This window comes from Chiloscyllium plagiosum, unplaced genomic scaffold (assembly GCF_037043375.1).
Source record: "Chiloscyllium plagiosum isolate Xiang-an unplaced genomic scaffold, Cpla_swu_hap1 HiC_scaffold_8, whole genome shotgun sequence".
In the NCBI taxonomy this organism is placed as follows: domain Eukaryota; kingdom Metazoa; phylum Chordata; class Chondrichthyes; order Orectolobiformes; family Hemiscylliidae; genus Chiloscyllium; species Chiloscyllium plagiosum.
In genome coordinates, this window is record NW_028270146.1 from 99,284,138 (window position 1) to 99,406,033 (window position 121,896).

General features: G+C 44.3%; 4 protein-coding genes and 1 long non-coding RNA gene across 5 annotated transcripts in view; 1 reads left to right on the forward strand and 4 right to left on the reverse strand.

The window, feature by feature from the left end:
• eif2ak4 (eukaryotic translation initiation factor 2 alpha kinase 4) overlaps positions 1-23,315 on the reverse strand; it is a 128,399-nt gene extending 105,084 nt beyond the window's left edge. Inside the window, exons 1-5 of the mRNA XM_043698267.2 lie at positions 23,108-23,315; positions 22,583-22,698; positions 10,161-10,263; positions 6,691-6,864; positions 806-886 (exon numbers count right to left, since the gene is read on the reverse strand). Coding sequence (XP_043554202.1) covers positions 806-886; positions 6,691-6,864; positions 10,161-10,263; positions 22,583-22,698; positions 23,108-23,221 — 588 coding nt within the window. The 5' untranslated portion in view covers positions 23,222-23,315. The remainder of the gene's footprint in view (positions 1-805; positions 887-6,690; positions 6,865-10,160; positions 10,264-22,582; positions 22,699-23,107) is intronic.
• A 5,328-nt stretch (positions 23,316-28,643) lies between these two features.
• On the forward strand, positions 28,644-42,914 carry LOC122553998 (EEF1A lysine methyltransferase 3-like). Its single transcript, XM_043698484.2, has 4 exons — positions 28,644-28,782; positions 34,155-34,454; positions 36,126-36,237; positions 41,682-42,914. Exons 2-4 carry the CDS (start codon positions 34,299-34,301, stop codon positions 42,092-42,094), a joined length of 681 nt encoding a protein of 226 aa, XP_043554419.2. The 5' UTR covers positions 28,644-28,782; positions 34,155-34,298; the 3' UTR covers positions 42,095-42,914.
• Positions 42,915-51,236: 8,322 nt separating this feature from the next.
• rpusd2 (RNA pseudouridine synthase domain containing 2) lies at positions 51,237-71,305 on the reverse strand. The gene is made up of 4 exons (XM_043698302.2): positions 69,909-71,305; positions 68,425-68,639; positions 62,932-63,228; positions 51,237-53,375 (listed from the first exon to the last, which is right to left on the reverse strand). The coding sequence occupies exons 1-4, from the start codon at positions 70,165-70,167 to the stop codon at positions 52,647-52,649; spliced, it is 1,500 nt and encodes a 499-aa protein (XP_043554237.1). The 5' UTR covers positions 70,168-71,305; the 3' UTR covers positions 51,237-52,646.
• A 2,702-nt stretch (positions 71,306-74,007) lies between these two features.
• Positions 74,008-84,490, reverse strand: LOC122553860 (uncharacterized). The gene is made up of 2 exons (XR_006312861.2): positions 84,291-84,490; positions 74,008-78,957 (listed from the first exon to the last, which is right to left on the reverse strand). It is a non-coding gene; the product is annotated as an uncharacterized LOC122553860 (long non-coding RNA).
• Positions 84,491-102,890: 18,400 nt separating this feature from the next.
• chp1 (calcineurin-like EF-hand protein 1) lies at positions 102,891-121,008 on the reverse strand. Its single transcript, XM_043698304.2, has 7 exons — positions 120,859-121,008; positions 119,119-119,191; positions 109,173-109,253; positions 107,698-107,825; positions 106,685-106,746; positions 105,431-105,553; positions 102,891-105,061 (listed from the first exon to the last, which is right to left on the reverse strand). The coding sequence occupies exons 1-7, from the start codon at positions 120,923-120,925 to the stop codon at positions 105,008-105,010; spliced, it is 588 nt and encodes a 195-aa protein (XP_043554239.1). The 5' UTR covers positions 120,926-121,008; the 3' UTR covers positions 102,891-105,007.
• Positions 121,009-121,896: the final 888 nt, after the last annotated feature.

The following is a 121,896-nucleotide window of genomic DNA, read 5'->3' on the forward strand; positions in this document are numbered from 1 at the left end:
AGAGCTCACTTACACATAGGTTAAAAATAAGTTAAAAATTGCAGATACACAGGTGTTGATTTTTGTTATTACTTACTTTTTGGGGCAGATAGGTGAATTCCATGCAGGATTTATTTTACAGAGGAGTTATTGGTTTCAAAGGACACATAAAGACAATGTCACTTAACTCCCCACTTTATCTGTGACTGGTTCTGTGCAACATCCAGTGACCAAATGGTCACGTGAGTTGCCATAACAAGTTCAAATAACCTCCCTTCCCAGCCACTCCCCCTCTCTTCCACTCCTCCCAGCCACCTACCAGATTCATTCCTCCCACTGACCAACCAGGTCGTACCCTCTACCTGTCTTCACCTATCCTCACTTCACCCCCCCCCCTCCCCCCCCCCCCCAGCTACCCTTTTTATCTGCAGCTCCCCCTACACCCACCCTCAGTCCTGAAGGAGGGTTACATACAAAACATCGACTTTTCCACCTCCTGATGCTGCCTGGCTTGCTGCGTACCGGTCTACTTTGGATTCCAGCATCTGCAGTTTTTTTTGTCTCATAACAAGTTATCCACAGGTTATCCACAAAGGTGATGAGAGCACACAGGACTTGATGGTAATGCTGAATCCATGTGTTTGTTTGACATTGCTAGCCTACCTACTAAAGTAATATCTAAAGAAGCCGTATTTATCTGGATTTCAGCATTATACCATTGCAATCTAGATCATCTACCATTGTCTGAATCTGTATTCGTTGAATTAGGAATTTAGCAACCATCCCTCAGAAGCCAGAATCTTGAAAATAATGTATCCCCACATACCTGTTTGGCCAACTGAGTTAGTTTCTTTGCATCTCTCTTTTCCTCTTCTAATCTCTGAATTTCTTCAAGGATTTCACGTTGCTAAAAAAATAAGTTGAACAACATTATTACTTTTGTCTTAATTTTTTTTTTAAAAATCACACGAGTGAACTGGATGGTTAAAAATATGAACACAACATCCAGGTCAGGCAGTATCTGTGAAAATGGAAGCAGAGTTAACATTTCAAGTGACCTTTTAACAAAACTGAAAAATATTGTTTTAAAGCTGTTACATCTCTAGATAAAGCTTGGAATACAAAAGGAAGTTGCAGTGAATCTTCATAAATTGGTGATTACTACTTAGCTAAGTACTTTGGTCAATCTGTGGTGCCACACTTTTCAAACTATATCAAGATGGTGTGCAGAATGATTTACGAGAATGCAGGATGTAAAGTCTGTTATCTGCCAGACTGGAGAAGCTGGGATTGTCTTACTACAATAGCAAAGCTTAGGAGGAGAATCAATATAGGTGTTCAAAAATCAAGAAGTATTTTTATGGAGCTAACACAGGTAGTTCTCCTATAATGCGATGTTTGCATTCTTGAGCAACCCTGCATTTTAGAAAAATCATGCTTTAGAAACAGCGCTTAAAGTATTGGCAATGTAATCGCATTACAGTCAACACACTTTTTAAAAGTTCGCGCTTTAGAGACAATGTCCCCAATTTGTCAAACACGTTTCAGTGAATTCCTGTTAACAAAACGTGCATTACAGCAGAACAACCTGTAAATATAAAGAATTTCTACTTACGAATTCAAAACCAGGAAACAGAAGTTTATAATGTTTGCCAAAAAAAGCCACAGGGAAGGCATGAGAGTTATGAGAAGATCCCTTCCCTTAGTTAGGAAGGTATGATAAATTTAAAAGTTGGTGAAAGCAGGTTCAGCAGTAACTTTCAAAAGGAAATTGCATTTCTGCTTAAAAAGGAAATCACTTCAGAATAAATATCTAGGAAGTGGCACAAATCAATAGCTCTTTCAGAAAGCCGGCACAGAAATGACAGATTAAATAGCATTTCTGTATGCTATACAATTTCGTAGTTCCACTATACAAGACTAGCTGTCACAGATAATTCCCAGCGAATGAGTGTGGCCCTGAGGTCAAGGATTGGGAAGCTCATCAACGTTGTAACGGACTAAACTTTAGCAATACCACCCAAAACATCTGGGAACTTAAGTTTTCCAGACTTAAGGCGAATCTTTACAGGAGGAGATTATCAACTCATTAGACAAGCAAATGGAAGTATGGCATAGATTTTCAAAATTCATTTTAAGAACCATAGTTTCAGATATTCACTGATGAAAACAATAAAGGCGAGCCTAAATGTTTAAAACTGAAATCAGAAATTATATTGCGCAGATTTCTTTTTCAATTAGTGACTAAAACATTGGAAGAAATTATAGATCACAAATAACTTACTCCAGCCCATCAATCTCTATACACAACACATTGCAATCACTTGAAAATGTACTGTGGTACTCACACTGACATTTCTTCTTATCAGTCGCCATTTTAAGGCTTGAATTTTAAAATAGTTTACAGGGGCTTAAATCAAAGCGAGTACTTTGTCATGACAACAAACTACACTCAGTTTGAGGCAACATTTTTGAACATTTTTTGGTGAGACAGACAGTATTCGACACATTCATTAAAAATGTCATTACCGCATAGATTCAAGACTTTAACGTTACTATAAGAGTCATAGAGTTGTACAGCATGAAAACAGACCCTTTGGTCCAGCTCATCCATGCTGACCAGGTATCTTAAATTAATCTAGTCCCATTTGCCAGCATACAGCCCATATCCCTCTCAACCTTTTCTATTCATGTACCCATCCAGATGCCTTTTAAACGCTGGAATTGTACCTGCCTTCATCACTTCCTGTGACAGCTCATTCAATATGTGCATCACCTTCTGCATGAAAAAGTTTGCACTTTAGGTCCTATTTATATGTTTCCCCTCTCACATTACACCTATGCTCTCTAGTTTTGGACTCCCCAACCCTACCCTACCCTTGGAAAAATACCTTGGCTATTCACCCTATCCATGCCCCTCATGATTTTATAAATGTAAGGTCACCCCTCAGCATTCTATTCTGAGATATTTTTACTAGCTAGTAAAACTGATAATGTTCCCTTAATGTTCTGAAATTTTTCTCATCAAATACAAAGGATTCAATGACAAATGGGTTAATGGCATAAGGTAAAGGAGAGCCACCATAGAACAGTAAAATGATCAAAAGATAGATCTGCAAGAGCTGAAATTAACAAAACCAGAATCATTACTAGCAACTAACGTCCATAAACAACAAAAAGGGAGCAGTTACAATCTGAAATTACTCTGTTGAGTCTAGAAGACTGTAAAGTACCATAATCAAAAGATGTGAGCGCTGATCTTCAAACTTCTGCAGATTTTCATTCGGAAGCCAAGGACAAAGATCAGACTAGGAATGGAGCAAAGAATGGAAATGACAAGCAGACAAAAGCTCGTGTCATGCTTGTGAACTAAATGGAGCTGTTCCAAAGTGATCATCCAATCTGCATTTGGTGTATCCAGTACAGACAGGCGCACGTTGTGAGCAACAAATAAGGTATAATACGATGAAGGAAGACAGTGGCATGGTAGCAATGTCACTGAATTAGTAATCGAGAGGCCCAGGCTAAACCTCTGAGGACATAGGTTCAAATATCATGACTGCAGCCAAAGGAATTTAAATTTAATCAATAAATCTGTTAGAAAAGATAGTTTCAATCATGGTAGCTTTGAAACTACCATTTATAGTAAAAAGCCATCTGGTTCATTAACCTCTTCCAAGATACAATTCCAGATGCACAGTATTGTGGTTGACTCTGGACTGCCCTTGGTCCAGTAAACCAGTCTGTTCAAGGACAGTTAAGGATGGGCAAAAAGCACTGGCTTTGCCAAGGGCACTCACATCTCATCAAAGAATCATTTTAAAACAAGCATCAATAATTCATTGCTTCACCTGGCAATAACATCAGGGGCTCTGGAGAGTGGGAAATAAGGCAATAAAAGGGACAGGTGTTAGACGTCCTATGCATGCACAGAAAGTGCTGTGGGAGGGAAGGGGTTGTGGCAAAATGGTTCGGGTTGTGATAGAGGAAACAGTGTCTGGGTAATGCTGAAAAAAGTGGCTTCATTCAACATGCCGCTCAAGCAAAGGTTTAAATACTTGGATCACACCTTTTTTGGTCTGTTTCCCTGTCCAACAGCTATGTAGCTATTTGGACATAAATTAAGGCTTTAAAATGTAGACCTGTTACCTGTAACAATAAGATCCTGTTGTTTCTCAACAGTAGGAGATGCAATTGAAAGTACAGTACAAATGGTGTGAGTCAAGTGGAATGTCGACAGGCTATTATTCATCACTTGTTATTCAGCCTGTCGACACTCCACTCACACCACTTGTATGATCCTTTGATCTCTCCGCCTATAAATTCTGTGCCTATGTGCTTACCTCCACTTCACCTGACGAAGGAGCAGCGTTCCAAAAGCTTGTGATTTCAAATAAGTCTGTTGGATATAATCTGGTGTTGTGCGACTTCTGACCTTGTCCACACTAGTCCAACACCTCCACATCAATGCTGTTCCAGCCAGTGTACCACTTCCACCTTCAATAACCACAAGATCTACAGAACGTCTGCCATTTGTATTTTTTTTCCCATTTGTTCACAAGATGTGGGCATCACTGGAAGCATCAGCATTTATTGCCCATCCTTAATTACCTTCAAGAAAGCAGTGAATCACTGTACAGGCTGTTTATAAAACCACACTGTTAGAAATTTTGGTCTAGTGACAGTGAAGGAACAGAGATATATTTCCAAGTCAGAATGGTATGTGGCTTGGAGGTAAACAGGCAGGTGGTGGTTCTCCCAGGCACCTGCTGCCCTTGTCCTCCAGGATAGTAAGGTTTGCAGGCTTGAAAGAGCCTCAGTGAATTACTGCAATGCATCTTATGGATTGTGCAAACATTATGTCCCAGTGGTGAAAGGAGTGTATATTTATGGTGTGGAAGGGTTGCCACAAAGTCAGGGCTCTATCCTGAATGGTCAGGTGGATTAGAAACACAAAAGTATTAAATGTAAATCAACCCGGAGAAGTGTGAGGTGATGTATTTGGGGAGGGAAAACAAGGCCAAGGTGTACACAATAAATGGGATAATTAAAGGTGCAAAGGAAGTGAGAGACTTCGAAGAGCAATATTCAGGTGGGAGGACAGGTCAAGAAGGTGGCGAAGTGGAGACATGGAATACTTTGCTTTATTAGTCAAGACACAAAATAGAAGTAGTGGGTCTCTTGTGGTGCAGTGATGGTGTCCCTACCTTTGACCCAGAAGACCCATGTTCAAGACCTGGGTTCCAGAGGTGTGTCATAATATCTCTGAACAGATTGATGGCAAGAAAATGCATCTATAACTGCAGTAGAGCGGAGGAAAGAGGAGTTTTACAGGAATGTTTTTAGGACCAGAACATTGGAGTATGAGGAAAGAGTGGATGGCTGAGGTTATTCTCTGGAACAGTAGGCTGAGGGGAGATTTGACTGAAGCATAGAAGGTGGTAAGTGGCACGAACAGACTGGATGGAAAGAATCAATTTTCCTTAGCACAGAGGTCAGTTACTAGGGGACATAGAACTAAAGTGATTCTGGATTCAAGGCAAAAAAAAGGAAAAAAAGGTCACCCAAATGGGGGTAAAGTCAAGAACTCAAAGTGTCTGAATCTGAACCTCAAATTTCACAAAGTGCTGGAAAATGGGATGGGATGGGTGACTCATTTCTTGGCCTCAGACTTCTGTGCTGTAAGTTTATTTACATTTTCTAAACTTTCTAAATTCTGAAAAGGAGGAATGGGGAGGGATATCAGGAAGCAGCAAGGGAAGGCGGTACAATGGGCTGAGGACTGGCCGTTGGAGTTTAATTTGGATAAATGCGTGGTATTGCATTTTGGTAAACAAACAAGAGCAGGACTTATATAATTAATGGTATGGCCCTGGGTAGTGTTGACACACAGAGAGACCTAGGAAGTTAAGGTACATAATTCTTTGAAATTTGCAACACAAGTAGACAGGGTGGTTAAGAAGGCGCTTAGCTCACTTGCCTTTACTGCTCGAACCTTTGAGTATAGGCGTTGAGATGTCATGTTGAGGTTGTACAAGTTGCTGATGAGGCCTCTTCTAGAGTACTATGTGCAGTTCTGGTCACCCTACTATAGGAAGGATATTATTAGATTGGAGAAGGTTCAGAGAAGATTTACCAGGTTGTTGCAGAAATGGAGGGTTTGAGTTATAAAAATAACCTGCATAGGCTAGGACTTGTTTCACTGGAGTGTAGGAGGTTAAGGGGTGATATTATAGAAGTTTATAAAGTCATGAGCGGCATAAATAAAGTGAATAGCAAAGGTCTTTTCCCTAAGGTGGGAGAGTTCAAAACTTGGGTGTTTATTAACGAGGTGAGAGGAGAAAGTTTTAAAAAAGACATGAGGGGCAATCTTTTTTTTACTCAGAGAATGGTTCATATGAACTGCCACAGGAAGTGGTGGATATAGGTACAGTTACAATATTGAAAAGACATTTGGACAAGTACATGAAGAGGAAAGGTTTAGAGGGATATGGGTCAAACACAGGCAGGTGGGACTAGTTGAGTTTGGAAACGTGGTCGGCACGGACTAGTTAGACCAAAGAGTCTGTTTCCATGCTGTATGACTCTATGGTATCTCGGAACAGGTTGATTAAAAAAAGTACCTACAATAGAAGTAACGTATAATGATTACAGTAATGGAAAATTACTACAAGCAGGAAAAGAAAACGCAAAGGATCATGCAACACATACCATTTTTTCATCTTGCTTCTTCTTCTGTTCTATCCTGCGCTGTTCCTCCTGTGCAAGTCGCTGCTGTTGCTCCTGTTGGTTCTTCAGCATTTCCTCATAGAAGGATTTGGAGGGAGGAATGTTGTTTTCACTGAGAAACGCCTGCACATGATCAGCCAAGACGAATATCATCACCTACCAAGTGAAACACCATTACACAGGGTTACAACTAACATTTCATCCCTCAGGAAGAGCAACTGTGAGACACGTCTATACAGTCATTAAGAAGAGTTATGTCCTACAGAGGCCAAATGTCTTCGAAACAGGAACAGGAGTAGGGCATTCAGACCAGAGGCTGTTCTGCCATTCAATAAGATTGTAACTGATCAGTGGCCGAACTCCATTTATAACAGCCTTTCATTCATATACTTTAATATCTTTGTTAAACAAAAATATATCTATCTTAGATTTAAAATTAACAACTGATCTAGCATCAACTGCTATTTGTGGAAGAGAGTTCCAAACCTCTACTGCGCTCTGTGAATATAAGTGTTTCCTAACATCTCTTCTGAATGCTCTGGCCCTAATTTTCAGACTATGCTCCCCAGTTTGAAAACCCCCAACCACTGGAAAATGTTTATCTTTATCTACTCAGTCTGCCCCTGGTGGTATCGGGACAACTTTGATCAATAGCCCCTTAACTTTCTGAATTATAGAGAAAACATGCCTAATTTGTGTAATTTCTCTGCATGCCACAACCTCAAAGCTCAGGTATCATTCCAGTTAACCTACGCTGTACTCCCTCCAAGACCAATATATCCTTCCTCAGCTGTGGTGCCCAAATCTGCTCACAGCAGAATATAACCAGGGTTATGTATAACTGTAGTACAACTTCTGCATCCTTATACTCCAGTCCACTAGATATCAAAAAAATAGCATTCATTCACCATCTTGATTACTTTCTGCACTTGTCCATGGCATTTTAAAGATCTATGCACCTGAAACCCCAACTCTCTTTGGGCATCCACTATAGTGAACTTCATATCACTTAGAAAACACTCTGATCTATCTATTTTTTGGTCCAAAATGGAAAATATTACACTGGCTTACACTGAATTCCATCGAGCACAGTTTTACCCATTCAACTAGACTATCAATATCCCTTTGTAACTTTACCCTATCATCTACACCGTCTACAATGCCACCTAAGTTTGTGCCATTAGCAAATTTGGTCATATGACTTTCAATTTCATTATCTAAGTTATTAATAACGAATGTGAATAACTTAGGCCCTAACACCAGTCCACCTATGCTTTGCTCAATCTCTGGATTGAGTTGAGGTAACCAATCTTGGGCAGGATTACAACTGAAGCTTTTGTCTTAACTCCACAAATTAAAGGAAGGAAACTGGTCGAGTTACTGGACTGCTTGCCTGTGACACCTGGCAGAAAAGCAAAAACGCACATTTTTTGGACAGAAAGGCACTCAGCTATGAGGTTATGTCCAATTAAATGGTCCACAGGGCATATAGTGAGCTTCTGCATAAAACAAATTTCCATTTGAAAGCAACAGGTTCTTCAGTCCTTCCTGCTTTCAAACTTGTACCTCAGCACCAGTCAACACTTTGCAAGGAGTTAAGTGATGAAAGAAAAAATTATTCCAACTTCCCTCTGTTTAACGTTGCCTGTGATTATTATTTTACCTGAAGACATAAAGCACTTAGTTACACATTAGGAATTACAAGATTGGGAAGAAGAACAAGTTTGAATTTATCAGATACAACCTAGGGGCTGACTATTTGCCACGATTGTAGGAATTAAATAAGTTTTTATAGAAAAAGGATTACTACGTCCTACTATCTAGTTATCTGGATGGCTGATTTGATGTGAACAGCACAAGTTTCATTCTTGCACTGTCTGAGGTTACCATGAAGGTCCTGTCATCTGAACCTCACCTGAGGTTAAATTCACTACCTGTTGTCTCTCCATTTCTCTATTGACTATGACAACTACACCTTTTTTTCACTAGCTGCAGGTATGAACCTCAACCATCCTAAGGATCCACATTAGCAGAAATGACAGTGAGACACTAAGGGATTAATTTGGTCTGCTGACCTTCAAGAAATTTAAAGTCCCAGGGATAGGGTGGTACGTTTTTCTGTCTTGCAGGTTGAATGTAAAAAAAATTTACATTGCCATCGCCTACTATTCAAAATCAATTTACATTGTCATCACCTGCTATTCAGAGTAAATTTACACTGCCATCTCCTGCTTTTCAGAATCAATAAGAGTATTGCAGTTAAAATTCTGACCACACCCTGCAGTTAAAAGAACGATTTACACCAGATCTCCTCATTAAGTTCTGATCTATATCATATGGTTTCTGGAAATAATCAAATCACATCATGGTGTCTTGAGTGGCATGTGACTATGGGGGAGCGGCTGGGGGTTGTCTTGTGGGCATTACTGGCTCGGATGTAAAATTCTGTATTAAAGGGAGGACTGATCCCATTGTTCAGAGATCTCTTGACACACTTCACAAGCACTGCAGAGAGTGTTAAGGGTTCCTCCAAAAGCTTGGACTTGCTTAATATATTTTGGCTGTTCACAGAAGTTGCCATGTTGCAGTTGCATCAAGTGTGTAAGAATCTCAAGAAAGAGAACCTAACAACTGGACAGGAGCTCTGTACAGCCTAAGGCCTGTATCAGAATTTGGAATAGACTAGATCCAAACTCTTATCGATAGGATAAGAGAAAGACCTAGGATGGAAGATTTCTGTTTATTGCACAAGAATGAAATGTAAGCATACATAATCACAGGGGTATAAATATCGAAGGTTTTCTGTATGTATCAGACAGAGTTCTGCTTAGACAGCCTAAGTCTGAAATTGTTTGAATAAGTTAACCCTACATACCTATTGCCTCCTGTGGTTGGTGTAGGGAGATTAACCACATGCCATCTTCACCTTCCAATGTCAAAAGGGAAAGGAGTCACTATACCTGGGAGTTCCACAAAATAAGCAAAGCACGATCCAATAATTGTAAAGTATTTTAAATTTCCCTTGATTAACTGAGTTAACCATGTAAAACAAACCTCCACACAAATATTGAGTACTTTTTCCAAGGAAAGCATGGAAAGTCAAAATGCCCTAAGATCTGCCACATACTGCAGTACTGGGAAACATTTACAATCATCATCACCAATTATGTTAGCCCTCTTGAAAAATGGATCTATGCATGTTGGGCTAGTACAAAAGAAGATTTAGCTATGTAATGCAACTGTAGATTATAGATTAACAGGACATTACCTTTCTTTATTTACTGAAGCAAAGCCTTTAAGCACTTATATAGGACAAATATGATACAACACTTGTGATTCTTAAGACAGTAGGGCACCAAGTGCATAATATAAAAAGCAAACATTACGCTGTGATATTGGGCTCAGATTACATTAAACTCTTGACTCTTACACACAGACTCTCATTTCCATACCTCTCCACAATGATCTTTAGCGAGCTTCACCAGCTCTGCATGCAACCGGTTGCGCTTCTCATTAGACAGGCCTTTTGTTCTCTTTAGCTCAATTTCTGGAGGTCTGTGGGAACGACAGTGAAGTAGCATAAATACAAGATCAGTCAGGATATTGTGCATAAAGCTTCAGCCAACAATGATGCATTTCATCAACCCAGTGCAAAGCACACGTCAAAATCTCACTATCACTGAGCTTGCGAATTAAGAGTACTTTTCTTACCAGTTTTATCTCTTCCCCTTGACTGAAGACTTTATTGATTACTGGAGTTTATCCAATGAGGAAGTACTCAACACTTGCTGTTACAGTGCTGAGGCAGTTAAATTTTATACTTAAGCCATCAGATGCTGAGAGCAGACCACTCAGTCGTGAGCACTGCATTTGATCCAAACCATTCACGCTTAGACGTGCGAACACACTAAACCTCAGGATGAGAGCCCAATAAAATTTTGCTTTCAACTCCAGCTTTACATCAGCCTGAGAACAGAACTTGAGGCTGAAGGAGTTGTAAGTTGAGGGTTAAGAGTTTATAATAACCACATCATCTTAGTTTTCTGTACTTTTGACTGCGCACTGAAATGAGAAAGGAACTATTTTAAAAACCAAGGATTGTTGAAGGATTCCTGCGCCAATTAAAAGGAAGCAACCTGAAATTTATTATAAGTATTGTTTACACAGTTGCTTGTTCAACCAGTAGTAGAAGCCTAGTTTCAGATGGGCTGGAGCCAAGAGGTGTATTTCAATGGAGCTTTGGCTGGCAACAAGTTCCTGATTTATCTATGAACTCGAAACCAATTATCGATGACAAAAGCTTTCTGCCTGCCAACAGTTATGTAATTGGCTCCCAGGTAGTAAAGCAACTTGGGGGAGTGAACCAAAAACAGAAATTGCTGGCAAAACTCAGCAGATCTGGCAGCATCGGTGGGGAGATACTTTCTGCTTGGGGAGGCTATGGCCTAGTGCTATTAGCACTGGACCGTCAATCCAGAGATCCAGGTAACATTCTGGGGACCCAGGTTCGAATCCTGCCACAGCAGATTGTGGGCATTTGTATTCAATAAGAATCTGGAATTAAGAGTCTCATGATTACCATGAAACCATTGTCGACTGTAGGAAAAATCTATCTGGTTTATTAATGTCCTTTAGGGCATGAAACGGCCATCATCACCTAATCTGGATTACGTTTGGACTCCAGAACCACAGCAATTGGTTAACTGCCCTTTGGGATGGGCAATAAATGCTGGCCCAACCAGCGACACCTTCATCCTATGAATGAATAAGAAAAAATGCTTCCAGACCTGCTGAGTTGTACCAGCAATTCCTGTTTTCATTTCAGATCGCCACCATCTGCAGTTCTTTGTGTAACTTTGGGGGAGTGAATGTTTGAAAGAAGCAATATGATCTGAAAAGATATGTTATAAAGCGGAGGTTGGCCCCCGTCTGAGAACTAAAGACCCAAAGGGGAGCATTTTGCCCAATATTCTGTAAAAAGTGTGCGAGAAAGGTGTAACCAGTCTTTCAGCAATGTCTAATGGTTAAATAAAGTAAATCCCTGACACTCACTTTAAAATTAACAAGTGACAATTTATTTAACTCCAGCAGTGAAAAAATTAACTAAACTATTAACGAACCGAATAAATCCCTTCTAACTACTAACTATTCCCGAATAAAACAGGATTCTAATGGTGTGCTGTTCCAATAAACACAAGTCCCACTCATATAACAAAAAAAAACAGAATTCAGTCTCTCGAAATTACACAAGTTACGTGTCTTCCAGAATGTTCTGTGCGTCTTCCAATGGAGGAATGCGTTTTCCGCTGATTCTTCTATCAGAAATGCCTTCTTCATCATTCTTCTGTCAGAAATTTAAATGGTGTTTTTTCTATAACATAGATGACTGTGAGAACCAATTTCTCTCAAGAGAGAGAGCTAAGGGCACTTAGCTCTGACAGATGGCAGTTAGCTCTCGGATCTTTGTCCAACTGCCTCCTTCTTTTGTACCCTTGATGATATATCAATATTTCTTACAATAGGATTGGTCCTATGTTGTTGAAACTATCAGATTTTAATCTAGTAAGTTTCTGGTATCTAAGGGCCTGATTCAAATTGATTGTCTTCATAAAAACTGCTGCTTGACCTGCTAACTGTACGGCCTTTCTAAAGAAGATAGCTTTTAAAGTGGCATTCTGGTCAGTATGAGAATCAAGTCAGCAAACCCTGTGGATAATGATCGTTGGACTGCCTTCCCAGTATTTCACTCTACTCATGACATCCATGTGTATTCCCCCCCCCACCACCTCTGTGTCTATGTTTGTAGGACAGGTTGAAGTTTTAATGAGGCGCGTTAGACGTCAACAGTTTGTAATTGTTTAACTGCAATTAGAATTTATTGATTTGTAATAAATAATGATTGTTCTTACATACAGAAACCTAGTCTGTGCTTTCTGTCAAACTGGGTCTTAAAAACAGGTAAATGGGGGAATTCTGCTTTCTAACAATCTTTAACTTCTGTGACAACTCCAGGAATAGTGAGGCTCGATTCCTGGTGCACTACTCCAGTGAGGCATGACAAGTTGGAGTCAATCAATTTTGCATGTTTATGGTTCAGCCTCTCACTAAATAGACTTGCTGACCCAACATGAGCTGGACTCATAGACAACACCACCAAAAAATGCAACACAAAACCGCATCAGTATGTGAATACACAAATTATATGCAGAGGTCACAAGAAAGAAAAGTAAACATGAATAAAGGATTAAAGTGCCAGCAGCAACCCTGGCAGTCATTAAGAGTCAAAAATATATACATGTTACTTTATCTGGGTGTACAACATTCCAGTGGGATTTGACACATGAAGGCAGTAGCCATTCTGAACTTTGTTGAAGTGACACAAGTGTGACTTGAGCCTAACTTGCAAATACAATTAAGGCGTTGTGCTGTTCCAATAGGTTGAGTTCAGATGTGGACTGGTGTAAAAGGTATAGCGCGAGAGTGGGAATATGGACAAAGCAGATTGCGTGTGTGTGTATGTGTGTGTGTAGGTTACAATCAATAGGAACAGAAATAGATTACTCGGCACCTCAAGCACACTTAAAATACAATTAAATCATGGCTAATGTGTTCCTTAACGCCATTTATCACCCTTGATCCATATCCCTCTATGTTCCTACCCAAGAACATTTCTCTCTTCCTGCCTGGAAAATTCTAACTGACCATCCAATCTTTTGCAGTGAGTTTCACATTTTCATCATTTTGTAGAAAATGCTTTGTATTAAATACCTTACCTCTAAATGCAAAATTATGCCTTGCTGTTCTAGTCATCCAGCTAAGGAAATACTATAAATTCATTTCTAATTTTAAACACTTCATTTAGATTACCCATCATCTTCTAATCAGTAGAGAATAAAAGTTAGAAACCAGCACTCATAATTCAACACAAAGTCTGGATTAATTCTGGTGAATCTATGCTGTACCCACTCCAAGGTGATTTCATTCTTCCTGAAACACAACGGACAAATCAAAGGACATCACTCCAGAATGCCCAGCGTAGAGAGAATTTACAAAGTAGTCTGACAGTTAGGATGGTTATTTGAAGTGTTAGTATATGTGACTTAATAGGCAGCTATATTTCTGAATCAACATGGGCTGTATGGGCAGAAATTGGGGGAAGGGCATTGCAATCTCAAGCTTACCAAGTGTACAGACCATTAGCATCATTGTTCACTTGTTTATTATGCTGTATATAAATAAGATATTTTGTGGGAGGAGTGCAGCTCTTTAGTTCTAGCATAAGAGCATAGAACATAGAACAGTACAGCACAGAACAGGCCCTTCAGCCCACAATGTTGTGCCGACCACTGATCCTCATGTATGCACCCTCACAATTCTGTGACCATATGCATGTCCAGTAGTCTCTTAAATGTCCCCAATGTCCTTGCCTCCACAACTGCTGCTGGCAACGCATTCCATGCCCTCACAACTCTCTGTGTAAAGAACCCGCCTCTGACATCCCCTCTATACTTTCCTCCAACCAGCTTAAAACTATGACCCCTCGTGTTAGCCATTTCTGCCCTGGGAAATAGTCTCTGGCTATCGACTCTATCTATGCCTCTCATTATCTGTATACCTCAATTAGGTCCCCTCTCCTCCTCCTTTTCTCCAATGAAAAAAGTCCGAGCTCAGTCAACCTCTCTTTATGAGATAAGCCCTCCAGTCCAGGCAGCATCCTGGTAAACCTCCGCTGAACCCTCTCCAAAGCATCCACATCTTTCCTATTTTCGGACGACCAGAACTGGATACAGTATTCCAAGTGCGGTCTAACCAAAGTTTTATAGAGCTGCAACAAAATCTCACGACTCTTAAACTCAATCGCCCTGTTAATGAAAGCCAAAACATCATTTGCTTTCTTAACAACTCTGTCCACTTGGGTGGCCATTTTAAGGGATCTATGTACCTGCACACAAAGATCCCTCTGTTCCTCCACACTGCCAAGAATCCTATCCTTAATCCTGTACTCGGCTTTCAAATTCGACCTTCCAAAATGCATCACCTCGCATTTATCCAGGTTGAACTCCATCTGCCACCTCTCAGCCCATCTCTGCATCATGTCAATGTCCCGCTGCAGCCTCCAACAGCCCTCTATACTGTCAACGATACCTCCAACCTTTGTGTCGACTGCAAACTTGCTGACCCATCCTTCAATCCCCTCATCCAAGTCATTAATAAAAATTACAAACAGTAGAGGCCCAAGGACAGAGCCCTGTGGAACATCACTCACCACTGACTTCCAAGCAGAATATTTTCCTTCTACTACGACTCGTTGTCTTCTGTTGGCCAGCCAATTCTGTATCCAGACAGCTAAGTTGCTCTGTATCCCATTCCTCCTGACCTTCTGAATGAGCCTACCATGGGCTACCTTATCAAATTCCTTGCTGAAGTCCATATACACCACATCCACAGCTCGACCCTCATCAACGTTTTAGTCACATCCTCAAAGAACTCGATAAGGTTTGTGAGGCATGACCTGCCCCTCACAAAGCCGTGTTGACTGCATTTAATCAAGCCATGCTCTTCCAGATGGTCATAAATCCTATCTAACACCTTGCAGACGACAGACGTGAGACTCACTGGTCTGTAATTGCCAGGGATTTCCCTATTTCCTTTCTTGAAGAGAAGAATTACATTTGCCTCTCTCCAGTCCTCAGGTGCGACTCCAGTGGAGAGCGAGCATGCAAAGATCTTCGCAAGTGGCGAAGCAATTGCATTTCTCGTTTCCCAAAGCAGCCGAGGACAAATCTGGTCTGGGCCTGGCGACTTGTCAATCTTAGTATTTGACAAAATTTTCAGCACATCAACTTCCTCTATCTCTATCCATTCCAGCATGCACACCTGTTCTTCAAAGGTTTCATTCACTACAAAGTTTGTTTCTTTCGTAAAGATAGAAACAAAAAACTCATTTAGGGCTTCCCCTACCTCCTCAGACTCCACACACAAGTTCCCTATGCTATCCCTGATCGGCCCTACTCTTTCTTTGACCATTCTCTTATTCCTCACGTAAGTGTAAAGTGCCTTTGTGTTCTCCCTAATCCGTTCTGCCAAGCCTTTCTTGTGCCCTCTCCTGGCTCTCCTCAGACCATTTTTGAGCTCCTTTCTCGTCTGCCTGTAATCTTCTAGAGCTGAGCTTGACCCTAGCTTCCTCCACCTTATGTAAGCTACATTCTTCCTTTTGACGAGAAGCTCCACCGCTCTCATCATCCAAGGTTCCTTTATCTTACCCCTTCTTGCCTGTCTCAGAGGGACATATTTATTCATCACACGCAACAACTGTTCCTTAAACAGTCTCCACATGTCTATAGTGCCTTTACCATGGAACAATTGCTCCCAGTCCATGCTTCCTAACTCATGTCTAATCGCATCATAGTTTCCTCTTCCCCAATTCAATATCCTCCCATTTTGCCTAATCCTCTCCTTCTCCATAGCTATGTAGAATGTGAGGCAGTTGTGGTCACTATCACCAAAATGCTCTCCCACACAAGATCTGCCCCGGCTCGTTTCCGAGCACCAAGTCTAGAATGGTCTCTCCCCTCATCGGCCTGTCAACGTACTGAGTTAGGAAACCCTCCTGAACACACCTTACAAAAACAGCTCCATTCAAATCTTCTGCTCGAAGGAGGTTCCAATCAATATTGGGAAAGTTAAAGTCACCCATTACAACAAACCTACTACGTCCAACACTTTTCCAAAATCTGACGACCTATGCTTTCTTCAATCGCCCTGCTGCTATTGGGAGGCCTGTAGTAAAGGGAAAAACATTTCACAGAGGAAGTGGAACACGTGTCATCTGTCAACAGCATCTTCTGCTTAAGGTCTACTAAGGGAAGTACACAAATCTAGTTGGAAAAGCTATTTGTCAAACATGGCCAAGAAGCAGTTTTCCTGTAATGACTCTATTTACTAAATTTCGAACACTGTTTTGTCATAGTGTTTTTCGATATCTACATCACAAACTTCTTTGCTTGTATACATTTATTTGGCAGATGGTATTCTCTGCCTGCTGGCAAAATAGAAGAACTTGATAGGTATTTACTGGAGATTATGGAACTGTGGTTATATCAACCCCTTCACAGCAGAGGAAATTCAGATTTGGATAAGTTCAAAGAGACAACATTGTATAGCTGTGGATGGAAGTATGCTGGACATATCTACAAGCGAAGGACTGCTATGGTTTAAGAAGGCACCCCAGCACCACCTTATCAAAGGTAATGCTGACAACACCACCTTTATTGGCCACTATCAAACAATAAGGCAGAAAATAGGAAGGAGATAGAGTGTTTGGTGTCATGGTGCAATGATAAAAATCTCTCTCTCAATATTGCAAAACAAAAAAAACTGACCATTGCATTTAGGAAGAAATGCGTCCGTAGTTTGATCAATGGAGCTGAGGTGGAGAGGGTTGAGAAAGTCAAGTACCTAGGAGTGACGATAACCAACAATCTGTTGGACTACCAGTCAAAAAGGCACAACTTGCTTGGTATGGCAACTGCTCTGCCAAGTACAGTAAAAAACTACAGAAAGTTGTGTGCACAGCCCAAACCATCACAGAAGCCAACCTTTCATTTACAGTCCTTGTTGCCATGGGAAAAAAAAACCCTCCCACCCACCACTCTCTTCCAACTTCTTTCATCAGACAGAAAATACAGAAGCCTGAACACATGGTCCAACAGGTTCAAGAAAAACTTCTGTTGTTAACAGACTGATGAATGGACCTTTCTAATCTCAAATCTAATGCTGATCTTACTTTTGTGCACCTCCTGTGCAGTCGTAACCTTGTATGCTTTGTTCTATCTAAGCACCCTATGATCTGTATGTTTCTATTTATTACAATCTGCTTGTATTGCATGCAAAACAAAACTTTTCACTGTACTTAAATACATGTGACAACAATAAATCAAATCAAATTAGGCATGGACAACGAGTACTGGCCTACCAGTGACAGCCACATTTGTGATCAAATATTTTTAAAAATTAACACAGAAGTTACTTTTGGACAAGGAAATTAAATGTCAAATTGTAACAGGTCTCTCTGAACTGGCATCAGGTTCCAATTTTCTTCGGACAATAAAACAACTTTAAACTAGACACAGCACTGCAAACCTTTAAATTTCCTCCACACAAAAAAAACACAAAAAGATCTGGATTTGCAAATTAAAAGGTTGCCTTTTACCACAAAGAGGCTTTTGCACCTTTTGACAGAACAACAGGTTTGTGAACCAGTTTCACTTTCCAATAGCCATAATAGTCAGCACAGTTTCATGAAAGGGAAATCATGTCTGAATCATTTATTTGCGTTTCTTGAGGAGGCCTCCCCACTATCCCCTCTGGTTGAACCAGTTGATGGTTGTAAGTGGACTTCCAGAAGGTGTTCAACAAAATACCTCACAAAAGGTCAAATCATAAGATAACAGCTTATGGCATTGGAGGTAGTACATTGGAGTGAATAGAAAATTGATTAATGGGCAGGAAGCAGTGGGTGGAGATAAGGGGTTCTTTTACAGGTTGATAACCGGTTACCAGTGGGTTTTACACAAGGATCACTACTGTGACCACAATGTTTACAATATATATTAATGGCTTGGAGGAAGGAAGCAAATGTACTGCAGATTTGCAATGACACAAAAATATGTGGAAAGCCAAGTTATGAGAGGGCTACAAACAGTTAGGGAGAACTGTTCTTTAGTTTTCCCTAAAAAAACCCCAACAACTTCACAATTTCCCACATTATTCTCCATTTGCCAATGTTTTGCTGATTATTTAATCTATTAGTATCTCCCCAGTTAATTTTGTTGAGGAGAACAAAACAACATATTACTTAATGGAGAAAAACTGCAGAAAGCTGCAACATAAAGGAACTTGGGTTACTTGTGCACAAAATCATAGAATATCTACAGTGTGGAAGTAGGCCATTCGGCCCACCAATTCCACTCCAACCCTCCGGACAGCATCCCACCCAGACCCACCACCTTTCCTATCCCTGTAACCCTGCATTTCCCATGGCTAATCCACCTAGCCTGCATATCTTTGGACTGTTGGGAGAGAATGTGCAAACTCCACACAGTCAGTCACCTGAGGAAGAAGCAGCAAATAATCAGGAAGGCTTATTGAATTAAATTTATTTCAAGTGTATTGGAGTATATAAGGGTAGGGAAGTCTTACTGCAACTGTACAAAAGCGCAGGTGAGACCATCTCTGGAGTATTGTGAGCAGTTTTGGTCCCCTTATTTAAGAAAAGTTACCATTTCATTGGAGGCAGTTCACAGAAGGTTCACTAGGATGATACCTGGTGTTGAGGGATTGTCTAAATGAGCAAAATCTATACAGATTGGGGCTCTACTCATTGGAATTTAGAAGAATGAGAGGTGATCTCATTGAAACATAGAGGTTTCTTAAAGGGTTTGACAGGGTAAATGCTGAGAGGATGTTTCACCTGATGGGAGAGTCTAAAGCCAGACAGCATACTCTCAGAATCAATGGGCAGCCATTTAAGACCAGGTTGAAGAGGACTTTCTTTTCTCAGAGGGTTGAGTGTCTTTGGAACTCACCACAGTCAGCTGTGATTCCTTGTATGTATTTAAGGCTGAGATAGATGGACAGATTCTTCACCGTTAGGAGAATCAAAGGTTATGGAGAAAGGGCAGGAAAGTGGAAATAAGGAGTGTCGAATTAGCCATGATCCTATTGAACGGCAGAGCAGCCTCAAGGAGCTGAACAACCTACGCTTGTTCCTATTTCTTATGGCCAAATGGCATAAATGACAACACTGTGTTGTCTACCTTTGTCTATGCTATACCTCTGTTTCCAAAAACTTTAACTTAAGCGCTTTCCATATTGTCCATTGTGTATATCACATACATTGATTACAGTACTCATTAAATCAGACTAATTTTAGCACAATAATTTTGACAACTACCATTTAAATAGAACTGCTTTCATAAATGACAAACACTATGTTTTACAGCTATCCATACAAATGACAAATTTGAATTTCAGCAACGTGAAGTTAAGTGGTGAGCAATTTAAGACACAATCACTTACTTACTTTCTAAGTGATGCAAAGTCACTGTGGTGACAGTCTTAAATTGGATATTGCAAAAAAATGCACAATAGTACATTTTCTCTCTTGATATCTTATTTGAGGCAGGTTGAGACCAGCTGTAAAAGCCCGAACAGCTATGATTCTGGATATCACACAGTACACATACAAACTTGGATCACACGCAGTTGCATGTGGGAGATGGAAATGACAAATTGATACAGATGGTAACTTCAGACACGGATTAAAATTAAGAGACAATTTCTTGGAATGTAATATGAATTTCCACCATTCTGGGCAATACCTCTCCTCTTTTGAAAACTCTTAACACAGATCACTGATGTCAATCAAAGCTTTTGCAACTCCAACAAAACTTGATGGGGCACTTGGACAAAGTCTTAAACACAAATCCATCACCTTGAAATTTAGCTATTTTGTTCAGGCTTTTATAACTTCTCCTAACGTTCTCATGTCATGTTAAAGCCTCAACTCTGCAGTGGAGCTTTCAATATCCCTGGTATTTGTGATCCGTTGCAAGATATTTCTCTCCTTGCTCATTCTTATACAAACAGAGTCATAAACCAAATTTCCATTAAATTTTGTGATCACTTCCACTCTTTTTAAGTAGGATATTATTTTCCTAATCAATTTCTGACATGTTAAAATCATCAGCAAGTACCGTTAATTCCTTACCAACCACCTTCCTTATCCCTTCCCAAATTTCTGGATCAGCACTTTTACCCAGCCTGTAATGGTCCAAGTCATATCACAAGGAATAGCTCACCTTTGCTAACATCTATGAACACTTGCCTTTCGGTTGTATTTTCCCAACCCCATGAAAGGTGGGATTGGAAACAAGAAAATTGGGCAAAGCCATGTCAGTCAACTCCCTGACACATTCCTACCTCTGACATGCTTTTCCAACATTGGTCTGGGACCAGGTTCAGCAATTCTCGACTTACAGATAATTTTGCCCCCACCAAACTTCCCTTTCTCTCTACCTTCACACCCTGAACCCCCTCCACCATAGCCCGCAGTGTGGAGGCCGCCGGCTGACTGAAATCGCAGGCCAGAATACGATCAAAGCTGGAGACTCCATACCCTAATGGCCTCTTAAAGATTAAAGGCAGCAACCACATCCATCACAATTCCTATGGAAGGCATGCTCCTGCACTGCAACAGCCTTGCTGTTTTCAGGTCTCTTCAGCTGACAACTGCTGTGCAGGCAAGTGTGGGCACCTCCATGCTGAGGGACCCTCACACTCACCTGACTGGGCAATGCCCTTCCCTCCTTACTGGACTATATCTTATAAGTTGCCTACAAAACATTGCTTGGTGCCCTCATATCTTATTTGTCAGCTATTGTTCATTAATGCAAGCACTTTGATTCTCTGGTTTCACATTTACACGCTTACCACATACTAGCAATATCAGCATTTTCCCACCCTCCCAACAATAAAGTTAACTTATCAAAGTTTTTTCAACCTATGCAGCTGGTTTTTAAACAGTATCTTCTGGTCACCAGTCCTCAACAGTTTCAGAGGTATAAATTTGCTCTGCATTGAATTGGAAATAGAGTCATAGAGATGTACAGCATGGAAACAGACCCTTCGGTCCAACCCGTCCATGCCAACCAGATATCCCAACACAATTTAGCCCCACCTGCCAGCACCCGACCCATATCCCTCCATATCCCTTCCTATTCATATACCCATCCAAATGCCTCTTAAATGTTACAATTGCACCAGCCTCCACCACATCCTCTGGCAGCTCATTCCATACATGTACCACCCTCTGCGTGAAAAAGTTGCCCATCAGGTCTCTTTTATATCTTTCCCCCCTCACCCTAAACCTACGCCCTCTAGTTCTGGACTTCCCGACCCCAGGGAAAAGACTTTGCCTATTTATCCTATCCATGCCCCTCATGATTTTGTAAACCGCTGTAAGGTCACCCCTCAGCCTCCGACGCCCCAGCCTGTTCGGCCTCTCCCTATAGCTTAAATCCTCCAACCCTTGCAATACCCTTGTAAATCTTTTCTGAACCCTTTTAAGTTTCACAACATCTTTCCGGCAGGAAGGAGACCAGAATTGCAATATTCCAACAGTGGCCTAACCAATGTAATGTACAGCCGCAACATGACACCCCCCCCCCAACTCCTGTACTCAATACTCTGACCAATAAAAGAAACCATACCAAACACCTTCTTCATGATCTTATCGACCTGCGACTCCACTTTCAAGGAGTTATGAACTTGCACTCCAAGGTCTCTTTGTTCAGCAACACTCCCTTGGACCTTACCATTAAGTATCCAAGGAGCAGGAGAATCGATGTTTCGGGCATGAGCCCTTCTTCCGAAACGTCGATTCTCCTGCTCCTTGGATGCTGCTGCGCTTTTCCAGCAACACATTTTCAGCTCTGATCTCCAGCATCTGCAGTCCTCACTTTCTCCTTGCCATTAAGTGTATAAGTCCTGCTGAGATTTGCTTTCCCAAAATGCAGCACCTCGCATTTATCTGAATTAAACTCCATCTGCCACTTCTCAGCCCACTGGCCCATCTGGTCAAGATCCTGTTGTAATCTGAGGTAACCTTCTTCGATGTCCAATACACCTCCAATTTTGGTGTCATGTGCAAACTTACTAACTGTACCTCTAATGCTCACATCCAAATAATTTATGTAACTGACAAAAAGTAGTGGACCCAGCAACGATGTGTGCAGTTATGCCCGGCCTAACAACTGTATGCACAATCCCACCAAATTCCAAAGTTCTGGCAGAGAGAGGACCAGGTACTCACACATCTGGGTACTTGACTGGGCAATTGACATGTAAATCCACAGCAACGTGACTGTCTGCAACATTGATCAATCCCCGAGGGTGCAGCGCAATGCAGATTTCTGGGGGACGTTTCACCTGGAACAGAGACCTTAATTCAGAAACACAAGCAACTCCGACGCTCTCTGTCTAATTCCCTCACCCGCACAATCCCTGATCCCCACCACCCCATTTCCCACATCCCTCACATTCGCTGGTCACCCCTTCCTGCTGACTCCTCTGCTCATCCCACAGCCTTTCGTGCAAGATATCCCCAGATCCACATTCTCCCATCCTCCTGCCATCCTTCCCCTTTTTCAAGTCCCACTCAATGCCCACATCCCCTGCCCCAGTCCTTCCCTGCACTCCCACCCCAAACAATTTCCTCTCCCCACTTACCACTCTCATCTCAGCCTCCTTTAATTATACTACCCTCACCTTCCCTTTAATATCACACAATTGCTCCATCCTCCTCCCTGGCTATTACCACCTTCCCCGTCCCCCTCACCTTCCATGGGTCTTGCTCCCGGAGGTCACTGAAATCCTGGCCATAGATGGAGTTCAGGGCCTGTACCTCGGCCTCCTGTTGCTCCGAGTGAGATTCCTGCTGGGGGCCGCTCATGGTGGGACCTAATGCTGCTGCTGCTGCTGCTACCGCCGCCGACGCGGGGCTCGCGAGATGCGGCCGGGCCGCGAGGACACACCGCCGCTCCGCATCTCTCCGACCGCACTCTCACCCCGGAACCGCAACCGGGCCACAGGGCATCAACCTCCGGGTCACGTTACCCGGGGCAACCAGTCCTCTCTTCCCTACCCGCATTCTCGTTATCCACTTCCTTGCCCTATTTCCCCCTCCTCCCATCCCCATCCTTCCCGTTTTCCATCTCATTCCCGTTTAAACCATCATTCCTATTTCCCCATTCGCTCCTGACCCTCTTCCCCCCCCATTTCCATCTCTACCTCAATTCCAATCTCCCCCTTCCTCCATTTCCCCCACCTCCCCATTTTCCCCCACCTCCCCATTTTCCCCCCTCACCCCTGTTTCATCTCTCCCCCATTACCATCTGTTCCCCCAGTCCATTTCTTTCCCCCATTCCCCCTCTCCCTGTTCCCTCCTTCTCCCCATTCCCCTCTCTCTCCCCCCAATTCCCATCTCTCCCCCCACCATTTCCGTCTCTCCTCAATTCCCATCTCCCCATTCCCCCCTTCCCCACTCCCCTAACCTCCACTTTTCCCCATGTTTCCCCCTCACCCCTGTTCCGTCTCCCCCCCATCCCGTCTCCCCCCCCCATCCCGTCTGCCCCCCCCCATCCCGTCTGCCCCCCCATCCCGTCTGCCCCCCCCTCCCGTCTGCCCCCCCCTCCCGTCTGCCCCCCCTCCCGTCTGCCCCCCCTCCCGTCTGCCCCCCCCTCCCGTCTGCCCCCCCCTCCCGTCTGCCCCCCCATCCCGTCTGCCCCCCCCATCCCGTCTGCCCCCCCCATCCCGTCTGCCCCCCCATCCCGTCTGCCCCCTCCATCCCGTCTGCCCCCCCCATCCCGTCTGCCCCCCCCATCCCGTCTGCCCCCACCCCCATCCCGTCTGCCCCCCCCCATCCCGTCTGCCCCCCCCATCCCGTCTGCCCCCACCCCCATCCCGTCTGCCCCCCCCCATCCCGTCTGCCCCCCCCATCCCGTCTGCCCCCCCATCCCGTCTGCCCCCCCCATCCCGTCTGCCCCCCCATCCCGTCTGCCCCCCCATCCCGTCTGCCCCCCCCATCCCGTCTGCCCCCACCCCCATCCCGTCTGCCCCCCCCATCCCGTCTGCCCCCCCCATCCCGTCTGCCCCCCCATCCCGTCTGCCCCCCCCATCCCGTCTGCCCCCCCATCCCGTCTGCCCCCCCATCCCGTCTGCCCCCCCATCCCGTCTGCCCCCCCATCCCGTCTGCCCCCCCATCCCATCTGTTGCCCCCTTCCAGTCTCTCCCCATTACCGTTTCTTCCCCCATTCCTGTCTCTACCCCCCCAATTTCTGTCTCTCCCCAATTCCCCTCTACCTCAATTCCCACTTCCCCATCCCCCCACTTCCCCATCCCCCCACTTACCCATCTCCACTCCCCCCACCCTCCATTTTTCCCCCTCATCCCTGTTTGATCTTCCCCCATTCTCATGTCCCCCCCATTCCCCATTCCCCTTTCCCCCATTCCCCTTTCTCCCATTCCAATCTCTTGCCCCATTCCAGTTTCTCCCCATTACCATTTCTTCCCCCATTCCCGTTTCTCTCCCTCCATTCCCGTCCCTCCCTCCATTCCCGTCTCTCCCTCCATTCACGTCTCTCCCTCCATTCCCGTCTCTCTCCTTCCATTCCTGTCTCTCCCCCTCTCCCCCTCATTCCCCTCTCTCTCCCCCTCATTCCCCTCTCTCTCCCCCATTTCCCCCCTCTTTCCCTCATTTCCCCCCTCTTTCCCTCATTTCCCCCCTCTCTCCCATTCCCACCTCTCCCCATTCCCACCTCTCCCCATTCCCACCTCTCCCCCTCATTCCCCTCTCTCTCCCCCATTTCCTCCCTCTCTCTCCGTCCCTCTTTCTCCCCCGTTCCCCCTCTCTCCCCCGTTCCCCCTCTCTCCCCCGTTCCCCCTCTCTCCCCCGTTCCCCCTCTCTCCCCCGTTCCCCCTCTCTCCCCCGTTCCCCCTCTCTCCCCCGTTCCCCCTCTCTCCCCGTTCCCCCTCTCTCCCCCGTTCCCCCTCTCTCCCCATTCCCCCTCTCTCCCCATTCCCCTCTCTTCCCCCATTCCCCTCTCTTCCCCCATTCCCCTCTCTTCCCCCATTCCCCTCTCTTCCCCCATTCCCCTCTCATCCCCCATTCCCCTCTCTTCCCCGTTCCCGTCTCACTCCTCCCAATTCCCCTCTCTCTCCCCGCTTTCCCTCTCTCTCCCCGCTTTCCCTCTCTCTTCCCCATTCCCTCTCCCTGTTCCCGTTCCCTCCCTGTCCCCGTTCCCTCTCTCTCCCCATTCCCATCTCACTCCTCCCCATTCCCCTCTCTCTCCCCGCTTTCCCTCTCTCCCCATTCCTGTCTCACTCCACCCCATTCCCCTGTCTCTCCCCCCCTTCCCCTCTCTCCCCCCTTCCCCTCTCTCCCCCCTTCCCCTCTCTCCCCCCTTCCCCATCTCCCCCTTCCCCTCTCTCCCCCTTCCCCTCTCTCCCCCCTCTTCCCCTTCCCCTCTCTCCCCCCTCTTCCCCATTCCCCTCTCTTCCCCCATTCCCCTCTCTTCCCCCATTCCCCTCTCTTCCCCCATTCCCCTCTCTTCCCCCATTCCCCTCTCTTCCCCCATTCCCCTCTCTTCCCCCATTCCCCTCTCTTCCCCCATTCCCCTCTCTTCCCCCATTCCCCTCTCTTCTACCATTCCCCTCTCTTCTCCCATTCCCCTCTCTTCTCCCATTCCCCTCTCTTCCACCCCATTCCCCTCTCTTCCACCCCATTCCCCTCTCTTCCACCCCATTCCCCTCTCTTCCCATCTCTCCGCCCCCCCATTTCCATTTCTCCCCAAATCCTCTCTACCTCAATTCCCATCTCTCCATTCCCCCCATCTCCACTCCCCCACCCTCCATTTTCCCCCTCACCCCTGCTCCGTCTCTCCCCCCCATTCCTATCTCTCCCCCATTCCTATCTCTCTCCCCATTCCTATCTCTCCCCCATTCCTATCTCTCCCCCCATTCCTATCTCTCCCCCCATTCCTATCTCTCCCCCCATTCCTATCTCTTCCCATTACTGTCTCTTCCCCCCATTGTGTTTCTTCCCCCATTCCCATCTCTCTCCCCCATTCCCATTTCTCTCCCCCATTCCCATCTCTCTCCCCCCATTCCCGTCTCTCTCCCCCCATTCCCGTCTCTCTCCCCCCATTCCCGTCTCTCTCTCCCCATTCCCATCTCTCTTCCCCCATTCCCGTCTCTCCCCCTCATTCCCGTCTCTCTCACCCATTCCTCTCTCTCCCCCCAATTCCCCTTTCTCTCTTCCCCCCTCCTTCCCCTCTCTCTCCCCCCTTTCCTCCTCTGTCTCCCTCCCATTCCTCCCTTCTCCTTCCATTCCCATCTCCCCATTCCATTCTTCCTGTCCATTCCCCCTCCCCTTTCTTCTCCCCCATTCTCCCCCTCCCCTATTCTCCCCCTCCCCTATTTCACCCTCCATTCCCCCATTCTTCCCCCTTTCTCCCCCTCTCTCCCCCTCTCCAGTTGTCTCCCCCATTCTCCCTTTCCCCTGTTCTCCCTCCCCTATTCTCACCCCCATTTCCCACTGCCCTATTCTCCTCCTTTCCCCGCTGCCCTATTCTTCCCCATTCCCTGCTCTCCTGTTTTCCACCAATTCCGCTCACCCCTATTTTCCTCCATTTTCCCTCCCCTATTCCTCCTCCCCTATTCTCCTTCCATGTCCCCCTTCTCTGTTCCCTCTTCTACTCTCTTTTATCCCGTTTCCTCCGGGCAACACAGTCATTTTTTAGAATTCTTCTTGTCCTCCCTATGAATCGGGGAGTCTATTTCCTTGCCCAAGACAGCATCAGATGACCTTGGTGAATTTGCAGCACATGCACCATGAAAACCATTTCTGTGTTTCCTTCCTTCTCTCATCAGAATCCATCTTTAACAGAAGTCAAGTGCAAGTTATACCCTATATACATGACAAAACAGTATTGATAAGCTTGCAGTCGCTTCTCAAAGAGGTGCTGTTATTCACTGCCTGCCCCTTTGGGAAGGATCTAACTGAGGGTCATGAATTGATTAAAAAGTTGATTCAATGCATACAGGCTATTTCTTCCGGTCAGGATGTCCAGATCGATCGGGCACAGTCTAAAACTTAAAGATAGGTAGTTTAGAAGGGAAATTTGGACTCCCTTTGGCACATATAGGTATCATGAATCTGGAATAGTCTTCTGCAAACTTCTGAAACTGCTGAGATAGTTAACATTTTAAAGATTGAGGTCAACAAAGTACATTAGGCAAGAGAATTTGGAGAAAATGCAGGCAGATTAGGTTAAGGTATAATCTAATTATATGGCAAAATAAGTTTGAGGGGCTGAACTTGTTTCTGACCCTCCTGTTAAGGAGCCCCCTCTTGTGTCAGTTAAACATAATTCCTTTATGTCTTTGTCAATATACAGTAGATGGGATTATGAAATCAAGTTTCTGTTGCTCGGTAGCTGATGCACCCACAGGACTCTCATTGTGGACTGAGATAATGATAGACCATGGATAATGGTGAGAGAGTGGTGCTGGAAAAGCACAGCAGGTCGGTCAGCATCCAAGGAGCAGGAGAATCGGAGTTTTGGGCAAAAGCCCTGAAGAAGGGCTTTTGCCCGAAACATCGATTCTCCTGTTCCTCCTGACCTGCTGTGCTTTTTCAGCACTACACTCTCCACTCTATAATCTCCAGCATCTGCAGTCCTCACTTTCACCACGGATAATGTTACTCAAATATAAACTGTAACTCAAGGGCATACATAGAAATACGTCATTGTAATCTGAGATAAGCCTTTGTGAATGATACACTAGGAACATTCTGGCCTTTATAATCTCCAGTGATACAATGAATAGAGTTGAGAAGTCCAAGTATGATTCCAGGGTTGGAGCTGTCAGTTATAATGAATAAGAACTACAAGAACTGAATTAATTTTCATTGAAAACTTGAAACTTTTTAGAACTAAGTTGTACGCAAATTACCTGAGTGACAACTTTCAAGCTGTCCAATAAATGTGAACAATGAGTGACATACTCATTGATATTCCTGGGCTACCAAGGGGTCACAAAGCTTAACCAATGGAATGACCAGGACTAATCAGCTTGGGTGTTTCTTTTTGTAAATAGCAGAAATTGGAACTGATAAGGGCTTCCTCAAAATAGGCAGAGAGACACAGGAAGAGACTCACAATTGAATGGGATCCTCCCAGTGATTTGTCTCAGCCCAGTACTGGATGTTCCTGCACAACAACAGGACACCAAGTGAGGGGAGATTATCAGCATAAGAAAACCTCCTATTCTGATGCTTCACATCACAAATGCACAAGAGTTAGGACAAAATGTGAGGTTGTAGCAATCTGAAGAGATTATGCCCTATTAAAACTGCCTTGCAGTGGGAGCTCTCAATGAGAACCTAGCAGTTTCAGGTCAACTGTACTGAAGAAAGTTTAACGTCAGTGAGGACTGCAGGAAAATTGCAAAGTAAGTTTTCTAATTTAAATTTGTTGGTAACCATAGTCCAAATCTCTCAGTGCATTGATTTATCCTCAGAGCTCCTGATTTATAATTATTATTTCAATTCATGCTGGTGATGAGCTCTGGGCAGTTCTGGTCAATTTGAAACTCCAACGACTGTTTGTCCCTCCACAGTTGCTATCTCACCAGATGAATTTTCTTTTAATTTTTTTTTTAATTCACAACATCTGCAGTATTTTGCATTTGATCCCATCATTTGCTGTAAAAGTTCTTCTATTTCAGTCGAACTCTGACAACCTTTATTTCAGTCTCAATTCCAGCCCAAATAGCTATCTCATGAGACAGATCACTGCCCAATTTTGAGTGGTAAAAATTGTGATAACAAACTTAAGATGGGTATCGCAAATGTTGTTCAACTTAACTGAAATTATTTGAGGTGCAGTGAAACTGTGCTTGGTCTGAGACCAATCTGTCTTGGATGTACATTAGTCACAAAGCCTGGAGTGGTCAGTCTTGGAGTCTACACTCATTATACGGAAGCAGTATTAACAGCCAGGATTCCCCAATTGCTAACAATTCCAAATGCCGTTTTTGTAGCATGGGAAATGGTTATAATATACAAAGCATTTTGATAAATAGGACACTGGCGCTGATGGCTTTTAACATCCAAGCTATACTCCCTAACTAACACAAATACATTAAGGACAAAAGGGTAACTCGGGAGAGAATAGGGCCCCTCAAACATCAGCAAGGCGGCCTTTGTGTGGAGCCGCAGAAAATGGGGGAGATACTAAATGAATATTTTGCATCAGTATTTACTGTGGAAAAGGATATGGAAGATATAGACTGTAGGGAACTAGATGGTGATATCTTGCAAAATGTCTAGATTACAGAGGAGGAAGTGCTGGATGTCTTGAAATGGGTAAAGGTGGATAAATTCCCAGGACCTGATCAGGTGTACCTGAGAATTCTGTGGGAAGCTAGAGAAGTGATTGCTCGGCCTTTTGCTGAGATATTTGTATCATCGATAGTCACAGGCGAGGTGCCAGAAGACTGGAGGTTGGCAAATGTGGTGCCACTGTTTAAGAAGGGTGGTAAGGGCAAGCCAGGGAACTATAGACCAGTGAGCCTGACCTCGGTGGTGGGCAAGTTGTTGGAGGGAATCCTGAGGGACAGGATGTACATGTATTTGGAAAGGCAAGGACTGATTAGGGATAGTCAACATGGCTTTGTGCATGGGAAATCAAGTCTCACAAACTTGATTAAGCTTTTTGAAGAAGTAACAAAGAGGATTGATGAGGGCAGAGCGGTAGATGTGATCTATATGGACTCCAGTGAGGTGTTCGACAAGGTTCCCCATGGGAGACTGATTAGCAAGGTTAGATCTCATGGAATACAGGGAGAACTAGCCATTTGGATACAGAACTGGCTCAAAGGTAGAAGACAGCGGGTGGTGGGAGAGGGTTCTTTTTCAGACTGTAGGCCTGTGACCAGTGGAGTGCCACAAGGATCGGTGCTGGGTCCTCTACTTTTTGTCATTTACATAAATGATTTGGATGAGAGCATGAGATACAGTTAGTAAGTTTGCAGGTGACACCAAAATTGGAGGTGTAGTGGACAGTGAAGAAAGTTACCTCAGATAACAACAGGATCTTGACCAGATGGGCCAATAAATGCGAGGTGCTGCATTTTGGGAAAGGAAATCTTAGCAGGACTTATACACTTAATGGTAAGGTCCGAGGGAATGTTGCTGAACAAAGAGACCTTGGAGTGCAGGTTCATAGTTCCTTGAAAGTAGAGCCACAGGTAGATAGGATAGTGAAGAAGGTGTTTGATATGCTTTTTTTTATTGGTCAGAGTATTGAGTACAGGAGTTGGGAGGTCATGTTGCGGCTGTATAGGACATTGGTTAGGCCACTGTTCGAATATTGCGTACAATTCTGGTCTCCTTCCTATCAGAAAGATGTTGTGAAACTTGAAAGGGTTCAGAAAAGATTTACAAGGATATTGCCAGGGTTGGAGGATTTGAGCTATAGGGAGAGGTTGAATAGGCTGGGGCTGTTTTCCCTGGAGCATCGGAGGCTGAGGGGTGACCTTATAGAGGTTTACAAAATTATGAGGGGCATGGATAGGATAAATAGACAAAATGTTTTCCCTGGGGTCAGGGAGTCCAGAACTAAAGGGCATAGGTTTAGGGTGAGAGGGGATAGATATAAAAGAGACCTAAGGGGCAACTTTTTCACACAAAGGGTGGTACGTGTATGGAATGAGCTGCCAGAGGAAGTGGTGGAGGCTGGTACAATTGCAACATTTAAGAGGCATTTGGATGGGTATATGAATAGGAAGGGTTTGGAGGGATATGGGCCGGGTGCTGGCAGGTGGGACTAGATTGGGTTGGGATATCTGGTCGGCATGGTCGGGTTGGACCGAAGGGTCTGTTTCCATGCTGTACATCTCCATTACTCTATGACTCTATTTAGTTAATGGTAGAAAAAAAACTATTTACAAAACAAAGACAAATAATTAAACTCAGAAAACTCAATTTTAATTTCTGAGAGAGTGTGAGGAAAATAAAATTTGCATACCCTTGCATAATATGAGTGGTAATCCAGGAAGCAGCCTGCAGCAAGCTCTCACTGTGATATTCATCCTTTCATAGATATCGTTAAAGTGGAGTGTAAAAGATTAAATTCAGCTTTCATGATCTAAGTACCATTTGACTCCCTAATATTATATGAGGCTTTGATGCAACTGAAGCATCAGAAGCATTTGATGAGTTGTATACAATAATTAAAGCATGGATGGATGTAATTTATCCTCTTCCCTGCTTCCACATCTTGTTTGTATCTCAATGGCTTTGATCTCAGTGAGGCAAACCCACTTTCTCCATTTCACACCTAGCATGTACACCTAATTTACATCCCTAACTCTCGTTTATCACCAACAGCAGTCCTTTCTCTTTTGCTCTGGGCACCCTCACTATAGGTTCCACTCGCTCCTCTTCCTCCTCCTTTTTCCTCCCTCCAATTCTGTCAACAGCATAACACCAATTGGCCTCTAGCTTCTTTCAGTTCTAAAGAAGAGTTATATCAGACTTATACTGCTAACTCCGACTCTATCTCTCTACAGATGCTGAGTGTCTCCAGCATTATCTATTTTTATTTCAAATTCCCAGCATCCGCAATTTTTTTGCTTTTAATTATGTCTTTTTTGTACCTCCTCTTTATTAATTTTTAGCCTATACAATGTCTCATGTACCTTCTCTTTAGCTACAACTTTGGTAGCATCTTCTTCCATTATTAAAGACAAATGAAAAATATTAATTTAGTACCTCAGCTATGCCCTCTGCCTGCATGTGTATCTTCCCTTTTAGATTCCTAATCAGCCCCTCGCCTCCTTTTACCACCCTTTCACTTTTAGTATGTTTACAGAAGGCTTTCAGATTCCTCTCCTCTTATCCTACTTTTCTCCAAAGAAAACAGTTCCAACTTCTACTGTCGATCTCTAAACCTGAGGTTTGTCATCCCTGGAGCCATTCTGCACTCTCTCCAATGTGATCACACCCCTCCTGAAACTATACACAGTATTCCAGCCAAAGTCAAACTGTTTTTCTCTTTCCACAGCTGTGCCTGAAATGCTTAGTATTTTCTATTTCCATCTCTTAAGACAGGGGAGAGTTTGTCATGTAGGGATCTATGAAATGAGCCAGTGCCACTTAAAACTACTTGCACAATCTAATGTCAACTGTTCTTGTGTAGGACTGCGAAAAGGTACGTCTGCAAAAGTAATGCAAATATTGGTGAGCAAATGATGAGCAACATAAAACATGAAGTGAATAAGGATTGAAGTATTTTAGGAGTCCTGAAATACCAATGTTATTTCAGTATGATCTCCATGAACAATTCATAGTGAGAACAATTAATTGGAGGAGGTTCAGTTTCACAGAAAAGATGCGACCCCAGCTCTGTCCTCCAGGAATACATCCACCAAATTGGCAACTCTATTAAGCAGCGGATCAGGGTACTGGGGAGGGAACAGTCCTTTCAGAATATTGATAGGAAAGGGGGGCTGGATTCATTTACTGGTGGTGTCACACTGGGGATGTCAGAAATGGCAGAGGATGACCTGTTAAAATTCAGGTTTTAGTGGAATAAAAGGAAGAATTCTAACATGGTTCTAAAATAGAGTACAAGGGGTAAGAGGAAAACTGCAGGAATTGGGGTGGACAGGGTGGAGGAGTCTGACAGTCATGTTGGTGGTCATGGTGGGGTGGCTAATTTTTCAGTCAAAGAAAAATGAAGACATACAAGAAGTATCAGTATGGAAGGTTGCACTTTTGGAGCAGATGCAATGAATACAGAGGAACAGGGAGAGTGGAATGTCATTACAGGATGTGGAGTGAAAGGAAGTGTGGTTTCGTTGTTGGCAAATTCAGAGGGAGACAGGTTAGTGTGAGTGAGGGGAAGCACAGAAATTGTGATGGCTGCTGACAATCCTCAGTTAAAAGATCTTGAGGGTAAGAGGTCAGTGGGAAATGTGCAGGTGAATCACAAATACAGGAAATAGACAAGAAGGCAGAAAACTCTTGGAAGCGACATCCAAAATCCCATGAATGAATAACAAAGATTAATGCCTTGGAGCAAGGCTTCCCAAAGTGGGGTTCAGGATCCCTGAGCTGACATTTTGGTATTATAAGGTTTGGGACAGCAATAGCTGCAATGGAGCTGTGACCAAGCAATAACAGCTGCACTCCCTTCTAATAGGGGTCCAATCTCACTGCACACATTACCACCTCTCCATGCTCACAGTAAGCCACTCCCATTCTCTCAGAGGGGTCACAACAACTTTCAAGCCTCGAAATGGGTTCACAGTGGAAAAAATGTTTGGGAAGCATCGCCTTGATGATTCAGCAATTGCGAGTGTATCCAAAATATGGAGAGTGGAATTTCAATTGGAACTTGCATGAAATTAGCTGAAAATAGTTGCAGAGGAAGGAGATAGGGTTGTGAAAGTAGGTTTTGATGGATATCTGATCAAATGCAAAGCTGGAAATTAAAAAGCAATGAAGTTGAACCAAGTCAAAGCAACAAGCAGAAATCCTGTCAGAGCAGTGCTTCTTCAAGGTGGGCATGCCTGAAGAAGAGGTAGCAGTTAAAGAGACGCTAATACATAAAGAAGAAGCTGGGTGTGCTCATTAATTGAAAAACAGAGTTAACATTTTAGGCCTATGACTTTTCATCAAATCTCTAAGATTAGAAAAGTAATAGGCTTCATCCTGTCTTAAAAATATCTGGTCTTAAAATATAGGCTGCAATTCAACCCCTTTAATTTACTCACTTCAGATTAAGTTAACAAAGTTTATGTTGTTTCCATCTCAGAGTTTCAATTGCTTCACCTACTGTACATCAAATAGACAGCACACACTGAGACAGAGTCATACCAGGCCACTGGAAGAAAGTTGCTTGTCAATTTGAGAAGGTCAGTCAGGATCACCAGGGTGTTGAGTGACTTCAGACAGAAGAATGCAATCACAACAGGAAGAGAAGAACTGCAACAGCTCTGAATTCAAGGAGGGAATCAACAAACTAGAAAGTCGCTATCAATTTTGCGGGCACCATTTGAGAATCACTCGGGACTTCACCAGTAATCTTGGGATATCCGCAATAATCTGGGAAGCTGTAAGTCCAACATTTAGTGTGAATGTATTGAGCTGATAGATGTAAAACTAACCTGTTGCCTGTGTTTCGTGCTATCCAACCTGCTCCCTGTCAACTCTGATGTTGTAGTTGCTCAATTGATACAGTGAGTTTCTGAGTTACTATACATAGGAAGATAGGAACCAGCAGATGATGAAAGATAATCTAGTTTGCTTTCTACCATTCTGGTAGTTGTATGGTACAATGATACTAATAATAAAAATGTTGTTGCCTAATTACTATGATCAATTTCTACTAATAGGATTATAACAGATCCAAGAAACCCTGTGATGAAGATGGGAGACAAAATCACTCATTCCCAGCCAATGCTACTTGCACCACACTTTATGTTTCAAATTATTCAGATACCTGATCCTAGGCTAGAATGAAATATTATGGGGAATTCCTTACCAATCCCAAAAGGGAGACACAAACAAGTTCCAGGAGATAATCACAAAATATGTCACCAAATATCCTACACATCATTTGTGAAGAGTGACATCATAGAACATAGAACATTACAGCGCAGTACAGGCCCTTCAGCCCTCGATGTTGCGCCGCCCTGTCATACTAATCTGAAGCCCATCCCTCCTACACAATTCCATGTACGTCCATATGCCTGTCCAATGATGACTTAAATGCACTTAAACTTGGCGAATCTACTATTGTTGCAGGCAAAGCATTCCATACCCTTACTACTCTCTGAGTAAAGTCTCCTCTAGAAACCCATTTAGTTAATTTTAAACATTTGTACCACATATGCACTGAATCTATTTGATGCTGAGGACACCACTCCTTTATCAACATCCCTGCAAGTGCTTGAGCCAGTCTCAGATCTTCCTGGCTAGGATACACACAGTTCCTATCTTCCTGGGCAGAGGACCTTTTAGGCACCATATGCAAGGTTAATATCCTCCTGGGCACAACAGACAATGTCAATACGTTCCTGGAACCATGTACCCTCACACTCACCATGTTTGGATTTCAAATCATCCTGGGATACAAGTATTAAGTTTGAAGCTGCCTCGACACTGTCTATTAAGTGTGTATGCTCCTGGTCAGAGTTAACATCTTCACTAGCATCATGTATCGTTTTTCCATCTGCAATGGCTTACATCCTCTTTGGATTAATCTGTTATTGTTATGTTATCCTTGACACCATAATAATAAAACACTAATAAAGATTTATCGTCTGGGCAGAGGTACTGTGTTTATATCATTTTGGGACCCAAAGGTTTGCTGTCTCCCTGCCATATATTCAAATCTTACTCTCCTTGGCACTACTAGAAAATTTGAAATAAATCTTTTGTTGTGAAGAATTTTGGGAAATCCTGAATTTGTGAGCAATGCTGTATAAATGCAAGTTCTTTTCCTTTTTAAGGGGTTAAACCCTCTGACACTATACACTACATCTCTATGGTCCCTGACACCATGGGTTTGAACACAATATGTACTGTCCAGACTTTATATCCTTCATGCGTGATGCACTAGTTTGTAACCTTCATGATGTGATGCAGTGAAGCTACATTGTTCTTATTCCATGTACTGACTCCCTGAATCCTGTTTGTCTGCAAATCATATTCACACCCTGCCCTGAGCTTACATATTCTTTCATGAAAAATTATTGCTGAATTAATGGAACATCTTTTTCAGGGCCTTGTTCTCTGTCAGTACTTTGAGCGAGAAAAGATTAGTTTTTCTGGGAAGAAGGTGATTGAATTGGGATCGGGGACTGGGATCGTTGGAATTCTTGCTGTCTTGCTAGGTGAGTTAAAGACTTTGTAGGTGTGAAGGAGATCAATGGACTATCAAGAAACAGGATCGGTCACAGAAATAGGCCCAACAAATACAACACTAGGCTTAAGATCCACATGAGCTTCGACACCCCCATTCTTCCTTTCACACCATCAATGTATCTTTCTGTTCCTTTTTCTCTTCTGTTTGTCTTACTTGCCCTTAAATGCATCTCTTTCAGTTGCCTCAGCTATTCCTTATGGCAATGACTTTCACATCATAACCACTGTCTGGGCTAAACAGATTTCTCCTGACTTCTGTATTGGATTTATCAGTGACTATGTTTTGTTTATGACCACTTAGTTTTGGTTTCCCCCACAAAACATCTTCTCTATGCCTATCTCATCAAACGTTTTCATAATTCTGAAGATATCCACCAATCCTCAGTTTTTTTCTTATCTTTAGAAAAGGACCACCAGCCTCATCAATCCTGCCTGACAGATTCCTTTTCTATATTAACAACATCTTTCATATGGTACTGGCTTCAAATATTGAAATAGTATTTTTTTGATTCCTGAGTACGTATCATTTATGTAAATTGTGAACAGCAATAGTTCCTGTATTAATACTTATGGGACACAACTTTCCACCTTTTGTCAGTCTGAACAACTATTTTATCATTAGTTTTATTTTCTGTTTTCCTACCTTATTGAAGTACAGTACTGGGTTCCCACAGAATTGTAATACGGTCTGCAGTCTCATTCCTAATACTTCTAGTATGCATCAATGTACCCTGTCTCGATCAGAGGGTTTTATCCTCATGACGGTTGATTAGCTACTGATTGTTTCTCCCCACTTTCTATCCTAAATGTGTTTAACATACCTTTTTGATCCCTCTTCTAATGTCATGCTTAATCCTCCATGTAAAGGAAGCAATTAAATTTTCATAAAGAATTGTTTCAATCTTTGTATTTCTCTTGAAAATTCCTTTCCAATCAATGGGTTTCCAATAATGTATCATTATGGATCAAGTTCCGTCTTTCCTCTGGAGGCACGGTAACTCAATTTTACCGCCACTGACCTAAAAATCTCCTGTCAATGTAAATGTAACATGTTTCAGAGTCATAGAGGTCTACTGCACAGAAAAAGATCTTTAAGCCATTGAGTCTGTGCTAGTCAAAACAACCACCCAACTATTGTAATCCATTTTCCAGCACTTGGCCCATAGCCTTGTATGCACAAATATACATCTAAATACTTATTAAATGTTATGAGGGTTCTGATGTTACAGGCAGTGAGTTCCAGATTTTCATCACCCATTTCAGAGAAAAAGTTTTTCCTCACATCCCCTTTAAACCTTGTCTCTTACTTTAAGTCTAAGCCTCAGTTATTCATCCCACCACAATTGGGAAACATTTCTTCCCCTCATAATTTTAAACATCTTAATCATGTCTCATCTCAGTCTCCTCTGCTCCAAAGGAAACAAACGCAGTCTATCCAATCTCTCTTCATAACCACAGCAGCATCCTGGTCATTTGAACACATTTTGCCTTTAGTTGCTGAGCTGAGGGCGAGATAATCTCGAAAATAGACTCTTTGCTCCTGATGTAACATTCCTACATCACTCTGAACATCTTGACTCAGATGGAGCATTGAACTGGGAACTTATGCATGCTTGTTCGCTCCAATCAGTATCCATGTTAGACCCTGTGAACCAACAAACATTCCTCTAGAATAAAATCCAAATGTTGCTGTTATTCCAATGTTAGACCATTAGATGTCATTGGCATTTAGCTTTCCTTATCATACGATGCAAAGATTTTGTCAAGCAATGTTGATACTGGCTCCCAGATATAAAATGGCCTGCTAACCTCATTACTGGGAGAAAGTGAGGACTGCAGATGCTGGAGATCAGAGCTGAAAATGTGTTGCTGGAAAAACGCAGCAGGTCAGGCAGCATCCTGAAGAAGGGCTCATGCCCGAAACGTCGATTCTCCTGCTCCTTGGATGCTGCCTGACCTGCTGCGCTTTTCCAGCAACACATTTTCAGCTGCTAACCTCACTATTGCCAGGGTTGAATAATTTGAGCTATAGGAAGAAGTTGAATAGGCTGGGGTTGTTTTCCCTGGAGCGTCGGAGGGGTGACCTTACAGAGTTTTATAAAATCATGAGGGGCATGGATAGGATAAACAGATGAAGTCTTTTTCCTGGAGTGGGCGAGTCCAGAACTAGGGAGCATAGGTTTAGGGTGAGAGGGGAAAGATTTAAAAGAGACCTAAGGGGCAACCTTTTCATGCAGAGGGTGGTATATGTATGGAATGAGCTCCCAGAGGAAATGGTGGATGCTAGTACAATTGCAACATTTAAAAGGCACCTGGATGAGTAAATGAATAGGAAGGGTTTGGCGGGATATGTGGCAGGTGCTGGCAAGTGGGACTCGATTGGGTTGGGATATCTGGTCGGCATGGACGAGTTGGACCGAAGGGTCTGTTTTTGTGCTGTACATCTCTATGACTCTATGACTTTATCACCTATTTTGCAACTATTGCTGAAAATTATGATTTAACCTTTTTTTTATCAAAATTAGCTTGTTAATTTTGTTCTTTTTTTAAAACCTAAATTTAATTTGACATATAAAATTAAGAAAAACCCAAAGATTATTTATAAATTCTGAAAGGGCAAATTTGTGTGTGGAAATATTGTTATATAAGTGGTTTGCCTTTAAGAGATGTCACTTTTAAGGAGTCCATATGCAATGTATATACAATGTTGCAACTCTGCCTGACAGTACAAGCTGTATATTTGCTGTACCATCCGTTTCATATTTTTATGTATTTAACTGTTTTAAATAAACTTACCCAGCGAGTTAATCAATTCCCGATATGATTGATTATTAAAATATTATCACGAACAGTGCAGATAGAAGATATGAGCATGGAGCTTCACAAATACATTGCATCTCTTTTTCCCAGAAGAGGAGGTGAAACATAATAGTTAAGTAGTGGGGCATGAAATATGGGATGGTTAAACACAGTGAGGGGAGGAAATATTAAAATGTCAGCACCTTGAAAACAAATGTTGAAATGAATCTGAGGAGTTTTAAGAGAAGCAAGAAAAGAAATAGTAGAGTCTGACTATTATTTTCTAATCACCACTAGCTTAAGGCATGATGTCAAAGGATTGAATGACAGCTAATGTTGTACGATGGTTTAAAAAGAAATATGGGTTAGCCCAAGTAATTACAGGTCTAATCACGGTTGTGAGAAAATCATGGCGTAAGTTTTAAAGACAGTATAAATTATCTTTTAAATCAGGACAGTTTGCATGGATTTATTGAGGGAAGGTGCAGTCTAAATAACTTCTCAAGTTACAAGAGGATTGATGGAGGTAGTGTATTAGATGTAGTCTTTATAGAGTATATCAAGACTTTTGGCAAGGTTCCACATGATAGTTTGTTCCAAAAATCATATTTCCCTCAAAGGGGAAGTGGCAAATTATTTCAAATTTGTTTCAGTGTCAAGTAACAAAGATAAATGACCGAAAAGTGTTTTTGTGATTATAAGGCTGTTTCCCATGGAGTTCACAAATTCACCAAGTTCCATGCTGTTTATCTACAGATAAACAATGTTATCAACCCTTTCTGTTCCCTCTTCAAAAAACACCAGCAGTTTAGTTAAATACAATTTCTTCTTTAGAAATCTGTACGGATTCTTCCTAATCAACCCACCCTTCACCATGTCACTACTGATTCTATCCCAAACAATTGTCTCTAGGAGTTTTCCCAGCCCAGATGGGTCTTATGCTTATAATCTTTATTGAAGGACGCAATATGTTTGCAACTTTCCAGTCTTCTGGCACCTCCCCTGAATCTAAGGAAGACTGAAACATTATCTCAGCCGGTCCTGTCAACCTTAAGTACCAACAATCTACTCAAAACTTCCAGCCTATCAATTTTGATCTGTTCTAGTGTTTGAGTTCCGTCCTCTGTCACTATGGTCCAGGGAACATCTCTCTCCTCTAGTAAAGACAGCTTTGCTATGCTCTTTCCCCCCGAGTGTAAATCTTCATTTTGATCCCTAATTGACTCTATTCTTCCTTTTAGCAATCTTTTACTATTTATATGGCCATATAAGACCATTTCTTTATATTGGTTACATGTCTTTTCTAATTATTTATTTTTGCTTCTTTTATTTGCTTTTTGGCCTCTCCTCTAAACTTTCAACATTTGTCTTGGTTCTCAGTTTACCCGACACATATCAGAAGCATTTTTTTTGCTTTTTTTAATCTTAATATCCTTTGTCATCCAGCTCTGGATTTGTATTTTCCACCTGTTTGGGGGAGAATATCCAAACATCTCCTCTTAGAAAGTGTCACATTGTTTAGTTAGTATTTTTACCACCCATCTCTCATTCCACTCAATCCTGCCCAGCTTTGTTCTTGGCTCTCCCCCAATTGATTTTTCTCACTCTGGGTTAGAGTCAGAGAAATATACAGTATGGAAACAGACCCTTTGGTCCAACTCATCCATGGCAACCAGATATCCTAAATAAATCTAGTCCCATTTGGCCCATATCCTTCTCAACCCTTCTTATTCATATACCCATCCAGATGCCTTTTAAATGTTGTAATTGTACCAGCTGCCACTACTTCCTCTGGTAGCTTGTACCATACACACATCAGCCTCTGTGCGAAAACATTGCCCCTTAGGTCCCTTTTAAATCTTACCCCTCCTACTTTAAATCTAGCCCACTAGTTTTGAACTCCCTCACCCCAGGGTTTGTTTATTTATCCTGTCCATGACCCTCATGATTTTAAGAACTTCTATAACATAACCTTTCAGTTTTTGATGCGCCAGGGAAAATAGCCCCAGTCTATTCAGCCTCTTCAAACCCTCCAATCCTGGCAAAATCCTTCTAAATCTTTTCTGAACCCTTTCAAGTTTCACAACATCCTTCCTGTAGCAGGGAGACCAGAATTGCACACTGTATCCCAATAGTGACCTAACCAATGACCAGTACACCTGCAACATGACCTCCCAACTCCTATACTCAATGCACTGACCAATAAAGGGAAGCATACCAAACCACTTCTTCACTAACCGATTTACCTGCGACTCCACTTTCAAGGAAGTATAAACCTACACTTCAAAATCACGTTATTCTCCACATCATATTGAACCTTATAATACATTGATCACTGTCTCCCAAATGTTCCCCCATGACATCCTCAGGCAGTAGAAATTATTGTTCCCTTTCCAAGTTTGGTTTCTTGCACCTCATACTTGATGAATGTAAGTTCGACATTGCATCTCGTTTCAGCAATGTTTAATTTCACTGCTACCCCCGAAAACGACTTTTAAATAAAGAGTACTTGCAAGAGATTAAATGGGTTCTAACATCAGCTCATTGGGAAACTAAACAGAGCTGGACTCTAAGCACACGGCAAAACAGTGACTATTTAAAATTTGTTTGGCAGGCGGAGATGTCACCCTGACAGACCAACCAAATGTTCTCAGTCAAATACAGTTCAATGTTGCCAACAACATCCCCGTCTCCGTTCAACAGCGGACCAAAGTCTCTGCTCTCACTTGGGGTGAAAACCAAAATCAGTTCCCCACAAACTACGACTTCATCCTGGGCACTGATATTGTCTACAGTTCACGGGACTTCCCTGCTCTCATAAAGACCCTGCAACACCTCAGTAACGAGAACACCGTCATCTACATCTGTTCCAAGATGCGAGAGAGCATGGGGGCCATGGATTTCCACGAAAAGCTCCTCCCGGTGGACTTCAACACGGAGATTGTTCACAGAACTGCAGACAAAGAAATCGTTGTGTTCAAGGGGACCAAGAAGAGCCCTGGCGATGTAGAGAAGACACAGATGTGACACTTTATATTAACAAGGGTGGAGAGGTGACAGGTTTCCTATCTCTGCAGAGTTCGTGTTACCGGTGACTCTTTCAGAATAAGTTTGCGAAAATTGTCAATACTCTTATTCAATCATTTCTAGTCCCTGCTTTGTATTTTTCCACCTCCCCATTGTATTCAAGGTTTGATTGTTAACTCAGCAAGCTCCTGAAGATCTTTTGTCTCTTCACTCTAAGTTTGGAAATTAATGTTGGAAGATGATGGAATTTCTAGGGAGTCACCTTAATAACCAACTCCTCCGTCCGCCAGGCTGAAGCAAGATTCAAATTCTAAAAATCAACTGCAACAAGGTCCATATCACTAATAATTCATGTCACTGAATGATTCCCAATGCACCTTTCTGAGTTGATTTGTACTGAACTCCACTTTCGCTCAGCCTTACATTCTCTGAAGCCACTAGAGGCACTATGCTGCTCAAAGTATCCCCTCCCTCACCCAGGATAAACAGGCCATTCCTAAAAAATATACTTCGCATCCCAACTTCACCCCAGAGGGAGAGCTGCTTCTATCATTTGGTCAAAAAGACGTTATATTTTCAGACTAACAGCCTGACATTATTAATTATGGGCAGTTCTAAATTCCACAAAAACGTGACTAATGCAAATTACACTACACCAGGTTCCACATTAAAATGCCCCCAGCCAAAACCGTGATGTTGGAACTGCTGAGAGGAGTTTGTGCGGAATAGAACTGATCGAACGAACTAATGTTAGCTTAATATTTCTCATTGTCTAACACTAACTTCTTTCAACACTGAAAAATAGTGAAATAATAAAAGGTGTTTCCTTGAGTGTTCACACTATTCTTTCGCATGAGCTCGGGATTGAGTAGATATTTATTCCCTGAGGAATCATCATTCATGTTGTGACCAACTAAATTCAATGCTGCAAAGGGGAATGTTGGCACCACTTTGCCGCCCTCACTCTGCGCACTCGTATCATCACCCTACACATGCACAGACTACCAGTGACACCGACACTCTGCACACACCCAGCAACACTGCACACTCATTGCCAGCCTCACCATCAACCTAACACAAGTCACATTGTCACTCTGCACACACACTCCAAGTTATACTATCACTCCTTGAACAAAAAAACACACTTTCTCCCAGTTATACCGTCACTCCGCGCTGGAAGAGCACAGCAGTTCAGGCAGCATCCAACGAGCAGCGAAATATCTGGTTTCCAGCATCTGCAGTCATTGTTTTTACCTCGTCACTCCGCGCGCCCCCACACACAGTCTGCAGATCTTCATTTTGCTCCTTCACGGGCTGCAGGTATCACGGGAAAGATCAGCGTTTATTCCCCCATCGCTGACTCTCCTCGAGGAGAAAGTGGGGGGTCCCCTGACCTTAACTGCAGCGCTTTGACTGGTGAGCATACTCTTGTGTTGTTGTTAAGCAGGGATTTTGAAGCAACAATAGATTTTCAAATCATGCTGGTTTGTGACATGGAGCTGTCCCATGTGTCTGTGGCAATGGATCTTCCATGCTGTAAGGGCCGTGAGTTTGGAAGGTGCTTACAAGTTGTCAATATACACCTTGTACGGGGTACTCACTGATTTTTGTGTTAAATGACAGCAATTGTAGCATCTTTATAACAACCCTTTCTCATTATAATTTGTCAACATTACTGAGACTAGCATTTAATTTTAATTTTCCTAACATTAATTCCATCATTGTGGGATCTGCACCTGCGTCCCAAAAGTATTGGTCTATGCCTCTAGATTGTTAGTTAAGAGATGGTACCACTGCACCACAGACTTGTCCAAAGTCAAGCCGCGGACTCCCGACTTGTACTTGTAGGTGGTGAACAGGCTTTGAAGTACTAGGTGAGTCATATTTCACAAAATACCCAGCCTCTGACTTGCTCAAGTAGCTAAATTTATCAACATAGGCAATGTACTTAAGTTTCTGTTTAATGGTAACAATCCCCACCCTCTACAAGATGTTGGTGAAGGGGGTTGGGAGGTGTTTGACAGTGTTAAGGTTCAGGATGTAAGTTTGCTGGCTGAGCTGGAAGGTTTGTTTTTAGATGTTTGGTCACCATTCCAGGTAACATCGTCAGTGAGCCTCCGAATGAAGCCATTATCCAATGACATTAAGGTGATTGAACTTCTCCAGAAAGTGGTTAGACTCTGTCTTGTTGGGGGAGATGCTCCTTTCTTGGTCCTAATATGGTGCAATTGATACCTATTACACCTGCTTTTCCAGCAAGTTATGTTTTTGTTTCTGATTTACAGCAGCCTCAGTTCTTTTAGTTTTTATTGTCCAGGACTAGTTGCATGAGGGCAAAGTGTGCATTGTTCTCTGAGGAATTGCTGATGGAACTGAACTGTATGGGAGAGTGGGGGTGCCTTGTACACATCATCACAGCAAGTAAACACACAGGTACAGTTAGCAATGGTAGGCCGGCCTTCATTGGAAGGATTTGGCATCTCAGGGTGCAGAGACCACACCTGCAATAAACTTTGTTTCGGCTCCTTAAAATGTAAAGATATACCAGCTTTGAGGCCTTCAATAAAAATTCACTAGATCAGTTCCTGGTGTGGGGGAGGCCAATGGTATGATGACAGATTGATTAGAATGATCTTGTTTTCTTTGGACATTGGAAGAGAGAGGGATGATCATAGTTAACTCACGCGAGGCATGACAGGATTAAAGTTGACAGGTTTATTTGCCGTCAATGAAAAGTCTTGCACTTGAGGTCACAGTCTCGGGTTGAGGAGCTTGGTTCCTCAGGCTATAAACACCTTCCTTATGAATGTTTAGACTTTTCTACCCCAGATGGCTAGCGATGCTCGAACAATGTTCCTCGATGAGATCAATAGATATTTGACCACTAAGGAGGATAAGGGTATTATGTTTTTGTGAAAAAAAAACTATCCCACGGTTTCATCTAAGGATGTTAAAGGAAGTACAGAAGCACATTGTAGACACCCTAACTATAATATTTCAAAATTTCATAGATTCAGGTCATTAGCAAGTTTTGAGAAAAGTCAGGCCATTCTTCTAGGCTGGAAAATTACACATCACTCCACTTTCAAAGGTGAGAGTGAAACCAGAAAATTATAGACCAATTAGTCTAATATCTGTGATTGGTATGATTTGGAGACACCGCTGTTGGACTGAGGTGTACAAAGTTAAAAAAAAAAATCACAACACCAGGTTATAGTCAAACAGGTTTATTTGGAAGCACTAGCTTTCGGAGCACTGCTCCTTCATCAGGTGATTGTGGAGAATAAGATTGTAAGGCACAGAATTTATAGTAAAACTTTAAAGTATAATGTAACTGAAATTATATATTGAAAAAGACCCAGATTGTTTCTTTCATATGTAAATTGCAAATCTTTTTTAAAAAAGTTACATTCTCAAGTGCACTTTAACAAGTGGTGTCATGTCAGCCCAGATAAGCTATTGAACGTGTTAACTCCCTGTGAGGCTGTCTGTGCTGCAATGGTCAGACTGATGCTAATCTAAAAAACAGATTTACAGAATATTAGATGGATTCGTGCAGTTTTTAAGCAAAGTAAAATGTAATTTGGCAAGTACAAATTCACCCACAAACTTATATGTGTATGTGTGCATGTGGATGTGTGTGTGTGGGGAGGGGGGTGGTCATGAGTGTCTGTGAGAGGGTGTGTGTATATGTGTGTGAGTATAAAGGGGTTTAAGTCTGTGACAGGGTGTGTGTGGGAATGTATGAGACAGGATCTGAGTGTGTGTATGGTGCAATGGTCATTGCACCACACACACACAGACCCTGTCTTATACACTCACACATACACATCCTGTCACAGACTTAAAACCCTTTACACTCACACTCATACACACACCCTCTCACAGACACTCATAACCATCCCCCCCATCCCTACACACACACCCATCCACATGCACACATACACAAGTTTGTGGGTGAATTTGTACTTGCCAAATTACATTTTACTTTGCTTAGAAACTGCATGAGTCTGTCTAATATTCTGTAAATCTGTTTTTTAGATTAGAATCAGTCTGACCATTGTGGCACAGACAGCCTCACAAGGAGTTAACAGCTTCAATACCATATCTGCCGACATGACACCACTTGTTAAAGTGCACTTGAGAATGTAACTTTTAAAAACATTTGCGATTTACATATGAAAGAAACAATCCAGGTCTTTTTCAGTATATAAATTTCAGTTATATCACACTGTAAATGATTGCTATAAATTCTGGGTTTTACAATCTTATTCTCCACAATCTCCACAATGAAGGAGCAGTGCTCCGAAATCTAGTGCTTCCAAATAAGCCTGTGGGACTATAACCTGGTGTTGTGTGATTTTTAAAATCGGTGGTGGGGAAATTGTTGAAATATATCATCAAGGATGGGATAATTGAACATCTTGAAATTTTCAGTTATTCAGGGAGAGTCGGCATGGATTTATCATAGGTAGGTCATGCCTGACAAATGTCATTGAATTTTTTTGGTGATATGATTGAGGTAGTGGACAAGGGAATAGCTATCGATATTGATGATATGGGTGTCCAGAAGACAATTGACAAAGCCCCATATAAGAGATTGTGAACTAAGGCAGAAGCCCAATAATGGAGGGTGAATTACTGACATGGCTAGGAAATTGGTGGAGTGACAGGTGACAGAAAGGAGGGATAACGGGTAGGTACTGAAATTGGCAGATGTGACTAGTGGCATCCCACATTATTTAATAAGAACTTGGATATTGGCTTAAAATGTCTTATATCCAAATTTGCTGATGACACAAAGTTAGGTAGCATTGTAAACAGTGTAGATGAAAGTCTATCAATGTCCTTTTGTAATTTTATGCTGTGAAAATGAGCAAAACTGTGGCAGATGGATTTCAGTGTAAGCAAGTGTGAGGTTATCCATTTTGGACCAAAAAAGGATAGATCAAAGAACTTTTTAGATAGTATGAAGTTCAATACAGTGGATGTCCAAAGAAACTTGGGAATTCAAGTACATAGATCATTAAAATGTCACAAACAGGTACAGAAAGTAATCAAGAAAGCTGTTAAGACTGGCCTTCACATCTAGAGGACTGAATAACAACATCGCAGAAGTTATTATGTAGCTGTACAAATCCCTGGTTGGACCCCACTTGATGTACTGTGAGCAGATCTGGACACCACACCTTAGGAAAGATATACTGGCCTTGGAGGGAGTACAATGTTGATTTGCAAGAATGATACCTGGACTTCAAGAGTTAGTTTACAAGGAGAGGTTACAATGTTTTCTCCAGAATTTAGGTTAAGGAGTGATCTGATTGAAGTCTTCAAGTTAGTAACAGGAAAAGACAGATGAAGATAAACAATTTCCACTGGCTGGGAAGTCTAGAACTAGGAGGCATTGAGAATTAGGGCTTGACCATTCAGGAGAGATGTTAGGAAGCACTTCTACACAGAAAGGGTGGAAGATGTTTGAAGCTTTCTTCCAAAAATAGTAGCGGATGCAGGATCAATTGATCATTCTGAATCAGAGAGATATAAATCTTTTGTTAAGCAAAAGTATTAAGGAATATCGGCCAAAGACAGGTATATATGGAGTTTGGTCACGGATCAGGCATCATCTTATTGAATAGTGAAACAAACCGCAGGGGCTGAATAGCCTATTCCTGTTCCTATCAAGTGGCACTAAGTCAGGAATAACCTGCTCACCAAGCTTAAGCTTGGCCTCCACCAGGTTCACTCGTCTCCATAATTACAGCCTCAGTCCAGACTGTTGTCAATTATGACGACCCTTGACATCAGAGCTGCATTTGACAGTGTCACATCAAGGATCCAAAGAAAACAAGATGAAAAATCTATACTGTTTGGAGTTGTATCAAGCACAAAGGTAGTTAGTTGTGTTTGCTGAAAGACAATCATCTCAGCGAGAGGACATCTCTGCAGGAGTTGCTCAGGGTCATGTCCTTGGTCCAACCATCTTCAGCTGCTTCATCAATGACCTTCCCTCCGACATAAGGTCAGAAGTGGGGATGTTCGCTGATGATTATACAATGTTCAGTAACATTCAGGAAACTTCAGATACTGTTCAAATGATCCTGAGCAATCGTCGTACTTAAGTTGATAAATGACAAGTAATATTCACTCCATAAAAGTGGCAGGCATTAGGAATCTCCAAGAGAATCTAACCACATCCCCCATAAGGTCTACTAGCATCAAAATCATTGACTCTTTCAAATAATCAATTGGGGGCTTACTACTAACCAGAAATTAAACTATCCCATCTATTATAAATACTATAGTTATAACTTGCAGCATGTGTTGGTACCTGGGAATTTGATATTGTGTCCATTTCAGAGACATGGATAGAGCAGGTTCAGGAATGGTTGTTACAGGTTCTGGGATTTAAATGTTTCAGTAAGAACACAGAAGATAGTAAAAGAGGGGAAGGTTTGGCAATGTTAGTCAAGAACAGTATTACAGTAGCAGAAAGGATGTCTGAAGACTCGTCAACTGAGGTAGTGTGGGCTGAGGTTAGAATCAGAAAGAGAGGTCATCCTGTTAGGAGTTTTCTATAGGCCTCAGAATATTTCCAGAGATGTAGAAGAAAGATAGCAGCGAGAGTAACAGGGTGGTCGTTATGGGGCATTTAACTTTCAAATTATTGACTGGAAATTCTATAGTTCGAGTAGTTTAGATGGGTCAGTTTTTGTTCAGTGTGTGCAGGATGGTTTTCTGTCGCATTACGTAGACAAGCCAACAAGGGGTGAGGCCACATTGGATTTGGTACTGGGTAATGAACCTGGCCAGGTGTTAGATTTGGAGGTAGGTGAGCACTTTGATGATAGTGACCATAATTCGGTTATGTTTACTTTAGTGATGAAAAGGGATAGGTATATACTGTAGGGCAAGAATTATTGCTGGGGGAAAGGCAGTTATGATTCGATTAGACAAGTTTTAGGATGCATAGCATGGGGAAAGAAACTGCAAGGGATGGGCATAATTGAAGTGTGGAGTTTATTCAAGGAACAGGTAGTGTGTGTCCTTGATAAGTATATGCCTGTCAGGCAGGAAGAAAGTGGTCGAGAAAGGGAGCCGTGGTTTACTAAAAAAGTTGAATTTCTTATCAAGAGGAAGAAGGCAGCTTAGGTTAGGATGAGACATGAAGACTTGGTTAGGGTGCTTGAGAGTTACATGTTAGCCAGGAAAGACCTAAAGAGAGAGCTAAGAAGAGCCGGAAGAGAGAGACATGAGAAGTTGTTGGCAGGTAAGATCAGAAATTGGCTACTTGAAAGAAGACAGAGGGTGGTGGTTGATAGGAAATGTTCATCCTGGAGTTCAATTACTAGTGGCGTACCACAAGGATCTGTTTTGGGGCTAGTGCTGTTTGCCATTTATAAAAATGACCTAGATGAGGGTATGGAAGGACGAGTTAGTAAATTTGTGAATGACACGAAGGTCAGTGGAGTTGTGGATAGTGCAGAAGGATGTTGCAGGTTACAGAGTGACATAGATAAGCTGCAGAGCTGGGCAGAGAGGTGGCAAATGGAGTTTAATGCAGAAAAATGTGAGATGTTTCACTTAGGAAGGTCCAACAGGAATACAGAGTACTGGGCTAATGGTAAGATTCTTGGTAGTATAGAGAACTCTGTGTCCCTGTACATTGATCCTGAAATTTGCCACCCAGGTTGACAGGGTTGTTAAAAAAGGAATACGATGTGTTAATTTTAATTGGTAGAGGGATTGAGTTTCAGAGCCACGAGGTCATGCTGCAGCTGTACAGAACTCTGGTGCAGCCACACTTGGGGTATTGCGTACAATTCTGGTCACTGCATTATAGGAGGGATGTGGAAGCTTTGGAAAGGGTGCAGAAGAGATTTACTACAATGTTGCCTGGTATGGAGGGAAGGACTTACGAGGAAAGGCTGAGGGACTTGAGGCTGTTTTCACTCGAGAGAAGATGGAGAGGTGACTTCATGGAGACATAGAAGATAATCCAAGGGTTAGATAGGGTGGAAATGAGCCTTTTTCCTTGGATGGCAATGGCTAGCACGAGAGGACATAGCTTTAAATTGACGGGTGAGAGATATAGGCAGATGTCAGAGGCAGTCTCTTTACTCGGAAAGTAGTAGGGCATGGAATACCTTGCCTGCAACAGTAGTAGACTCACCAACTTTAAGGGCATTTAAATGGTCATTGGATAAACATATGGATGAAAATTGGATTGTGTAGAATAGATGGGCTTCAGACTGGTTCCACAAGTCAGCGCAACACTGAGGGCTGAAGGGCCTATACTGCACTGTAATGTTTTATGTTCTCTAACAGCAGGTCAGAAGCTACACCTTTGCAGTGATTGGCTCAGCTTCTGACTTCCAAAATGTCTCTGCAACCTGCACAACATAACAGAGGAGCATGATCGTATAGTTTCAACTTCTCCGAAAAACACGACTGCCACATGGAAGCGGATCAATCCCATCCAGAACAAATCTCATCCTCATTCCCTTCCCGTCCCTCCCTCACCCCTCCCTCTCCTCCACCACTACATAATTTTGATGTGACTGCCACATAAGCAAGAGAAGCCACATTTGGTACATACATACATATTATATATATATATATATATAAATAAACAATAGTAATTGTAGGGATTAACAAGGATGCCATTAATCTAAGTGCCGAGAGAAGTAGGATTCAACTCCAGACAGCGGGACACAGATTGCTAATGAGAAGAAATGGTGTCAGCTAGACTTGACACAGTCGGGGATCATTAGGGACTAACAGTTCTCTGTAAAAACAAAATGAGAGAGAGGGAGAGGGGGAGGGAAGAAAGAAGTCCATGTCTGACAAGTGTGGTTCCTCATGTAGAAAATGCACACAAGTGTAAAGGGAATGAAATGGGAAAGTCACTTTGTGTTGTGACACTATCAATCTGCACATTGCCAAAAAAAATTTTGGCTGTAATGTTACAGCCTTCAGAAAACTGAGGTATCCAGCATGAGAGAGCATGAATCATTTCCAATTTGCACATAATGGGTTATGTCAATCAATAAAGAGCCGTAATCAGACATTTCAGCATTTTCTCACCTTGGGCTTATGTTATTGGAAAGCACGCGAGACAGTCCAGTAAATATGACTCAACAGCTTAAAACAATGGCACTACTGTATTCTATTCTCTCTGATCTTGTATATCAAAATCCAAAATAAAGAAGAACAGAAGTTAAAAAAAAATCATCCTGTTAAAACAATCCAAAGGTCAACCTCAGTGGTTGATGAGCACCATTAATGTTGACATTGTGGTGCTGGAAAAGCACAGCAGGTCAGGCAGCATCTTAGGAGCCCTTCATCAGGAATGAGGCATGTGGGCTGGGGAGGGGGTGGGGTTGGGGCCAATGTAGCTGAGAAAGCGATAATGAAGGTGAGGGAGAAAGTGATAGGCCCAGTGGGGGGTGGTTGGAGCAGACAGATGGGAAAGGTGATGGAGAGATGAGGAGGGCAGCGCCGAGTTGGAGGCTTGGGACAGGGATCATTGCCGGGCTTGGGGGGGGGTTGGAATGAGGAAACTGTGGAAATCCACATTTATCCCACATGGTTGCAGGGTCCCAAGCCGGAATATGATACACGGGATAAGTGTGGATTTCCAGTTTGCTCATTTCCCCTCCCCCCACATTATCCCTGTCCCAAACCGTCCTCCTGACCTATTCATCACCTTTCCCATCTATTTGCTCCAACATTTCCCACCCCCCCCAACCGTCATCTGCTTTTGGTTTCTCAGATACCCTCATCCCACTCACCTCTGCTCCCATTTTTCTCTCAGCCCCCGGCCCACAAGCCTCATTCTTGATGGAAGGATTTATGCTCAAAACGTCTATTCTCCTGCTCCTCAGATGCTGTCTGATCTGTTGTGTTTTTCCAGCACCACACTCTTGACTCTGATCTCCAGTATCTACAGTCCTCACTTTCTTTGAGCACCATTAATGTGTATTTCCACCATCACTAGTCAGCAGGGACCCTGTCTGGAATACAGTACAGATGAAGAAATGATCAGGGTCAGTGCTCAATAACTACACTTGTCCGTGGATACTGGCCCACCCACACCTTATTCACAGGCCCACTGTTCTTCGAGATTAGGTCCAGTAGGTAGGGTATTCAACTGCTGAGTGCATCACAGCTCTCGCCCCATCCAGTGCTCACAATGATAATTCCTGCACAAGTAGGAGCTCGGGACTTCGCTGTTTTAAACCGTGATTTAAACTTTTATTCATGTACAAAAGGAAAGTGCAGTATCCCAGTGGCATCTCAGAGGAAGGGAATCATCTGATCCATAAAATGTCACTCAGACTGAGAGCAGACAGTGTTTGCATGTCTAACTTCAGTTGCACAGTCATAAATATACAGCCTGGTGGTCTCTCTCTCAGGAAACAACTGTACCTTTCAGATACCCCTGCATTAATATGAGGTGCCATTTCCTTCTCTCCCCCAGACATCTACCCCAGTTACTGAATGTTCAGGCCTGGGAAGGTTTTACACACACACTGTGCTTGTGGTGTGTACCTCAGTCCTCTTGCCAGTCAGCTGTAGCCCAGTTGGGCAGTGGTGAGCTGTACTCCCAGTCCAATCCCTTGTACTTCAGGGCATGCAGATACATGATCAGGTCTTTCGCAGATGGGTCCTTCCTCAGCAGCTTGCACTCGCCGCACAGATTGTCCTTCACAGGCACAGGCTTCACTTCGCGCTCACTGGCTGTGGGCTCCAAAGAGTTGTCGTCGCTAGCCTTCCCCGTTCCCTCCTCAGCCCCGTTGCTCTTCTTGTCTGCAGAAGGCTCAGTTTCGTCCACGTGGGGTGGCGTGAAGTTGGTGCTCCCTTTGTGGTCATCCTCACCAGTGCAATGGTGATCCACTTCCAAGAGATCTAGGCTCTCTTTCAACCGGTGATCGTCCACCAACGTCTTCAGCAGCTCATCGTCCGTTTTGTCTAGTGTTCCCCCTCTGCCCCTATTAGGTCCCCAGGCCTCGGTATTATAGACGGGATCATTCACAATGGGATGACCCAGGTACTGGAGGTGGACCCGGATCTGGTGGGTGCGTCCAGTGTAAGGGGAGCAGTGCACTACACTGGACACGCCGTTATAGCTCAGTTTCTGGAAAACGGTCTTGCACGGTTTCCCCTTGGGGTGCACTCGGCACACACCGACCTTGTAGGAGATGGTGAGGATGGGTTCCTCGCAGGTAATTTCACCATCTGGAAACTCGCCCTGCACTCGACACACATATTCCTTCTCCACCTGAAACAAAACAACAACAGTCAGCCAGTACCATACCTTATACATATTCTCACCCAAACTTTGATGTATGAGCAGGTAGGGAAAGAGTTAAGTTTAGGGTTGCGGTACAAAGGCTCAGCTAGCATGCCTTTCACCAGCTAAGAACTTGCAGTAAACAGTGAGGTGCTAGAGGCAAGGGTAGTGGTTTAATGAAATGAAGAACATCTATCGTGTAATGCCAGATGGCTTAATCTTTACTGTTGATGCTCGCTGATTATAATGGTCACCCAATCAATATAGATGCTGCCCTATTTGAATGCTCCCCCCCTGTAAATGACTATATAATTCCTAAAGAATCTGCTGTCTAAGAGAAGACCGAGAACTCATGTCTTTGTGTACATGGGTGATCACTCTCTCTCCAGGGCTTGGAATAAAGATGAAGAAGGTAGAGCCATACTGTTTCTCTGAGTGTTTGCTTCAACTGATATGGAAATGGGAAGACAATATTGGCGAGCCAGGTAGGAGTCCACATGAATAGTTATGATCAGACAGGGTCAGTGATCTCCTGGAACACCAGTATCTCGAGATGGTCAGGCCCACAAGATAAGATTTTAAACCTTGGTCCCTCTCAATATTCCTGTTTGTTGAAAACAGTCCCTTTGTTCAATCGCTTTCTATTCCGCAGACTCCTCGAAGGGTAATTAGTTTAGTTGAGAGACACAGTTCCATAAACGCGTTGACAAACAGGGGTTCGAGTCCCCTGGTTTAATTGTGGTTCGAGTTCCTTCAGTAAAAGGAGTTTGGAGTACGACAGACATGAGGTTTGAGGCTCTGGAGCATTTAAAAAAGAAAATTAGAAACCAGGAACTTGAAAGAAAATATCGAAACAAAATTTTGTACTTCTTTAAGTATTCACGTTTGTATCCCACATCTCCTGTTAGAAGTACTTTTCGGACAACATAGCATCACCAGGAAAAGGGGAAGAAAGTGGAGCCAGTCCACTTAGATCCTGACAGTAAAGTATAGTGACTACCAGGGAAACTTTGTCTGGGTTTTTATTGTGGGAGTCTCAGTTTCTAAGCTGTGGACTCGACCTGGCGAATCTTTGTTCTGGGGGAAGAGAGTGGCTTGCACTGTGGCGTCATGTGGTCCGTTGCGAGGGTTTTCTCTTTTTATAAGTGTAATTTCATCGAGAGGATGCAAGAAAAATAAAAACGAGAAATGCTGAAATTAAGATTGTATCAATATTTGGGTAGAAAAAGGAAGTTTCGCTGTAAATTGTGCCATGCTGAGAGTGTTTGATATTTAAATATTTTAGTTTGTTAAACTACTGGTTCAGAAAATCCTTTTAAGTGACTGTTTTGCCTTGTTTGAACCAGGATCTCAATTTAGTGTGTTCTGTGGTCTATGTAATAGGGCAGATTTTGATTTTTTTACATTAATATTATACATTAGGTCATTTTTAAAATTATCAAATATGTCACCTTAAAACAAATTGATTGACGACCTTGAGCCCCTGATTTGTTTGAAATTCTACAACAATCATCTGGCTAAAGCATGACTAAAGTATTGTGTTAAAATACCTTTGCTGTTTTTTTAAAATGCAGAGTGTTCACAAAAAAGAATGCATTTTAATTTTGATGTTTTAAGATTTTAGAGAACACAGACCTTGAGGCTGAGCTGTTTAAGCTCTGTCAATTATTGTTAAGACTTCATTGCCCCCCCTTAAAAATACAAATTCAAAGAATGCTAATCTCTACAAAAAGTTGCCACTGTAATTCTGACTTTTATTTGGGAACTTTCATTTGGAGAACATACTTTAATATATTCTGTTTTTGTTCCCCATGAAAATTTGAGATTTAAATCTGAACTGAAACTGCCTCTTCGATGGCTAAAGCACAGGGAATAATTTGTTGTTTCCTTGCTGTTACAGATTTTTGAAATACTTTTCCTGACAGCTTTCACATTAGCCAAGTATCAATTTGTTAAAGGAAAATAATTTTTGAATAACCTGAATGAGGTCCCCCGAGGGTTTGATTTTAGGACCATTGATTGTTATTTATAAGTGACTGAATTGTTCAGGCAGTACAATTTAGAACATAGAACATTACAGCGCAGTACAGGCCCTTCGGCCCTCGATGTTGCGCCGATCTGTAATACCAATCTGAAGCCCATCTAACCTACACTATTCCATGTACGTCCATATGCTTGTCCAATAACGGCTTAAATGTACTTAAAGTTGGCGAATCTACTACCATTGCAGGCAAAGCATTCCATACCCTTACTACTCTGAGTAAAGAATCTATCTCTGACATCTGTACTATATCTATCACCCCTCAATTTAAAGCTAGGCCCCCTCGTGCTCACCGTCACCATTCTTGGAAAAAGGCTCTCCTTGTCCACCCTATCTAACCCTCTGATTATTTTATATGTCTCTATTAAGTCACCTCTCAACCCTCTTCTCTCCAACGAAAACAGCCTCAAGTCCCTCAGCCTTTCCTCATAAGACCTTCCCTCCATACCAGGCAACATCCTAGTAAATCTCCTCTGCATCCTTTCCAAAGATTCCACATCCTTCTTATAATGCAGTGACCAGAGCTGTACACAATACTCCCCAAGTGCGGCCGCACCAGAGTTTTGTACAGCTGTAGCATAACCTCACGGTTCCAGAACACGATTAATAAAAGCTAAAACACTGTATGCCTTCTTAACAACCCTGTCAACCTGGGTGGCAACTTTCAAAGATCTGTGTACCTGGACACTGAGATCTCTCTGCTCATCTACACTACCAAGAATCTTACTGGTTACTCCGACCAAAGTGAATCACCTCACACTTGTCCGCATTAAACTCCATTTGCCAGCTCTCAGCCCAGCTCTGCAGCTTATCAATGTCTCTCTGTAACCTACAACATCCTTCGTCACTATCCACAACGCTACCGACTTTAATGTCGTCTGCGAATTTACTAACACACCCTTCTACGCCCTCATCTAGGTCATTTATAAAAATGACGAACAGCAGTGGACCCAACACCGACCCTTGCGGTACATCACTGGTAACTGGACTCCAGGATAAACATTTCCCATCAACCACCACCCTCTGTCTTCTTTCGGCAATCCAATTACTTATCCAAACTGCTATATCTCCCACAATCCCATTCCTGCGCATTTTGTACAATAGCCTACTGTGTGGAACCTTATCAAACGCCTTGCTGAAATCCAAATATACCACATCAACTGATTTACTCTCATCTACCTGTTTGGTCACCTTCTCAAAGAACTCAATAAAGGTTTGTGAGGCACGACCTACCCTTCACAAAACCGTGCTGACTATCCCTAATCAAATTATTCTTTACGAGATGATTATAAATCCTATCTCTTATAACCTTTTCCAACACTTTACCAACAACTGAAGAAAGACTCACTTGCCTATCATTAACAGGATTGTCGCCAATTCCCTTCTTGAACAGGGGAACCACATTTACTATCATCCAGTCTTCTGGCACTATTCCTGTAGACAATGACGATTTAAAGATCAATGCCAAAGGTTCGGCAATGTCCTCCCTGGCTTCCCAGAGGATCCTAGGATAAATCCCATCCGGCCCAGGGGACTTATCTATTTTCACACTTTGCAGGATTTCTAGTACCTCTTCTTTGTGAACCTCAATCACACTTCGTCTAGTAGCCTGTATCTCAGTAATCTCCTCGACAACACTGTCGTTTTCTAGAGTGAATACTATCGAAAAATATTCATTTATTCCTCTATCTCCTCTGACTCCACACACAACTTCCCACTACTATCCTTGATTGGCCCGAATCTTACTCGTCATTCTTTTATTCCTTAAATACCGATAGAAAGCCTTAGGGTTTACCCCGATCCTATCCGCCAACAACTTCTCATGTCTCCTCCTGGCTCTTCTGAGCTCTATCTTTAGGTCTTTTCTGGCTACCTTGTAACCCTCAAGCGCCCTGAGCCTTCACATCTCATCCTAACATAAGCCTTCTTCTTCCTCTTGACCAGAGATTACACTTCCTTCGTAAACCACGGCTCCCGCGCTCTACAGCTTCCTCCCTGCCCGACAGATACATACTTATCTAGGACACACAGTAGCTTTCCCTTGAATAAGCTCCACATTTCTAATGTGCCTGTCCCCTGCAGTTTCCTTCCCCATCCTATGCATCCTAAATCTTGCCTAATTGCATCGTAATTGCCTTTCCCCCAGGTGTAACTCTTGCCTAGTGCTATCCACCGATCCCTTTCTATCACTAAAGTAAACATAACAAAATTATGATCACTATCACCAAAGGTCTCACCTACTTCCAAGTCTAACACCTGGCCGGGCTCATTACCCAGTACTAAATCTAATGTGGCTTCGCCCCTAGTTGGCCTGTCTACGTACTGTGTCAGGAAGCCCTCCTGCACACACTGGACAAAAACTGACCCATCTATAGTACTTGTACTGTAGTGATCCCAGTCAATATTTGGAAAGTTGAAGTCGCCCACAACAACTACCCTGTCTCTCTCACTCCTATCGAGAATCATCTTTGCTATCCTTTCCTCTACATCTCTGGAACTATTCGGAGGCCTATAGAAAACTCCCAACAGGGTGACCTTTTCCTGCCCATACTACCTCAGTTGACGAATCCCCCAAACATCCTTTCTGCAACTGTAATACTGTCCTTGACCAACAGTGCCACACCTCCCACTCTTACCATCTTCTCTTTTCTTACTGAAACATCTAAATCCTGGAACCTGCAACAACCATTCCTGAACCTGCTCTAACCATGTCTCCAAAAGGCCACAACATCGAAGTCCCAGGTACCAACCCATGCTGCAAGTTCACCCACCTTATTCCGGATGCTCCTGGCGTTGAAGTAGACACACTTCAAACCAACTTCTTGCTTGCCGGTGACATCTTGCGTCCCTGAAACTTGATTTTGGACCTCCCTACTCTCAACCTTTTCTATACTTGAACTACAATTTTGGTTCCCACCCCCCCTGCTGGATTAGTTTAAACCCACACCAACAGCCTTCGCGAATTTCTCTCCCCAGGATATTGGTATCCCTCTGGTTCAGAAGAAGACCATCCTGCTTGTAGAGGTCCCACCTATCCCAGAAAGACCCCCAATTATCCAAGAATCCAAAACCCTCCCTCCTGCACCATCCCTGTAGCCACGTGTTCAACTCCTCTCTCTCCCTATTCCTTGCCTCACTAGCACGTGGCATGGGGAACAAACCAGAGACAACAACACTGTTCGTCCTAGCTCTAAGCTTCCATCCTAGCTCCCTGAATTTCTGTCTTAAATCCCCATCTCTCTTCCTACCTATGTCGTTGGGGCCTATGTGGACCATAACTTGGGGCTGCTCCCCTTCCCCTACAAGGATCCCAAAAACACGATCAGAGACATCACGAACCCTGGCACATGGGAGGCAACACACCAACAGTGAGTCTCTCTTGTCCCCACAGAACCTCCTATCTGTCCCCCTAACTATGGAGTCCCCAATAACTACTGTTCTGCTCCTCGTCCCCTTTCCCTTCTGAGCAGCAGGGACAGACTCTGTGCCAGAGCTCTGTACCCCACTGCTTTCCCCTGGTAAGTCATTCCCCCCCAAACAGTATACTTATTGTTGAGGGGAATGGCCACAGAGGATCCCTGCACTGCCTGCCGATTCCCTTTCCGTCCCCTGACTGTAACCCATTTGCCTTTTTCTTGTACCTTAGAGTGACTACCTCCCTGTAACTCCTCTCAATAGCCCCCTCTGCCTCCCCAACGATCCGAAGTTAATTCAGCTCCAGCTCCAATTCCCTAATGCGGTTTGAGGAGCTGGAGTTGGGTGCACTTCCCGCAGATGTAGTCAGCAGGGACACTAGTGGTGACCCTTACCTCCCACATTCTGCAGGAGTAACATTCAACTGCCCTAACTTCCATTCCCACTATTCTAAATTCCCAGAGACTGTCGAAAAAATAAGGAATTAAAAAAAAAACTCGTTACCTTACCAATCTGGCGCACAGCTCCTGTTTTTGGATTAGAGGAGGAGGAAGGATGGGAGACACTACCTGAGTAGTGTTTCGGGTAACACAACCACACAAATATATGACTTCCTAGAAGTCCTTCGCTCCTCCCTCGCACCTCTCGGCAAATGGAGGCCCGACTCGCGAGGCAAGTCCCTTTTAATGCGGGAAAACTCACCCTTCCTGGCAGCCCTTGCTTCACTACTCCTCTTTATGGATTGTATAAAACTTGATAATGTCATAAATAGTGAACAGAGTAACAGACTTCAGGACAACTGAGAATGTTGAAATAGGCAGACACAATTTAGTGTAGCTAAATGTGTGACTGTTTTCATATTGATACCCACCTTGGCAAGGAAGCAATAATAGAGGAAATGCAAAGATACTTTCAGCAGCTAACAGTCTCTAGAGTTTCTCCATTCACAGATAAAGCACTCCTTCGGAACACCGCCCGCCCCTCCACAATCTGATCCAATGGATTCAATCAGCTACCCAATCATGAGCAAGAAAAGTGAAGAAGCTAACAATGGTGATGAGGAGGTTCGTACGCTTTTTGTCAGTGGCCTTCCAATGGACATTGAACTACGTGAGCTTTACCTTCTCTTTCAATCATTTAAAGGGATATGAAGGTTCACTGATCAAGCTAACATCAACACAGCCAGGTGGCTTTGTTACATTTGACAGCAGAGTGGGAGCAGAAGCAGCAAATATTGCTGCGTTCACCTACCCTGCTGCTGCAGCTGCCACACTTCATGCTCAGATGCGCTAGTATCCTCCGTCCGAAGCATCTCCACAAGAATGGAAGTCTAGTCAGTTTTGTTAAATATTTAAATGCCCTTATCCAAGAATTCAGATTTCTCCATGGAGTGACGTGCAAGGACAGACTGGATTTTGTTTTCAGGTTGGACTTTACTGAAGATGATTTTGGATAACTGGCTCGTTTCCTCTCAACTTGGAGGGGATGGAGTAGTCACTAAGGACTGTGGGTTTAAGAACTTTGCTGGTGAACTTTTTTCCCCACGGGAGGATCTTGCAGATTCTATTACTGCATGGACTAGTATTTTTTGTTGTTATAATCACTGCATGTTGCGTGTCAATAACTTGCTTAAGTACTGGCAGTTAGATTCTTGGGAAGAAGGTGGTACTGTCATCTAGGTGGTTATCATGAAATGATAAGAGGGAATGAGAATGTGTATAAGGTATGAGCAGGTAGGGAAAGAGTTAAGTTTAGGGTTGTGGGACAAAAGCTCAGCTAGCATGACTTCCACCAGATGAGAACTTGCAGTAAACAGTGAGGCGCAGGAGGCAAGGGTTGTGGTTTAGCAAGGTGGAGAACATCTATCGTGTAATGCCAGATGGTTTAATCTTTACTGTTGATGTTTGCTGATTGTAACAGTCACCCAATCAATATAGTTGTTGTCTTATTTGGATGCTGTTCCCTGTAAGCGACTATAATTCCTTAAGAATCTGCTATTTGAGAGAAAACTGAGAACTCATGTCTTTGTGTACATGGGTGATCACTCTCTCTCCAGGGCTTGGAATAAAGATAAAGGCGGCAGAGCCATACTGTGTCTCTGAGTGTTTGCTTCAACTGATACGGAAACGGGACAACATGGGCATACAAGGAAGGATCACCAGTGATTCAGATCAGAGACCATGTCAATGGTCTCAATCCTCCCCATTCCAAACCCAAAACTCATGCCCCGTCACTCTTGTATCACTGACAGCCATGCTTTCAGTCATCTCAGCCCCACTCTACCCAAATCCCTGATCTTATGTCACTCCATTTGATCCACCATGATCCTCCAAACAGCATCCCAACCAGACCAAGGCCCACACCTTATTTCTGTAACCCCACGTTGCCCGTGGCTAACCCACCTAACATGCACATCCCATAACACAATGGGTAATTTAGCATGGCCAATCCTTCTAACCTGCACATCTTTGGACTGTGGGAGGAAACTGGAGAAACTGGAAGAAACTCTTACAGACACAAGGAGAACATGCAAACTTCACACAGATAGTCACCCAAGGGTGGAATCAAATCTGGACCCATGGTACTATGAGGCAGCAGTGCTAACCACTGAGCCACCATGCCACCCATTTATGATAATTCTTAAAGTCCAGCCCTAAGGAAAAGCATTAGATACCCCCATTACACACTCCCTTACATCAAAGGATAGGAAAGGGGACTGGATCTGTGGAGCTGACTCCCTACCTCCGCTTTCCCCATTTCTACTATCTATGGATTTTTGGTGTGGTATTCTCCTCATCCAGACATGCAGGGGAATAGAAGGGCTGGCAGCTCTTCAATAACAGAGAGGATCAAGGGCATAAACAATCCATATTACAGCCAGCACGAAACTCCAGCACCAGATCAAGAGATGGTGACTGGGATTGGAAATCTTGGCTGCTACTCCCCAGTGCTCTCTTGTGCATAAGCTTCGAGTTCAATGTTAGTCTCAGAACATCTGTGCCAAAACTCTCCAGTCTGAGATGGCAGGTCACATGCTTGAGTCTCTTTCCAGGGATTCAAGCACATAATCTGGGCTGACAAATGAAGTGCAGCACTGAGGGAATGTACCATTTTCAGAGGAACATATATCACAGTGAGCTTTCACCTGATCTTTCAGGGGAGTTTGTAGGATTAAATAATGATCTCATATCAAAAGGCAGTTATCATAAATTGAATTGAATTGAATTTCACATTCATCGTGATGGAGAGAAGAGTGGGTGTAAACCTAGTGTTTTAAAATGAAAGAAAGGCAATGAGGGTATGAAGATAGTGCTGGCCAAAGTGAACTGGAAAATAAATAGGTAAAGGATAAATCAGTAGAAAGGCAATGGCAGACACTTCCGGAGATATGTCACAATGTTCAGTGAGAAAGAAAGATCTTGGAGATTTGACAGAATGGATACTGACAGAATGCTCCTTATGAGAGACAGTTTAAAAAAAAAACTTGCATTAATATGGAGAACAGGAGAAATTATTTTTTCCAAGATTTGTCTTCTGTAGAGAGCAATGGAGGCCAGATTAATGAATTTTTTTTTGAGGCAGAATTAGACAGATTCTTGTTTGACAGGGGGGTGGAGGGGGCAAGACATTAGATAAGCCATGATCTTGTCAAGTGGCTCAACAGCAGCTCGAGAGGATAAATAGCCTACTCTTGTTCCTGGTTTGAGTTTCCAGCCAAATGAGGAATATATCCATTATCAAATTATCCCTTGAACAATATTGTTAAAACAGATTATTTGGTCTTGATCACATTGTTGTTTGTGGGAGCGTGTCGTGGGTAAAGTGGCTGCCACACTTGCTACATTTAAAACAATAACTACATTTCAGAAAGTACTTCATTAGCTTCAAAAGCCTAAGGGACGTGCTGAGACTGTGAAAGAGATTATGGAAGTGCATGCCAACAGAGATTAGTAAAGTTCTGACTGACAATGGTTTGCACAGCATAACTGGGGATCACCTGAGATCTGAATATTTGAAGCCAACATCGAGACTTGGCCCGAGTTACTTTACAGTCCGTCTCTCACTCTCTCATGCACACACGCGCCATACCTGTCTCTCTCGGACTTGCTGGTCCATTTTCTTCGAGACCTCGACTGTCTTGGCGAACATGAGGACCCCAGAGGCGAGCCTGTCCAGACGGTGAATAGTGTGCAGCTCTGTCAGGCCATGCTCTTTTCCCAGTATAAAGATGACAGTGTTATGTCGGAACCGGCCACAGGGGTGCACAGGAATGGAAGCCGGTTTATCCACCACCACGACTTCCTGGTTCTGGGTCAGTATCGTTAATGGCTGATCAGTAACAGGAGGCTCATGCCTGTGCACTGTGTTCCTCATGAAATCATTGTTCTAAGACACATCAGAAGAAACCATTAGTACTGATGAGCATTGTTTTCTCCAAATTTCTCTCTGCAGGCCGCAGATTGTGCACTAAGTTACGCAGCACGTTCCAGATTGCTGCGAGACTGCACACATCCACATTGCTCAGGAAAAACACGAGTATCCTGCCAGCTCCTCACACCAATCAAACCGTTGCAGGCTGAATAAAATGGCAACTTCACATGTCAGACACAAAACTGCATGGCAGCAAACACTGACCAAGAGAAGAACCTCTCATGGCCCCAAGAGCCCTGACTCTGGTCAGGGAGGGCTCTCAATGCCATTCTATCCACATTGTGACTGTATGGTGTGGAATCAGCCTGAAGGTGCCTCAGAGAACAGCCCAGTCACAATCACTTAGCAGTGCTCAACACGATCAATGAAGAATTTGTTCAAGGAACCAATCCCACTACTGGCTTTAAACCACACGAGGCAGAGGGGAACATTCTAAAAAGGAGAAAGGGGAATTTTCATAGATGGCCCTTCAGCCCATCAAGTTTATTATGACAAAATTACATTAGTTCCACTTTCCTGCACTTGGTCCATGCCTTTTTGCTCCTCTTTCTCCTAACACAAGATTTGGCAGGGAAATAATTATGGTTCACTGACCACAAGAAAAGGTGGATTAGGGTTTCCTCCTAGTGGCTTCATTGGGCAAAGATACCAGCCAATGAAAAACTAAACTCTGCATCATCCAAAGTGGCCTGTTAATAATCTAATTGTACTCAAATGGACAGACCTGCTTGTTTATGAAGCAATACCATTACAGAAGTTAACCAGAGCAAGAGAACAAACACTTTTATGATCAGCTACCCATGTGTACTCCATTAGTCAGAATCATGCTAATCAACAACTAACTTGCAGAGAGGCCAATCCAGTTAATACAGAAGACAGCCTGCTCCCATAGACAGAGACCTGTGCCTGGGCTCCTCCTACAGATGCTGACCTGTGCATGGGGACTCCCAACAATCATTGGTGAGGTCTGAAGAGGTTCCAGAGAAAGGTATGGGTCACATTGCAATTTGATGTGCAAGTGCAGATAAGTTAATTGTTGTTTTAAGTCTGTCCAAGAGAAAGGTTGCAGTAATGAGTATAGTGGATTCTTTCTTGATTATGTGTTTTTGGAGATAAGTCTCTTGATTAAACTTAAAATATAAGCCATAGTTATTAATTTAACCTGGGGTTGTGTTTGCAGAGGAATAAGACGGTGTTATTTTCTGGGTCTGTAGATTGTGAAGGAGCAAATATGGCCTTTGCAGTGATATGTACTTCTTGTCAGATGTGGGAATTTAAAGAGAGTTTAAGGGTTACTGCGGATTATATCTGCCATAAATGCTGTTGGATGCGAATCTTATCAGATCGAGTGGATCTCTTGGAGAGACAGATAGAAGTGATGAAGAATTTACAACAGCAACAGTATGTGATGGATGGCAGTTATAGGAAGGGGGGAAAGTCTCAGATACAGTCACATAGATGGGTTAACTCCAGGAAGGGTGAGAGAGGTTGGCACCTAGGACAGAAGTCTTTTGTGGATATACCCATTTCAAACAGGTATGCTGTTTTGGAAAATGTAAGGGGTGATGGATTCTCAGGGGAACGTAGCACAAACAGCCAAGTTTCTGGTATTGAGACTGGCTCTAATGCAACGAGGGGTACGTCGGCTTCCAAGAGATCAATTGTGTTAGGGGATTCTGTAGTCAGAGGTACAGACAGACGTTTCTGTGGCCAGCAGAGAAAAAGCAGGATGGTGTGGTGTTTCCCTGGTGCCAGGATCAAGGATGTCTCAGAGGGTGCAGAATGTTCTCACGGGGGATGAGAGGCCAGCAAGAGGTCGTTGTCCACATTGGAACCAATTGCATAGGAAGGGAAAAGGTTGAGATTCTGAAGGGAGATTAGAGAGTTAGGCAGGAATTTAAAAAGGAGGTCCTCAAGGGTAGTAATATCTGGATTACTCCCAGTGCTACGAGCTAGTGAGGGCAGGAATAGGAGGATAGAGCAGATGAATGCATGGCTGGTGTATGGGAGAAGGATTCACATTTTTGGATCATTGGAATCTCTTTTGGGGTAGAAGTGACCTGTACAAGAAGGACAGATTGCACCAAATTGGAAGGAGACTAATATACTGGCAGGGAAATTTGCTAGAACTGCTTGGGAGGATTTAAACTAGTAAGGTGGGGGGGTGGGACTTAGGGAGATAGTGAGGAAAGAGATCGATCTGAGACGGGGACAGCTGAGAACAGAAGTGAGTCAAACAGTCAAGGCAGGCAGGGACAAGGTAGGACTAATAAATTTATTTCAATGCAAGGGGCCTAACAGGGAAGGCAGATGAACTCAGGGCATGGTTAGGAACATTTTGACTGGGATATCAGCAATTACAGAAACATGGCTCAGGGATGGGCAGGACTGGCAGCTTAATGTTCCAGGATACAAATGCTACAGGAAGCATAGAAAGGGAGGCAAGAGAGGAGGGGGAGTGGCATTTTTGATAAGGGATAGCATTACAGCTGTGCTGAGGGAAGATATTCCTGGAAATACATCCAGGGAAGTTACTTGGGTGGAACTGAGCAATAAGAAAGGGATGATCACCTTTATTGGGATTGTATTATAGACCCCCCATTAGTCAGAGGGAAGTTGAGAAACAAACTTGTAAGGAGATCTCAGCCACTTGTAAGAATAATAGGGTAGTTATGGTAGGGGATTTTAACTTTCCAAACATCGACTGGGACGTTAGTGTTAAACGTTTAGATGGAGAGGAATTTCTTAAGTGTGTACAAGACAATTTTCTGATTCAGTATGTGGATGTACCTACTAGAGAAGGTGCAAAACTTGACCTACTCTTGGGAAGTAAGAAAAGGCAGGTGACTGAGGTGTCAGTGGGGGAGCACTTTGGGGCCAGCGACCATAATTCTATTTGTTTTAAAATAGTGATGGAAAAGGATAGACCAGATCTAAAAGTTGAAGTTCTAAATTGGAGAAAGGCCAATTTTGACGGTATTAAGCAAGAACTTTCGAAAGCTGACTGGAGGCAGATGTTCGTAGGTAAAGGGACGGCTGGAAAATGGGAAGCCTTCAGAAATGAGATAACAAGAATCCAGAGAAAGTATATTTCTGTCAGGGTGAAAGGGAAGGCTGGTAGGTATAGGGAAATCTGATGACTAAAGAAATTGAGGGTTTGGTTAAGAAAAAGATAGGATAGATTGAGTGAATCCTTAGAAGAATATAAAGAAAGTTGGAGTATACTTAAGAAGGAAATCAGGAGGGCAAAACGGGGACATGAGATAGCTTTGGCAAATAGAATTAAGGAGAATCCAAAGAGGTTTTTACAAATATATTAAGGACAAAAGGGTAACTCGGGAGAGAATAGGGCCCCTCAAAGATCAGCAAGGCAGCCTTTGTGTGGAGCCGCAGAAAATGGGGGAGATACTAAATGAATATTTTGCATCAGTATTTACTGTGGAAAAGGATATGGAAGATATAAACTGTAGGGAAATAGGTGGTGACATCTTGCAAAATGTCCAGATTACAGGGGAGGACATGCTGGATGTCTTGAAACGGTTAAAAAAGTCGATAAATCTCCAGGACCTGATCAGGTGTACCCGAGAACTTTGTGGGAAGCTAGAGAAGTGATTGCTGGGCCTCTTGCTGAGATACTTGTATCATCGATAGCAACAGGAGAGGTGCCGGAAGACTGGTTGGCAAATGTAGTGCCACTGTTTAAGAAGAGCGGTAAAGACAAGCCAGGGAACTATAGACCGGTGAGCCTGATCTCGGTGGTGGGCAAGTTGTTGGAGGGAATTCTGAGGGACAGGATGTACATGTATTTGGAAAGGCAAGGACTGATTCGGGATAGTCAACATGGCTTTGTGCATGGGAAATCATGTCTCACAAACTTGATTGAGTTTTTTGAAGAAGTAACAAAGAAGATTGAGGGCAGAGCAGTAGATGTGATCTATATGGACTTCAGTAAGGCGTTCGACAAGGTTCCCCATGGGAGACCGATTAGCAAGGTTAGATTTCACGGGATACAGGGAGAATTAGCTATTTGGATACAGAACTGGCTCAAAGGTAGAAGACAGAGGGTGGTGGACGGTTGTTTTTCACACTGAAGGCCTGTGACCAGTGGAATGCCACAAGGATCGGTGCTGGGCCCTATACTTTGTCATTTACATAAATGATTTGGATGCGAATATAAGAGGTACAGTTAGTAAGTTTGCAGGTGACATCTAAATTGGAGGTGTAGTGGACAGCGAAGAAAGTTACCTCAGATTACAACAGGATCTGGATCAGATGGGCCAATGGGCTGAGAAGTGGCAGATGGAGTTTAATTCAGATAAATGTGAGGTGCTGCATTTTGGGAAAGGAAATCTTAGCAGGACTTCTACACTTCATGGTAAGGTCCTAGGGAGTGTTGCTGAACAAAGAGACCTTGGAGTGCAGGTTCATAGCTCCTTGAAAGTGGAGTCGCAGGTAGATAGGATAGTGAAGGCGGCGTTTGGTATGCTTTCCTTTATTGGTCAGAGTATTGACTACAGACGTTGGGAGGTCATGTTGCGGCTGTACAGGACATTGGTTAGGCCACTGTTGGAATGTTGCGTGCAATTCTGGTCTCCTTCCTATTGGAAAAATGTTGTGAAACTTGAAAGGGTTCAGTAAAGATTTACAAGGATGTTGCCAGAGTTGGAGGATTTGAGCTATAGGGAGAGGCTGAACAGGCTGGGGCTGTTTTCCCTGGAGCGTCGGAGGCTGATGGGTGACCTTATAGAGGTTTACAAAATCATGAGGGGCATAGGTAGGATAAACAGACAAAATCTTTTCCTTGGGGTCGGGGATTCCAGAACTAGAGGGCATAGGTTTAGGGTGAGAGGGGAAAGATATAAAAGAGACCTACGGGGCAAATTTTTCACGCAGAGGGTGGTACATGTATGGAATGAGCTGCCAGAGGAAGTGATGGAGGCTGGTTCAATTGCAACATTTGAGGTAGTTGGATGGGTATATGAATAGGATGGGTTTGGAGGGATATGAGCCGGGTGCTGGCAGGTGGGACTAGATTGGGTTGGGATTTCTGATTGGCGTGGACAGGTTGGACCGAAGGGTCTGTATCCACGTGTACATCTCTATGACTTTACTGAAGCTGGTAAACAACAGCATCAAATCCGAAAAGCATACCTTTAGGACTGTATTAAGGTCTGCAGTTTCCTCATTAAGACGGATTCGGCCAGCTTTAGCAGCCTGGCTGTAATACTCGATTGGTTCAATGCGGAACTCAGAGCTGAACACTTCCCGCAGTGTCTTTCCAACCCAGCGGCCTTTACAGTATGTCTGGAAATCAAAGTAGTATGGAAAGACCTTCCTCAATCCATTCTCAAAGTAATACTGGGTCTCTGAAGGGCAAGGCAAAGGAAAGAAGATTTTCAGTTCAATTACAAGTCATTGGTGCATTTTAATAATCAGCAAAGACACTGCATCGCACACTTTTCCCACTTGTCTCCAGCCTACCTCCCTTCTCTTCTGAACTAGCTTTCACACCTGTGGAGTCCTGGGTTAGTTAGCCAGCACCCAGTCCTTTTGTTTCTCCACATGTATTCCTCAACATCAGGCTATTCACCTGTGAAGACTGCATGCCTGAACTCTATTTCTGCCGGCAAGCACTTTTCATGGAGGGTTGTGGCTGAACTGGAGCCCCGACTGTTCATGTCCCTCCTGAACTTGATGGACTCTTCCAGGACAGACCAGGGATGGTCAGGATTAGTGACTCGGGAACAGGGTGGCGAGTGACTTTATGTCTCGACTTTCTGCCCTCAGCTCTCCAACTCACCATCCAAGTCACTGGTTGACTCCAATAAACTTCCCCCCCCCCCCCCCCTCCATTCTCAGCAAATGGAAGAACACAACACAAATGCACAAGGCATTGTTTGCAACCATCTTTAGTCAAAAACACTGTGCAAACAATCCAGTTGAGCCTCCCCTAGGCCCCAAGCATCACAGGCAAGACAGTACTGTTGACAGCATTGTACACAGCCAAAGCCCAGGTTGGGGGGTGGTAGATGCAGAATGGCAAAAAGGTGCTAGGGGAAGCAGTGTTTTAACCATTTGGAGTCAGATGTACAGCATGGATACAGACCCTTCAGTCCAACTCGTCCATGCTGACCAGATATCCCAACCCAATATAGTCCCACCTGCCAGCACCCAGCCCATATCCTACCAAACCCTTCCTATTCATATACCCATCCAAATGCCTCTTAAATGTTGCATTGTACATGCCTCCACCACTTCTTCTGGCAGCTCATTCCATACATGTACCACCCTCTGTGTGAAAAAGTTACCCCGTAGGTCTCTTTTATATCTTTCACTTCTCACCCTAAACCTATACCCTCTAGTTCTGGATTCCCTGACCCCAGGGAAAAGACTTTGCCTATTTACGCTATCCAACCCCTCATAATTTTGTAAACCTCTATCAGGTTTCCTGACTAAATAAAAGCTAAAAACAGAAGAGATAACAGTAATGTAATGATGTCTGAAAAGAAATAATGTGTCTATTACAATAGTTATAAAAATAAAAAAGGGCCCGCCCCTCTCATTTCACGCCTCGGTAGATAAAGTGATACAATAAGATTATTGTGTTCATGGAGGGGCCCGCCCGCACTCCTTACCGTTGAAATGCTGATGGCCGAAGCTGATGCCCAGATTCTTCTTCCCGGGAGGGGGCACGTAGCGGTCGCCCTTGCCTTTCTTGTTTCTCAGCTTTTTAGTCGGCGGTTGACCGTGACCCTGAAGCCCGAGTGCCGACTCCTCCTCCTCCTCTTCCTCGATCTTCTTGCGCTTGTCGCTCCCGCCGACAACCGAAGCGGCGCCGCTCATCCTCGCAGCGTTCAACCGCACTGCAGACAGGCAGCAACGTGGGCACCACATGGCAACTACGGGCCTTCGGGATTTTCGGGCGCCGAGAATCCGAGAAGGACCTCCGCCCCGTTGGACTAAGGGGAGGGACGGGGGTGGGAGAGAATGCGTCCTAATATGTGCCTGAACAAGTATTCACATTTCCAACTTTCAAAAGAAAACTCGACACCAGGTAACCACTGAATCCCTGCAGCCAGGTTTCAAGCCAACCCTAAATAGAAATACTAGAACTAAGAGGTGGATTGAGTCATTCGTTTTCGTCCAAATACTTTAGATCCTGATTCCAATTACACCTTTTTCTTCATGTTCCTCCACTCACCCAACAAAAATCTAACTCGGTGTGCAAAACTCTTAATTGATTGTTCAGTTTTGAAGGGAAGAGACCCCACCCCAATCCATGATTTCAATTTTAAGCTAATGATGTGGAGATGCCGGTGTTTGACTGGAAATAGAACCAGTCTGACTCAAAATTGGGATACAGACAAACTCTAACTTCAAACCTTTAATGCATTGTCTGAGCTGAGATGTCACTTTTTAATATATAAAACCTTAAGTTATTGCGAGAATGTAACTTAAAAGAAGTTCTGGGGTTGACATATTAATGAACTGAAACCCATTTTAAAAGATGAAAGACTCAACAACAATCTAGGTTTGTTCAATGTATCATTTCAGATGCATCATACTGTAATCGTTTGCTGTAAATTCTGAGTCTTATGATCCTCTTCCAAAAGCAAGTGCTTCCAAATAAACCTGTTGGACTATAACCTGGTGTTGTGTAATTTTTCACTTTGTCCAATTTTAAGGTTAGACGCAATTATTGTTTTCACTGTCCAGCCTATCAAATCAGGCAGTCGTATGGGACCATGCCCCCTACTATCTTCCATCATCTTCTATAAGAGTGATCCTGAGAACGAAGGGCTTGTTGTTTGAGGATCACGTGAAGATTTTGGGTCTGTACTCGATGGATTTTAGAAAGATGAGGGGGATCTCATTGAAACTTACAGAAAACTGAGAGCCCTGGATAGAATGGACATAGAGATGTTTTCACTAATAAGAGAGCAGGACCCAAGGGTACAGTCTGAGTGAAGGGATGACCCTTTAGAATTGAGATGAAGAGGAATTTCTTCAGCCAGAAGGTGGTAAACCCATTGCCGCAGAAGGCTGTGGAGGCAAGTCATTGAGTGTATTTAAGACAAAGATAGATTAGTAAGGGGATTAAGGCTTACAGGGAGAAGGCAGGTGAATGGGGTTAAGATACATATCAACCATAATTAAATGGTGGAGCAGACTTGATATTCCAAGTGGCCTAATTATGCTCACATTCTTATTTTCCAGGGTGTTCAAAGATGCTGATCTGTCCCTGAACCCATGGAACAAGACCTTTCAAGTTAAACAACCACTATCCCCGGATAAATCTTGCTGCCACCCCACCCCTTTAAAGATAAAAAAACAAATTTAGTTTACATGTCTAAATTCATTTTGTATTTGTCCAGCAGATTGTTGTGATTGGAGTTTGAATCCCAAAATCTGCCTGGCATCCACTTCTCCAAGCTTCTTGCCATTTATATCTGCTCTCGTAAAAATTAAGAGCAGGAGTGGGCCATTCAGTCTCTCAAGGTTGCCCAACCATTCAATAAGGTCACAGCTCATCTGACTGTGACATTAACTTCACTTTTCAGTAATGTTCTCAAGGGAAGGAATCTGCACTCTTACTTGGTGTGATTGACATGTGACTCCAAACCAAAAGCAATGCAGTTTTCTTTCAGCTGCTCTCCAGGCCATAAATGTTGGGCTCATCAGTGATGGTCATATCTCATGAACAAATGGAAAAAACACTTCTGCCAATTATTTATTTAAATCCCTTTGTACACATATCCTCTTGACAACTTACTTTCCCAGTTCATGTCCTCAGTAAATTTAGCAATCATATTTTCAGCCCTTTCATATAAGTTCTTGATATAGATTGTAAATAGTTGAGATGTGAGCAGTGATCCCCATGGCACTCAACTCCTAGATCTTGCCAAACCAAAAATGACTCGTTTATACTGCTCTCTTCCGGTTAACCAATCCTTGGTCCATACTAATAGATTCATAAAGCACAGAAACAGACCCTCCAGTTCAACTCATCCATGCCAATCAAGTTTCCCAAACTAAACTAATCCCACTTCCCTGCATATGGCCCATATCCCTCAACCTTTCCTATTCATGTACCTGGCCAAATGTCTTTTAAATGTTGTAACTGTATCTGCATCTACCACTTCCTCAGGCAGTTCATTCCACATACAAACCATCCTCTGTGTGAAAAAGTTGCCCCTCATTTCCTTTTAATGTTTTCTCCTCTCACTTTAAAAATGTCCAAGTTTTGAACTCCCTCATCTGAGGGAAAAGGCCTTAACTATTCACCTTATCTATGACCCCCATGAAATATATTATTGCCTCGACCATGAGCTCTTATTTTGCATAGAAATCTTTGATGTGACAGAAATGCTATTTAGAAATCCATGCGTATCAATATATCTACAGGTTTCCTTTTGTCCACCTTGTTTTGCATTTCCTCAAAGAACTCGGATTCCCCCTTCCACAAAACCATGTTGATTCTGCCCGATTGTGATTTTCTAAATGACCTCTATCTCTAATAATAAATTCTAGCATTTTCACTGTCATGTTAGGCTAACTGGCCTGCAGTTTTCCTCCTTTTTAAATGAAGTTACATTTTTTATTTTCCAATCCACTGTGACCTTTTCAGTTCCTAGGAAACTTAGAGATCACAAACAATGTTTCCACCCGCTATCTTTGCAGCCACATCTTTTAAGACCCTATTCATAGAATTATAGCCATTCAGTATGGAAATAAACCCTTTGATCCAACTATTGCACGCCAACCATGTTCCCAAAATCAAACTAGCCCCACATACCATCATTTGGCCCATATCTCTCTAATATTTATTTATGTAATTATCCAAATGTCATTTAAGTGTTGTAACTGTACCTGCATCCACCACTTCCTCTGACAGTTTTTCCTCACACATTCACCACTCTGTGAAAGGAAATTGCCCATTGTCTTTTTCAAAACTTTGTCTCACCTTAAGAATACATCCCCTCGTTTTGAACTAACCCACTCTAAAGGAAAGACCTTTGCTATTCACATTATCTATGCCCCTTATGACTTTATAAACCTCTATAAATTCACTTCTCAATGTCCTACTCTCCAGTGAAAAAGTCCCAGCCTATTTTTACAATGGCAACCCTCTACTCCCACAACATTCCAGTACAATCTTCCTGAACCCTAATTTAGCAATATAATACAAAGTACTTCAGCTATGTCCTCATCAACACACTATACAACAGTTGGAAATATCCTGGCTTTGACGTTGAATTCAGGTCCTTCCTTCCTTGATTTTTAAGTGTTGGGATTTTGTCTTGTACAGTGAAGACAATCAAAATCCCTGTTCAATTCTTCCATCATTTTCTTAGCTCCCATTATTAATTCCCTGGTTTTATGCTCTCAAAGGGACAGATCAAACTCACGTAAAATTACCCTTTCCCTTTTCAAATAATTGTAGAAACTTATACAATATGATCTTTAAAAAGTTCTTTCTAGCTACATTTCTCCGGCAAACTAATTCCAATCTGTAGAATACACCAGAACCACCACTGAGAACCTCCTCTTAAAATGACCCTGTTTATTGATGTGAAATTGCAAGCACTGAGGAGTGCCTTCCTGCACTGTTTCGCTACTCTCTATCGCCTCTCTCGGCACTCATCTCCTCCAAACCTTGCTCTCAATCTCCAACTCTGGAGGGGGGGCACAGCCTCATCTTCCAGCAAGAAAGAGACAAAAATACACATAATAAACACTAGTGCACCATTGGCACACGGGTCTTTTATTGCTGTTAGTTCTGTACAGAGGTGAAGTTAGAGCAATCAGACTGCTCGAGGGATCATTCTACAGCAGTGAGTGATTCATGCAATTCTCATCCCTTCTCTCTGAAATGCATAGTTTAATGCAAGCTGCCTCATGCATCTAGAAAACATTTAGCACTGTAATTCCATAAAAAAGATTCAAATAACAAATTTAGACAGCAGAATGTTATAAATCCAGCACTGCCCTATTGAAGAGAGATTGAGGACTGAGGCATTACGCTGCAACCTAAGCGTTTGACCCATCTGGATGTAAGTTTGCTTGCTGAGCTGGAAGGTTCACTTTCAGATATTTCATCACCATACTAGGCAATGTCATCAGTGAGCCTCCAGTGAAGCTTCTAGCTCAGCGAGCAAACTTACATTGAGAACCTCAACCTGAGCTACAACCTTTATCCAAACTCTGTTTGACCCATTCCAGTTTGATTAGTCAGTGCAGATAGCAGGCACTGGGAGGGGAGCATCTAGCCCAGCTCTGGTTGAAGTTTCATTTCTGTGTAGTCTATTCCACTTCTGAAATGACAGTTGGATGGCCTGGACATAAAACAGGGGAAATCAAAACATACACTGCCAACCCCCAGCAAACCAGCAACAGTCAAATCCGTGCACAGATTCACTGTGGGATCACCACTGGATTATACCCAGTGCTCCCTCAATCCTCTGAAAGTCCCTGCCCTGTTAGCTGTACAGCACAATGCTTCATTCTCTCGGTCTCTTTACAAGAGAATTAGCTTTGCAGGCTGAACAATAATGAACAGGATGGTATATCTGCCGTATATTTTAATTCCTATTGCTCAGTGTTTGTTAATGCATAATTAAACATCAGACTGATTTCATGACAGATCTAGCTACTGTATAATACATTTTTGAACATGCATAATTAAAAACTCAGCCTCCTTCACCCTGGATTTTTGTGGTCAGTTCAACATTCCATCGACACGTTTCCAGTTGAATTCTTGCTTCCTGTACCCAGCTCTATGCAGCAGTGAGCCTTGAACCTGCTACCTCAACAGATAGCAGCCTCCCAGGACAGTTTAAAAAACGAGCATTCACAGTCCATGGGAAGCAGGCTGCGCTCAGTCTGGGACTCCCTGGAACAGGGCCTGCTTTTTGTTCGTCCTGTTAGCATTTTCTCCTCCCATGGATGCTGCACTGATACTTCCAGCTTCAGTGAGCTTAGGCAGCAGCTGTCAGGAACCATTCAAGCATTGCACCCACGATATCACAGGTATTGCTGGCTAGTCCAAACGTTGATGGGTATAGAGCAATGCCAATGCTCCGCGTTTGAAGGTTTCCAACTCTACAATTCAGCCTGTTCCAGAAAAACTAGGTTGAGGTCTGTTTGGTCATTTGTCAACCACTGCTCTTCCAAGTTCATTCTTTCCTATACTGGCAACAGCATTACTAACATGTACAACAGTTATTGCTACTAATGGCACATACTCTAAAATCATATGGCTTTATTTGCATTTTAATGTGACTACAATTTGTGCTACGAGTTTCATTTGCAGGTGAAACCCAGGAGGTATTTAATAATCTTACCCAAAGCTGGAATTATTTTGCAAAGCGCTAGATACTTTATCAAAAAAAATGAACAGTGACAGTTGCACTATAATCTGATCTCTGAAATTAATTTCAGCCAGCATGAGGGATGTTGCCTAAAAGAAAAAGTAAAGCCTTTTCCAAGGTTCTACGATGTTCACTAAATATGGTAAATCCCACTGTCCTCGCTGCAAAAGGTCACATCACAGAACGAGTGGATAAGTATTCTCATCTGTGACAGTCAGGTGTGTGCTAAACGGTGGGTTGGTGGTTCCTGCCCCAGTGTTAAAAAAAATTAGAGTGAAACCCACCAATGACCAGGCCAGCTTCAGGCATTGCTCTTATGCATCGTTAACTACATAGAGTCGAGCTGCTGCTACATTAGGACTGCATTCACATGGTAGTATCATATTCAGGAGAAAAGGTTTCAGCTTCAACCAACACCAAACCTGCATCACGTAAGCTGGGCACAAGCAAAGACCCAGGAGTCTCACCAAGTTCCGAGTCAGGCAGTGTTTATACTGTAACTGCACTCTTGGTGAAAGCAGAAGTCACTCCAATTGATAGTACTGCTACACCATAAATACAAGTATTGCTGGGCACTGTTTTAAGCTCTACAGGTAGTGGGGCTTAGTGTCTTATGTACAAGCAACCAATATAATCTGCACAACACAATGATGTGGAGCCAAAGCTTCCCTCAACCACTGCCTCCAAAGATGATCTAGTAACTCCCAGATAAGTGATCAAGGTTGGTAACTGCTCAGATGACCGATACAATCTATTCAGTTCACGGAAAGCTAGTCTGGACACTCCCCTTCTCAAGCTGGTGGGTCAGACCACTTTCCTGAAACTCTGTATAAGAAAACTACCACCTTCCATCAAATCTAAAGCTGACAGCCAGCAATCTCAAGCAGCTGGGTTCACTAAATTCTACAGAAGAGATGGGAGGCCATAAGCACAACAATGAGACTCTGATTTCCATCCTGACATTCCTCAAACCAGCTTGCTGGATAAACCTGGACCCTGGTTAGTTCATTAAGCTACGCCCTGTTTAAAAAAAAAAAGTTCGGTTAAACCGCTCATGGCAAGCTCCGCTAACCTCATGCACTGCCTCTAAGGTTTGGCACTACAGCTGCTACTGAAGCACTAAAGTGGTGTGGAACTATACATCTCCAAATGGAAGACATTGGTGATTTTGTTGTTCTGTTTTTGTTTTAAAAACTAATCGTGACATTTATTTTTCACGTTAATAGTATTGCACAGCCCGAACTTTTATCTAAATGAAAAACTAAAAGTTAAACAAAAATGCAAGTTTGAAAAAGTCCTAAAAATGAGAGGGGTAAAGGATAGCACTCTATTCTACTGATACTGCGCTATGTACAAACAGCTGAAAACTCCACTCCAGCCCCAATGCTTCTGCTATTGCTCATCTAACAGGGCTCAGTCACAACACAGATCAGTCCCAGTGAAGCTCTTTGTGGGGCTGATACCAGTGAGAATGAGACTGGCTGAAGAGGTCACTGATTGTATGCAGATGCCAGTTGGTCTGGCTTCTCATATAGGAAACATCTTGTGCAGGCTAAAAACTTTAGGCTATTACATCCTAACATTTAAAAGAAATGAAAGAGAATCTCCATGTGATTGAAGGGTTTTTCTTGCTGCTTTGGAGAAACTGACCGCACAAGCTGGCCATTCTGACCTGGTGTCACCGTTATCTGGGATGCAATAAGATGGTGCACAATGCCCACACCAGGAATCAATCCTCTACTGCTCTGACTGGATGATACTTAACATGTGCCCTGTGATGATCTTGGATGCACAAAACTCATAGGTCAAAGCCAAAAGTGTGTCATGGAACTGCCCCACTGATTTGGAAAACCTTCATTGGTCTCTACTGGCTGCAGACTAAGCTTGAGCGTGATTGGGAAAAAGCCAAAGGAATAACCACTTCCCTGTGCTCCACACGTCCAAGGGTACTCCCCAGGCCTGCCATCAGCTTCTCTTAAAGCTGACACAGAGAAAGCACCCAGCCTAGCTCACCTCACTTAGCCCCAGGGTTAAATGATCTTGAACTTTGCGCTCAGCTTATCACAGCTTGCTAAATGATGTGCAATATCGAAACAGTCAACCCACAGACAATCCAAGGGCCATCAGCAGGGAATGCTGCAAGCACTCAGCAGCAGTCGCCTCCAAACAAGAGAAAAAAAAGCTGGTCAGCATTGTGGGCAAGAGGCTCAGGGCACCCTGACAGGCTGCTGGCCTCTCTCATTACATACAGTAGGTTTTGTTTTAAAAGTTTGGGGTGGAGTGGGAGGACCAGCTGGAAGTGCTTTTCTGTTTATTTGATCTGAGACCGACAGCAGCAGGTGGTTAACGGAGTGGAAAGAGGGCAGTACTAGCAACAGGCCCAGTGCCATGTCTGTTAGGGGGCTGCAAGGGTTCAATCATCTCCTGGCACATTCTTAAGTAACTGGTGGTTCCGAGTCAAAAGCAGCATTCGGACGCTGGATTAGACCAAAACAAAAGCTGAGGTGAGCAAGCACTGGCAACTAAATACAAGGGAAGCTCAATGTCGGATGAAATAGTGTCTAGTCGTACGGTGAGAATGGAAGGCCATTGTAAGCAGAGCAGCAATCCCTGGGCCGGTATTAGCTACTAGGCTCAGGCTCTCGTATTGTGAAGCTAACACTGCATTTGCCACACGCCGGGACAGGAACAAAGTGAAGAACATTCACACAAAGATTAAACAGCGATGAAGTGAAACACGTTTGCCTCCAGTGCAGGTGCCTTCATCCAACCACATGATACTTAATAGGTCTGACATTTTCAGAACCAAGGTTCTGGTTTGGACATGCCCACCTGGAATCTTCTCAACACTGACAAGATATGGTCTGTTCCGACTTCTGCGTAATTTAGCATGATGGATGTGACACCAGATCTTACAGGAGTCAGAGCATTGTGCACTTCAAGCAGTGTGGCTTGCTTTTGAACAGTTAACTCAGGGTGGTTGTCAGGGAGTGGGGTACTGATTGTGAGACTGGCAGGGGGAGAAGGCTGGTTAGTGGGTGGAGGTGGAGATAGGAGGGGTTGAGAGTCTTGGTGTAGCTTAGAGGTCAGTGATCATCATCATATCGCCATTCTTCATCGAGATAGTAAACAGCCCAAACAGGACAGTCATTAATCCAGGCCATTTGAGACCTTGCTGCTTATAAAAACAGAAGTGCTGGTACAGGGAAGGCTTGTTGTTTTGACAGCTTCAAAGCAGATTTGAGAGACTTTACTTTCTGCGATGATTTTGTACCAGTCCCACATGGTTTGGTAACGCCAGCAAGAAATCAACCTGGATTTTAAACAAAAGCAGTCAATTAGCAATAACAGACGAGCTCATTCACTCACTCACCATAAACATTCAAAGTCCAGGGAACAGAAACCAGCATGGGTAGAGAGAAAGGAGACAAAGTGAATGTGGAGGAATAGCAGGGTAGCGTAGTAAGGGGAGGGAGAAGAATATGGGAGACGAAGAGTGGAGGGGGGAGGGGGCAAGTGTAGAGGGGGAACGGGGGTGGGGGGGTGGGGAGAGGGGGGACGGGGGTGGGGGGGGTGGGGAGAGGGGGGACGGGGGTGGGGAGAGGGGGGGGCGGGGGTGGGGAGAGGGGGGGCGGGGGTGGGGGGGGTGGGGAGAGGGGGGGCGGGGGGGTGGGGAGAGGCGACGGGGGGGGGCGGGGAGAGGCGACGGGGTGGGGAGGGTGGGGGAAGAGGGGACGGGGTGGGGAGGTTGGGGGAAGAGGGGACGGGGTGGGGAGGGTGGAAGAAGAGGGGACGGGGTGGGGAGGGTGGAAGAAGAGGGGACGGGGTGGGGAGGGTGGAAGAAGAGGGGACGGGGTGGGGAGGGTGGAAGAAGAGGGGACGGGGTGGGGAGGGTGGGGGAAGAGGGGACGGGGTGGGGAGGGTGGGGGAAGAGGGGACGGGGTGGGGAGGGTGGAGAGGGGGAGGGGGGAAAGGAGGGGGAGGGGTGGGGTGGGGAAGAGGAGAGAAGGGCGTGCGAGAGAAGGAAGTGGGGGAGGTGGTGGGAGGGGATACGTGTGGGGGTGGGGGGGTAGCGATGGGTTGTGGATTGGGAGAGGGGATGACGTGGGGTGGGGGGGGGGGAGAGGGGATGACGTGGGGGGGGGGGAGAGGGGATGACGTGGGGGGGGGGGAAGAGAGGATGACGCTGGGGGGGGAAGAGGGGATGACGTTGGGGGGGGAAGAGGGGATGACGTGGGGGGGGGGAAGAGGGGATGACGTGGGGGGGGGGGAAGAGGGGATGACGTGGGGGGGGGAAGAGGGGATGACGTGGGGGGGGGAAGAGGGGATGACGTGGGGGGGGGAAGAGGGGATGACGTGGGGGGGGGGGGGAAGGGGGGATGACATGGGGGTGGGGGAAGGGGAGGATGATGTTGGGGGGGGAGAGGGGATGATGTTGGGGGGAAGGGGGGATGATGTTGGGGGGGGAGAGGGGATGATGTTGGGGGGGGGGGGCGAGGGGATGATGTTGGGGGGGGGGGGAGAGGGGATGATGTTGGGTGGGGAGAGGGGATGATGTTGGGGGGGGAAGAGGGGATGACGTGGGGGCGGAGAAGAGGGGATGACGTGGGGGGGGAGAAGAGGGGATGACGTGGGGGGGGAGAAGAGGGGATGACGTGGGGGGGGAGAAGAGGGGATGACGTGGGGGGGGAGAAGAGGGGATGACGTGGGGGGGGAGAAGAGGGGATGACGTGGGGGGGGAGAAGAGGGGATGACGTGGGGGGGGAGAAGAGGGGATGACGTGGGGGGGGAGAAGAGGGGATGACGTGGGGGGGGAGAAGAGGGGATGACGTGGGGGGGGAGAAGAGGGGATGACGTGGGGGGGGAGAAGAGGGGATGACGTGGGGGGGGAGAAGAGGGGATGACGTGGGGGGGGAGAAGAGGGGATGACGTGGGGGGGGAGAAGAGGGGATGACGTGGGGGGGGAGAAGAGGGGATGACGTGGGGGGGGAGAAGAGGGGATGACGTGGGGGGGGAGAAGAGGGGATGACGTGGGGGGGGAGAAGAGGGGATGACGTGGGGGGGGAGAAGAGGGGATGACGTGGGGGGGGAGAAGAGGGGATGACGTGGGGGGGGAGAAGAGGGGATGACGTGGGGGGGGAGAAGAGGGGATGACGTGGGGGGGGAGAAGAGGGGATGACGTGGGGGGGGAGAAGAGGGGATGACGTGGGGGGGGAGAAGAGGGGATGACGTGGGGGGGGAGAAGAGGGGATGACGTGGGGGGGAGAAGAGGGGATGACGTGGGGGGGGAGAAGAGGGGATGACGTGGGGGGGGAGAAGAGGGGATGACGTGGGGGGGGAGAAGAGGGGATGACGTGGGGGGGGAGAAGAGGGGATGACGTGGGGGGGGAGAAGAGGGGATGACGTGGGGGGGGAGAAGAGGGGATGACGTGGGGGGGGAGAAGAGGGGATGACGTGGGGGGGGGAGAAGAGGGGATGACGTGGGGGGGGGAGAAGAGGGGATGACGTGGGGGGGGGGGGAGAAGAGGGGATGACGTGGGGGGGGGAGAAGAGGGGATGACGTGGGGGGGGAGAAGAGGGGATGCGTGGGGGGGGTAGGGGAAGAGGGGATGACGTGGGGGGGGTAGGGGAAGAGGGGATGACGTGGGGGGGGGGAAGAGGGGATGACGTGGGGGGGGGAAAGAGGGGATGACGTGGGGGCGGGAAGAGGGGATGACGTGGGGGCGGGAAGAGGGGATGACGTGGGGGCGGGAAGAGGGGATGACGTGGGGGCGGGAAGAGGGGATGACGTGGGGGCGGGAAGAGGGGATGACGTGGGGGGGGGGGAGAGAAGAGGGGATGACGTGGGGGGGGAGAAGAGGGGATGACGTGGGGGGGGGGAGAAAGAGGGGATGACGTGGGGGGGGGAAAGAGGGGATGACGTTGGGGGGGAGAGGGGATGACGTTGGGGGGGAGAGGGGATGATGTTGGGGGGGCAGAGGGGATGATGTTGGGGGGGGGAGAGGGGATGATGTTGGGGGGGGAGAGGGGATGATGTTGGGGGGGGAGAGGGGATGATGTTGGGGGGGGAGAGGGGATGATGTTGGGGGGGGGAGAGGGGATGATGTTGGGGGGGGAGAGGGGATGATGTTGGGGGGGGAGAGGGGATGATGTTGGGGGGGGAGAGGGGATGATGTTGGGCGGGGAGAGGGGATGATGTTGGGGGGGGAGAGGGGATGATGTTGGGGGGGGAGAGGGGATGATGTTGGGGGGGGAGAGGGGATGATGTTGGGGGGGGAGAGGGGATGATGTTGGGGGGGGAGAGGGGATGATGTTGGGGGGGGAGAGGGGATGATGTTGGGGGGGGGAGAGGGGATGATCTGGGGGAGAGGGGATGATCTGGGGGAGAGGGGATGATCTGGGGGAGAGGGGATGATCTGGGGGAGAGGGGATGATCTGGGGGAGAGGGGATGATCTGGGGGAGAGGGGATGATCTGGGGGAGAGGGGATGATCTGGGGGAGAGGGGATGATCTGGGGGAGAGGGGATGATCTGGGGGAGAGGGGATGATCTGGGGGAGAGGGGATGATCTGGGGGAGAGGGGATGATCTGGGGGAGAGGGGATGATCTGGGGGAGAGGGGATGATCTGGGGGAGAGGGGATGATCTGGGGGAGAGGGGATGATCTGGGGGAGAGGGGATGATCTGGGGGCGAGGGGATGATCTGGGGGCGAGGGGATGATCTGGGGGCGAGGGGATGATCTGGGGGCGAGGGGATGATCTGGGGGCGAGGGGATGATCTGGGGGCGAGGGGATGATCTGGGGGCGAGGGGATGATCTGGGGGCGAGGGGATGATCTGGGGGCGAGGGGATGATCTGGGGGCGAGGGGATGATCTGGGGGAGAGGGGATGATCTGGGGGAGAGGGGATGATCTGGGGGAGAGGGGATGATCTGGGGGAGAGGGGATGATGTGTGTGGGGGGATGAGAGGGGCTGATGTGGGGTGTGGGAGAGAGGGGCTGATGTGTGTGGGGGGGTGAGAGGGGCTGATGTGGGGTGTGGGAGAGAGGGGCTGATGTGTGTGGGGAGAGAGGGGCTGATGTGGAGGGGGAGAGTGGGGCTGATGTGGGGGGCGGGGAAGAGGGGCTGATGTGGGGGGGGGAGAGAGGAGAGATGATGTGGGGGGGGCTGATGTGGGGGGGAGAGAGGGGAGATGATGTGGGGGGGGAGAAGAGGGGAGATGATGTGGGGGGGGAGAGAGGGGAGATGATGTGGGGGGGGAGAGAGGGGAGATGATGTGGGGGGGGAGAGAGGGGAGATGATGTGGGGGGGGAGAGAGGGGAGATGATGTGGGGGGGGAGAGAGGGGAGATGATGTGGGGGGGGAGAGAGGGGAGATGATGTGGGGGGGGAGAGAGGGGAGATGATGTGGGGGGGGAGAGAGGGGAGATGATGTGGGGGGGGGGAAGAGAGGGGAGATGATGTGGGGGGGGGGGAGAGAGGGGAGATGATGTGGGGGGGGGAGAGAGGGGAGATGATGTGGGGGGGAGTGAGGGGAGATGATGTGGGGGGGGGAGAGAGGGGAGATGATGTGGGGGGGGGGAGAGAGGGGAGATGATGTGGGGGGGGGGAGAGAGGGGAGATGATGTGGGGGGGAGAGAGGGGAGATGATGTGGGGGGGAGAGAGGGGAGATGATGTGGGGGGGAGAGAGGGGAGATGATGTGGGGGGGAGAGAGGGGAGATGATGTGGGTTCGGGGAAGAGGAGATGATGTGGGGGGGGGAGAGAGGGGAGATGATGTGGGGGGAGAGAGGGGAGATGATGTGGGGGGGAGAGAGGGGCTGATGTGGGGGGGAGAGAGGGGAGATGATGTGGGGGGGAGAGAGGGGAGATGATGTGGGGGGGAGAGAGGGGAGATGATGTGGGGGGGAGAGGGGAGATGATGTGGGGGGGGGGAGATGATGTGGGGGGGGGAGATGATGTGGGGGGAGAGAGGGGAGATGATGTGGGGGGGAGAGAGGGGAGATGATGTGGGGGGGGAGAGAGGGGAGATGATGTGGGTTCGGGGAAGAGGAGATGATGTGGGGGGGGGAGAGAGGGGAGATGATGTGGGGGGGAGAGAGGGGAGATGATGTGGGTTCGGGGAAGAGGAGATGATGTGGGGGGGGGGAGAGAGGGGAGATGATGTGGGGGGGAGAGAGGGGAGATGATGTGGGTTCGGGGAAGAGGAGATGATGTGGGGGGGGGAGAGAGGGGAGATGATGTGGGGGGGAGAGAGGGGAGATGATGTGGGGGGGGGAGAGAGGGGAGATGATGTGGGGGGGGGAGATGATGTGGGGGGAGAGAGGGGAGATGATGTGGGGGGGAGAGAGGGGCTGATGTGGGGGGGAGAGAGGGGAGATGATGTGGGGGGGAGAGAGGGGAGATGATGTGGGGGGGAGAGAGGGGAGATGATGTGGGGGGGAGAGAGGGGAGATGATGTGGGGGGGAGAGAGGGGAGATGATGTGGGGGGGAGAGAGGGGCTGTGGGGGGGGAGAGGGGAGATGATGTGGGGGGGAGAGAGGGGAGATGATGTGGTGGGGGGGGGGGAGGGCAAGGGGCGCTCTTTTGCGGAAGACTTCCAAATTCCCATAATGCAACACGGCGCCAAACTTCTCGCGGCTGCTCACCGGGCGCCGTTAATCCTACTTCCCGCCGTCATTTCCAGGGCCGGCTGTTCTCCCGTCATCTACTCACTGCCGAAGCTCCGATTTGTCATTGCTTTCACCATCCATCTCCTCCGTTAATCCTTTCCGGCGCCCAAACGCCATCTTCACCTCTGCTCAACCCGCCCGCCCCGAGCGGGGGCGCGCCCCCCGCGGGACAGCGCGCTCACAAACGTCTCTCTCCCATTGGCCCGCCGCTCTGCCCATCACAATCATGATTTCCGGCCTGCGCAACCACCGATAGGCGGGGTAGCCGCGACCCCCGGCTCTGATTGGTCATCATACAGAGCGATTATTGCCCAGCCTCAATCAGCGCACTGGTTTCTCACCGCCTGCCCGTTCTTTATCTTCCTTGTCATTGGTCAACAGTCGGGACAATGGTGTACCATGATTGGAGAATCCAGTTGTCTATCATCAGGGAAGCCGCTCATTGTGGAGGAGGCCTCCCTACCAGAGGGGGCAGTATAGGAGGAAGCCGTTCTGCTTGCTGAGTTTGTGTTGGTATTCTGCAGAGCTGTTTGGCAGATCTTATTTCCGGACCTTTCTTTGTAATTCTGCCCGTTTAACATTGTTAAAGTGAAGGGGTCGTGTAGAAGAAAATGAGAATACAGCTTGATTGATAAATTAGTTTGATAAAATGAATAGGTCAATTAGAGATGCAGTGATAGTGTCAAGAGTATGCTGCAAGGACTACATTTAAGCCCTACCCCTTTAGAACAGGCTGATTAAAAATATCTGGAGATGTAGTAGCCAACATTAATGGGGATATTGCAGAATATATCGAATATGTTTCAAAGAATGTGAATAAATACAAATTATGGATTTGCTACCCGTGGGTAACAAGAAGGATTAAACAGCCCAATTTAAAGAAAAAAGTATAATTCTGCAAAGATGTGGCAGGTCCGAATTTGGACAGAGCTTGAAAAAGAAGTAAAAATGTGACAAAGAAGACAGAAATGAGTACAAGAGCAAACCAGCTAGAAATATAAAAACATGATTGCTTCTTAAAATATCTGTAGAAACTGTGTCAGCAAAATGAGCATTGGTCCCCAGTAGGAACAAGAATAGTCTCTTAAGCTTGTTCTGCCATTCATTGTGGGCATGGCTGATCTGTGGCCTAACACAATATACCTGCCGTTGTTGCATATAGAAACTGAGTGGAGAATTAAGAATAATGAGCAAGTGCCAGTGTTGTACTCTGATGGACAAGTCAGAAGTCAGACAAGACCAGGTTATAGTCTAACATGTTTATTTGAAATCACAAACTTTTAGAGCGCTGTTCCTTTGTCAGATGAAGAGAATTAATAATGTAAGAAACAGACATCAGTGGAAGTGAACAGATATTTTGCATCAGTGTTTACCAGAGAGAGAAAAAGTAATAATCCCGAAACAATGACAGGTCAGGAAATGAAAGGCAGGGAGGAGCTTGGGAAAATCACAGTCACTAGAGAGTTGGGATTGCTGGACTGCAGGGTCACAAGTCTTCAAGCCTTGATGAATTTTTTTCTAGGGTTTTAAAAGAAGTGGCTCATGAGGTCATTAATGCATTGATTTTAATTTTCCAAAACTCTCTTATTTTGAGGAAGGTATTTGGAAATTGGAAAACAGTGAATGTTATTATTTTATTAAAGGAGGCAGAGAATGGCAAACTACAGTGCACTTTGCTTAATATCTGTCATAGGGAAAATGTTAGAAACTATAGTTAAACTTATAGTGAGGCACTACACTAAGTTCAGGTAATCAGGTGGAATCAACATGGTTTTGTGAAGGGGAATTCATTAGCCAATTTAATGGGGTTCCTTGAAGAAATAACATATACTGAATAAAAGGCAACCAGTGGATTTATTGAACACTGATTTTCACAAGGCGTTTGATGAAAGTACCACAGCAAAAGTTATTGTGAAAAATAAAGGCTCATGATATGGGCATATTATATTGGCATAGTCAGAAGATTGGCTGCTTAACAGGAAGCAGAGTTGGCATAAATGAGACATTTTCAGGTTGGCAAGATGTAATAATTGCTGTGCCACAGGATTTGTTGGTGGAACATTAACTTCTTACTGCTTGTACGAATGACTTAAATGAAGGGACCAAAGGTTTGCTAAATATGCTGATAACTCAAGAATAGGTAGGAAAGTAAATTATGAAAAGGACATAAGGACCCCAAGAGGTTGAGTGAATGATTTGGCAAATAGGATATGATGTGGGAACATGAGAAATTACCTTTTAACAGGAAGAAGAAAGCATCTCATGAGAGATTTCAGAATTCTGAAATGCAGAGGGATCTAGGTGTTCTACAAAAATCACAAACAGTTAGTATGCAGGTACAGCAAATAATGAAGAAAACCAATAGAATGTTATCATTTAGTGCAAGGGGAATTGAGTACAAAAGCAAGGAGGTTATACTTCAGTTACAGGGCACTGGTGAGGTCACATCTGGAGTACTGTGTATAGCATTGGTCTCCCTTTTTAAAGAAGGATGTAAATGTGTTTTAAGCAGTTCAGAGACAGAGCAGTTCAGATTTACTGGACTAATACAAGATTGGGCAGATTTTGTTATGAGGAAAGGTTGGACAGGCAGGGATTGTATCTGTTAGAAGAATTAGGAGCGACTGAGACAATACTGTATCTCCAAGAGGGATGAGATTGTTTAAAACTCTCTTCCTGGAAAGGTGATGGAAGCAGAGTTCCAGAATATTTTTCAAGCAGATAGATTCTTATTAAGGAAGGTGGTCCAAAATACAGATTTAGGATTGCTCAGATCAGCACATAGTTGGTATACTAACCATGAGTCACTTTAATCTGAATTTAGATTGGGTTAATCAAATTGGCAGAGGTACCCATGAGGAAGAATTCAAAGAGTGTGCTTGATATATTTTTCTAGAACAATATGTTGTGGATCAACTAAGGGATCAAGTTATTAATGTGTAACAAGGCAGGTTTAAAAAATGATCTCAGAGTTAAAGATTTGTGAAAACACAGTGATCATGATAGGATAGAATTTAGTATTCAGTCTGAGGGGGAGAAAACTGGGTAGGAAACAACTGTGCTAACCTTAAATAAGGTTAGTTACAAAGGAATGGGGCAGAACTGGTTGGAATGGACTGCAGCAAAGACTGTTGAAGAACAATGGCAGCCATTTCAGAAGGTTGCTCATGGCTCAAGGCAAAGATATGTCCCAGTGAGGAAGGAGGATTCTAGGAAGTTAGGTGGTGGGGGAATAAGACAATCTTGGTTAACCAGTGAAGTTAAGGATAGCATCAAATTGAAGAAAAAGAAACAATGTAGCAAACATTAGTAGTAAGCTAGAGGATTGGAAAATTATAAAAACTAACAAAAGATGACCCCAAAAGTGGGAGAAAATAAATAAGGGTAACAAGTAAGAAATACTTAAAATAGGCAGCAAGAGCTCCTTTAAAAGTACGAAAAGGAAGAGAAAGGCCAAAGTGAACATAGGCCTCTTAGAGAATGAGGCTAGGGAAATAATGGGGAACTGAGAAATGGCAGAGGAGTTGAATAATTGCCTCGCATCAATCTCTACAGTAGAAGACACTAAGTGCATTCCAAAATTATTAAATAATCAAAGGGCAAAAGGAGGTAAAGAAATAATCCGGTCGATATGGGTGAGTTGGACTGAAGGGTCTGTTTCCATGCTATTCATCTCTATGTCTGTAAATACAATAAATATCTCTAGAGTAATAGAGTGATGGAAACTATTGAGGCTAAAGACCGATAAGTCTACTAGACCCGATGGAATGCATCCCAGAATATTAAAGAAGTAGCTATAGAGATAGTTGATACACTGATCTTCCTGGAATCCTTAGATTTTGGAAAAATCCCAGAGGAATGAAAAATTGTCAGTGTAACACTTTCATTTAAAAGGGGAGAAGAAAACAATAACTATAAACTGGATAGCTAACATTAACTGGTTAGTCTAACCAGTTAATTGGCTACTGAAGATGTGTTGCTGGAAAAGCGCAGCAGGTCAGGCAGCATCCAAGGAGCAGGAGAATTGATGTTTCGGGCAGGAGCCCTGAAGCATCTGCAGTCCTCACTTTCTCCCAGTTAATTGGCTAGTTGACTGGTTAGTCTATTAGGAAGAATGTAATAATAGAATACTTAGAAATACATAATATGAACAAGCCTGGCTTCATGAACGGAAAATCATACCTGACAAATGTATGAGGATTCTTTGTGGAAGTAGTAAACATGATAGATATAGGGAAATTAGTAGATGTAATATATTTGAATTTCCAAAAGGCATTAGGTAAAGTGTTGTACATAAGGCTACTTAATAATAATTTTGGAAATAATATAATAGCATGGAGGATTAACTCCTGAAAGAAGTCAGAGTTGGGATAAGGCAGGTAATTTCAGGATGGAAACCTGGGGTACCACAAGGCTCAGTACTGGGGGCAAAATTATTTACGATACACAAATGGCTTGGATGTCAAAAGTGAATATATTATCACCAGATATGTCAAGGATAATACAAAAATAGGTGGGAAGGCAAGCGGTGAGGTTGACACAGTATTCATAGAGAAATATAGACAGATTGAGTGGACTAAAGCTTGGCAGATAAAATATAATGTCGAGAAGTGTGAATGTATGCACTTTGGCAAGAATAGAGGAGTGGAATATTATTTAAATGGAGAAACACTGCAGAAAGCTGAAGGGAGTATTGGGGGGTCCAGATACGGAATTACCAAAAGCTAGCATCCAAGTTTGGCAGCCAGGAGGGGTGGGAAATAGAATGGCCTTTATTTCAAAGAATGTGAAGTTTAAAATAGTGAAATCTTGCTAAAATTAAAAAATACACTTGTCAGATTACTGTGAATAATTCTTTCCCCCCCCCCCCCCCCAATCTAAGGAAAGATATACAGCAAACATTGCTTTAATAAACACCTATTGACAGTCTTGATAAACGAAGAAAAATTAATACCTGAAATACCCAGATGTTTACTGTGTCGTCGCAATGTCTGTTAGTCAGTGGAGGTTGTGAGAAGGCTGTCGGCTGGTAAGTATTCTAAGGCAAAGTTGTGTTATTACTTAAGTAATTTATGCTGCAAGTAAAATTTAACAGTGATGTGTGTACTGCCTGCATTACATTTCTGTTTTTACATTGATGCTGCTAACTAAAAAGTTTGCTGTACTGGCATTGAAGGCAGTACAGTGAAAGCTCACTAGGTGAATGATCTTAGGTGTGTACAGGGATTTTCTTGCCTTTATTCATTGGAGTTTAGAAGAACAAGAGGCACCATTATTGAGTAAGAGATTCTTAGGGGATTTGGACAATGTAGATGCAGAGAGGTTGTTTCCCCTCAGTGTTGATTAGTGCAGGGGGCACAATTTCAGAAAAAGGGGTGACTGATTTAAGGAAGAGCTTATGAGGAATTTATTCTCTCAGAGTGAAGTGAATCAGTGGAATTCTTTACCGCTATATCAGAGGCTGTATCATTAAGTATGTTCAAGGCTGAGACGGATTTTTAATCAGTAGGCAGTCAATAGTTACAGGAAAAGGCAGGAAGGCGGGGTCGAAAATGATCAGATCAGCCATGACTTTATTGTACGGCAGAGCAGGATTGAGAGGCCAAATAGTCTACCTACAGTGTAGATTACCTACAGTGTGGAAACAGGCCATTCGGCCCAACAACTCCTTACTGACCCTCCAAAGAGTAACCCACCCAGTTCCATTTCCCTCTGAGTAATGCACCTAACACTACGGGCAATTTCGCACGGCCAATTCACCCTGACCTGCACATCTTTGGACTGTGGGAGGAAACCAGAGCACCCGGAGGAAACCCACGCAGACGCGGGGAGAGTGTGCAAACTCCACACCGACAGTCACCCGAGGCTGGAATCAAACCTGAGACCCTGGTGCTAACCACGGAGCCACCATGCTTCCTTGATTATATGTACCTTCGCAGGATATGTTCAATAGGAGCATAATCATTGATCTCATGTTCACATCCATAAATGTCACTGGAGAAAAGCACTTTACAGCTTGATTTGGTAACAGAGCTGGACACAGCTTGCTTATAAAAATAGATTCTAGCTGACATAACAAGATTCCACGAAAGGACTCAGTTGGCACTCTATTGACTGTGTAATATTGCAAGTTTGATAAAGCCAATGCACTGGTGAACAGTTCTGAAAATGTCTGTTCATTTTTTTTCTGGTAGTTAATTGAAGGATGCCTCATGTTTGAAGGTAATTTTAAGATGAAAAATAAATGGGCGGCACGGTGGCACAGTGGCTAGCACTGCTGCCTCACAGCACTAGAGGCCCGGGTTCAATTCTCACCTCGGGCAACTGTAAGTGTACAGTTTGCACACTCTCCCCGTGTCTGCGTGGGTTTCCTTCGGGTGCTCCGGTTTCCTCCCACAGACCAAAGATGTGCAGGTTAAGTGAATTGGCCATTGTAAATTGTCTGTAGTGTTAGGTGAAGGGGTAAATGTAGGGGAATGGGTCTGGGTGGGTTGCTCTTTGGAGGGTCGGTGTGGACTTGTTGGGCCGAAGGGCCTGTTTCTGCACTGTACGTAATCTAATCATCTAAAACAAAAATTAGCTGAGGGCTGTTTATGAAGTTTCAAACGAGCATGACTGTCCATTAGGTAATTAAAGTTTTCACACCGTACATTTGAGTCTGCACTGGGTCATTGATGTCGAGAAGACCAGAAATTCCAAGAGGAAATAAAATGCAATTCTTGATCATAGTACAGTGTCCCCCCGCCGAAACAAATTAATACAGTATCAACTTGAACATAGGTTCTCAAAATTTGCTTCCGACATACTCCTTCCTTCCCATGTTATAAAAACATTCTTAGAGCACATTGCATTATTTCAGCATTAAAAACTCCTTAAAGTCAGAGCATTTTAAAATGTTTTATTTCAATGTGAAATTTATTGATTGCACTCAGCAATTCTGACAACTGGTAAAAGCCTGTAGCAATTTCAGATGCATGAATATTCCACAATTGATAGGATGCTGCTCTTGATATACACCTAAATACCAGGTTTACTGTCTAATGTTGAATCGTTTAATCTTCTAAATTAAAGAGAAGGTTGACAATCATGACAATCTGGGCCTTATATGAATGATACTGCAGACTTGTACCCAGGGCCATTGTGGTGGTGGTAGCAGCAACAGTCAGTTTGATCAGCAGATTGCCCTGTGCTTGGCTGTCTTTAAATAGCCACCATAGACAAGCAGCATAAAGAACAAAAAGTGAAGTCAACTGAACATTTGCCAACACTCTGGTTAATTCTAAACCCGTGACTCCACAAAAGATATTCAAACACCCATCAAACTGTTGCTTTGCCTACCTGATGTAAACACAACAAGAGTTAAGAATGAAAGGAGATCTTATTGAAGCACACAAGAGTCTTTGAAGATGGGTTAGCTCCAGGAAGGGTAAGAGAGGTAGGCAGCTAGTGCAGGAGTCTTTTGTGGATATACCCATTTCAAACAGGTATGCTGTTTTGGAAAATGTAGGGGGTGATGGATTCTCAGGGGAACGTAGCACGAACAGCCAAGTTTCTGGTGTTGAGACTGGCTCTAATGCAATGAGGGGTACATTAGCTTCCAAGAGATCAATTGTGTTAGGGGATTCTGTAGTCAGAAGTACAGACAGACATTTCTGTGGCCAGCAGAGAAAAAGCAGAAAGGTATGTTGTTTCCCTGGTGCCAGGATCAAGGATGTCTCAGAGAGGGTGCAGAATGTTCTCACAGGGGAGAGGGGCCAGCAGGAGGTCATTGTCCACATTGGAACCAATGATATTGGAAGGGAAAAGGTTGAGATTCTGAAGGGAGATTACAGAGAGTTAGGCAGAAATTTAAAAAGGAGGTCCTCAAGGGTAGTACATAGAACATAGAACAGTACAACACAGAACAGGCCCTTCAGCCCACAATGTTGTGCCGACCATTGTAATGTACGAACCCTCAAATTTCTGTGACCATATGCATGTCCAGCAGTCTCTTAAATATCCCCAATGACCTTGCTTCCACAAATGCTGCTGGCAACGCATTCCATAGTCTCTCAACTCTCTGCGTAAAGAACACGCCTCTGACATCCCCTCTATACTTTCTGACAAACAGCATAAAACTATGACCCCTCATGTTAACAATTTCTGCCTTGGGAAAAGGTCTCTGGCTATCAACTCTATCTATGCCTCTCATTATCTTGTACACCTCAATTAGGTCCCCTCTCTTCCTTTTTTTTCCAATGAAAAAAGACCGAGCTCAGTCAACCTCTCTTCGTAAGATAAGCCCTCCATTCCAGGCAGCATCCTGGTAAACCTCCTCTGAACCCTCTCTGAAGCATCCACATATTTCCTGGTAGTAATATCTGGATTATTCCCAGTGCTATGAGCTAGTGAGGGCAGGAATAGGAGGATGGAGCAGATGAATGCATGGCTGAGGAGCTGGTGTATGGGAGAAGGATTCACATTTTTGGATCATTGGAATCTCTTTTGGGGTAGAAGTGACCTGTACAAGAAGGACAGATTGCACCTAAATTGGAAGGGGACTAATATACTGGCAGGGAAATTTGCTAGACTGCTTGGGAGGATTTAAACTAGTAAGGTGGGGGGGGAGGGACCCGTGGAGATAGTGAGGAAAGAGATTGATCTGAGATGGGTACGGCTGAGAACAGAAGTGAGTCAAACAGTCAGGGCAGGCAGGGACAAGGTAGGACTAATAAATTAAACTGCAGTTATTTCAATGCAAGGGGCCAAACAGGGAAGGCAGCTGAACTCAGGGCATGGTTAGGAACATGGGATTGGGATATCATAGCAATTACGGAAACATGGCTCAGGGATGGGCAGGACTGGCAGCTTAATGTTCCAGGATACAAATGCCACAGGAAGGATAGAAAGGTAGGCAGGAGAGGAGGGGAGTGGCATTTTTGATAAGGGATAGCATTACAGCTGTGCTGAGGGAAGATATTCCTGGAAGTACATCCAGGGAAGTTATTTGGGTGGAACTGAGAAATAAGAAAGGGATGATCACCTTTTTGGGATTGTATTATAGACCCCCCAATAATAAGAGGGAAATTGAGAAAGGAGATCTCAGCCACTTGTAAGAATAATAGGGTAGTTATGGTAGGGGATTTTAACTTTCCAAACATCGACTGGGACTGCCATAGAGTTAAAGGTTTAGATGGAGAGGAATTTCTTAAGTGTGTACAAGACAATTTTCTGATTCAGTATGTGGATGTACCTACTAGAGAAGGTGCAAAACTTGACCTACTGTTGGGAAATAAGGCAGGGCAGGTGACTGAGGTGTCAGTGGAGGAGCACTTTGGGGCCAGCGACCATAATTCTATTCGTTTTAAAATAGTGATGGAAAAGGATAGACCAGATCTAAAAGTTGAAGTTCTAAATTGGAGAAAGGCCAATTTTGACGGTATTAGGCAAGAACTTTCAAAAGCTGATTGGAGGCAGATGTTCGCAGGTAAAGGGACGGCTGGAAAATGGGAAGCCTTCAAAAATGAGATAACAAGAATCTAGAGATTCCTGTCAGGGTGAAAGGGAAGACTGATGGGTATAGGGAATGCTGGATGACTAAAGAAATTGAGGGTTTGTTTCAGAAAAAGAAGGAAGCATATGTCAGGTATAGACAGGATAGATCGAGTGAATCCTTAGAAGAGTATAAAGAATGTAGGAGTATACTTAAGAGGGAAATCAGGAGGGCAAAACGGGGACATGAGATAGCCTTGGCAAATAGAATTAAGGAGAATCCAAAGGGTTTTTACAAATATATTAAGGACAAAAGGGTAACTAGGGAGAGAATAGGGCCCCACAATGATCAGCAAGGTGGCCTTTGTTTGGAGCCACAGAATATGGGGGAGATTTTATATGAATATTTTGCATCAGTATTTACTGTGGAAAAGGATATGGAAGATATAGACTGTAGGGAAATAGATGGTGACATCTTGCAAAATGCCCAGATTACAGAGGAGGAAGTGCTGGATGCCTTGAAACGGTTAAAGGTGGATAAATCCCCAGGACCTGATCAGGTGTACCCGAGAACTCTGTGGGAAGCTAGAGAAGTGATTGCTGGGCCTCTTGCTGAGATATTTGTATCATCGATAGTCACAGGTGAGGTACCGGAAGACTGGAGGTTGGCAAACGTGGTGCCACTGTTTAAGAAGAGTGGTAAAGACAAGCCAGGGAACTATAGACCGGTGAGCCTGACCTCGGTGGTGGGCAAGTTGTTGGAGGGAATCCTGAGGGACAGGATGTACATGTATTTGGAAAGGCAAGGACTGATTCGGGCTAGTCAACATGGCTTTGTGTGTGGGAAATCATGTCTCACAAACTTGATTGAGTTTTTTGAAGAAGTAACAAAGAAGATTGATGAGGGCAGAGCAGTAGATGTGATCTATACGGACTTCAGTAAGGCGTTCGACAAGGTTCCCCATGGAAGACTGATTAGCAAGGTTAGATCTCATGGAATACAGGGAGATCTAGCCACTGGGATACAGAACTGGCTCAAAGGTAGAAGACAGAGGGTGGTGGTGGAGGGTTGTTTTTCAGACTGGAGGCCTGTGACTAGTGGAATGCCACAAGGATCGGTGCTGGGCCCTCTACTTTTTGTCATTTACATAAATAATTTGGATGCGAATATAAGAGGTACAGTTAGTAAGTTTGCAGATGACACCAAAATTGGAGGTGTAGTGGACAGTGAAGACGATTACCTCAGATTACAACAGGATCTGGACCAGATGGGCCAATGGGCTGAGAAGTAGCAGATGGAGTTTAATTCAGATAAATGAGAGGTGCTGCATTTTGGGAAAGCACATCTTAGTAGGACTTATACACTTAATGGTAAAGTCCTAGGGAGTGTTACTGAACAAAGAGACCTTGGAGTCCAGGTTCATAGCTCCTTGAAAGTGGAGATGCAGGTAGATAGGATAGTGAAGAAGGCATTTGGTATGCTTTTTTTTATTGGTCAGAGTATTGAGTACAGGAGTTGGGAGGTCATGTTGCGGCTGTATAGGACATTGGTTAGGCCACTGTTGGAATATTGCGTGCAACTCTGGTCTCCTTCCTATCGGAAAGATGTTGTGAAACTTGAAAGGGTTCAGAAAAGATTTACAAGGATGTTGTCAGGGTTGGAGAATCTGAGCTACAGGGAGAGGCTGAACAGGCTGGGGCTGTTTTCCCTGGAGCGTCGGAGGCTGATGGGTGACCTTATAGAGGTTTACAAAATTATGAGGGGCATAGATAGGATAAATAGACAAAGTATTTTCCCTGGGGTTGGGGAGTCCAGAACTAGAGGGCATAGGTTTAAGGTGAGAGGGGAAAGCTATAAAAGAGACCTAAGGGACAACTTTTTCACGCAGAGGGTGGTACGTGTATGGAATGAGCTGCCAGAGGATGTGGTGGGGGTTGGTACAATTGCAACATTTAAGAGGCATTTGGATGGGTATATGAATAGGAAGGGTTTGGAGGGATATGGGCCGGGTGCTGGCAGGTGGGACTAGATTGGGTTGGGATATCTGGTCGGCATGGATGGGTTGGACTGAAGGGTCTGTTTCCATGCTGTTCATCTCTATGACTCTATGACTTGACAGGGTAGATGTAGAGAGGTTGTTTCCCCTTGTGGGAGTGTCTAGGACCAGAGAGCACAATTTCAGAATAAGGAGTCATCCTTTAAGACTTTAAGGAAGAACTTATTCTCTCAGAGGGTAGTGAATCTGCGGAATTCTTTACGACAGAGGACTGCAGAGGCTGGGTGGCTTAGTATATTCAAAGTTAAAAATCACACAACATCAGGTTGTAATCCAACAGGTTTACTTGGAAATACTAGCTTTCAGAACGCCACTCCTTCATGGTGGTTGTGGAGGTTAAGATCATGCTCACAGAATTTATGTTGCAGCTGTATCAAACTCTGATTCGGCCGCACTTGGAGTATTGTGTACAGTTCTGGTCACCGCATTATAGAAAGGATGTAGAAACTCTGGAAAGGGTTCAGATGAGATTTACTAGGATGTTGCCTGGTATGGAGGGAAGTCTCATGAGGAAAGTCTGAGGGACTTGACACTGTTTTCATTAGAGAGAAGAAGGTTGAGAGGTGACTTAATTGAGACATTTAAGATAATCAGAGGGTTAGAAAGGGTGGACAATGAGAGCCTTTTTCCTCACATGGTGATGGCTAGCATGAGGACACATAGCTTTAAATTGAGTGATGATATAGAATACAGAACATTACAGCACAGTACAGGCCCTCAATGTTGCGCCGACCTGTAATACCAATCTGAAGCCCATCTAAACGACACTATTCCATGTACGTCCATATGCTTGTTCAATGACGACTTAAATGTACTTAAAGTTGGCGAATCTACTACCGTTGCAGGCAAAGCATTCCATACCCTTACTACTCTCTGAGTAAAGAAACTACCTCTGACATCTATCACCCCTCAATTTAAAGCTATGCCCCCTCGTGCTCGCTGTCACCATACTTGGAAAAAAGCTCTCCCTGTCCACCCTATCTAACCCTCTGATTATCTTATATGTCTCTATTAAGCCACCTCTCAACCTTCTTCTCTTCAACGAAAATAGCCTCAAGTCCCTCAGCCTTTCCTCATAAGACCTTCCCTCCATACCAGGCAACATCCTAGTAAATCTCCTCTGCACCCTTTCCAAAGATTCCACATCCTTCTTATAATGTGGTGACCAGAACTGTACACAATACTCCAAGAACGGCTGCACCAGAGTTTTGTTCAGCTGCAGCATAACTTCATGGTTCTGGAACTCGATCCCTCTATTAATAAAAGCTAAAACACTGTATGCCTTCTTAACAACCCTGGGTGGCAACTTTCAAGGATCTGTGTACCTGGACACTGAGATCACTCTGCTCATCTACACTACCAAGAATCTTACCATTAGCCCAGTACTTTGCATTCCAGTTACTCCGACCAAAGTGAATCACCTCACATTTTTTCACATTAAACTCCATTTGCCACTCTCAGCCCAGCTCTGCAGCTTATCAAGAGGACAGATGTCAGAGGTAGTTTCTTTACTCAGAGAGTAGTAGGGGCATAGAATGCAACAGTAGTAGACTCGCCAACTTTAAGGGCATTTAAGTGGTCATTGGATAAACATATGGATGAAAATGGAATAGTGTAGGATTGACGGGCTTCAGAGCGGTTCCGCGGGTCGGCGCAACACTGAGGGCCAAAGGGTCTATACTGTGTTGTAATGTTCTGTAAAATTCTAAGTTCAGTACTAAGAATGGCCATTATGGGTGATTGGCTTCACATGTTGAGCAAATAGAGACTGGGTAGAGAACTCCAAAATGAGGTTTTCAATCCTCCCAGAGCTACAGTAAATCATACCTCATTGAAGATTTGATGAGCAATTTGGGAGTAGGGAGATAGTAATTATGATGTATATAAAGAACACTGTAAATCAAAATCACTACTGGCATCAAGACTGTGGTTAATAAGTTTTAGGTCACTGTCTTTAAAATGTGCTGACTATTGCTGACTTAAAGTTCCATCGTCCCTTGACACCTTTTATACTTAACTGGCTGCTTTTCATGTGATTATAGGCAGTGGATGTTACCTGGCCACTGAACCATAAAATACATGGAACAGGGAATTGGGAGGTCAAGATTTTCATCTCTTCCAGAAATAAAATTGCACTTTTGTTATACAGTTGAAATTGTATACTCCCAGCAAAGAGAAATGCATAAGGTGGCACAAGGTTCATTAAATAATGTTTGGCAGCACATGCCACTGATGTTGGATAGGGCTGATGTCCTCTCACAAATCTGTCCAACAGCAGCAGCAGTTTCTTTAATGGGAAGGGCTTCACAGCTTAAATTTGCCTGCCTTTTCCTAGAACCTTCAGTTCCCTTACTGATTACAAACTTCGGTTAACTCAGCGTTGAATATACTGGGAGTTGCTGGTGTTGGACTGGGGTATACAAAGTTAAAAATCGCACAAGAGGTTATAGTCCAACAGAATTATTTGGAAGCACTGGCTTTCAGAGCACCACTCCTTCATGAGGTAGTTGTGGAGGTTAAGATCATGCTCACAGAATTTGTCATGGAGATGTGATACAGTAAACAATCTTAGATTAAACCATTCATCTTTTATAATGGGATATGCTGGTTTCTGTTCTTTGATGTAAATCCCAGAACATCTTTTAAATTACATTCTCAAGTACTCTATAATCACCTGATGAAGGAGCAGCACTCCAAAAGCTACTGCTTCCAAATAAATCTGTTGGACTATAACCTGTGTTCTGTGATTTTTAATTTTGTACACCCCAGTCCAACATTGTCACCTCCAAATCATTCTCAAGAATTTTAAACAACGGGTGTGAAGTCTGTCTGTATCCCAACGCTATGGCAGACTGACAAACCTGGAAATGTGTTGCTGGAAAAGCGCAGCAGGTCAGGCAGCATCCAGGGAACAGGAGAATCGACGTTTCGGGCATAAGCCCTTCTTCGGGCTTATGCCCAAAACATCGATTCTCCTGTTCCCTGGATGCTGCCTGACGTGCTGCGCTTTTCCAGCAACACATTTCCAGCTCTGATCTCCAGCATCTGCAGACCTCACTTTCTCCTCCAGACTGACAAACCCTCTGTATAGTTTTGCAGAGTTTAACATGGATTCTATTGAGACTTAAAGTCGGACAAATCCCCTGACCTGGATGAATTGGATTCCAGGCTGCTGTGGGAGATAGGCAGGAAATTGCAGGTGCTCTGACACAAATTTTAAATTACTCTCTCGCCATGGCTGGGGAAGTGCCAAAGGACTGAGGACAGCTAATGTGGTTCTATTTTTAAAGAAGAGTGTTAGAGATAAACAAATTACAGACCGGTGAGTCTCACTTCAGTGGTAGAAAAACTATTGGAGAAAATATTGAAGGATTGAATTAAGACCCACTTGGAAAGGTATGCGTTAATTAGGGATAGTCAATATGGGTTTGTTGGAGGGAGGTCATGCCTAAAACATTTGTTGGAAGTTTTTGGAAATGTGATCAAGCGTGTGGATGAGGGAAGTTCAGGTGTTCTTTATATGGATTTTGGCAAAGCTTTTGACAAGGCCCCATATAGTAGACTGATTTAGAAGATTAAAGAACGTGGAATTGAGGGAAATTTGGCAAGATGGATCTGAAATTGGGTTAGTAGTAGGACACAAAGGGTAGTGGTAGCAGGCTATTCAAGTGGCTGGAGGCCAGTGTCAAGCGGTCTACCACAAGGATCAGCACTGGAACCCTTATTATATACATAAATGATAGAAGAAAATGTGGGGGGAATGTTAAGCAAATGTGTAGACAACACCAAGTTTGGTAGAGTGGTTAATAGTGAAGATGATTGTAGGTCACAGGAAGATATAGATGGGTTGGCCTGACAGACAGACCGGTGTCAGATGGTATTTAACTCTGATAAGTACAAATTGATGCACTTTAGAAGAAACAAGATGAGGGAGTATATAATGAATGGATAGCTCAGAGGAAGAGAGGGACCTTGAGGTAATTATCAACAGATTCCTGGAGTTGGAAGAGCATGTGAATAGGATAGTTCAGGTGACATATGGGAAACTTGTTTTCATCAGTTGTGGCATAGAGTGTAAGAGCAAGGAGGTAATGTTGGAGTTGTACAGATTATTGGTTAGGACATAGCTAGAGTACTGTATACAGTTCTGGTCACTTCATTACAGGAAGGATATGATAGCACTAGAGGGGGTACAGAAGAGGTTCACCAGAATATTGCCTGGGTTGAGAAATTGAGCTATAAGGAGACACTAGATCGGCTCGGATTGTTTTCTTTATAGCAGATAAGATAGAGTGGAGATATGATTGAGGTATATTTGATAATGAGGGGTAGGGAGTGGGTAACTTGGTTACGGGGTCATTCACGAGGGCATTGCTTTAGAGTAAGGGGCAGGATATTCAGAAGGTATTTGGGAAATAAAAGACTTTTTCCACTCAGCAGGTGGTGGGATTCTGGAATTCACTGCCTGGGAAGGTAGTGGAGGCCAGAAACCTTGCAACTTTTAAATATATTTGGATGTGCATTTCACATATCATTACATTCAAAGATATGGGTACAAACGCAGAAAATTGGGATTAATGCACCTTTAATGGTAGTTATGTCAGTGCAGACTTGATGGGCCAAAGCTTTTCTGCAATTTATGAATCTATGTATCACTTTTTCATTATGTTACACACAATTTGTATTGATTATAATTTGTGTAAATATAAAATCTACTAAAAAGAATCTTGTTGCTATTTCTTCATTTGAAAGTTATTTCAATAATTATTTTGTTTACAGTTCCTACGGGGAACTGTAATTGTTCGTGGCTTTTATAGCTACGCAATCTCATTTAACCTTGGTTTGCCTAACTTCTAGTCTACCAAATTCTCAATCTTGAAAACATTCTCTTCTCACCTCTCCCTCCATGGCTCAATGTTCATTTCTCATATGGAGTCAAACAGCATGGAAACAGGCCTTTTGGCCCAACCTATCTATGCCAACCAGGTTTCCTAAACTGAACTAGTCCCACTTGCCTGTATCCCTATTCATGTATCTGAATAATTTAGTCATCTTTGGCTCAATATTTGAGGAAACCCTTGAAAGGCGAGACATTGCTTTTGCCTACATGTCCAAGTTATTTTGAATGTGAAACCAAAGATCTCCCAACTGTTTTGGATAAAAGTCATTTTTCTCCATTAAAATATTGTGGCCAGTTAAGACTGCTAACTTTATTTTAAAAAGATATTGATCTGATGCATGTGTCTTAATATGGAGGACAGAAATCTTTAAGGAAATCATCGAACTGTGGTACGTTCAGAGTCTTTGAGGTGGCCTGAGCAGCTTAGCAAAGCTTTCAGTCAACTTAGTACAGGTCTGTATGATGGACACCACACTAAAGGCGAACCTCAGAACAGAAAAGAAAACCAGCAGGAAATCAAAGTAAAACAATGAAATCTGAAATAAAAACAAAACGCTGGGAAAACTCAGCAGATCTGGCAGCATCAAGTCACGTTCAATATGACTCTCAAGTCATATTGGTCTCAAAGCACTAACTTTGTTTCTGAAACGGTCATACTGAAGGGTAGCAAATGTCCCCTTGTTCCAATAGAGGAGTAGAAACAACCCTGGTAATTATAGGCCAGTGAGCCATACTTCGGTGGTAGGTAAAGTGTCGGAAAGGATGAGAAGAGATAGGATTTTTAATCATCTAGAAAGGAATAATTTGATTAGGGATAGTCAACATGGTTTTGAGAAGGTTAGGTCTTGCCACACAAACTTTGAGTTCTTTGAAAAAGTGACCAAACAGGTGGATGAGGGTAAAGCAGTTGATGTGGTGTATATGAATTTCAGTAAGGTGGTTGATAAGATTTCCCACGGTAGGCTTTTGCAGAAAATACAGAGGCAGGGGATTGAGGGTGATTTAGATCAGAAATTGGCTAGCTGGAAGACGACAGAGGTGGTGGTTGATGGGAAATGTTCATCTTGGAGTCCAGTTAATAGTGGTGTACTGCGAGGATCTGTTTTGGGGCCACGGCTGTTTGTCATTTTTATAAATGACCTGGATAAGGACGTAGGATAGGTTAGTAAATTTGCAAATGACCCTAAGTTCAGTAGAGTTGTGGATAGTGCTGAAGGATGTTGCAGGTTACGGAGGGACATAGATAAGCTGCAGAGTTGGGCTGAGATGTGGCAAATAGTGTTTAATGCAGAAAAGTGTGAGGTGATTCACTTTGGAAAGAGTAACAGGAATAGAGTATTGGGCTAATGCTAAGATTCTTGATAGTGTGGATGAGCAGAGAGATTTCTGTGTCCATGTGCATAGATAACTGAAAGTTGCCACCCAGGTTGATAGGGTTGTTAAGGCGGCATACAGTGTGTGAGCTTTTACTGGTAGAGGGATTGAGTTTCAGAGCCTGAGGTCATGTTGTAGCTGTATAAAACTGATCTGGTTGCAATTGGAATATTATGTGCAGTTCTGGTCACTGCATAATGGGAAGGATGTGAAAGCTTTGGAAAGGGAGCAGAGATTTAATAGGATGTTGCCTATGGAAGGAAGCTCTTATGAGGAAAGGCTGAGGGACTTGAGAGATTGTGTTCATTAGAGAGAAGGAGGTTGAGAGGTGACTTAATTGAGACATAAGATAATCAGAGGGTTAGATAGGGTAGACAGTGAGAGCCTTTTTCCTCAGGTGGTGATAGCTAGAATGAGGGAACATAGCTTTAAATTGAGGGGTGATAGATATAGGACAGATGTCAGAGGTAGTTTCTTTACTCAGTAGTAAGGGCACCCTGCCTTCAACATTAGTAGACTTGCCAATTTCAAGGGCATTTAAATGGTCATTGGATATGGATGAAAATGGAATAGTGTAGGCTTGAGATTGGTTTCACAGGGCCGAAGAGCCTGTACTGCACTGTAATGTTCTATGAAATGTCAACTCTGTTTCTCTCTCCAAAAATGCTGCAGACCTGCTGAGTTTCTCTAGCACTTTGTTTCTATTTATATAAAAAATGTAGCTGTAATTCAAACTTAGTTTTAATTGGTCACAAAATGAGACACACCAAAATGAAGGATCAAAGATGATTACATGTTTTATTTATGAAACATACAGATACTCTTCTCATAGGGAAGGTGAAAACTCAATTCAGGGAAGGACAATAAAACTCAATACAGTATCAGTGAGCCAGCTACAGGCATTCAACAGTTTGTGTTGCATTCAGCTCAGTTCAATCAGAGCAGCACTGAAGGCTGTTCTGTCTTTGTGTGGGAAAACTTTGGTAATTCTCAGCGTTATCCCATTTACTGAGGGGAAAGGGGGTGGAGGGTGAAGACATGATGCAAGTGAGGCAACTCGGACAGTCTCTCCATCTTCAGGCCTTTGCTGAAGTATGCTTTGCTCTCCCATGCCACGTTGGTGGTCTTGAAAAGAATGGACACCCTAAGATACCCAATTAAAGACACACAAGCCAAAACCTTGGACTTTTTAACAGGATCTCAGCTGATAGCAACTGTTGTGATATTCCATGAAGGAAACATGTAGCATTTTTAAAAAATCAAATGGCACGCAGAAACAGCGCCTTTTAACAGCGCCAAAGAGCCTTCAAGCTCACTTCAGCCCCCTTAGGCATGAAGATGTACTTAATATGGACAGAACCCTGCAATTTTGCATCAAAACCCAGGCTCATACATACACTGTGCTTCCTGGCACAGGTGGGCTTGAGAATTAGCTTAGCACTTATCCTGAAGCAATGTCCTGTTCTTCTCTCTCTTTGAAACTTATAGTGACTGATTTAATCTCTAGAATCCTGGAATTGTTTAGGCCCTTCCTTCCAATATGCTAGAATGTGAATCACAAGAATAAACACTGTTGAATAAACACTGAGCACAGCTTCACCAATTAGGATTACCACAACTCGGTAGAAATGACAGCAAAAGCTAGTTTTAAATACTGCAGGAATGAGCGGTTACAAATACAATAAACCAGCTATAGAGCCTGTCCATATAGAAAAGGCACCAAGGACACTTTCCAGTCACATCACCTGGAACGAGACTGAAGTTTAGAAAAAAAGTCTTAAACTCCCATGTTGTCTGTTAAAGGGCTCTCAGTGAAATTCCCAACGGCATCACAGCATCATTTGAAATCTCTAGTCATATAAAGGAACTGATATTAGAAGCAAACCAACATCTTTAACTGATAAATCAGATAACTAACAAAGAGATGGTAATAGAGAAACCTTTCTGTATTGACAGCAATAATAAAAACATTGATTTACAAGTTTCCCATCAGGATTGATAGCCAGGAAGCAAAGGCAGGGAAATTCACTAGTAAACAGTGACATTAACATCACAGTCTCCCAACCTGAACATGAGCAGATGCCTGTAGGCACATATTGCAATCCTAACCCCTCCACACCATCACCACCAATGGGTCTGCAAGTTTCAGGCAATTTAGCACTGCCAAGTAAAAATCAATTGCAACCTTGTGTCACAAGGAGTGCACAAGAAAGCCTGGTCCCACAGAAAAACCATGGGGAAAATAGTGTCTTATCATCAAAATCAAAGACAATCACTCTTCTCCTTGAAGAGGTTTGGAGAAATGGGGCCTAAAACATAACACGTAGAACAGATAAATTGCAACTGGCACTGAAGAACTTGTAATAGTAAATATCATGAAAGCCACAATTCATACAACACTGAATTAATAAATACCCTATAATCAACAACCCCCAATCAGAAAAACCTACAAATTCAATTAAAATAACTTGATTCAACATCCCCATAATATTGCAGTTTGATTGGGGAGCAGTCCATTTCAAGGAGCACCAGAACAATACAGTCCGTGACAACTATGGAGCCCCTCAGGCAAGACTGGTTTTCTCTATGTACCATCACCTGAATGTGCAGCACTGCCCCACCAGCAAGGCCGATTAGTCTGCTCAGTCCAATGGGTGGCTGTTCAGTGGTACCTGGGATCATCAGGTGAAATGTAGAGCACAGCTCTCTGGTAGGACTCAAAACTAATCGCAAGGAATAACGACTTCCACGGCTGCTGAGCAATGGGGAACCTATGGAATGACTGGCATGCTCCTGTGCAATTGATAAACTTCTCTACATAGTCAGCTAATATGTTGATGTAGTCAGAGGCAGACAGAGTGTGGAGATCTCGCCCGCTCAAAGTGTGCATTTCAGTGAAGGAATCGGATGCTCATCTTCTGCTCAACGTCAACCTTCTCCAACACCTGATGGTGAAGAGTGAATAAAGTAAGCTGGTCAGATAGATAGAAAAGAGAGAGAGAGGGAGGGAGGGGGGGGGGAGGGGGAGAGGAGGGGAGAGGGGAGGGGGGAGTTCTCAACAAATAGTGAGCAGAGACAAAAACTGGACAGGTACGGTGCAAAGATTAATGCAATTATTGAGAGTAATGCAGGAAACAGAGCAACTCCGAAAGTTCATTGGATACAGCTTAGTTACTGAAATTGTATGGTACTGGTGCACAGGTCTGTCACTGTATAACACTGGGATACAGTACATGTGGGTCTGTATCTATTCAATGCCCGAAACATAAGCAGATAGCAAAGTCTAAAGTGAGAGTATATTGCTGCCCTCATACCTTCTGAAATTCATTGAAAGAGATAGAAAGGTCACCATCCTGGTCTGCCTCTTGAATAGTTCTGTCTGCGATGCTGCCCAATTGCTCGTCAGAAATGTTGACTCCCACCATCATGCGAAGGACCTACGTTGTGATAAAAGGAAGTAAACCATTGACAGTGAACATGTTGGACACAACAGCCTGCACTGATCAGAGCCTCACTAAAAATGCTAGAAACGTCACACATCAGTGCCAATATCCCCAGTCTTCTCATATCCCTCTCTCACTCTGTACAGTGATTTTCTTCACTGGTCCATTCAATATGGGCATTGCATGTTTTGGACAGCTTCCACTGAATGTGCCCTGCAGGATGTGGTGAACCATATTCTTGAACATCTGCTGGTATGTAAGAACGCTCCCATTGCAGTCGTTTTGATCCTGCAACAGTGAAGGAACAACAACATTGTTCCAAGTCAGCGTGGGAACAACCACCACACTAACAGGGTTGCTGAAATGTCGATTCTCCTGCTTCTTGGATGCTGCCTGACCTACTGCGCTTTTCCAGCAACACATTTTTCAGCTCTGCATCTATTTCCCCAAAATAAAGAAAGGTAGTAAGGTAGTGAAGTGCATCCTTTCAATAGTGTATTTAGTTTTTAAAAAAAAAAATCTTTCCAAAAGTAAATATCAATGGGGTTGAGTTCATCACGCAAATTATATTGGGGAGGAGGAATGACAAGTGCTGCACTGTCAGAGATGTCTTCTTTCAACTAAAGTTTGAAACTGAAGTCCCTGTGTGCCTCATCCTCAAGATGACAGAGAAGATCCTACAACACTATTCCCAAAGAGCAAGACAGAGTTTCTTGGCCAATATTAATCCCTGATTCAACATCACTAAAACAGATTATATGCTTGTGACCACATGTAGACTAGACCAGTTTCGGGCAGAAGATTTACTTCCGAAAGGACATTAGTGAATCAGATAGGCTTGATGACATTCATCAGTATTTGTGACCATGGGCTACCTTTCAAGTCCAGGTCCACGAATTCATTGTCCATTTTATTAATTAAATTTAAATTCCACCAGCTGCAATGGTGGGATTTGAACCACTGTCCTTGAAGCATTATGAACTGCAAGTCTCTGTGAATCTATGAAAAGAAAGTCCCATCAGAAAACGCTACAATATTAACTGGTAGGAAAATCTACCACTTCCTTGCTGTCCCCTCTGAGTTATGTCAGTTTAACACAGCACCATAGAAAGAAACACTCAGTACCTGCAGGAGCTCTTCACGTGAAATCTTGTCATCCTTGTCAAGATCATAAAGTCTGAAAGCAACTGAAACAGTAAAGAAAGAATCATTGTGCAATACTGTATTTTTGAAGGACCGCAGGCAGCAGAGAGTGAAGCACAGCAAGTGTCACTGATCTCATCTCGTGTTCGCTCCTCTTTCTGAAAGTCTCTTTTCTCCTCCCCTTTGATTTATTCAATCTCCTTTGCTCTCAAAACCACTTGCTAACTTCCTCTGTCCATTCAATCACCCATTTCTCTTTCCCCTCTTCTCTACCTTCATAACATATAAACTGTAACTCATTGTCTGAAGAGACAGAAGCAGATCCTCTGATACATTGGTAGACTCTGTTCCTTCTCACTTGTACATCAGCCGATCAGAGGCAACCTGAAGCATCCTGTAGGGATAGGGATAATACGAGGAACACATTCACTGGGGTGATTCTGTCGTGGGTGGAAACATGGTCCTGTCAATAGGGGGCAGCAAGGGTGAGAGTATAATCTGTCAGCAAAGGACCAGGGCGGGGGGCCACCACTGTTAGACTTTTTCAAAGTTCTACATTTTGATGTTGAATGAGATGGTAACTGGTTATTGGATGATTTGCTGCCTTGGGAAATATTTTGCTCTGTGCCACACAGAGGAGGCTGTGTCATTTTGCTGTTGGTACTGTGTTAACCTCAGCCGAGTACATCAGTCTGAATCGGGAGGCTATCCAAACCCATGCCAGGTTGGTACTTGCTTCCTGCTACACAGGTCCCACACCATCATAACAGATACTCTGTCTCAATCTTCATATGGAGAGTCTAAAATAAAGCACCTGGTGCCCCTCCCGACTTCCTGAACCACTGCTCTGGCAGGTTCACAGTAAGGCGAGCCCTTGCTACATACAAACAAGAGTCACAGTGGGCAATTCATTTACACACTGAACAGTAACTCAGTGTCACTTGTCTAAGCTAAGGTACAGTAACCGCGATTAACCAAAAGAATCAGGTACTTACAAAGCAGCTTGTTGTTCCTGCTATTGAGTGGTTCAGGAACACGAGGATCTTTGTTTTTGTCACTCTCCTCGATGGGTCGGAAATGAGCAAGAGTCCGCATAAAGCCCCGGAAATTCACCTGGTCTTCACTGAGCACAAATGGAAAGAAAAACCCAAGGTTGAGCAGAAAGTGGCCTAGAATTGCTGCAGTAACTGGTCATAATGATCAGAGTACAGTGCAGGGCCAGCGCTACTCAACATCATCCAAACGTTTCTGTGCTATACATCTCTACGACTCTAGATGCTATTCTTTAGAGTGTTTGTGGGGCCAGGGTAAGTATCAGATTGTCCATGCCTGCACATTAAGATGCTGGACAAATGGGAGTAGATGCTCAAAGTCTCTCTGGAAAGCAGAGATCGGGCTTGGTGTTTGATGTTGGGACCAAATGGGTGGTGGAAATGGCAGATGACCTCATGAATGTGGGAACTGGTGGGAAGAAAAGGTGAAGACAAAGATGAACTACTGCTAAGTGCTGATCACAGCTTCACATTATTCATTCAGCAGATTGTTCTGCTACTTTCCCTGTCACATATTTAGCTAGCTTCAAATACAGCTATACTAATCATAACACTGATTCCTCATGGTAACCAGCACCTCTGAAATTTCATTTAACATTTATGACTATAACTACCCTATCTCCCACAAGTGAAAATACTTTTCCTATATTCTACCCTGCCATAACCTCTCCTTGTCTGAAACTTATTGGATCACAAAGCTTTAAACAAAGGGCTACCTGCTCCCTCTAAGACGGTGATGAGAAAGATTGACCCTTTCTACTGTGTCAATCTGAGTGGAAAAAGTCCTTGTCATTGCAAAGATTAAAATTATACGCCAGAAAGTACAAATTAGTAACCTAAAAGTGAACTTAGTCAAAGTTGGATGATGTTACAGAGATGGAAATAAGCATTCAATAAAATCATAGTAAATTTCATTGTGACCTTATAAATATTTTGCCAGCTAGCCCTTAATAACCATGGGCTCCCTGGTTACAGAGAATCTATTTACTGCTGTCTTAAAAATATTCAGTTACCCTGTACCCGGGAAATTCTCTCTGGGGAAGAGAACTCCAGGCTCGCGATCTTTATAAAAAAGTTCTCATCTGTCTTAAAGAGGAGACAACATATTTTGTTGTGTCATCCCAGTCTCTTCCACATACTTTCAGTGTCCATTCTGTTAATTTCCCTCAGTATCATATTGATCAATAAGATTGTGCCTTATTCTTCTAAACTCTAAGAGATACAAGCCTGTCTTTCCAATTAAGACAAGCCCTCAGGAATCAATCAAGTGATGCAACTGATGCCCTTTCTCTGTGCTTTGCTCTAACTTCTTTACAGGCCACAACACACTTCAGTTTTCTGTCTCTGCCAACTCCGTCTAGCTATCTGAAAGGTGCTCAACAATTAATCATGGAAACACATACTGATTCACTGCTCACCTTTCAGGGAAGAAAGCATTGATTATCCTGTCTCCAAGTGGGTTAATAGCCAGCTCTGGGATCCGTTGAAAATCTTCACGGCTACAAGGACAGAAACAGACATTTAACTATGATAGCGATGATCTGGAAAAGCACCCCTCAAATGATGGTCAAATGGCTCATTCAGCTTTAAAGGCAGGAACATACAAAAAGGCTCAAAGAAGCCTTCAGCCCCTCGATGCTCACTCTATCTATGCCACAGTGCAAGCTCATTCACTCAATGACCAAACCAATAACAATGCAACTCCTACAAGGAGAAGATAGGAAGACTGAGCAGAGGCCAACATCATAGAAAACTGGAAAATTCTTACATAATTCTGCAAGACAGTCACAAGGCTTCCAGAGAGAATGGCTCCCGTCAATGCATGCCTAACTATCCCATTACCTCGAGGTTGCGTTAGAGATTATTCTATCCTTTGTATTAGTTCCAGAGGTTACAAACATAAAATTCTACTTCTTCCCATACCTGCAACCCTAATCTGTCAAAGACTGACCGGAAATGTTAACTGTTTTCTCTCCAAAGATGCTGCCAGACCCGCTGTGCTTTTCAAGCATTTTCTGCTTTTGTTTGTAATTTTCAGCAGCCACAGTTCTTTGGCTATTTTGTTTATTAAAGAATGACCATCACTCTGTTCAAATTATCATTGATTGTCTCCTGTAGTGAGCTATGTCTTATACTAGGCCCCATGCTGTTACACCTGAAGTGGGTATACTCATTTTCTCAGCTACGTCCTCAATTCCAAGCCTTGTCTCTGTAAAGTTTGTTTACATCAACTTAACAGAAATACTGGCAGCAGACAATTCACAGGACAAAGCTGAAGCAAAGCCAAGTTTGAGTCCAACATTGTACATCAGCAGCCCAAGTCTATGGGTTAGGGCAGAGAGTAAGGAAATGATACTTGCTTTGTAAAAAGTTCTACACAGGGTTAACATCTTCAAATGGGTGGGAGGAGGTGGTGGTGATGCATGCAGGAAACAGGAGGGGTGGGTTGGCGCACATGAGAGGGGGAAGGTCATGTGTAAGATGGTAGCTTAATAAGGGCTTCCAGTTAATGTGAGTACCCAGATGCAAAAGCATTTACTGCAAATTCACAAGAGAGCTATTCTCATTATGTTTTTTTTAAAACTTTAAAAAGGAATCAACACAATGTGCTAACCAGGTTCCCATAGACCTTTAAGTGACAGATCATACTCTGTTGTGTGTGGAAGACCACGCATAGACTCCCTCTGTGCGGAATAATTGTGATTAATTTCTCCTGGTGACTGAAGGAAATGTATTAATTGAGCATCGACAAAGCAAACTGTACAGGGAAGTTGCTCACTGAAATGTAGACAGTATCACTACAGGCCACCGATACTAACCAAGAAGCCTGCTTTAAGACCATACAATTTTTCAGCATTTTTAGTGTACAGAAATGTCCGAAAGCACTCCTTGGAAGTGTAATCAGAAAATTCACCAATCAGAGGAGCTTGATCAAAGTTGTGTTTAGGAAAGTACTTAATGAAAGAACACAGTTATATATATAGCATGTCTGCTGTATCAATATGAGCTGATCCTCTGCCACCCCACTGATATATGATTAGATTAGATTACTTAGTGTGGAAACAGGCCCTTTGGCCCAACAAGTCCACACCGACCCGCCGAAGCGCAACCCACCCATACCCATTCCCCTACATTTACCCCTTCGCCTAACACTACAGGCAATTTAGCACGGCCAATTCACCTAACCTGCACATTTTTGGACTGTGGGAGGAAACCGGAGCACCCGGAGGAAACCCACGCAGACACGGGGAGAATGTGCAAACTCCACACAGTCAGTTGCCTGAGGCGGGAATTGAACCCGGGTCTCTGGCGCTGTGAGGCAGCAGTGCTAACCACTGTGCCGCCCACAAATCTCCTGTTCCTTTCTCCAACATGTGTTTATCTTGTTTTCACTTAGGAGGCAGAAGGAATACCAGACACGTCAGCAGTGGTTAATCTGGTAGCACTCATGCCTCTGAGTCAAGGCTTTATGGTTTCAACTCCTCTTCGAAACTTGAAAACATAATCCAGACTGGCATTCCAAATGCCATACCTTCAGTGCTTTTAAACCAGATATTAAACTGAAGTCTCTGAGCTCTTAGCTACCTCAACAAGATCTCTCAGCATGACTGGAAGAACAGAAGATTTCACCCTGTCCAATATTTAATACTCATTTCAGATCACTAAAATATAGTACATTCACGCCATGCAAGATCCAGACAATGACCATCTCAACAAGAGAAATGGTAAGCAGCTCCCCTGATACTCAAAGGAATCATATCGCTGAATTCTGCAAGGAGAAGATCAGTGTCAAGCAGGTGAGATAAATGATTCACTTCCTGACTTCCCAAAGCCTGTCCACTATCCACAAGTCAGGAGTGTGATGGGATATTCCCCACTTGCTTGGATAAGTGCAGACCCAACAATACTCAAGACGCTTGCAACCATCCAAAACAAAGCAACCCGCTTCATCAGCACCCCCAACCTTCACTTTAAATAATGGCACCTTTCAGCACTGGTACACTGTGGCAGTAGTCTGTACCATCCACAAGATGCAGAACAGCAACTCACCTTCCAAACCTTCAATTTCTCTAGAAGGACAAGTTCTCTACAAGTTCCCCTTCAAGTCACTGTTTAGTAATTATCAACATGATTTGTAGATATTGTTTAATATTGTACCGTCATGGAAACTGACATCCATCCCTGAAAAGGGGAGAAAGGAGATGACTTTGGGAGAATTTACTGCAGAGGGCAGCAGAAGAGAACTGTGAAGGAAGCCTCCAGTTAAGATTTTTTGAGGGATTCCAGAAGTTGAGAAGACCTGACCACTAAGAAGTGAAGTGGTAGAACAGCTATTTGTACATGCCAGCCCTCTGGCCCAATCCAAGCTGGCACTTGCTAATTGCATAGGCTTTTGCTGTGTAACTAGTGACATTTTGAGTGGGAGCAGCGGCCGAGTAAAGGCGAACCCGGGAGACTACAGGTAAGGTAAAACAGTTTGTTTCAAAATTACTTACCTGTAGCGGGCAGCGGTGTTTTTTATTCTCTCTTCACAAAAAGAGCGGGAGCAGCAGAGGAAGTGACGGCAAGCAGAGGGGCAGCCGGGAAGGAGAACTGTGAGTATAAATACTCACCCTTTAATCACCAACGGTCATTTGAGTGGGAGCAGCGGAAGTGAGGTTGGAGCGCATAGCTGGGCGGGAAGGTAAGTGATTAGTATTTGAGTGGGTGTGTTCTAGACCCCAGGTAAGTGACTCAGTGTTATTGACTCAGTGTTCTTGTTTTTGGAGAAAGTGTACAGTCATGGCAGCGCAGGCGGTGAAATGTTCCTCCTGCAGGATGTTTGAGGTAGGGGTGACCACCGATACTCCTGCCGACTTCGTCTGCAGGAAATGCAGTCAGATCCTGATCCTCACCGAACGAGTTAGGGAACTGGAACTGGAGTTGGATGAACTGAGGATTATTCGAGAGGCTGAGAGGGTGATTGATAGAAGCTACAGGGACATAGTTACGCCGGAGAACAGAGGTAGCTGGGTAACAGTTAGAGGTGGGAAGGGGAAGAAGCAGGCAGTGCAGGGTTCCCCTGTGGTCGTTCCCCTAAAAAATAAATATACAGCTTTGGAAACTGTTGGGGGGGACAGCGTTGCAGGTGTAAGCTGCAGTGAAGGGGTCTGTGGCTCTGAGACTCAGAAGGGAAAGGGGGAGAGGAGGAGAGCGCTAGTTATGGGGGACTCTCTAGTTAGAGGGACGGACAGGCGGTTCTGTGGACATGGGCGAGACTCACGGATGGTTTGTTGCCTCCCGGGTGCTAGGGTCCGAGACGTCTCAGACCGTGTCTTCAGAATCCTTAAGGGGGAGGGTGTGCAGCCAGAAGTCGTGGTGCACATTGGCACCAACGACATAGGTAGGAAGAGGGGTGGGGAGGTCATTCAAGAGCTCAAGGAGTTAGGCTGGAAGCTAAAAGCTAGGACAGACAGAGTCGTCATCTCTGGGTTGTTGCCGGTGCCACGTGACAGTGAGGCAAAGAATAGGGAGAGAGTGCAGTTGAACACGTGGCTGCAAGGCTGGTGTAGGAGGGAGGGCTTCAAATATTTGGACAATTGGACTGCATTCTGGGGAAGGTGGGACCTGTACAAACAGGACGGGTTGCACCTGAACCAGAAGGGCACCAATATCCTGGGGGGTAGGTTTGCTAGCACTCTTCGGGGGGGTTTAAACTAATTTGGCAGGGGGATGGGATCCGGACTTGTAGTCCAGCAAGTAGGTTAGCTGTTTGTCAGGATGCCCAAGACTGTAGGGGGGCTGTGGAGAAGGTAGCACTGACAGGGACTACTAGCGGACACAGAGATGGGCTCAAGTGCGTATACATCAACGCAAGGAGTATCAGAAATAAGGTGGGTGAACTTAAGGCGTGGATCGTACCTGGGACTACGATGTTGTGGCCATCACGGAAACGTGGATAGATGTGGGACAGGAATGGCTGTTGGAGGTTCCTGGTTACAGGTGTTTCAGTAAGATTAGGGAGGGTGGGAAAAAAGGAGGGGGGGTGGCATTGCTAATTAGAAATGGTATAACGGCTGCAGAAAGGAAGTTTGAGGGGGATCTGCCTCTGGAGGTAGTATGGGCTGAAGTCAGAAATAGGAAAGGTGCAGTCACCTTGTTGGGTGTTTACTATAGGCCCCCCAATAGCAGCAGAGATGTGGAGAAACAGATTGGGAAACAGATTTTGGAAAGGTGCAGAAGCCACAGGGTCGTAGTCATGGGCGACTTCAACTTCCCAAATATTGATTGGAAGCTCTTTAGATCAAGTAGATTGGATGGGGCGGTGTTTGTGCAGTGTGTCCAGGAAGCTTTTCTAACGCAGTATGTAGATTGTCCAACCAGAGGGGAGGCCATATTGGATTTGGTACTCGGTAATGAACCGGGACAAGTGGTGGGCTTGTTAGTGGGTGAACATTTTGGTGATGGTGACCACAATTCTGTGACTTTCACCTTGGTTATGGAGAGAGATAGGTGCGCACAACAAGGTAGATTTTATAATTGGGGGAAGGGAAATTACGATGCTGTAAGGCAGGATTTGAGGAGCATACGTTGGGAGCATAGGCTGTCAGGGAAGGATGTGGTGGAAATGTGGAACTTTTTCAAAGAGCAGATACGACGTGTCCATGATATGTATGTACCTATCAGGCAGGAAAGAAATGGTCGTGTGAGGGAGCCTTGGTTGACGAGAGAGGTTGAATGTCTGGTAAAGAGGAAGAAGGAGGCTTACATAAGGTTGAGGAAACAGGATTCAGACAGAGCAGTGGAGGGATACAGGATAGCCAGAAGGGACCTGAAGAAAGGGATTAGGAGAGCTAAGAGAGGGCATGAAAAATCGTTGGCGGATAGGATCAAGGATAACCCCAAGGCATTTTATGCGTATGTGAGAAACCTGAGAATGACGAGAACGAGGGTAGGTCCGATCAAGGACAGTAGTGGGAGACTGTGTATTGAGTCGGAAGAGATAGGAGAGGTCTTGAACAAGTACTTCTCTTCAGTATTTACGAACGAGAGGGACCGTATTGTAGAAGAGGAGAGTGTGAAATGGACTGGTAAGCTAGAAGAGATACCTGTTAGAAAGGAAGATGTGTTGGACATTTTGAACAACTTGAGGATAGACAAGTCCCCCGGGCCTGACGGGATATATCCTAGGATTATGTGGGAAGCAAGAGAGGAAATTGCAGTACCGTTGGCAATGATCTTCTCGTCTTCACTGGCAACGGGGGTGGTACCAGGGGACTGGAGAGTAGCGAATGTTGTGCCCCTGTTCAAAAAAGGGAATAGGGATAACCCCGGGAATTACAGGCCTGTTAGTCTTACTTCTGTGGTAGGCAAAGTAATGGAAAGGGTACTGAGGGATAGGATTTATGAGTATCTGGAAAGACACTGCTTGATTAGGGACAGCCAGCACGGATTTGTGAAGGGTAGGTCTTGCCTTACAAGTCTTATTGAATTCTTCGAGGAGGTGACCAAGCATGTGGATGAGGGAAGAGCAGTGGATGTAGTGTACATGGATTTTAGTAAGGCATTTGATAAGGTTCCCCATGGTAGGCTTATGCGGAAAGTCAGGAGGCATGGGATAGAGGGAAATTTGGCCAATTGGATAGAAAACTGGCTAACCGGTCGAAGGCAGAGAGTGGTGGTAGATGGTAAATATTCAGCCTGGAGCCCAGTTACAAGTGGAGTTCCGCAGGGATCAGTTCTGGGTCCTCTGCTGTTTGTAATTTTTATTAATGACTTAGATGAGGGAGTCGAAGGGTGGGTCAGTAAATTTGCAGATGATACGAAGATAGGTGGAGTTGTGGACAGTGAGGAGGGCTGTTGTCGGCTGCAGAGGGACTTAGATATGATGCAGAGCTGGGCTGAGGAGTGGCAGATGGAGTTCAACCCTGCCAAGTGTGAGGTTGTCCATTTTGGAAGAACAAATAAGAATGCGGAATACAGGGTTAATGGTAGGGTTCTTAGTCAGGTGGAGGAACAGAGGGATCTTGGGGTCTATGTACATAGATCTTTGAAGGTTGCCACTCAGGTGGATAGAGTTTGTAAGAAGGCCTATGGAGTATTATCGTTCATTAGCAGAGGGATTGAATTCAAGAGTCGTGAAGTGATGTTGCAGCTGTACAGGACTTTGGTTAGGCCACAGTTGGAGTACTGTGTGCAGTTCTGGTCGCCTCACTATAGGAAAGATGTGGAAGCTTTGGAGAGGGTGCAGAGAAGATTTACCAGGATGTTGCCTGGAATGGAGAGGAAGTCGTACGAGGATAGGTTGAGAGTTCTCGGCCTTTTCTCGTTGGAACGGCGAAGGATGAGGGGTGACTTGATAGAGGTTTATAAGATGATCAGAGGAATAGATAGAGTAGACAGTCAGAAACTTTTTCCCCGGGTACAACAGAGTGTTACAAGGGGACATAAATTTAAGGTGAAGGGTGGAAGGTATAGGGGAGATGTCAGGGGTGGGTTCTTTACCCAGAGAGTGGTGGGGGCATGGAATGCGCTGCCCGTGGGAGTGGTGGAGTCGGAATCATTGGCGACCTTTAAGCGGCATTTGGATAGGTACATGGATGGGTACTTAATCTAGGTTAGACGTTCGACACAACATCGTGGGCCGAAGGGCCTGTTCTGTGCTGTATTGTTCTATGTTCTATGTTCTATGTTCTATTACATCCTATTTTTGAACTTTTATTAAACTCAACATCTCACCAAAAGAGAAAATGCTAGAAAATCTCAGCAGGTCTGGCAGCATCTGTAAGGAGAGAAAAGAGCTGATGTTTCGAGTCTAACTGACCCTTTGTCAAAGCTTTGACAAAGGGTCAGTTAGACTCGAAACGTCAGCTCTTTTCTCTCCTTACAGATGCTGCCAGACGTGCTGAGATTTTCCAGCATTTTCTCTTTTGGTTTCAGATTCCAGCATCCGCAGTAATTTGTTTTTATCAACATCTCACCATATTGGTTGCACTTGAATATTGATTGGCTGAAGTAATTTCTCTAGTAATTTTCTAAGTTTAACTCTGTATCTTTCAAAATACAATATTCTCACATCAGCCGGGTTTGGTGCGAAAAAATCATTCCTTCATATTGGGTCAAAATCTTGCATCACCCTCCCTAACAATATTATAGGCGTACCAACAACACAAGGACAACTTGTGGCTCAAAGCTGTGATTCACCACACCTTCTAAAAAGTAATATGGGATCAAATGCCATGGCACAATCAGGCCATGTGAACAAATAAAAGCGATCTAATCAGAATGAAGGTGATTGTTTGTGGAATTTTGCTGTTGTGATTGCGAGGCACTTTTAGAATTAGCTTTATTGTCACATGTATTCATATTAGTGCAACGAAGAGTTAAATCACCACTTAAGATGCCATCTTAGGTACGAAGATACCCACGTAAAAAATCTTATGAAAAAAATGAGAAAAATAAAGAAAATGTTCAGCATTACAATCCTTCAAGCAGACTGTACTGAACTCAACCCGGGGCTACCTATTCCAAATACCTTCTGGGTACTTGTGGAACATTGAAAGTGTTCCCCTATCTCTGGGCCAGGAGGGCCAGGTTTGGTCCTTAGAGAGTTAGAAGGACAGCTACCAATGGAGGATTGAGCAAAGTGACTGTACAAAGCAAATTAATGAGGCCGATAAAGGTTCACACCCAAATATCCCGACATGGAGATCAATTGTTAAACGTCCTGTTGTAAGATGAGCAGATTCCTTCTCTTCATTTTAAAAAGTAAATTGTTTGACATTACCCTCACTGTGAAGGTGACTTTGCTGGAACTAGTTTAAGCTGGGTGGAACCTGAAATTTGAAAAGCTGTTTTTAACTTGCGAACAGAGCTACTATCTTGCAGGAAGTAATGCAACTTTGAAAAACTGTGTTCTGACAGTGCCAGAGATAAACCATTAATCAACATGCTCTCAGATGTAAATATAATGACTCAGCTAAAAAAAAGTGGATGAGTGATGACCTTCCTTCTCATTCTTGCTTTCACAACACAGGATTGTGTCACAGCACATGGTTAAGTTACAAAAATAACAATTCCCTGTTCCACGTCTGCCAGCTCTCCATAGACTTCCCTTTGTAGGAAGGAACTTTCATCATGATGGGACATGGACATGACTTGTTCCAGGCACCAATAGTTCAAACCTCCATGCTTCCAGACTCTCCAAAATCATATTAAGTGCTACCTTGACAGAGGTGTGGTTCATCAGCTCAGCGGTTAAAAAATCCCTTTTGGCCTATCAGACAGATACAAAAATCCACATCACTATTTCAATGATGAGCAAGTTAGATCACCCTTGAATCCTAGGTTATTTATTTCTCAATCAACGTCACAGTAAGAAAGAAACAGATGATCTGATCATTATGCAATTATCAGTAGCTCGCTGCGCAGAAACTGGCTACTCTGTTTCCTTCATTGTGAATGGAGTTCAACAGCACTCGAGACAGCCATCGGCAATGATCCAACTCTTTCTTTGCAGCCATTGCCACATCTACCTCTATTACTGTGACCACCTGCAACCCCACCCAATTCGCCCCTACCATATCATCTTTTTTAGTACTTCTGCCTCCTGAATTTCAATATCATTCTAACTCGAAGGTGACAAAACAAATTGGCCCTAATTCTCCTTAATTACGTGAAACATAGATGTTGGGAAATAAACTCCTCGTTACATCCGAACTGGATCATAGTATTTTCTTTACACATCCTCGCAGGACTGCAGTTTGCTGAGTCAGAATGTAAGATGAGTCAGCAAGATTGACCGTGCTAAATTGTCAGGCTGAGAAAATCTCTAACATTACAATCAAAAACAACTTGAATATGGCAAGAAGTTCAATGACATTTTGAAAGGCAATTAATTAAACAGTCCACAGTAAAGGGTTTCAAGAGAATGACATATGACATCGGACCAAAGGAGAGGAAGATAATTCATCTTACAAGACAGCTTTTTTAAGCCAGCCTTCAGTCTTATACCCAATGGGAAAAATGCTTAAAATCTACATCTTTCTGTTGAATAAAAACTGATTTGTTTGCACGTCAAATTCACCAGTGTCTCATTTGACCCACAAAATTTCCTATTACAGGTGAGAAGTTCTTATACAAACTAAACAATTCTACTCTTAAACTTTGGCAATTTTGGTCAGCCTTATATCACATCACCTGGCATCACAACTGGTTTCACTCCTTCCAGGAAGTGAATTATAAATTCTGACCAACAATACTGTACAGGCTTTATGTACTAGAATCCTGCTTGCTGTTCAGTGAGCCAGATACTACCTAGAAACTACTGGTGACAGGAAACCTATTGTATGAATTAGCTGATCCCAAGGGTTGATATTTCCTTACCAAAGTGTGCCATTCTCCCCCTTATCCAGACTGGTGAATCTGCTATAAAGGCGTGTAATCTGGCTGTGAGAAACTGTATATAAACAAAAACAAAATCAGATAGAGTTAGGAGTAAGTGGGTTAGAATGTGCGTTAACTGCCCATATGAAAATAACCTCAATGAAGTCCCAAAACACAGCTTCTGTCAGCAGTGGCAATCAATCACTGCTCCATTAGTACAATGTTATTTATCTTATTCTCTCTTTCCTCTTCCCACCTGCTTCTCTCCTACCTTGTCTCCCTGATCTCCATGCTACTGTCTACCTAGTTCCCTCTCCACCCTCACTCTTCTCTCCTCCCACCACACCATTCACACTCAAACCCATTTCTTCCTGAGTCTCTACTCTTTTCACAGATCCCACATTCACTTCACTTCACTCCCCTTCCCACTTGGTCTCTCTACTCCATTCATCCTACTATCCCCCTTACACCGCATTTCCAACCCACCTCTTCTTTTCTCATTGTCCCTTGTCCTCCCCGTCACCTCTCCCCAGAATCATGATTCCTTTCCTTCCTGCTCATTCCACACCTCCAATCCCTCTTGCCCATTCTTCACCCTCACTCCATTCCATTCCTCAATCATCTCATCTCATCTGCCCGACATTCTCACTCAACTCATTCCTTCCTGTCTCCATACTCTCAATCCTCACACCAGCCTCAATTCCTCTTCAGGCCATTCTCTCCTCCCCTAATTCTGTCCTTCCTTCACTAAACCTCGCCTACAGCACTGTCACTCCAATCCCTCACCTCTGGCGCCCTCACTTTAGATCCCCTCCTATCCCCCTCCCCTCATTCACACCCCACCCTCCTCTCTTCCACCCCCCACCATACACTGCCCTCCCCTCATCCCCCACAGCGCCCTCACTTTAGATCCCATCCTTTCCCCCTCCCCTCGTTCATACCCCACCCTCCTCTCTCCCCCCCACCGTCCTCTACCCTCCACACTTCCACCCGACTGTCTGCCACCCTCCCCTCTTACCCACCCACTGCCCTCCTCTCTTATCCCCCCTGCTGCCTTCCCCTCTTACCTCCCCCTCCCCTCTTAGCCCCCTCCCCTCTTACCCCCTTTCCCGCCCTCCCCTCTTACCCCACCCCCACCCCCCAACCCCTTACCCCACCCCCACCCCCTTACCCCCCCACCCCCCAACCCCTTACCCCCCCAACCCCTTACCCCACCCCCACCCCCTTACCCCCCCACCCCCCAACCCCACCCCCATCCCCTTACCCCCCCACCCCCCAACCCCTTACCCCACCCCCCAACCCCCCCACCCCCCTCCACTCTTACCCCCCCACCCTCCCCCTACCTCCCCCCTTATCCCCTCCGCCGCCCTCCCTTACTCACCCACCCTCCCCTCTTCCCCACCCCACCCCACCCCACCATCCACCGCCCTCCCCTCTTCCTCCCGACCACCCGTCCCACTTACCTGCACACTGCCCTCCCCTTATCCCGTCCGGCTGCCTGCCGCCCACCCCTCTTACCTGTCCCTCCCCACCCCCCATGTCCGCCACCCTCCCCTCTTTCCCCCATCCACACCCCTCCCTCCTTGTCCTCCCTCCTCCAGGTTCTGCCATCCCCCCATCGCCCCACTGCTCCCTCCCGCCAGCTCCCTCTGAGACTCCAGGCCTCCTTTTGACTCCCTCTCCTCCTCCCTCGAATTCCCCTTCCCCTTCCTCCCCTTCCTCCTCCTCCTCCTCACTCACAGCCGGTCTCCTTCTTGATTTCCTCGATCTCCTCCTCCCGGAGCAGGCTCGATGCCCTGGATCCCATTGTCTGTCGCCTGCTCACTCCGAACCCCGGCCCCGGGATTGCGCCGCGCGCGTTCTCGTGGCGGGGGTTGGCCCTCGGTGTGGTGGGGGGGGGGGGGGAGGAGGGCTTCCGGCCGCGCGCCGCACCACGCCTCTCCGTGACGTCCGCCCGTGTCGTAATGGGTGATGACGTCACCCTCCTTCGCGAGACTGGCGTTCGCCAATCGTCAGGGCTTCAAGAGCAGACAAGTGCAAGAGAAAATGTAACGTCTATTTAAGAAAATATACCGTTCATGTAGATAATTCATTTATTATATAGAAGCAAGAATAAGCTATTCCCACGTCGAGATTGTTCTGCCATTCAGTAAGGTCACAGTTCACCATCCACTTCAGTGCCTTTTTTTAATTGCTGGCCCCATATCCCTTGACAACATTGATCTTTAGAAACCTGTCTCTCTAAATTTTCGGAAGAGGAAAGTGAATGAGGCAACATGAAAGAAAGGGTGTAATTCTCAAGTGGCCTCCCCACCACAGAGAGCTGCAGGTGGCAGGGCAGGTTCAGACTTGCACAGTCCTGGGCGTTGTCAAGCGTGTTATGGATTAGGAGTGATGTGTTGGACTGGGGTGGACAAAATCACACAACACCAGGTTATAGTCCAACAGGTTTATTTGGAAGTGCTAGCTTTTAGAGCACACCCTAGTGGAGTAGGATCATAAGACATTAATTCTGTGTCTTAAGATTCTGCCCCATTAAGTTACCAGATGAAGGAGAAGTACTCTGAAAGCTCGTACTTCCAAATAAATCTGTTGGACCAAAACCTGATGTTATGTAATTTTTAACATAGATTCAGAGAGCAAGGATCATGTCGGTGATTATAAAACACCCCTTTTAGGCTTCAGTTAACATGTCATGTCTAGTTCTGGCACCACACTTCAGGAAGGAGGCAGTGGGAATTGGGGGTGCAGTAAAGATTCAGAAAAATGATTATCGTG

What these genes read in the sequence shown, in the direction of transcription:
- LOC122553998 (XM_043698484.2), top strand. Translation starts at nt 34,299, where the DNA reads ATGCAATCACAACAGGAAGAGAAGAACTGCAACAGCTCTGAATTCAAG. An exon ending in CCGCAATAATCTGGGAAGCT is followed by an intron (nt 34,455 to 36,125) that starts GTAAGTCCAACA and finishes CATCTTTTTCAG; the next exon opens with GGCCTTGTTCTCTGTCAGTA. An exon ending in AATTCTTGCTGTCTTGCTAG is followed by an intron (nt 36,238 to 41,681) that starts GTGAGTTAAAGA and finishes TTTGTTTGGCAG; the next exon opens with GCGGAGATGTCACCCTGACA.
- rpusd2 (XM_043698302.2), bottom strand. Translation starts at nt 70,167, where the DNA reads ATGTGGTGCCCACGTTGCTGCCTGTCTGCAGTGCGGTTGAACGCTGCG. An exon ending in CGGCCATCAGCATTTCAACG is followed by an intron (nt 68,640 to 69,908) that starts GTAAGGAGTGCG and finishes CTTGCCCTTCAG; the next exon opens with AGACCCAGTATTACTTTGAG. An exon ending in ACCTTAATACAGTCCTAAAG is followed by an intron (nt 63,229 to 68,424) that starts GTATGCTTTTCG and finishes GATGTGTCTTAG; the next exon opens with AACAATGATTTCATGAGGAA.
- chp1 (XM_043698304.2), bottom strand. Translation starts at nt 120,925, where the DNA reads ATGGGATCCAGGGCATCGAGCCTGCTCCGGGAGGAGGAGATCGAGGAA. An exon ending in GGGGAGAATGGCACACTTTG is followed by an intron (nt 109,254 to 119,118) that starts GTAAGGAAATAT and finishes CTGTCCTTGTAG; the next exon opens with CCGTGAAGATTTTCAACGGA. An exon ending in CAGGAACAACAAGCTGCTTT is followed by an intron (nt 106,747 to 107,697) that starts GTAAGTACCTGA and finishes TTACTGTTTCAG; the next exon opens with TTGCTTTCAGACTTTATGAT.